Source organism: Peromyscus leucopus, chromosome 1, assembly GCF_004664715.2.
Source record: "Peromyscus leucopus breed LL Stock chromosome 1, UCI_PerLeu_2.1, whole genome shotgun sequence".
NCBI lineage: Eukaryota > Metazoa > Chordata > Mammalia > Rodentia > Cricetidae > Peromyscus > Peromyscus leucopus.
Window position 1 is genome coordinate 161,526,123 of NC_051063.1, and position 117,389 is coordinate 161,643,511.

A 117,389-nucleotide genomic window follows, 5' to 3' on the forward strand; every position below is an offset into this window, starting at 1 on the left:
CGGATCTTTTTGAGTTCGAGGCCAGCCTGGGCTACCAAGTGAGTTCCAGGAAAGGCGCAAAGCTACACAGAGAAACCCTGTCTCGAAAAAACCAAAAAAAAAAAACAAAAAAAAAAAACAAAAAAAAAAAAACTACATCCATTCATTTCCCCAATGCTGAGGATGAACCCAAGGCCTCCTCTGTGCTAAACTGAACCTCAGCTCCCACACATCCATTCTTGCCTTCCCTTCCCAGTCCTTCATACTACAGCCAGAGCAATCCTGAGAGCTCCCCAAGTGTGGTCAAAAGGTTCCCTGTTTAAAACTGGGGTTTTGCAACATTATCAAAAAAACCCTAACTTCTCTGGTTTGTTGAAGATGAAACATTTGAAAACATCTTTCTTTTTTGAGACAGTGTCTTACTATGTAGCCCTGGCTGGCCCTGAATTTGCTATGTAGACCAGGCTGGGCTCAAATTCATAGAGATCTGCCTGCTCCTGTCTCCCGAATGCTGGGATTAAAAGAATACATCACCACTCCCAGCCTAAAACACTTGTTTCTTAATCTCTCAACATTCTTTGCAAAGCCTGGGGCTTTTAAATGTGCCTGAGCTACATCCTGGGTCCCTTTCGCCTGTATGCTGTCATGTCCTGCTCCTCCTCCACCTCCAGGTGTTTGTTTTTAAATTCTTTTTTTTTTTCCTTTTTAGGATCTCAGCTCCTGATCTTTCCCTAGGGTTAATTCCCTCGTCACCCACTAGGTCAGGGTACTCTCTCCGTCCCTCTTCCACTTTCCCCTCCTCCCATCTGCCACAAATGGCACTACATCATCCTCACACGGATCTGTGACACTAGTATTCTCTTGCCACCATTCGCGAAGCCAACTCCTGAGGGTACGATTCCCGCTTCTACACAGCCCGTCAGGTACTGTGTCTAGCGATCAACGTTTCAGTCATTAATTTCAATGACAAATCCGTGAGGACGCAACCGAGCCCTCCTGCAGGGCGCCGGCTGGGTCTGGAAGCCCCGGGGGAGACGCTGAGCTGGGCCGCTGCCCAGCGAGCACGAGGGGAGGGTGGGCTCTGGCCGGGGAACCGCAGCGGCCGCCTGGGGCGGGGGCGGGGCCGGCCGCGGACGTCACTTCCGGTGTACACAGCCGGTCCGGGCGGTACGCTGGGAGCCGGGGCGCGTCGCAGGTGAGGTGCGGGCACCGGTGGGCGCGGGTCGGCGGGGGTTGGCTGTGGGTGGCGGGCGGCGGGTCGCAACGGCGGCTGGCATCGAGGCGAGCTCGCGGAGCTCCGCTTCCCTCGGGCGCCGTCCCTCGCCCGCCTGCTGTGGAGGACGCGGGGCTCGGCGGGCGCTGGCCGGGCGGACGGAAGCCCGGAGGGGCCTCTCCGCGCGCGCCCGGGACTGAGACCCCTGGGGGCGCGTCGGCGCTGAAGGACGCCGCTGCCTGGGGCCGCCTCGGGGAATCCGCTCCCGGAAGCTCGCTGCGCCTTGCGCGGAGGGCTGGCGGCCTGAGGGCGACCTAGGTCCACGGGCACGGGCGTGCGCCGCTGTCCTCAGGCCGCCCCGCGGCTGCCCGGCCGTCCTCGCGCCCCTTCCTGGCTCCCGGCTGAGCCCGTGGGTGCGGCGGGGGTCAGGGGAGGGCCAAGGCTGGGCTAGGACTAGGAAGGACCCACGCCCGTGGGGCGAACGCTGGGGTCAGGGGTGTGTCTTCCTGCCCCGCGTGGAGCAGGGGAAAAAGAGCATGCCTGCTTGGCATGATAAGAATTTTGTTTATACTTTAACCAAATTTGCCTGGGAAACGCTCAGCCTGGGGAGCCCCCAATTTGAAAATAGCTCGTCCGTGTCCTTCCTCACCCACTGCCATTATGAAAGCGATTCATTCTTCTGTCCTTGTAAAAACATTCTCGACGGTACGCAGTGTCGGGAGAAAATGACCACGGCCTCACAACCTGTGACTCGTTGACAACCACTGCTAACGTTTGGGTGACATCAGTAAATGCATACATACGTGTCACTTTTAGAGGCTTTGTTGTAGACCATCGGGTACCAAGATTTATCCAAGCCCTGATGAATATTTGATTGTTTTCCTCATTGTCACAAGATTTATCTGATTATTGTCTTCTTGGGATAAATTTACAAATGGGGGTTAAAGGTAACATTCTGTTTTTCTTCTTGTTGATATGTTTGGAAATCTCAAACCCAGTGTTGTCCATCTATGTTTGCTTCTCATAACTGCTTAAAAATTTTTAACCTTCCTTTGTTGTTTATTTTCTCATTTATTTATTTGAGACAGGATCTCACTGTGTAGACCAGGCTGGTCTTAAACTCACAGAGATCTCTCTATTTCTGCTTCCTTAGTGCTGGAATTAAAGCCATAGGCCAAGAGGCCCTGCCTTTTTGTTTTTATTTTTAAGATGTGTTTCCAAACTGGCAGGGTAGTAACCATTAGTAAACTATAACTTCCTCAACAAATCTTATTTTAGGCTTAAAGTTCTAAGAATGTGTTTGCAAAGGGCTACTTACAAATTTGATTTGGTGTGTGTTTGGATGTTTTTATGTGCCTTAAAAATAATACTTTTTTTTTTTTTGCAATCTTTAAAAAAATCGTTTCCTTTGCAAGTTGAGGGAATACTTTACATTTGACATAAATATGATATGTATGCATGTGAAATATATATTAAAAGGTTTCACTGCTGTTTTCACTTGCTTTCTTGCTAACATATGAACAGACTCCATATGAAGAGTACAAGTTTGTTGTGGCGACTTTTCAGCCTGGCATTTGAGATTCTAATCTTCCTCTATTTTTGCACACGAATACGTAGGTTAGCATTGGAGACCAAGATAGAAAAGTTCTCAGATTCCCTTGGCAAGCCTAGATTTTTTTCAATCTAAAATTATCTCTGGATTTTTGGAAGACAGCATGCTTTAAGCATCCTTTAAAAAAACAAAAACAAGATCCTAAGTACTTGTTCTGTCTCGAACTTGAAGCCTACTACACCAGGAGCTGCGTCTCGCCTGCAGATCTACTCTCTGGGGAAGTCACTATTGAGCTAGCAGGCTAGAACCCGTGGGCTGTGTGTCCACTCTGTCCCTTCTCCTGTGAGACTTTGTCCTCAGTGGAAAATAATGACCTTCCTAGATGGACAAAGAATGTTGGTTAGAACAAGGAATTGCTTTGTTTGGAGTGAGAAGAGCACTTTGCTGGGTTCTTTCAGTATTAATTCAAAAAGTGTCAAGAGTTAAGCTCTAAATGTTTTCTCTGATACTGTCCATGTGAGGGTTCCCTAGTTGGTTGACCTTGTTGGTCATTGCTTATTCTTTTCTTTTTCCTTTTCATTTTGTTTAGTTGTATTTCCTCTCTGCCATGCTTTAGGATTCAACTTAGGACTTTCAGATTTTATTTATTTTTGTTTTATGTGTATGGGTGTTTTGCCTAAATGTATGGCTGTACCATGGGTGTACAGTGTCCACTGAAACCAGAAGAGGACTTCCAGTCCTCTGGGTCTGATATCACCGATAATTGTGAGCTGCCATGTGGGTGATGAGAATTAAACCCAGGCCCTTTGCAAGAGCAGCCAGTGTTCTCAACCTCTGAGCCATTTCTTCATCCCCTGATCTCAGAAGTTTGAGCATGCTAGGTGTGCACTGTATCACTGAGCTGTCTCCACAGATCGTGTGACTGTAAATACTTGGTGTGGGCAGCCCTTCTTGTTGTTAGGAACCAGCCTTGCTCTTGGCTGGCCTCTTTGGAGCAGTGGTGTCCATTTTCTTACCTTGTCTTTATTGCTCCACTTTGCCTTGCCTGTCTGGTGCCATTTTCTGAGGCCTAATCTCATGTTTCCTTCCCTCCCCTTGATACGTGTTCCTCCCCTCACATCTTTACTTCATTGCCCTTGGGTCCTTGGAGTGACATTTTCACCCCCACTTGGGCTTGGCTTTGGGCGCGCGCTCTCTCTCTCTCTCTGTATTTCTGTTTTTGTTTTTTTGAGACGGAGTCTTGTTATGTACCCAAGCTGGCCTCCAACTTGAGATCCTCCTGTATCAACCTCCCAAGTGCTGGGCCTCTAGGCATACGTGGTTTCAGTTCTGGTTTCTGTACATTCATTCTTCATTTCCTTCTAAATGGCCCCTAGACTTGGAATCTCTCATGACTTCCTAGGGTGACCTGTCCTTGATGACATCCCACAATCTCGTTTTCCTTAGTGACTTAGGTTGCTCTTGTGATTTGCATTGTTCCCTACCCCTTTGTTGTTTTTATCTTGTTTTGAGACAGTTTTTTTTTTTTTAATGTAGTCCTAGAACTTACTGTGTAGATCAGGCTGGCCTCAAACTCAGAGCTCTGCCTGCTTTCCCCTCCTGAGTTCTGGGGTTAAAGGCATGTTCCATCACACCTGGCCTCCCCTATACCTTGATTCAGATTTTGCATCTTTTTTCTTAGGGGCTGCTCTAAAGTAACTCAGTGAATTTAGCCAGTTCACAGTCACCTACAGTATGGGCCATTATTTTATTGGGAAATCAGAATATAGAGCTAAAAGACACAGCCTGGAGATGTCAGAACAGCCATTGTTCTGAAGTGTCTAAAGTACCTAGAAGGGAGATACCGAAAAGGTGTGCCAGGTTTCAGGAATCTTGCCCGTTTTTTTCTTATAATTTATTTTTATTTTACGTTCATTGGTGTTCTATCTGCATGTACATCTGTGTGAGGGTGTCAGAAACCGGGAAAATGGAGTTACAGACAAGTGTGAGCTGCCATGCGGTTGCTGGGAATTGAACCTGAGTCCTCCGGAAGAGCAGCCAGTGCTTTTAACCTCTGAGGCATCTCTCCAGCTCCAGGAATCTTGCCTGCTTGTTCTCTGCATTTATCACCAGAGTCTAGACACACTGTTCTGGAAACAATTAAGAATTTGTTGAACAGATGACCATTAGAGAAAAAAAATATACAAATTTGATATCTATAGAAAAGATACAAGCATAGGCCAAGAGACATTTTGTAAGTAGAGTTTGACGAATTTCAGGGAAAACTTTAAATTCAACCCAAACTGACCGAGCTATAACCCCATGAAAGGCATGTTTGGAATGTGTTTGTGGCCAGAAAGCTTAAACTTAATTTTGTATCCCCCAAGAAAGACTGTGTTTCTAGGAGAGGTTTGGGATGGTGTCTGTGGAAGTTAGGTGCCAGCTTAGGTGGTGTGTGGGTCCTCTGGAGTCCTGACCAGGAGTGCTACATAGTCTTTGCAGTAACAGAGAGAGAGGCCACCTCCTTATGCCCTTCATAGTTACTTCTGGTAATTTCTTGCCAAAGAGAGATGGTCAGAGCTCTATCTAGAGTGCTGTAGTAGATCCTGGTCTTGGGATGCTGTGTAATTTGTAGAATGTGGACAGTGTTGCACCTTTCTGAGTCTGGTAAAATCCCAGCGAGGTTAGCTCTTTTGGTATGTATATACACTTAGTAATTGGCCTTCTGGTTAATGCATCACTCATCTTTGAACCTAACTAGCCCCCCCCCCCAACTGTTCCTGGGCTCACTGACAAAGCTGATAACCAGACAGTGGGAAGTGATGACAGACAGGCTCTTCCCAAACTGCTCAGGCAGGAAAGCCAACCTGAATGTGTCAAGGGAAACTTGCCGAAGAAGGCTGAACTTAGCTGAATAGCGTGGGGGAGAGTTAGTGACTCCAGCTCCATTGTAAGAGCAGAGGCTGCTTAGGCAGAGCAGGGTGATGACATGAATGAAGGTGTAGCGGTAAGGAAGCCTGAAGTGCGTGGTTAATAATGATATCTGCGTTACTGTGGTATCACTGTTCTAGTCAGGTTTGACGCTAAGTGTTTTGTGTCTATTCCTTTCTGTAGTCTTCACAGCCCTGTGATACATAGAGAACTGACATGTTCTGTGTCTGTCACCTCCAGTTAGCCGACACACTGCTTCAAGGGCAATTCTAAATGTCTTTGTACGTTTAAGAGCTTCTTAACAGCTTCTGTAGATGCTGTTCCCAGTGGAGTCTATACCCTTTCCCAAGTCCTCTGTTTCGTGAGACCTCTTAGGTTAAGATGAAAAGTAGTATGACTTAGAGTGAGGGTTAGCTCAGTGCTTGCACAGCATCACAGTGAGGGCCCTGGTGGTGATTCTCAGTGGCCTCAGATCAAGTTAATCACTCCAGAAGAGCAAGTTGCAGGACAGTGTACTTATAGGCCTGTTTGAGTTAGAGAAAGAAATAGATTCCTGAGTGCAGGAAAAAAAAAGCCGGGGGCGGGTGATAGAAAAAGAATTGGTTGCCTTTGGGATGAGGCTCCAGGAAAAGAAACTCAGGTTGTTAAGTAGTCCAGTCTTCTGCCTCGGCCTCCTGAGTGCTTGTATTACAAGTGGGTGTCCCCAATGGGCCAGAAACGGCCTCAAATCTGAAATGTATCCACATCTCTTTTTAGGAAGAACTAAGTTTGTCTTACCTAGGTTTAATTTTTGGATGGATGCTCTCCCCCCCCCCAGGTTAATTTAAAACAGGTTCGGTAGCACAACTTAAGAATGAGTAGCAGTTGGGACTGAAGAGATAGCCCAGTGGTTAAGAACATGTATTGTTCTTGCAGAGGACATGAGTTCGATTCCCAGCACCCATATCAGGCAGCTTACAATTGCTTGTAATTCCAGCTCCAGGGGATGGCCCTAACCTCAGGTTCATGCACATATACAGATATATACACATGTACACATAAATAATAATTAAAAAAAAGAATGAGTAGCAGCATAAAACTTGTAATTTTCTTTCTTTCTTTCCTTTTTTTTTTTTTTGGTTTTTCGAAACAGGATTTGTCTGTATAATCCTGGCTGTCCTGGAACTCGCTTTGTAGACCAGGCTTCAAACTCACAGAGATCCACCTGCCTCCCTATTGCTGGAATTAAAGGTGTGTGTCACCACTGCCTGACAGGACTTGTAATTTTCTCAAAGCATTTTTTTAATGTAAGCAGTAAATGTTTAACTACTCCAACATTTTTTTAAAAAAATTAGTTTTTTTTTTTTTTTTTTTTTTTTTTTAAGATTTATTTATTATGTATACAGTATTCTGTCTGCACATATCCCTGCAGGCCAGAAGAGGGCACCAGATCTCATTACAGATGGTTGTGAGCCACCATGTGGTTGCTGGGGATTGAACTCAGGACCTTTGGAAGAGCAAGCAGTGCTCTTAACCTCTGAGCCATCTCTCCAGCCCTATAATTAGTTTTTGAGACAGGGTTTTGCCGAGTAGCCAAAGCTAGCCTCAAACTCAAGATCTTCTTACTTTAGCTTCCCAAGTCCTGGGATTGCTGGTTTATGCCCCCATGCCTTACCTGATTTCATGTTGTCTTCAGCATCATTTTGTATGTCATGCTTTTTTCCTGTTTATTATTTCAATTTAAAAATGAATAAATTTGGCCGGACGGTGGTGGCGCACGCCTTTAATCCCAGCACTCGGGAGGCAGAGGCAGGCGGATCTTTGTGAGTTCAAGGCCAGCCTGGGCTACCAAGTGAGTTCCAGGAAAAGGCGCAAAGCTACACAGAGAAACCCTGTCTCGAAAAACCAAAAAAAAAAAAAAAAAAAAAAAAAAAAAAATGAATAAATTTAAAACAAATGTCTGTGATGTCCAGTCATATCAGAGGGAACAAAGAGCAAGTATTAGTCAGACTGGAGTCTCCCTTCCTCTTACTAGTCCCTAACCCCAGTCACTTGACTTTCTTCATCTTGGTTTACCTAGTTTGAAAATAGGAGAGATAAGAATGTCTAGGGGTATAGTGTGGTTTTTCTTCTTCTCTTTGAGACTTGGTCTCTTTAGTCCAAACTAGCTGGCGTGGAACTGGCCTCAAACTCTTTAACAGTTCTCATGCCTCAACTTCTAGGTGCTGGTATTATAGGCACTGGCTACCACACAAGCTTACAGTGAGGCTTTAATGTGTTACTATAAAGCCCGTAGAACAGATCCTGGCAGGAATGTGGTTTTCGGTATTGTCCACACTGTGCATTACAGTAAAGTGAACATGTAGCTTATACCCATCGTGGTGTTTGCAGTTCCTTTGGTGGGACAGGTATAAATAGCTGTCGAGAGGCAGTGGCAGCAGAGGCAGCCAGAGCTCCCGAAAAGCTTCATGGGAGTTAAAGTAGCCCAGCCAACATGGCTTCATTGAGACAGTGAAAGTTTGTTTCTTGGCAGGGTTTTACTATGTAGCCCACACTGGCCAGGTATTCACTGTGTAGCCCAGGGTGGCCTTGAGCTCATGGTAGTCCTCCTGTCTTAGCATCCCAAATATTGGGACAATAGCATATACTAGCACTACCATTCACAGCTGAGCTGATGGATCTTGAATATGGGTAGTGTTTAGAAATAGTAAAGGCTGGGGAGATGGCTCAGCAGTTAAGAGCACTGGCTGCTCTTCCAGAGGACCGGGATTCAATTCCCAGCATCCACACGGTAGCTCATAACTGTCTGTAACTCCAGTTCCAGAGGACCCATGACAAAACACCAATGCACATTAAAAAAAAAGAAAGAAAGAAAGAAAGGAAATTGTAAAATGAAGGCAAGGGTCTTTTTTTTGCGACAGGATCTGGCTTTGTAGCCTGACTAGCCTGGAACTCTATTTTCCGCTCTGCCTCTTTAGTGCTGGGATTATGAGTGTGTGTGCCCCCCCCCCCCCCCCAGCTCACCACAGGTCTTGTTCCAAGGGTGATGTGTGTCTCAGACAACAAAGGATTGAGAAACAGGAAAGAGATTAGAGGGGTCTGGAATTGGGTTATTTTGGTGATGGCATTCAGTGGTATATGGCAGCTTTTCTTTGGCATCTGTGTGCTAATGTTAACCATTTATAGAATGATAGCATGTTACTCTGCCTTTGTCTTTGAACTCTCATGTCTAGTTTAGGTAATGAACCTCTTAATACAATACATGTGGGCCGCTTCCAAGTTGATCCTTGTAACTCATGCTGTCGTTGGCTTGCTTTTCTTTGTGGAACAGGGTCTCACTTTGCATCCTGGCTAGTCCATTTATTTTCTTGACAAAAGCCTGTGTACTTACTGTGAGTTTTAAGATTCATCCCATGAGCCAGGTAATGGTGGTGCACACCTTTAATCTCAGCGCTCAAGCCAGAGACAGGTGGATCTCTGAGTTTGAGACCAGTTTGGTCTACAGCGCAAGTTCCAGGAAGGCCAGGGCTACACTGAGAAACTCTATGTCAAAAAACCAAAAGAAAAAAGAAAAAAAAAATTCATCCCTTGATATGACATTCCTTTTAAAATTTTTTATCACATTTCAAAATTTGTGTGTATGTGTAGGCATGAATACCATGGCATACATGTGGGATATCAGAGGATAATTTGTGGGAATTGGATTTTAGCTTCTACATTGTGGGTCCTGGGATGGAAATTGGACCATCAGGCTTGGCAGCAAGCAGCTTTACCCACTGACCCATTGAGCCATTTAACTGGCCCTACTTTTTTAAACCTTTCTCTTCTTTTTTGAGGGGGAAGGGGGTGCTGGGTCAGGGTCTCACAGTTTAGACCAAACTGTCCTGGAACTCACAGAGCTCTGCTAGCAATGGGAAGGTTTGAATGTAGAATTAGAGCTAAATACTACCAGAAAAACAATCACATTTTCTTCCTAAAACTGACTTGAGAATTAGATACTGATGAGATTCAATTATGGTTAAGGAACCTGGGAACAGCTCAGTCTTCCCTACCCTGTCACTCTGGTCCCAGCAGAGGAAAGCTGGCTTGGCTCCCAGACTCCGATGCCCCAGGCTTCAGTGACCTAGGCAAGGAGAGGTGAACGTGGGCCCTCTCTGCAGCTCCCAAGGACTTGAGCTCCCTGAGTCTCAGGGGAGGGGAGGATGCTGTGCTTAAGTAACTGGCCTGTGCTTTGTAATTTGAGGTGGTAATGCCCCCTCCTCAGCTGTGTCCACCACTTCCTAGAGCTTGGGGCTGAAGTGGGAGGGGGTGGTGGGCAGAGGGGGTGGTGGGCAGAGCTGTGACCTCCTTTAGCTCTGGGGCTCTCTGGGTGGCAAACTCTTCTAGTTTGTTGCCCGGGCTTTGAGCGTTGGGGTCCACAGCTGCAGGAAGGTAGGTTCTGTTTCTGTAAGTTGTTAACTTCAGTGGGGTTGGGTGGGTTTCACCATAATGAGGAGTTGCCAGAGATACTCTGTGCTAGCCCAAGGCCTCGGGAAGAGTGGCCGTTTCCACTTCCTGAGACTGGAGATGTGCCAAGTCCTGTGCTCCATGGAGTTCAGCTATGCTGTTCTAAAGAAACTGACGCACAAGATTTCAGCTGACTTGCTTAAGGTCATAGAGTTGCTAAGTGCCTTTCATTCGGCTGATATTTTACTGAGCAGAAATTCACATCTAGGTGAATCAGACTTCTCAAGCCGTAGCAATAGCCATTGCATCTTGACAGCATCTGGCTTCCATGAAGATTTCTTTGTATTGGAGCATCTTTTACCTAGCAGCAGCCTGACAAACCCATTGAACTCAGCAGCACTTCTGTGTCTCTGATATCTGGAGCATTAGGACCTCAGTAATTGAGTGTGTGAAGGCTTATGGCCTGGGAAAGTACTAGAGTAGGAAACCAGCATGAGCCTTCCCTGGCTAGGGAGCCCATGGTGAGGAGATGCCATAGAATTTCTACATTTCTGGCCTTGGGATGTAACAGTGCAAGAATATTTGTTTAGCATGAGCAGAACACTGAGTTTGATACACACACACACACACACACACACACACACACACACACGGAGTTCCACATTTCTGATTGTATGACCTGCTGAAATATATATGGGGAAAACAGGCTTTGTCTCTGACTTGCTGGTCTTCTTGACAGATGATGGAGATTACATGGTATATAAACTTAGAGTCAGCGTTTCCAGCTTGGAAGAGAGAGAGACTGTAATTATCATAGTAAAAAATCATTTATGGGTACCTTACATTTTTGTTTGTTTGATTTTGTTTTTAAGACTAGAACCTTACTGTGTAGCCCAGGTTACTCTTAAATTCTCTCTCTTTGTCTGTCTGTCTGTCTGTCTGTCTGTCTGTCTCTCTCTCTCTCTCTCTCTGTCTCTTTTTGAGACAGGGCCTCTCTATGTAGTCCTAGAACTCACTCTGTAAACCAGGCTGGCCTCAAACTCAGAGATCCACCTGCCTCTGCCTCCCAAGTGCTGGGATTACCAACCAGCCTAAATTCTTGATCTTCCTCCCCAAGTAGAGACTTGTGATACTAGGTCTGGCCAGAAATTATCTTAAATTTGGAATGTATCTAAATTTACATAACACTCCTTCATAGTAAGAAAAGTAGTTTCTAAGTTATATTTTGACAAGTAGCAGTGTAGAATTTTAAGTTTTCTTAAATAATGTTCTGTTTTTAAAGATTTATTTTTATTTTTGGTATATAAATGTCTTGAATGCATGCATGTATGTACACCATGTGCATGCCTGGTACCTGTGGAGGTCAGAAGAGGGTGTCAGATTCCCTGGAACTGGAATTATAGACAATTATGAGCTGCCATATGGATGCAGAGAATGGAACCCAGTCCTCTGGAAGGACCAAACCCAGGGCCTTGTGCTTGCTATGCAAGTGCTCTACCACTGAGCTAAATCCCCAACCCCCAGCCAGTGCTCTTAACTGCTGAACCATCTCTCCAGCCTCTTAAATAGTTTTCTAAAGGACACAATAATAAGTTTGTACTAGTTCAACTTGTTTTGCAAATTTTCTAACAATTTTTTTCTTTTTTCAGACAGTGTCTTCCTGTGCTTAGGTTGTCCTAGAACTGCCTGTGCTCTGGCCTCAGTTTTCAGAATGCTGGGTTACATGTGCATGCCACCATCCCTGACTTGAACAATGTTTTGATGTGATAGTTAAGAAATACCTATTTGCTGGGCGCCGGTGGCACACACCTTTAATCCCAGCACTCAGGAAGTGGAGCCAGGCAGATCTCTGTGAGTTCCAGGCCAGTCTGGTCTACAGAGCGAGGTCCCGGACAGGCACCAAAACTACATGGAGAAACTCTGTCTGGAAAACCATTCCCCCCCCAAAAAAAAAAAAAAGAAAAGAAAAAAAGAAATACCTATTTGATTTTCTTCCATCTTGGCAGCAACCCCTGAAATTTGTGGGATCTCTGAACTAGTAAATATGTTTTTGTATACTAATGAGGTCACTGGTGGCTGGCAACCCCTGAAGAGCTTTAGGCTGGTGCTGATCACCTGAACAAACTTAGGTGACATTTGAGAATTGGGACTTACAGGTCCACCCAGGCCTCTAGAACAGAGAAGGATTGAGTGGCTGGGGTTTCATGTCCTGCCTAAGTAATGAGGCCTCCATATATGTCAAAGGACACGGCTCATAGAGCTTCTGGAGGTTTCTAGAGGGTGGCATGCCTGGAGAGGGCTTTGATGCTGTGTACCCCTTCCCAAGTACTCTGTTCTGTACATCTCTTCATCTTTGTCCTTTGCGGTATCCTTTACAATAAACTAGTAAATTATTTTGGTAAGTCCTGTGAGATACGTTAGGAGATGAACTGAACTCAAGGAAAAGGTTGGAGGAATCTCCACAAACCTGGGTGTAGTGGTACAAGCCTGTAATGACAACACTCGGAAGGTAAAGGAGTACCGTGAGTTTAAGACCAGCAGTATAAAGGAACCTGGGCAGTCGCTTGGGACAGAGATATCAGACAGATAATTACCCATCGGATGGATAATTAAATATTTATCCGGATAGATAATTAGAGCCACCTCTTCAGCCCTAGTTAAGACCATCTTAGTTTATAAATGAAAACTTGATTTTTTTCTGAGCAAACATTTCAGAATTGTAAGAGACAGCTTTCCCAGATGTGGTAGTGCACACCTGTGATCCTGCACTCAGGAGGCTAAGACAGGATAATCATGCCCTTAAGGTCAGCCTTGGCTACCCAGTGAGACTGCCCCTCCACAACCCAGCATAATATCAGTCTTTGCTGATATTATAGTTTGATGTCTGTAGATAAAACTGCCCCCAAGATTCTGCTCTTGATCCTGAGGCTGGCCTTGAACTCATGATCCTAGTGCCTGTTGCTTCCCAAGTGATGAGATGTCAGGCTTGTGCTGTCATGTCCAATTCTCCTTTTGAAGATCTGTTTGACAGATTTGTGTTATGATGTTTGGTTTGTATTGTTTCTGTGGTAAAGTTACTTTGTAAGTTACAGCACTTTGCTCAATAGCATCAAGTTCTGAGAGTTTATAGTTTTGTGAAAAGAGTAAATACTCATTTAAAACACAGAGTAATGTAAGTCCTCCAGTCACTAGAAAAATCAGAGTGATGACTAGGCCTGTCTGCAGCAGGACCAAGAAATACTTAAATCTTTTTTTGTTAGTTACAAAGCTTATCCCGTCTATACTTCCTGCCTGGTTACTGGCCAATCAGCATTTTATTTATCAACCAATTAGAGCAACACATTCACAGCATGCAGAGCACCATCACCCGTCAGTAGGCGTCCTTTGTGTTATAGTATGTGCTGATTGCCATCTGACACATTTACTTTTCTACTATTGGTGTAGTAACTCTTTAAAAAAAAACAGCTGGGTGGTGGTGGCGCTCACCACCTTTAATTCTGGCACTGGGGAGGTACAGGCAGGAGGATCTCTCTCTGTGAATTGGAGGTTAACCTGGTCTACAGAGTGAGTTTCAGGAAAGGCTCCAAAGATACATAGAGAAACCCTGTCTCAAAAATAAATAAATAAATAAATAAATACCCTCCCCCAAAGAAACCACCCCAGCACTCAACAAAAACAAACAAAAAACTAGGCTTTGATTTTTCTCCCACCTTAAAAAACACAAAACTAAAACACAATGAACCCTCTATAATTTTTTAAAGATTTTTTTTATTCATATGTATGCATGGATGTATGTGTGTCTATTTGTTTATGTGTACCATGTGTATGCAGGTGCCCTCGGAAGCCAGAGTCCCTCAAACTGGAGTTATAGGCAGTTAGTTGTGAACTCTCTGATTTGGGTGCTGGGGACCAAACTTGGCTCCTGTGAGACCACTCATCCATTTCTCTAGCCCCACTAACCCTCAATTTAAACAAAATCAAAATGACTATTTAACACATTTGGCTTTTTTTTTTTTCAAACCTCTCATTTTAGAGTAAATTGCAACTATGTTGACTTTGTGGTTAGAACAGTTTTTCTTCTTAAATGATCATTTGTTTGTAGATCACCAGATATAAAATGCCTTAGAACCACTAATGATAACCTGCTTTGGTTGTGTGGAGAAATGCTATGTTTTGTGGTAAAGTCTTCTCGAGCAACTATCAGCTGAGGGGCTCTTCCATCCCATGTCTCTTCCTACTGTAGACTGAGAGCTGCTGGAAAGCAGAAGCCGTGTGTCTCTTTTGTCCATGTCTGGTGGCTGGGCAGATTCTATAGGTGGGTGGAGAAGCTTATCCATCTGCCTGTTGGACATGGTGGAGATGGAACCTGAGGCCTTATGCGTGCTAGGCAAGTACTCTACCACCAAGCTCTGGTCCCAACTTCTGCCACTGTTACTGTTAGTGCTGCTGCTGCTCCTGCTCCTACCTTTTAAATGACAAACTACTACTTTTTAAAGATTTATTTTATTTTTGTGTGTGTGTGTGTGTGTGTGTGTGTGTGTGTGTGTGTGTGTATGCCACCTGTGTGGGGGTACTCTCTGAGGCCAGAGAACGTGTGGAATTCCCTGGAATTGCAGGAGGTTGTGAAGCTGCCTGACATGGTCGCTAGGAACAGAACCCTGGTCATCTATAAGAGCATCAAGTGCTTTTAACTGCTGAGCCGTCTCTCCAGCCCTTCCCTCATGGCTAAGTAGAAAAAAAAGAACTTAGTCTTTACCTCTCTAGATTTTTTTCATGGACTGAATGTATACTGATAGGACTTACATTTCAGCAGTCTGTGTGAGTCTTTGAATTACATGCTTTACATTCGTTTCCATGTAATAGCTGGCATCCAGCATTGTCCAGTTTTTCTGTTAAGACAGTCTCTGTTGCACAGAAAATAGTATGGGCTTGCCGGACACAGAAGAGTCATTTCCTTTCCTCTGGCCTTGGCTCTCACTGCCTGCCTTTCAGTGATTGTGTTCAGGAAGCTGGGTCATGATTACTTTTGTTGCTGCTTTGTGAACTTCCTTCCCCACTTCCTATTTTTACTGGGCTTGCACAGGAAATGAGGCGGCTCCTGACTTACTGCTGCTGAACACTGATTTGAGGTGGCATAGGATGAGGCCTTAGGGTCTGAGGCGTGCAGTCCTTTCCACCTTTGGGCCTCCTTCCTCTGGGAGTCACAGGGACATTGTGATAGGGTAGAGATGATGTCATGTCCTCCTTTGGCCTGGGAGTTGGGGAGGATTGCTGCTCAGTCTTCTGAGGCTTTGGACCTTGATTCAGCCTGAACAGCTTAGGTGGGTGTCCTGGCTTGGAGCACCAAGGGTCAGTCAGTTGAAGGGATGGGTCTGCTGGAGGTAAGAATGGGAATGGGGTTGGGGAGGTGGCGCAGTGGGTAAAGTATCCGCAACATACACATGAAGTCCTGAGTTAGGATCCCCTGCAGCTGTGTGAAAAAGCATCTGGGGGCACCAGCCAGCCTGTCTAGCTGAGTTAGAGAGAGACTGTCATAGAGAGAAGGTGGAGAGCAGTTCAAGAAGACACCCCTGTTGACCTCTGGCCCCCACAGCATGTGCATTCACAAACACAGATCTGGGAGTGTGGATTCTGAGTGCTTGAAGTGGCCTTGCTGGCAGGTAGGAAATAGACTGAGGAATCCTGGCCAGTATTAAGATCTATACCCCAGAGCCTTGGGCTCTGGGACCCCCTTCTTGGAACTCACAGAATTGTTTTTAAACTACAAAATTAGCATTTACTCGTCATCTCTTTTCCATTGATACCTCTCGGTGTCTTAGGTGCTTGTGGCTTAATTCATAGGAGAAATTTGTAGCATCTCTCGAGAAAAAGTAACTTTACTGGTCTTATTTTGAGACAAGACTGTGCTTTGTAGTTCAGACTATCCTTGAATTCTCATGATCCCCTTGCCTCAGCCTTCTGAATGTTGAGATTACAGATGTTGTATACTACCACATGGGGCCAAGAATTAATTCTATAATACATTAGGTAACTTGGAAGTCTCAGAGCATTTGTTGATCAGGGTTTCTCATGCACTGTTGGCATGTTGTGGTGGAAGATCCCTGCTGTGAGGGCTGCTGTGTATTTTAGAGGATGTGTAACAGAATATCAGGCTTCTACCCACTACATGCTTCTAGCATTTCCCCAGTTGTGACAACTGATGGATGTTAGAGTCCAGGAAAGCAAAACTACTTTCCCTACTGCCTGGTAGCAGACCCCCAATTCGGCCACGGTGAGAACCACTGTGTTAAAGGATTGAACGCTGAGTTACAAACTGTAAGGTGGAGTCAAGTAGAATGCTTAGCTCTGTGACCTCATACTCTTTGGTTTGTTTTTTGAAACAGCCTCACAGTGTAGCTCTGGGTGGCCTTGAACTCTATATGTAGACCAGGCTGGCTTTAAACTCAAAAAGATCCACCTGCCTCTGCCTCCAGACTGGTGGCATTAAAGGCATGCACCGTCACACTTGGAATTCGTATACATTAAGTCCTGCTTGGGTTTTGTATTTCTCTCTCAGCCAGCATTCAGGTACCCTTTTCTGTGTGCTTTCATGTGCAATGGAGCCTGACCACTAGCGTTCTGCTTCTGATGCTCACAGGAGCCTTTCTGTCAGTGGATGAGCCTTAAGTTGGATCATAGCTCAGAAATAGCATGCACGAGGCTAGCCCTCCCTCTTTCTCTCTGACCTTCCCTCTTCTTTTTCTCCTTCCTTTCCAGTCTCCTTGGTCTTGCCATATAGCTCAGGTTGCCCTCAGACTCACCATCATTCTTCTGCTATCTCCCAAGTGACTCTTGAATATCTTCTGTATGCATGTGTTTCTATGAGTGTGTATTGGCCACGGGCATGTGCAGGTGCCCATGTACATTGTGTGTATGTCTGGGGACCAGAGGTCAACCTTGAGTATTGCTTTTCAAGAGTTCTTTACTCTGGGCCTGTTTTAGTTTTTGAGACAGTCTCTCCCTGGGACCTGGTATTTTTTTTCCCCTCGAGACAGGGTTTCTCTGTATAGTTTTGGTGCCTGTCCTGGATCTCACTCTGTAGCCCAGGCTGTCCTCGAACTCACAGAGATCTGCCTGGCTCTGTCTCTCAAGTGCTGGGATTAAAGGCGTGCGCCACCACCGCCCGACGGGACCTAGTATTTTATGATTGGTGTAGGCTGGCTGGCCAGTGGCCAGGAACTCTCCTGCCTCTGCTTCCCCAGCACTAGGATTGAACGTGTGCACTCCACACTCCCCTTTTTACATGGGCATTGGGAAATCAAACTCCCGTCTTTGCTTTCATGGCAAGTACTTTACCTACTGAGCTGTTGCCTCAGCCCTTGATTCTTGAATGTCTTGAATGAACCCTGAGATCCTGTCCCTTGGAGACAGAAGGACATACTGGGGAGATTTGGTAAACTGTGTTTTAGGACAGTAATGCTAATGTAGAGTCTGAATCAGGCAGAACACAACATGGCCCTTAACTCAGTCTTTATTAAAACTGCTCCAAGACATCCCAAGAGGTGTAAGCATAAGCCCAGAGTGCCTTCCAGGTGCTGGGAGGGAACATGTAGACTGGTTGTTGTAAGCAGATTGCGGTCCTGACGAAAAACTTGCCCAACTGGTTGTGACAGGGAAGATAGGTCATGAAAGAAGTAGATGGTATTGGGTGAGGGATGAGGGTGTGGTATGCCTGGGAAGGACAGTATGCTGGCGACTGAGCCATAGCACTTGAGGATGGCTGCAAGGGCAACAGAGAACAGTCAGAGTGTAGGAGGAGAACCAGGAGGACATGCCACCAGAGAGCTTCTCCTTTGGATGTGGTCACAGGTAAGAGGAGCCAAGAGAGCTGGGACCTCAGAAGGCACAGATTGAGGACTGAATCTTCTAAGGCATTTTTCTTGCCTGGATGGATATTTTAAATTTATGACTATTGAGAGTAAAATTCTTCAAAGCATTTTTCTGGAGCTCATTTCTAAATATGGTTTGTGTCAGTCTGAACTAAAAACATGGAAATGGTTGGGCTTTGAACTTCATAGACAATGACTTAACTAATATGCCTAAAGAATTTCCTGCACTGTCTCCATATTATCCAGGGGAGATGTTTGGGTTTGCTCTTGGGAGTTGGACAGGAGAGAACATTGTGGTGTCCTTACAAGTTATTTTCTCTCTTTCAGAAAAGGAACTGTCTATGGCAGTGGTTCTCAGCCTGTGACTTGTGACCCCTTTATTTATCGAAAACCAGATACCCTGCATATCAAATATGTACATTACTATTCATAACAGTAGCAAAATTACAGTTATGAAGTAGCAGCAAAATAATTTTATGGTTGGGGATCACCACTGCATGAGGAATTGTATTAAAGGGACGCAGGATTTAGTATTTATAATACATTTATTGAAAAACAATTCACATACCATATATTACACTCGTCATTTATAATTCAGTGGTTTCGGGGTTATTTACAAGGTCATGCAGCTATTAATTATAATAATTTTAGAGTATTTTTGAAGCCAGGCATGGTAGAATAAACCTGTATTCCCAACACCAGGGAGGCCGAGAGGAGGATTAGTTTTTCATCATTCCCCAGAACATCACTTCTTTTCTGCCTCCTCTGATCCTCTCATCCTTCCCCTCATCCTTACACACCCATCAATCTATTGTTTCAGTGAATTACCTAAGGTGGACATTTTGTGATCACAAACTATGTGTGCATACATTCCATTGTGTGTAACGGAGGTCAGAGGTCTATGTTGGGTGTGTCCCTTACAACAGCTCACTCTGTATTTCTTTTGTTTTGTTTTTTGTTTTTGCAGAGTGTTTCTCTGTGTAGCCCTATCTGTCCTGGAACTCAACTCTGTAGACCAGAATGGCCTTGAACTTAGACCCACCTGCCTCTGCCTCCCGAGTGAGTGCTGGGATTAAAGATGTGTGCCACTATTGCCTGGCTATCTGTATATCCTTTAAAAAAGATTTTAAAAGATTTATGGGAGTTTCACCTGTAGTATGTATGTGCACCATGTGCATGCCTGGTACCCAAAGAGGTCAGAAGAGGGCATCATATTCCTAGTCTGGACTTGCAGATGGTTATGAGCCCCTGTGTAAGTGCTGGAAATCAAATTGGGGTCCCTTACAAGCACAGTGAATGCTCTTCATTAAAATTACTGAGGTATCTCTTCAGCCCCCGTTCAAGCTTTTATATTAAAGGCTGAATAATTTTCTACTGTTTGGTTGTGCCACATTTGCTTATCTATTTGTCAGCTGATAAGATGGTTGACTCTGCAATTTCGGGTTGTTAGAAATAATACTTGGAACATTTATGTGCTGTTTTTGGTATAAATGTAATTTCATTTTTCTTGGTATGTACACAGGAGTAGAGTGCCTTGGCCGTGTGGCAGTTCTGTGTTTAACTATTTAAGGAAGTGTCAGATGGTTTTCCAGAGTGCCTATACTATTTTCCTTTCTGGTGAGCGATATATGAAGATTGTAGTCTCTTGACTTCCTTTCCAACATTGCTACTGTCTGTCATTTTCATTATTGCCAAGCTGGTGGTTATGAAGTGGTATCTTGTGGTTTTGATTTGTGTTTTCCTTACAGTGAATGATTCTAAGCATCCTTTTATATGCTTTATGCATGACTCTGGAGAGTTCATCTATGTGTGAGCATCAGTTTGGGAACTGTAAAGAAACCGGGGTGTCTATTTGACTACAGAAACAAGGAGGGAAGTTTAGGTGTACATACATACTCACGAATGTGTGTGTGTGTGTAAACAGAAAAATGCCATAAGCAGATTTGTGTATGGTAGAGAACAGGCCTCCCAGAGAAACAGCTGGACTTCTTTAGCCACATTTAGCCTGGCCTTGGGTCTGGGGGAGGGGGGTCCCTAATGATCCTGAAATCTGGCCGTGCCTTTGGAAATGGAAACTTTAATATCTGCCTGCCTTCTCCATATTACTGGGGTGGTGGTGGTGACAGACCCCAGGGCTTTTCGTAAAGCACGCAAGTGTTTCCACTGAGTTGCATCTCCAGACTGTATCACCCATCTTTTTTCCCCTCTTTGATTTTTAGAGACAGGGTTTCTCTGCCTCCCGATTGCTAGGATTAAAGCCTGTGCCACCACTGCCTACCTGACTGCGTCGCTCATCTTAAAGTCACAGATACGCATCCAGTGCCAGGTTTCCGAGACCTGTCACTTTTCAGGTAGAGAGAGGTAACTTGACATAGGAGCCAGTTTCTTGGATTTGCAAAACTGTAACGCTGGGAAACAATCAGTGACTCACTGATGTCAGGTTTCCAGATAGTCTGCCAGCAAACTTGTTGACTGTGGGGACCTGGCAGTCACAAAGCAATGCTGTTCTTCTGTGCCAGCTACTGAGGTATGAAAGCAAATGAAACGGCAAGATAATTGCAGGGTGTCAGTATGAAAAGACCTCGTTGTGGGGTAGGTGACCCTGATGTCTACAGGTTGACCGATGAAGGAGTGGCACTCACTACAGACAGGGTGGGGAGGAGCCCTGAGAGTAGGGGTCAGAAGGGCACAGCTTCCCAGAGGAGTCACCAGTTGTGCAAAGCACTTGGTGCTCTGAAGGACTGGGCATGTGGCTAGAGAGTGCTGAGTGGAGGCACAGGTTCTTGAGGCTGGAAAGTAGCCGACTGTGTATGGGTCATGTGTGGAGTTTGATTTTGCTAGACGTGTCAGTGGACAGGAGTGCATGGAAATCCTATGAAAATTACATACAAAAAAGAGATTAAAAAAAAAGTTGGTAGAAGCTGGTTGTGGTGGCACACGTCTTTAATCTCAGCACTCGGTTGACAGAAGCAGATGGATCTTTGTGAGTTTGAGGCCAGCCTGGTCTACAAAGCAAGTTCCAGGACAGGCAGGGCTACACAGAGAAACCTTGTCTTGGAAAACAAACACACAAACAAAAGTTGGTAGGAAAGAATAAAAATGAAACTGAGGACCAAGCTGGTAAAAATTGCTCTGAGACAGCTGTTAGAATAGCTTACGCAGGCTGTAAGGCTGTAAGGTGTAAGTGGTTGTTAATGAACAATAAGCTTGAAAAGACCACGGAAAAGACTAGTTTGCTGGTTATCTTTCATGCTTTCTTGCTAGATAGATAGGCTTGATTAGATTTTGATTGAATATTTCAGACAGAAACACTAAATGGGAGATACTGGTATTTTGTTTTATGACAGGCATTTCCTACTTGAAATTTGTTTAGATATTTCTTATTTTATGTATATGAATGTTTTGCCTGGATATATGTCTTTGTACCATGAGCATGCCTGGTGCCTGCAGAGGCCAGAAGAGGGTATCCAGTCTCCTGAAACTGGAGTACAGATGGTTGTGAGCTGCCATGTGGGTGCTGGGAACCAAACCCAGGTCCTCTGTAAGAACAGCCAGTAATCTCAATGGATGAGCTATCTCTCCAGCCCCTCCCAGTTTTTATGAGGCTAGAATTAATCAGTGGGTTTGGGTATAATCAGGCTTGAGTCCTTCATATAAATTTCCTCCTCAAATTATCATCTTGTGGTTTAGACACTGACTGATAAGCATTGGCTAAGTCCACTATTTCATCGCAGTTGCAAAACGTTGGTTTTCTTAGTGTTTTATACATACTGGCTAGATTTGTTATTTTTTCTAAATAATTTATATATTTTTAATGTGCATTGGTGTTTTGCCTGCATGTCTATCTGTGTGAGGGTGCCAGACCTCCTAGATCTGGAGTTACAGACAGTTGTGAGCTGCCATGTGAGTGCTGAGAATTGAACCTGGGTCTTCTGGAAGAGCAGCTAGTGCTCTTAACTACTGAGCCATCTCTCCAGCCCTAGATTTATGTATTTATTTGTTTGTTTGTTTGTTTTTTTAGTGTTCCATTTGGGTAAAATTTATTGCAGTATTTAAGACCCCTCCATCCCATGTTAAACTCCAAGCCTTCTCCAAACACTTCAGTACTCCTCTAGTGTTTGAATATGGAGCCCTAGATTTATTTATTAATCATCATTTTTTTTTTAAGATTTATTTTAGAGGAGAGGAGAGGAGGGGAGGGGAGGGGAGGGAAGGCGGTGGCGGTGGCGGTGGCGCAGGCGCACGCCTTTAATCACAGCATTCGAGAGTTCAAGGCCAGCCTGGGCTACAGAGTGAGTTCCAGGAAAGGCACAAAGCTACTCAGAGTAACTCTGTCTCTCAAAACCAAACAAACAAACAAATAAAAATACTGAATTTTTGTTGTTGAGTTCTGGGAATCTCTTTGTTTAAAATTTAAACTGTATGTGCTTGTGTGTACACTCACATGCCTCGAATGCAGGTGCATGCATGTGGAGGTCAGAGAACAACTTTGGGGAGAAGGTTTTTCTCTTTGCATCTTTTGTTTGTTTGTTTGTTTGTTTGAGACAGGGTCTCCCTATGTAGCTTTGGCTGTTCTGTAATTCACTGTGTAGACCAGGCTGGTCTTGAACTCAAAGAGATCCTTCTGCCTTTGTCTCTCTGAGCACTGAGATTAAAGGCATGTGCCTGGCCTTCTTTTTTTTTTTTTTTTTTTTTTTTTTTTAATGTATATGTGTGTGCCTGTGTGGATGTGGGTGGTTGTGCATGCCTTTGGATGGAGCTCACCAGTTTGTCTAGAATAGCTGGATCAGCAAGCCCTGAGGATTCTTCTGTTACAAGCGTGAGCTTCTATGCATGGGGCTTTCACATAGGCTCTGGGGAAGGAACTCAGGCCTTCATAGTTACAAAGCAAACACGTTAACAACTGAGACATCCTCAGCCCTAGAATCAGCCATTCTTTTTGTTTTGTTTTGTTTTTTGAGACAGGGTTTCTTTGTGTAGCTGTGAATGAATGTCCTAGAACTCATTCTGTAGACTAGGCTGGCCTCAAAACTCACAGAGATCCACCTGCCTTTGCCTCCAGAGTGCTGGGATTAAAGGTGTGCGCCACCACTACCAGGCAAAACTGATATTTTCAATTCAAATGGATGAAAGGATTTTTATTTGATTTTATATTTGTCAACAGTAACACTAGAAAGGTACAGCCAAACATGAGATAACTAAAGCTGGCTGTGGTAGTTCACACATACAATCCTAGCACTTGGGAGGATGAGGACCATGAGTTTGAGACCAGCCTGGGCTACATAGTGAGTTCTAGGCCAGTCTTATAGAGTGAGAACCTGTCTCACAAACAAACCAGCACCACCAACAGAAAAGAGCGGGACATGGTGGTTCACTCCTACAATCCCAGCATTTAGGAGGCCAGGGCAGGAGGACCACTGTAAATCTGAAGTCAGCCAGGGCTACATAGTGAGACCCTATCTCAAGGGGGAAAAAGGGCAACAAGCAACAAAGGAGATAGTTATGATTAATTATATACCACTAAATGTTTGAAAATGGCGGGGCTGGCAGATAGCTTAGTGGATAAAGGGCTTGCTGTGTAAATGTGAGGACTTGGGTTTGGATCTCTAGCACCCACATAAAAGCCAGGCAAGGTGGTGTGTACCTGCAGTCTAATTGCTGGAGCAGAGACAGGAGAGCTCAAGGGTTTGCTGGCCAGTTGTGCTCTAGACTCAGAGAGGAGTCATATCTTTCTATAAAGATAAAGCTAAAACACATTTCAGATCGAAAGAAATATTGCTTGCATCCTCGCTTTTGTTTTTCTGTGTACCTTATATATAAGCATTTTCATTGGTTTTGGTGTTTTTTTTTTTTTTTTTTTTTCCCTTGGTTTTTGTTTGACTACGTGCCCAGGCTCAACACTTTGTAAAAATGTGTGTATATTATGTACAGAGAGATGGCTCAGTGGGCAAGATTATTTCCTGTGTAAGTGTAGAGACCTAAGCGTAAAAGGCAGGGTGTGCATGCGCCTGTAACCCCAGACAGTGAGGGTAGATGCAGGAAGATTCCAGGCTTGTTGGCTGCCAGCCTAGCTGCAGGCTCAGTGAGACTGTGTTTCAAAGGAGTAAGGAAGGTCGTACATACAACACCGACACACCGCACTCACACCCATGTGCCTATGTCTTTGTTCCTTTCTATACCTTACTCCTCTTTCAGTTTTCCCTGTCTTTCACCGTGGTAGTAAATAGTTCTTATTTCCTGGTTCTCAACTTTCGAATAAGATACCATTCAGAAACTTTCAGGCGTTTTCCCTCTTCTCTCTTTTTTCGTTTATTTATTTGTTTGTTTGTTATTATATTATTTGAATCAGTGTTTTGCTTTGTAGCTCACACTAGCCTCAAACTCACTATGTAGCGCAGGCCTTGCTTTGTACTCAGGATCCTTCTGCCTCGGTCACCTAAGTTCTAGATTTCAGGTGTGCTTTGCCAAGCACAGGTGTTTTTGTAGGGTCTAAAATACATATTTCTTGGCTGGGGAGTGTAGTTCAGTTGGGGGAATGCTTGTCAAGCATGCTCACCTCTCTGGGTTCACGCCTCAAGGCTATGTAAAAGCAGGCCAGGTGGAACCCCGACCCCAGCGAGGTCCACGTCACCCATGGAGGTGGAGTGTCTGGAGGCCGAGCTGGTGGAGACTGTCAGTAGAGACCTTTTCGGCACTGGGAAGCTCTTGCAGCCCGGGGACCTCACCCTTGGCTCAGAAAGCTGTTGGCCCCTGGTTTTTCGTGGATACCGATGTGGTCAGGTTCAAGGCCCAGCTGCATGAATGCAGCAGCAGGGTGCAGGTAACAGACGATGCCCTGGTGTGCAGCACCTTCCTGTTCCATGACCCCCCGCCCTGTGGACGGCCTGTCCATCCTGAGGACTAACGGTTGTACACTGTGGCCTCTGACTCCAGCACTTGAGAGGTGACTAGAGAAGGATCTGAGTGGAAAACACTCCTCAGCTGTACAGTGAGGTCGTTTGTTTTTTGTGGCTTTTGTTTTGGTTTTAGTTTTTTCAAGACGGGGGTTTCTCTGTGTAACCCAGACTGTCCTGGAACTCACTCTGTAGACCAGGCTGTCCTTGAACTCACAGAGATCTGCCTTGCCTCTGCCTAAGTGCTGGGATTAAAGGCTTGCACCATCACCCCTGGCATTATATAGTGAGTTTGAAGCCAGCCCTGTCTGTCTGTCTGTCTGTCTGTCTCTCTCTGTCTGTCTCACACAGCCACACCCACACACAGAGAAAATATAGTAAATGTAATTTTTAAAAAACGAACTTGTTTGTTGATCTGAGGTGTAGCTCAGTGGTAGCACATTCATCTAGTCCTAGCATAAGCTTAGCCCTTGGTGCCATCCCTAAACCAACCAACCAACCAACCAACCAACCAACCAACCAACCAACCAACCACCCAAACACCCTTGCGTCTTGAAGGTAATTGGCAGGAGGTTCCTCTTCCCAGCAGTCCTCTTCTTTGTGGGAGCTGGCTGACTCGGTGATCAAGCTGATGAGATTGTTCCCACTCCCCATCTCTGCAGCTGTCCATCGAAAGCTGGGCACTTAGCCAGCTCCTCCAGGAAGCCTTGCTCACCTTATTGTACCCCCTTGGCTCTGTGGGATCTAGGAAGTGGCCAGCTCTGCTGTGCTAGATCTTAGAACACAGCACATTTCCTGAGCTCTCTGTCTTCTCAGAAGTGACTTACATTTAGACCATGGCTCAGACCTTCCTGTGAGGCTGTTATTCTCTTGTGAAGAGCTTTACCTTTATGCCACAGGGATTGGGGAGAATGCTGAAGTGAGTTCATGTGTTTCTTAGCCTGTGGTCCTTCAGTGAATCTCCTTTGTGTTAGTCTATTGCTGACAGCTCTGTTTTCTCAATTGCCTGAATGACTGAAAAGTATTCTCTAGCTGAGGCTGAAGATGTAGTGTGTAGAGCAGTGATTTTTAGAGCACTTGCCCGCCACGGTGAGCTCCTGGAGTTGATTGATCCCTAGCAACACACACACACACACACACACACACACACACACACACACACACACACACACTCATTTCTCTTTGTTTACTCTGTTTAAGTAGAAATTAGTGTTCATAAAGCATGTGATACCTCCCATCCTAGGGTAGGTAAGGTAGGTTTCTGTTTGGTTTAGGCATTGGGTAACTCAATAAAACCTTTCTTGTTTGTCAGTAGTGTGTTTCCAGACAAGCAGAGATAATGAGGCCTGCTTACCTTCTCTTGTCTTGTGTGACATCATCAAAAGTTTATAATAAATGCTTAGTATGTGCCAGACATTATTCTGTTTTTGATATGTATAGCCCCTTTAACTCAGTAACAGTAGATACCGTTTATATCTCTGTTTATAGATGATGACACTGAGCAGAGAGGCTAAAGAACTTACTCAGGGTCACATTGCTGGTCAGTGCAGAACCAGGACCTGACCCAAACAGTCAGACCTACAAGGCCACTCTTGCTGACCTCAGTACCACTGACCTTGGTGGTGCCTCCCACCACTTTCCTGAACAAATAGCACTTCAAATTTTCCTGCTGGGGGCCCAAAGATGCTCTCATGCTGGCTCTCCATCTAGTTTTGAGAATGTTTTCTGTTGTTTGAAATAGAACTTGTTGGTTAGTTTGAAGAAATGGATGTTGTAAATGATGTAATTGGGTCTGAGTTGGTTTAAATCTATTGAGAACCTTTGAAGGTTACTGTTGTGTTGAAAAAGTGTCATTTAGCCTACTAAAATGTCATTTTCTGCTGTGTTTGAGAATTGTAAGTAGCATTAGAATTGATGAGTATATTACCAGATGGCCACACTAACTTGTGTAGCCTTTCACAGTACATATTTATGTCCATACTGCATGTGGCTTCTTAAATTGTGAATGTTGTCTTGGTGATGATTCTTTTAAGAGAGTATGAAAGAAAAATGTCCTTCACTGGATTGAGCATAGTTTTTTTTCTTTTCTTTTCTTTTTTTTTTTCCTTTTGGTTTTTTCGAGATAGGGTTTCCTCTGTGTAGCCCTGGCTGTCCTAGAACTCATAGAGATCCACTTGCCTCTGCCTCCTGAGTGCTGGGATTAAAGGCATGCACTACCACCGCCAGGCTGAGCATAGTTTAAGTTTTAGGAAGATATATGTGGAGGAAATGCATTTGCCAAACACTGAGACAGATTCAGGGAGAATTTTCTTTTAAAAAAGATTATGAAAGTGTAAGGGCTGGAGAGGTGGCTTGGCGGTTAAGAGAACTGGCTGCTCTTCCAGAGGACCTGGCTTCAATTCCTAGCACCCACATAGGTGCCATCCATAACTCTAGTCTCAAGAGATCCAAGGCCCTCCTATGATCTCCATATGCATCAGGCACACCGTACATATATATACATGACGTAAAACACTCATACATACAAAATAAAAATTAAAAAATCTCTAAAACATTAAAAAAGTTATCAAAGTAATATACCCAGATGCTGGTGTTCATGTATGTGTATGTACATTCATTTGAAAAAAAAGTATCTTTTACTTTATTATTTTATGTGTATAGGTACATGCTTGCACATCTATGCACCACTGTGCTGGTCATGAAACCTAACTGCATTTAGCATATTAGTCACAATTCTTACCATCCACAATCTCAGAAGTTCATTATGGTTTTTTAACCTTGTGCTAATTTAGAAGCATATTGTTTATGAAGTTTAGAGGAATTGTAATGTGATTTTTTCAGTCTCCCTGACTTCATCTTCTTTCTTTCCCCTTGCAGGAAATGACTTAGAGGCCTTATGAATACATCTGTGCTTTCTTGCTTCAGACATTACAACTGCAGGCCAACCCAGTCTGGAAGCACTTCTTATTAATGTTACAAGGAAACCACTACCTCAGCAAACAAAAGAAAGAAGACACACAGTAACAATGCCATGCTTAAAGAAAACTTGTTTCCAGAAACCGTTACAGGAGATTTGGAAGTTTTTAGCACTGAAAAGCAGCTTTCCAGGTAAATGGATTTGACAGGCAGGTTCTGTCGATTCTGCAGAGGTGTGCTCTTCCTTAAGGACTTCTTGTGAAGTAACCCCTCCGCCTAAATGCTGTTGACCAGCGTAAGGTTCTTTTTGGTATATAGAAGATACATTATATTACATTTTAAAAGTTAAGTTATTTTTCTGCTGTTGTAAATGTAAGTATCAAAATATTCTTGCAAAGCAATTATAAGTAAACATTTTCCTCAGCAATTATTTCTTTATTGGGAGTAGGATGCTGAACAGTTATACAGCATTTCAGACACGCTTATTTTTTGTCAGAATTCCTACCTACACTGAAAATACTAATTATATAAGCCTGTTATTTTTCTCACCTTTATGTTGGATCATATGGTCACCTGCCTCATGGAAATGCCTTTTTTAAAACGTAGATTTGCAGAACTCCACTATTTTTATACCTAGCTGCAGTTTTGGAAAAAAAGGACTCAGAACCCTGACCGGCCAGTGGTCCCTGGAACAGTTCCCCACCCGCATGTATTGCTGCAGTGCCCAGGACAGTAAGATGGACTACAAGCGGCGCTTCCTGCTTGGCGGGTCCAAGCAGAAGGTGCAGCAGCACCAGCAGTACCCGATGCCTGAGCTGGGCCGAGCACTGAACGCTCCCCTGGCCTCCACGGCCCCCTCTGCCCCACTGGGCAGTCTGACAGCTGCAGGCAGCTGCCACCATGCCATGCCCCACTCCACTCCCATTGCTGACATCCAGCAGGGCATCTCCAAGTACCTGGATGCCCTCAATGTCTTTTGCCGTGCTAGCACGTTCCTCACAGATCTCTTCAGCACCGTGTTCAGGAACTCACACTACTCGAAGGCCGCCATGCAGCTCAAAGATGTGCAGGAGCATGTGATGGAGGCTGCCAGCCGATTGACCTCAGCCATAAAGCCCGAGATCGCCAAGATGCTCATGGAACTCAGTGCTGGGGCTGCAAACTTCACAGATCAGAAGGAATTCAGTCTCCAGGACATTGAGGTAGAGTACCATTCCCATAGGAAAATGTATTGCAGAGGTCAGTGAGCACCCTCAGTTTCCCCAAACTGCAGCAGTGATGGCCTTTGTCCTCTTTTTGTTGGTATGATCTTCTTGTGAAAAGTTTGGTGCCTGCCAAGTTGTGATGCTTTCAAGTAGGTTAAAAGGTCACTGAGCAGGGTTAGAAAGACGGGCTCAGTGCTGAAGTCAGGGTTCAGGGGTGTGAGGTGTCAGGTCCAGTCCCGGCACACACAGAAGGAAAAGTTAAATTGATTTGTCTTATTTGATATTTCTGTCCTTAATTTTTTTCAAATTGGAAACTAATATCTAAATAATATACTATTAAAAGCACTTAGTGAGAGGCTGGAGTCACATTTCACTAGTAATGTACTTACCAAGTGTGTCTAAGGCCCTAGGCTCAATCTCTAATACTGCACAAACAAACAAGTGCTTAGAATTCTAAGTATGGTCATGGGCTATATTTTTTATTTTATGTTTGTTTGTTTATTTGTTTTTGAAGACAGGGTTTCTCTGTGTAGCTCTGGCTGGGCTGGAACTCCCTCTGTAGCCCAGGCTGGCCTGGAACTCACAGAAGTCCGCCTGCCTCTGCCTCCTGAGTGCTGGGATTAAAGGTGTGCACCACTGCCTGGCTTGAGTTTTCAATCTATGGAATCCCTGGTTTTCATGAAAGTTCCATGTGTTTATAGAATAAATTAAGTTTCTGGCTCTAAATTCAAAGCTGTTTTCATTTAAATGCATTTGAATCTTTGTTTTTGTGTGTGGGGGTTGTATTGAAAGGAAACACTCTTCTTCAGGACTCACTGGAATCAAGTTTTATTCAGAATAAAGCTAGCTTTTTTTTTTGACTCTGTTGAGGAAATACTTTTTGCACTGTTCTTTTTTATGTAGTGGTGGGGATGGAACCCAGAACTGTATGCATTCTCAGCAAATCTGTGCCACTGAACTGCAATAAGGGGCTTTTAAACTTTGATTCTGATTTAACATTTTTTCTTTTTTCTTTCTATTTATTTATTTATTTATTTATTTATTTATTTATTTATTTATTTATTTATTATGTATACAGTGTTCTGTCTGCACACACCCCTGCAGGCCAGAAGAGGGCACCAGATCTCACTACAGATGGTTGTGAGCTACCATGTGGTTGCTGGGAATTGAACTCAGGACCTTTGGAGTTCAATTAACCTCTGAGCCATCTCTCCAGCCCCCTTGATTCTGATTTAAAACATAAATTTTAGTACATTTATGTTTATTTTTTGTGTGTGGATATTTTGCCTGCACATATGTCTGCACCACTTGTGTGACTGGTGCCTGCAAAGGCCAGAAGAGGGCATCAGACTCCTTAGGGACTGGAGTTGTAGATGACCATAGCTGTTATGTGAGTGCTGGGAATCAAACCTGGGTCCTCTTGTTTGTCTTCTAGGTAGGGTCTCACTGTGTCGCCATGGCTGACCTGGAATGTGATATGTAAACTAGGCTTGACTTGAACTCACTGAGTGCCTCTGCCTCCTGAGTCCTGGAATAAAAGGCTTGTGCCATACCCAGCTCCAAGTCTTTAAAAATGTGAAAACCTAGGGTCTGGAGAATGTATACTACTCTTCCTGAGGACCCAAGTTCAAGTTTGGTTCTCTGAACCCTCTGAAGAGCAGTTCACAACCACCTGTAATTTCCAGCTCCAGGAAATCCAAGGTCTTGATCTGTCCTCTGCAGGCACACATAGACACATGTGCACATACCCACACACATAATTTAAAATCTTTATAAACCCAAATTCATTTTATCCCAGGACTGTGTGTTCAGTGCACTGGATTTGGTCCAGGAGCCATAGTTTGCTGCCTTTGTTATCACAAATATATAATACTGGGTCATTCTTACTGTTATTTAAATATGGGACATTTCATGAATCTGTGTATCACTCTTGTGAAGCCATTTTACTCATTTCTGTAATATCCCAAGTTTGGGGTGTGTGTGTGTATTTTCAGTGTAGGTCTTAAACCCAGGTTCTTGCACACATCAGGCCTATACTTTACCATAGATCTACATATGCCCTAGGTTCATTCTACCTTGACTCTCTATTCAGGTCTATTTGTAATTATGATTATTCTTATGATTACATTTTTATAAAATGGCTCATCATAGTTTAAAGTATTTTTTTAAATTATACTCATAGGCTGAGAATATAGCTCAATGGTAGAGTTCTTGCCTTGCATATGTATTGGCCCTGGATAAATAAATAAAACACATTAAAAATATGTGTAATTCTCCAAATAATTGAAACAATGAAATGTAAAACTTAGCTAGGTGTGGTAGCACATGCTTATAGTCCCAATGATCCAGAGGCAGAGGTGGAAGGATTGAGACTTTAAGACAGTTCTGGGCTATACAGCTATATTACCTGTTGTAAAAAAATAGCAAAGGCTGAAGATGCCATTGGGTGGTAGACTACTTGCCCAGTGTCCATGAGGCTTTATCCTTAGCTCTATGATAGAAATGTAGAGCTTTGTGCTTTTCTTTCCCATCCTATTTTTTCCGTCCCCCAGAATGTCTTTGTACCTGGTATGTGCCATTCCAGACTGTCTTTGCACAAGTACATAGTGGTGCACCCACACATTTACCACTTTGTTTTTATTGTTGTTATTTGTTCTCCCTCCGGCTGGCCTGAACTTACTATGAGACCAGTCTGGACTGGAACTCAAACCATGTTTTCAGCTACAGTGTGCTTGGTTATTTCTTGACAGAGATGTGACATTTTGTAAGCACATAGTTGTGTCTCCCATCCTCGCCAGGAAATACAGAGCAGTGTTAAGCGCACATTGTTAGGGCTGCCATCCTAAGATGATGGAACAGTTGGAGGTTTATGTAGGAGTCCATGTTAGAGTGAGTGGTTTATGTGAGCCTTACCTCTTTATGTTGGTAACCTGTATTACTTCGTTCTTCAGGTCACACCTCTGAGGTCTGAGAAGACAGAGCTAGACCCACATGGCTTGGTCAGGACAATTAGAGAACTATGAGACATAGGAGCTTAGCGACTCACTGAGGCATGTGTTGTTACCTACATTGGGGTTTTGTTTGTTTTTTTGTGTGTGGGTTTTCTTTTGTTTTTGAGATAGGGTCTCAATATATAGCCCTGGTTGACCTACAACTCACTATGTAGAACAGTCTTCATCCAACTTTGAGGAGTCCTCCTGTCTTTACCTCCTGAGTGCTGGGATTATGTGCTACCAGGTCTGTCTTGTTCTCTGTTTGCTAATCCAGGCTGTTCTTAAACTCACAGTGCTCTTGCCTCAGCCTCCCAGCTGTTGAGATTGCTACCATATACTACCATACTGGGCTGGGAAATGCTTCTGATTGTTTCAGTTTAGAATTTTGGCTTGGCTTTCCTCATTGAAATTCTGATTAAGATAGTTGGACTGTTACCATGGCTTTTGTACATAATAGACTAAACAGGCTTTCTGTTTCCATTGCTAGTCTGGAAACTGCTTGCTGTTGATGAGTTTTGGAATCTGTGGGTCTGTTCTATGTGGAAAAACTGACTTACCGATTAGTTTTCAAATGTGTCTGTCAAGCAGACCCATAGATGTAACATATCTGAAAGCTTTTTATTGCATTTACTCACTTATTCATGTATTGTGGCGGTGTGTGTGTGTGTGTGTGTGTGTGTGTGTGTGTGTGTGTGTGTGTGACTCTTCTTGCCTGTGAAGGTCAGAGGAGTGTACTCTCCGTCTACCATGTCACTTGGAAATAGAACTTAGTTATTTAGGTTTGGCAGGAAATACCATCACCCATTGAGCATCTTACCAGCCCAGCGTTATACTTTTCCCTTAGAGCAGTATTGGCTGTTCTAGAATTCTTTTTTCTTAAGGTTTTTATTTTTAATAATTTACTTATTTTCATTTTATGTACATTGGTATTTTGCCTACATGCATGTCTGTGTGAGGGTGTCAGATCCCCTGGAACTGGAGGAACAGACAGATGTAAGCTGCCATTTGGGTGCTGGGAATTGAACCTGGGTCCTGTGGAGGAAGAGCAGCCAGTGCTCTTAATTGCTGAGCCATCTCTCCAGCCCATTTTTCATATGTAGTATATTATACTACCAGGGTAGTTAGGCCAGTAGGGGTTCTCCTCTACTGTTAACCAAACTCAGATGAAAAAGCTAAGCATTTGGATTTTTCCTGTTGGTGTTTTGTTGCTCCCTACCTCCCCCCTCCCCCATTTTATAATCAAAGCCCTAAGAGGCTCTTTAACGTTCATTCTGGGAAAAGGAGTCTGAAGCCTGGCATTGCATAACATGACTTGCTGTAGTTTGGATGGACTTCGTTCCCAGCAAAATTTATTTCTCATGTATAATAGTGGGGAAGAATATGGCCTTTAGAGTTGTTATGCTGGTAAGGGTGATCAGCGCTCTCCTTGAGTGAGTTGTAGTTCTAGAAGGATTGGGTTAGTTATCTCCAGAGTCCTTTTGCTTTCTACCAGGAGATGCAGGAGTGCATTGCCCTTGATGGGACCATGCTGTTGGCTTCCTGGCCTCCAGAAATGCCAGCTAACTTCACCTTTGCATTCAGACATTCTGTCCCAGCAGCAGGAAACAGACTACGATACCTCCAACAGGAGCCAGGATTGCGTATAAAGGAAGCCCTTTAGGAGTATTCAGATGCTTCCACAAAGTGTGATGTGTCACCCTCACCCCCATGTGTGTTCTTAATAGACAAATAGTGGTGCCTGGCTCCAGGAGCTCCAGGGGCTGAGTGCTGTCCTATTTATGCCTTCCAGTGACTTAGCCCTTACCCTAAATGTTACTGTTGGAGCATGATTTGTGACTGTCGTGTTTCCTAGCTGAGTAGTGCCCGTGACACTGGCATGCCTGCCCAGGAAGTGAGCTATGAGCATAAGTCAGAAGATCTGCATAGCTCTGATTTTCAGTGCTCATACAGCTTGAGCCTCAGTTTGCCTGTCACTATAATGGAATTGCCACCTACCTTCCAGATCTTCAGTGTTCTGCTGAAGACCAGAAGCAGTGAATAGTCTCATCAGCATCACTACTTCTGACATGGCTTGGCAGGTGCTGGCAGGCCTTCTCTGAAGAGTGGAGCACCATTCTGTGTGAAAGCGGGGGAAGAGAGAAGTGCGGCAAGATGTCCTCTAATTGTCCACTTGGCAGTGGGGCCGGTTGCTGCGGCAGAACGCCTGGCTCCCAAGGCAGCGGCTTCCTTTTCCTTTGGTGTCTTGTGCTGCTTTTCCTCGTGTGGTCCTGCTGCTGGAACTGCTGGGACGGTGACATTGTGTTTTGAGGCAGGGTGTCTTCATGGCACAGGTGATCTTTTGTCTCAGACCCCCTAGGGCTGGGAATACAGGTGAGAGCCACCAAGTCAGGCTTCTGGCCGGCCCTTTTTTGTATAAAAGCTCAAGAAACCCTCTTTCATCGATAATCACTATTCCATTTGCCTTGCACTTAGAATGGGGCTTAGAAAAAGAAGTGGAGGGGCAGCATGTTCTCTGAACATGCCTGTAAGTAGCCAAGAAGCATTGGATAAGCCCCTGATAGATTTGATAGGACTCTTCCTCATAGAGTCTCAAAGCTGTCCGTAAAATCAAAATGTGAATTTAGGAAAAATACATTTTCCCATATTGAACTTGTTAGTTGTCCAAAGCTTTGGTAGCCCACCTGGACTTTTTTTTTTTTTTTTAAGAGTGGACTCCACTGGACCTCTTGGGTCCTAGGGAAGTCCACTTGAGTGCCTTCTGTAATTGTGTTAATTTCAGTGTTCTTTTTTTTTTTTTTTTTTTTTTGGTTTTTCGAGACAGGGTTTCTCTGTGTAGCTTTGCGCCTTTCCTGGGACTCACTTGGTAGCCCAGGCTGGCCTCGAACTCACAGAGATCCGCCTGGCTCTGCCTCCCGAGTGCTGGGATTAAAGGTGTGCGCCACCAACGCCCGGCAATTTAAGTGTTCTTTAAAAATGCCATACTAGCTGAGTTGAGTTGACTGACTTCTCTTTGATTTTGAATCGGTTTTGAACCTCATACTAAGAAAATACAGATGGTCCTGTGTCTTAGGTTTGTATTTATTAGAAAGTCCCATAATATAATGTTAGTAAATCACACTTACTTGTGATTTACGCATCAATTCTGCATGTATTAATTGCAGACTTTATTGATGTCAGATGCTGTTGCAGTCATGAGATGTAGCAGTGAAAAGGCTGGAGTCTCCCTTTGTGTAGCTGGAGCATGGTTGTGCTCTTAGAAGGGTTTGGAAGGAGATTCACTGAGAAGTTCCCTGTGAGTAACGAGTAGAAGGTGGTGGAGAAGCAAACCCAAGAGAACGAGGCGAGGGAGGAGGCGGTGCCAAGCCTCCGAGGCAGGAGTCAGCCAGAGCGCTGCAAGAACAGGGGGGCCCTCCTGTGGGGACACAGTGAACAGACGTGAGAGCATTAGGGTAAGGTGGTTTTTAGTGTATGGTATTTATTTGTGTATGTGTACACATGTGTGGGTCACTGGACACACGTGGAGTTCAGAAGACAACTTGGGGAGTGGTTTCTCTCCTCCCACAGGAATCCCAGGGATTCATTTCATGTTGTCTGGCTCGGAAGCAAGCATCTTTACTTTCTGAGCCGTCTCAGTCCTAAGGACAGTTAGAAAGGTAGAAAGTGCTTCTCTGGTTTTTTTTTTTTTTTTTTTTTCCTCTTAGAGAGGTCAGAAATGGGACAGGGTGAGGCGAGTGTCCAAAGGGAAAGGAAGGGAGGGCACCAGGGCGGGCTCTTCAGTCCTCGTGGAGTGAAGGGATGCTGCTTACCCACTGGTGTTCATCACAGTGACAGCTGAGGGTTCTGGTTTCACTCTGGGTCCTCAGCTAAGTAGATAGCCCGGAATCCCAGGATAGCTGCGGGACTCTCAGGATTCCCCCACTTTGAGGGGACTGTGTATTTTTTTTACTGGCTTCTCAAGTCTGACAGGCAGACATGAAATCACATCTTTACCTCATCGAACTCTGGCTTCTAGTTTGACATACTGACAGGCCTCCTTGGAGTTCTGTAATTGCCCATGTATGTGTTTGAAGTAACTTCTGTACTGACTCACTCTTAAGGGCCTTAGTTCAGGTATGTTACCATTTGATTTGGATAGGTGTAAGCCAAAAATACTACATAGTAGTAGTAATGGAAAATATTAGAAGTTGTTTAAAAATGTGATTTTCATTAACCTTAGTGGAATTAAGTGTGCACAGGCTGTTGCTTTTTCCCCCCTAACGGTAAAAATTCATTGTTTATGTTTTTGTTTGGACTAGTAGATCTTTTTACTTTTTATTTTTTGGAGGAAAGGTTTCTTTATGTAACCTTGACTGGCCTGGAACTCACTGTGTAGTTGAAACTAGCCTCAACTTCACAGATCTGCATGCCTCTGTCCCCTGAGTGCTGAGATTAAAGGTATGTACTACCATGACTGCTTTTGACTAGTAAATCTTCTATAACAAATTATACTATTTTCTAACTATATATGCCAAAGCCAAATGAAAATCCAAATTGTTACTGTTAATCAGAAAATTAAGTTCATGTCATAAAAGGCTTATATGGAGTTGGGTGTGATGGCATATACTTTTATTCCCAGCACTCAGGAGTCAGGAGCAGGTGGATATATGTGAGTTCCAGACTAGCCTGGTCTACATAGTGACATACAGGCCAGCCAGGGTTATAGAATAAGACCAAAAAATAAAAGTGTGTAGCTATGGTGGTTTGAAAGAAAATGCCCCCTATAGGGAGTGACACTATTAGGTATAGCCTTTTTGGGGCAGGTGTGTCACTGTGGGAGTGGGCTTTGAGGTCGCCTGTACTCAAGCCATGCCCAGTGTGACAATTGCTTCTGCTTCCTGTGGATCAAGATGTAGAACTCTCAGCTTCTTCTCCAGTACTGTGTCTGCCTGCATGCTGCCATGCTTCTCACCATGACGATAATGAACTAAACCTCTGAAACTGTAAGTCAGCCCCAGTTAAATGTTTTCCTTTACGAGAGTTGCCATGGTCATGGTGTCTCTTCACAGCAGTAGAAACCCTAACTAAGACAGTAACTCATTCCCACCCCTTTCCCTGAGATAGGGTCTCTCTGTGTAGCTCTGACTGTCCTCGAACTCACGGTGTAGACCAGGCTGACCTCAAATTCACATAGATCTACTTGCCTCTAACTCCCACCCAGCATTTTACTTTGTTTTGTTTTGTTTGTTTGTTTTGAGACAGGGTTTCTTTGTGTAGCCCTGGCTGTCCTGGATCTTGCTCTGTAGACCAGGCTGACTTCAAACTCACAGAGATCCACCTGCCTCTGCCTCCTGAGTGCTGAGATTAAAGGCAAGCACCACCACCACCCAGCTCCAAATCAATTTTTAAAAGTAACTTTAAGATTTTTGGAGATTAAAATTATATTGCATCCATCTTCCCTTTTCTCCCATACACACACACACACCCTTTGCTGTCTTTCACATTTGTGGCCTCTGTTTCTTAAATTGTTATGTGTATAACATAACAATTTATGTGCATTTATTTTCTTCCTAAATATGTATACTTACAACTTGCTCAGTCTGTATGTTACTTGTATGTATGTTTTCAGGGCCGATCATTTGATAGTGGATAATGGATTAGCGTGCTCTTCTTGAGGCCTGGGGGCAGGTATCACCTTAGCATATCTGTTGTGCTGTTCTTGTTCAGGTCTTTTTAAGGCAGCCATGTTGGTGAGGCTTTATGGTGCAGCCCTGACATTTGCAGTGGCCCAGTCTCAGCCATCTTCCTGTTCTTCTGGCTTTCTACCTGTCATCTGCAGTGGTCCCTGAGCCTTGGGTGCAGGAGCTGTGTTGTAGCTGTGTCAGTTGGTCTGGACAACACAGATGTGCATTTTGTTTGCTTCTGGTTTTCTGTAATCCTCTCCTCCTGTTGCCAATAGAAGTTTCCTTGGTGAGGCATGAGGACTACACTTACGTGTGGGTATGAGGATGAGTATTTAGAACATAGTGATTATACTGCATTAGTAAAATGGTGGTTGTGGTTCTCCTCCAAGATCTATGACTTCTCTAGCCCTGAGTAGTTGGCTAAGTTTCCAGTACCAAGAATGATTTTCCTTTTGCTGAATAGGCCTTAAGTTTAATTAGAGAACTGTGGTTGCTCTCAAGATATGTTTGCCACTATTGCACTGTTAGGATTCTTGTGCATCTGGTCATTGTGGTCCATAGCATCATAGGTAGGTAAGACTGTTGGTAACTTCCCTCCTTTGGTATGCTTGGGTGCTGTGAAAGCTAGTCCTCAGGGAGGAGGCTTTCAGGTCAGAGCTGGGTCAGGCCAGGTCTCTTGGCTCTGGGTTCAAAGTGTATGGTGTCTTCAGCAACAGAGACTTACCTTCTACCTGTGGGACAACTGAGGGAAATAGCAAGCCTCTGATGTTCTGAGTGTCTTAGGCTTTCCTGACCAGCTCAAAAGAGGGCTTCTCCTGCCTGGTGTTGGGGGCTTTGTTAGATAGTCTGGGACCCTTGTGGGGAGCGTTGCCAGCCCAGATTGGAACATTTCACCAACTTATATGTGGTGTGGATATGTGTAGGTAGATAGCTAATATATGGTTCCTTAGGACTTTTTCAGATGTTCTGTTGTGCTGTACCCTCCGTCCCTCCTCCCTCGCTAACCAAAGCCCCCGCCATTTCCCCCCTGTTCCCCTCAGATCCCTTGAACCTGCCATCCCCTCTCGATGGCTCCTTCCCTCACTTCCACAGCCGTCCCTTTTTATGTTCCTAGTTTCCTCAGTTAATCCAGATCAGCTCTGCAGATTGCTAATGAAAAGGTGAAAAGAGGCCAGCCAGTCCTGCTGGCAGTGCACGCCTTTAATCTCAGCACTCAGGAGGATCTCTGTGAGTTCGAGTCCAGACTAACCTTCATAGCAAGTCCCAGCCCAAACCAAGGCCTGTCTCAAAACAAAACAAAACAAAACAAAACACCAGTAACAATAATAAGTAAAAAGAGAAAAGTAAGGAATTAAGCAGATTTTTGCTTTTCTGGCGTGTTAGTTAACTAATAACTGAGTAGCTTGGTTGGGTTAAAGAAACTTCTCTATGAAAGAATTCCACACCCTTCTGTGATCACACAGTTAGAAAAGTCATTTTGTTGACCATGAGGAATTCAGTTACTCAAACAGTGGCCAGTAATAGAGAGTAAAGCCGTTTGGTGAAAGGTTGCTGGGGAGTTGCATAAAGGAGGGATTAGGCCTTCTGTGTCCAAATCCCAGTGATCAGTCTCAGTGGTCTGTGTCACCAGATGTCAAGGCAGGTGATGTTTCCCAGTGCAATATAGTAAAAACTGCACAGGACAGCTCCACGTCTTTTTTTTTTTTTTTTTTTTGGTGCTGGAATCCAACCCAGGGCCAGGGCCAGATGAGTTTGATTGACAAGTACACCCGGTCTGTATTTTCCTGCTGAGTTACCTTTAGTTCCCTCATCATACAGTCTTTTACTTCTTCCTCTTGTTATAAAACATACAAGCAAAGGCCAGGAAAACCTCTAGAATAATCTCATCAAGCTTCTAGAATGAACTTTGAGTCCAGGGGCAATCGGGGTGTATATAGTACATTGAGTCACACAATCCCAAGACAGTAATCTGACAGAAGGTGGAATATTCCGTAGTCAGTTGACGTGGTCTGTCCAGATCAGTTACATGGAAATAGGTAAAAGGGTACCATTCTAGATTAAAAGAGAATTAAGAGAGATACAACAACAAAATAACCTTTGGGGATCAAGACTCAGACACTGATTAAATTCATTTGAGTTGGCCGGGTGGTAGTGACAAACGCTTTTAATCCAGTGCTGGCAGACAGAGGCAGGTCAATCTCTTTGAGGCCAGCCTGGTCTACAGAGCAAGTCTAGGACAGCCAGGGCCACCCAGGGAAACTCATACCATGAAAAACAGTTAATTTGAGTTGAGTTTGAACATCTGTTGGCTCTTGGTTGATTGGATTTTACTTTAAAACAAAAGGGGTGGTGGGCAAGGGGAAATAGATGGCAGTAATGTGTCACAGTGCAGGATGGAAGCCTCTGGGTGGTGCATAGCCCGGTTCTCTGCTTTGCCTCCAAGTGTGACAGAAGGGAGACATTCACACAGGCCCCTTGACAGGCGTGCAGAGGACAGTGAATGGTTAGTGCCTGTGGATGGCTTTCTAACAGCCCAGGCCATGAGCAAGTAGTTTAGGAAACCCAGGCGAGTCAAGCATGGTCCTGCACACCTGCGTTCCCAGCACTCGGGAGACTGAGGGAAGGAGGAGGATGGTGAGCTGCAGGCCAGCCTAGACTACACAGGGAGGCCCTGTTGAAGGAAAGGGGGAAGGAGGGATGAAGAGAAAAGGAAGGAAGAAGAAAAACCCAAGGGAAAATTAGATTTCATGGGAAAATAATAAGGAATCGGAAATAAAGAGTTTGGAGAATATAATTTTAGGTAGGGCTAGCTTTCCTGAATTAATGCTTATGGCTGCTGGTCCGTGTAGATTTCATAGGATTGAATAATGTCATGTTCTTTCAACCTCTCTTATCTTTAAAATCAGACTGTCTGTGAAATAGTTGCCTAACATTCTTCTGGGCAGGGATGGGGGTTTAGCCCAGTGGTGGAATGCTTGTTTAGCATGCACAAGGTCCTGAGTTCTATATCCTGCACCCCAAAATCCGTCAGTCTTAGAATCAGCACACACAGGGGTTAAGTGTCCCTCTCCAGTGCCTCAGGCCATTGTATACATGCAGAGCACATCCCTTCATGAGACCAGGTTTCCTGCCACCCAGGCTAATGGGAGAATGTTCAGAACCAGCAAAGTGCAAGTAGCTGGATGTAGACTATGAACACTTGTAGACTGTAGAAGTCCTGAGCAGGTCCCAGCCATCTGGTCTGCTTTGCTTTTTGCTCTCTGTAACAGTCACCCTCTTGATAAACAACAGAGGAAGTAGCTGCCAGCCTCCAGAGATGGGTAAGGACAGAAAGTGCTCCAGGCCTGGTAGCCCAGACAGATGAAAAGGTTGTAGCACTAGGTATGAAAAGTGTTGTAATGCAAATGAAAAATGTCCTCAAACTTGACTGTTTGCAGTTCAACTTTCAGACATCCTCCACACCACTCTCCACCCCACCCCACCCCACTCTCATACAGAACCTCTCCTTCCCACCTAACCTGAAGAGGAGTGAGGGGAGGGCAGGGCAGAGAGCAAGAAGGAGAGGCTGTTCATTGTTTCCTGGTGCCCAGTCTCCCTTCTTCCTTAATAGGAAGCTCTTTGTTTTTCAGGCGTGTTGTGCCTAGGGTAAGGGTTTCCCTTTCTAGTCTCTCTGACAGCTGACAGTGATACTTGCTAAGGTCTGGCCCAGGAAGATGTGTGAGGAAGTGCTAGATGAGAAAGTGTGCTCCTTCATCTCCATGTGGTACATGTTCTGGATGCAGGCAGAACAGCTGAAGGTCAAGCCCCGTATGGTTTAGAGGCCATCACAGTAATCCAAGCAAGAGATTGTAGTAGCTTGGAATGGAACACTTACACACTTGGGTTTTTTGTTTGTTTGTTTTTGAGGGTAGGGAATAATTGGTTTTTTGTTTTTCTTTTGTTTCTTTCTTTTTTCTTTTTGAGACAGGGTCTTCTGTAAGCTCAGGCTGACCTTGAACTCACTAAATACCTGAGGATGACTTTGAATCCTTCCTGCTTCCACCTTCCAAGGTAGGAATTACAGGATCATACCACTGTGCCTGGCTTAGAACTAGTTTCTTTCTTTCTTTCTTTCTTTTTTTTTTTTAATTTTTCGAGACAGGGTTTCTCTGTGTAGCTTTGCGCCTTTCCTGGAACTCGCTTTGTAGCCCAGGCTGGCCTTGAACTCAGAGATCCGCATGGCTCTGCCTCCCAAGTGCTGGGATTAAAGGCGTGCGCCACCACTGCCCGGCTAGTTTCTTTATTTTATTTTATTAAGTTTTATAGACCTAGTTTCTTAATGAGGTAAAATATATGTAATGTAGAGTTTGCTGTTTTAACCATTTACAAGTGTTCAATTCAAAACATTCATATGATATACAGCCACCACCATCCATCTGGAACTTACCTTACTAAACTCTGAAAACTGGTGAGTGGGTGGTCTGTATGTAATGACTTGTTTTGTGTGGGCATGCACATGACACTGTGCACATGTGAAGGGCGGGTCAACTTTCTGCTACTGCTCCATATACTCTAGGCTCGCTGACTTTGAACGTCTGTCTCCCCTCTCATCTCACCATAGGAGTGTGGGATTACAGATGGGTATTACCACATCTGGATTTTTGCATGGGTTTTGGGGATCAGGTTTTCATACTTGGGCTGCTAGGACTTTTTTCCAAATGAGCCATCTGCCAGCCCTGACGAGGGTTTTAGCAGTCTTGTGTGTTTGGGTTTTGTTGTGTTTTTGTTGTGTTTGTTTTGAGATAGCTGTAGATCACTAGCCTTGTACTCATGGACTTAACAAAGATTAGCCTGCTTCTGCCTCCCAATTGCTGGAATTATATGTAATGCTGTGTGCGTGCGTGCGTGCGTGCGTGCGTGCGTGTAAATCAAAGATGCCTCCAGGATTTCTTTCTGTATCTGGGTCACTTCCTGGTACTGCTGTTTACCAAGATAAGAGCAGTAAGGAAGGAGACTCCTAGAATAATAGGTCTGGGATAACTATTAGACACCCAAGGTGTGATTTCCAGTAGGTAGGTGGACACACATTGAGAGAACAGAGCTGAGGTCCACAGTACAAAATGTGGGAACTGTTGGTTAGTAGATGGTATTTAAAGATAGAATACTGGATGCGGTCATCAAGTGCATGCTGCTGGAGAACCAGTAGCCTACCAGCATGGAGAGGTCGAAGATGACTGGGAAGCAGCCAGCAGGGATTGAGGCCAGTGTAGTAGTGTCTTGGATGTTGGATGCCAAGCAAAGCAAATGGGTCAACGCAGACGGGGAGGCTCACCCTCTTAGCATTGCTGAGCAGACAGGCCAGACTTCCTCTCTGACCCATTCGTTCCAAGACCTGCCACAGAAATCGCCAGTTAGAACACCATGGAGGTAAATGGCTGGGAGTGTCCCTGCCAGATGGGCATGGAGCTCATAGTCTCAGTGAGGCAGTGGTTCAAGTCACACTGTTTTGTGTTGTTGAAATAGCCTCGTGTTGCCCAGGCTGACTTTAAACTCCTGCTTTTGAGTGGTTCTTCTGTCTCAGCCTCCTGAAAACTGAGGCTGCAGGTGTGTTACTGTGCTCAGTTTTGAAATATTCCTAAGGGCAGTGACAACTTTTAACAAAAAATACACTCAGATCAACAGAAAGAATTTCCAGAATTCTAATGGGATTCTAGGTCATATGATATGTGGTGACTTGGATATATTTTTATTTCTACCCCATATAAACATACAATATGAATTTGCTTATGGAGAAAACTTGTATCTGGAGTGGGAAAAGTGCTTAAAGTAGATAAGTAGATGTTGTCTTTGATCTCCCATAATTAATGTGGATTTAGTTACTTACCTTTAGTAGCCTTTCCCTGGTTAATCTTTTTCTTTTCTTTTCTTTTTTTGTTAAGGCAGGGTCTCTTAAAGCCAAGGATGACTTTGAACTCTTGATTATCTTGCCTCACCTCCCAAATGCCAGGATTACAATCATGCACCACTACAGTGGCTGGCTCTTCCTTGGATGAGTTTTTATAATTACCATTAGTTGTGTTAAGATTTATAGCAATGTAGCTGAAACATTGCTTCTTGTGAGGCTGGAAAGATGGCTCTGAGGTAAAGAGCAAGTGCTATTCTTGCAGAGATCTGAGTTGGCTTTCTGCATCTATGTTGGGTGGCTCACAACCACCTGTATGTAACTGTAGCTCGAGGACCTAATACCATCTTTTGGACTCTGTGCTCACCTATACTCACATGGACACACAACAAATACACATAGTTTAAAAATAACTTAAAAATCTTGAAAAAAATGGCTGGGTGTGCTGCAACAAACCTTTAATCCCAGCATTTGGGAAGCAGAGGCAGACTGGTCTTTGTATGTATGAGTATGAGGCCAGCCTGGTCTACATAAGAATTTGTAGACCAGCCAGGGTTAGATAGTGAGACCCTGTCTCAAAAATAAGAACAAGAAAGACTTCTTACATATTCAGCACATATTACATGATAATAAACTCAGGACTCTGTGCATGCTAAGGCAGCTGCTCTATTATTGACCCCTAACCCTAGTTCAGCAATATATTTTTGGTATAATTTATTTAAAAAATGAACCACAAAACCAACATACACCATCTAGATTTTACTAAGATACCCAGTGCACAAGTCTGGGATATAAGAAATGCTATAGTAGTTGCTGACTTTGTTCATTATTTTCTTTCTTTCTTTCTATCTATCTATCTATCTAGGTTTTTTGAGATAAGATTTCTCTATGTAGCTTTCGAGCCTATCCTGGAACTCACTCTGGCCTCAAACTCACAGAGATCCTCCTGCCTCTGCCTCCAGAGCCACCACTGCCCGCTGTTGGCTATATTTATTTGGGAATAGTTGGTACTATTTATTTTTAGCAGACTCCCCCCGCCTCCCCAATCCCAATCCAGTTAAAAGTGAATATGTATCACTGTTAGAAGTTTTGCCCATTTGACAGGAGCTCAGAAACCACCTCCTCTATTTTTACTAGCAATAGAGCAGCTTGTCCAGGTCAGAATGTAATTTTGTCTGAGTTGGTAGCATTTGGTATTGGTGTTGCTGTGGAGCATATGCTGACTTTAATTGCATTCCCTGGTTCCTTCTCCTTACATACAGTGTGGCTTCTCTCTGATGGAAAACGCTGACTGCAGAAAGGTTTACAGATTTTTTGTTAATCAGAAGGAATCCTGCCCAGGGGATGGAAATCTGAGTCTTACTCGAGCAGCAAGCATTCCACCATAGTACAGCACCAGCAGTCCTTGTCAGTAGTTTGCATGCCATTTTCAGTAAGCTTGTTGTTTTCCATTTTTAACCTATAGTACAGTTTTCATGAGGACTTTCCACAGTCCACAGGAGTCTGTTGCATTCTCTGTTTCTCTCAAGATGCATTTAGATATGTCAGTATCACATTCTGGTTTGTGGGTTAGGTCATTAGGTAATGATTCTGGAATTATCATAAAAAAACAAAAGGATGTATTCAAAACAAGGCCGAAGACACTGGAAACCAAATGGAATCTGTAAGGTATGTATGAGTACTGGAGAAAAGAGAAATGATGGAATGGCTTTGGAATTTCTTTCTTTCTTTCTTTTTTTTTTTTTTTTTTTTGGTTTTTCCATACAGGGTTTCTCTGTGTAGCTTTGCACTTTTTCCTGGAACTCACTCTAGACCAGGCTGGCCTCGAACTCACAGAGATCCACCTGGCTCTGCCTCCCAGGTGCTGGGATTAAAGGTATGCGCCACCACTGCGGGGGAACAAGTTTATCTTTTGAAGACTGTTTTTTCATCTGTAAAATGGGCAAATTGCTCACAATCCACAGGTTTTTTTTTTTTTTTTTTTTTTTTTTTTTTTACCATCTGTGGTACTCCTGGTATGGTGACGGTGGTAGCTGTTGGTGGGGCTTCAGTGCTATTTAAATGTCAGTGCCTGTCCTTGACTGTTTCACTCACCCTTTCTCCAGCGTACTCAGTCTGTTCTGCAACCCCGGGTGCCCTGAGTCTAAGAAACTTTCTCTTTGTGAACTAAGGGAGCTAGCTGTCTGTAACCTTGGGACACACACTCTTCCAAACCTGTGTGATGACAGTCTCCCCAGGCACCGGCAAATCGCTGAGTCAAGGAGGGTGAGGTCTATTATGGGGGCTGGAGACTGGGCCAAGAAGTGAGATAAAGAGAAAGGGTGGGCAGAGACAGGAGTCCCGGCCTCTCTGAAGGTGATGTTTATGTGTCTTACTTAAGGTGCCATTTTAGAATAAGTGGTCACTAAAACCAGTTTCCAATGCTCAGGGTTGGGTTGGCCTTTAATTAATAATTTACAACATGTTTTGTCACAATCATAATTTAGGTTGCTGCTTTCCACATCATGGGAAGGAGGAAGGCATTTGTTACAGAGAAGCTGTAGATTGAATGACTCATCTGAGGTCAAGCACATAATAAGCAGAGAGAGCAGACTGACTGACAGACTGGTATCTCCTCCCCCGCTGCATCCTGCAGCAGGGGGACCCACCCCAGTCCCAAACTTCTGTGATTCAGACACCAGGCTTCACCACCAATTCTCAGAATATTCCTTTCAGAGTCGGAGACATAGCTTTCTTCCTTGGCTCTAACCTCAGAGAGCCTTTTCCTCACCACCTGCCAGGCAGTTTCGATCTCCAGCTGCACCTGACCTGTGTGTCTATTTATAGCTTTGTTGTCTCTCCTAGCCCTGTTAGTATGTATGTAACCCACACGGCACAGGGGCTTTCTCACTCTCCTTCCTGTGTACCATCACGGGTTTTGAGCTCCGTACATACTAGGCATTTGCATGTTGTATATTTATTATTAGAATGAGCAAGTCCTTTTCATTGGTCAGAAGCTGTGAGAATGTGACCTCAGCATGGTGGCATCTTCACTTCTCCTCCTTTCCCTCCTCCCATAGCCTGTCAAGAGGCCAAGGGAAGAGGAGAGAGAGAATGTCCTGGAGGACTGTGGGGAGCTCCCTGGAGCCCTCAGCCAGTAGTTAAGACTGAGTTTCTGTTGTGTGCCTAGTCTCTGCCTAGCTGGATATTGAGAGTGTTGAAGGCAGTGGGGCACACTGGCTAAAAGCTTAGACACCGAACACTGAATGAAGAGACTTCTCTGCCTCATCTGTTTTGTGTCGTAACCTCGATATCTAGTTTCCTAGCTTTCCTAGCCTCAGTCTCCTCTCTGTAAAATGGAGATGACTTCATGGGGTGTATTGGGAATGCACTACAACCCATATGAAATCTGTAGTGTAGACCAAGCGCATGCTGAGTGCTCAGTTTAAGCTCACTGGTAGTGTGTAATTCATGTCAGGTGTCTAGCTGGATCTTAGGTCTGCTACCTCCGTGTCCCTCATGCTCCCCTTCAGAGACAGAGCCTTGATGGGGAGGAGCTCTGAGGAAAGGGCCAGTGGAAAGCCAGGAGGTCTGGGTGGAGTTCAGCAATGATTTAGCTGTTCACTACAGAGGGCAGACACTTTGGTGTGAGCTTTTTGTTTGATTGCTTTGGTTTTGGATGAAGTTTTTCTTTGGCTTGTTTGCTCTGGTGATTTCCACTGGGAAAATCATTCAGAGGGAGTAGGTGTTACATTGGGAGCTGGCCCATTCCAGTTTCTTCAGCAAAATAGCTCTGATGTGTGAGGCTAGATTGGGTTTGTGGTAAAGAGCAGCATCTCACTGGGGATGTGGCTGAGTCTTTCAGGCTGATCCAAGGAATTAGAACAAGGGGACTCTCTGATGTTAGATCTTTGTAGAAAGCAATATAGACAGTTGGAATTTTTTAGTATTTTGAGATGGGGTCTCACCAAATTGCCCAGTCTGGCCTTGAACTTGCAGTTCTCCAACCTCAGTATCTTTGCAGCTAGCAGTTTCTCCCTCTGCTTTAAAGAGAGAAACGTGGGAAATCATAACAAATATATCACAGCTGTGGTCAAGTAAAAAAAACTAGACTACGAGGTGTACAACTCCTGAAATCCAAGAGACCCAGGAGACTGAGGCAGGAGGATTGTAAGTTCAAAGCCAGCCTGGGCCATTTAGTGAGACCTTGTCTTAAAGTACAAAGATAAAAAGGGCTGAGGATGTAAGCTATGGCTTGTTCTGCTCCAGGCCCTGGAATCAATTCTCTTAAGTGCCACCAAAAACATAAAAGGATCCGGGTAGTGGTGGCGTACACCTTTAATCCCAGCACTCAGAGGCAGGCGGATCTCTGTGAGTTCGAGTTCCAGGATAGATTCCAAAGCTACACAGAGAAACCCTGTCTCAAAAAACAAACAACCAACCAAACAAAAAACCATAAAAGGAAGTCAAGTCTCCAGCAGTGAGAAAGAGAATGGTTGCCCTGGTCTCCAGGTAAATGCTCTTTCATGGCTTAAAATGTTCATAGGGCTAACAATTTGGAACATTTGTCTATTAACATAGGATTTTGGCTTCTATTATTGAAGCTCTAGAGAAGCGATTATTAATAGTGTTCTGTTATTAAGTAAAACTCAGTAGTCAGATATTCGAGTAAAAACCTGATAGATGAAACGAGCAATGGAGGACTAATCAGCTGACCCTACCTCTCCACACTTCCAAATCAAAAAGACCCTTGTGTAGCTAGAGTTTTCCTGCCTTGCCCACAGTCAGGACAAATCTTTGTCACCCGCCAGTCCCACAGCCGCTCAGACCCAACCAAGTAAACACAGAGACTTATATTGCATACAAACTGTATGGCCGTGGCAGGCTTCTTGCTAACTGTTCTTATAGCTTAAATTAATACATTTCCATAAGACTATACCTTGCCACGTGGCTGGTGGCTTACCGGCATCTTCACATGCTGCTGGTCATGGCGGTGGCTGCAGTGTCTCTCTGCCTCAGCCTTCTGCTTCCCACAATTCTCCTCTCTCCTTGTCCCACCTACTTCCTGCCTGGCCACTGGCCAACCAGTGTTTTATTTATTGACCAATCAGAGCAATTTGACATATAGACCGTCCCACAGCACCCTTGAATATTTCTAAGCCCCTCTATTCCTGTCTGTCTGTCTGTCTGTCTGTCTCTCTCTCTCTCCTAATCTGGGTCTGCCAAAAACTCTATGGTTAATTCTGGCCTTCTGATTCAAGGTTTAACTTTATTGTCAGTCTCAGGAATGTCACTGTGATGAAAATATCCCACAACATATTATTATTGTTTTGAAGTAGGGGCTTACTCCATAGCCAAGGCTAGCTTCTAATTCTTTTTGTAGACCATGCTGTAGACCATGAACTCATGATGCACCTAAATAGCCTCCCAAGTGCTAGAATTACATGTATGCATCATCATCATCAGGCAAATTTATTGTTTGAAAGAAATGAATTTCCATCTGGACATGGTGGTACACACCTTTAATCCCAGCACTTGGGAAACAGAGGCAGGCGGGTCTCTTTGAGTTTGAGGCCAGCCTGGTATACATAGTGTATTCCAGGACAGCCAGAGCTATGTAGTGAGACCCTATGTGAATTATTAACCATCCAACCAGCCACTGATGTGTGTAGGGTTAGTGGTTTCCTGCCCTGCTGATGGAATTGTCTCCTCTGTTTTGCTGACTCCTAGAAGACTTTTCTGTCGGCTTTGTTTTGTAAGGCTATGGACCGACAGACACTCTTTTCAAAACGATATTAGCACAGCACGAAAACAACCAGTCTCTTTGGGTCCATTTCCAGTGCAGTGTTTGCTTCTAGGTGAAACCAACCTTGCAGATTTTCAGTCACATGCCATGATTATTCCTTTGCATTCTGAACCCTCTGTGGCCATAATTGAGATTATGGATGGCTCTGGCCCAGCAGGAACTCAGAAGACAGAGTCTAGACAGAAGTGAGGATAGGTGGCAGGAAGTTGGAAGACCCATTTGTGCCTGGGCCTACTGCTTGCTTTGAAATGTTTTGACTTTAAACTTCTAGTACCAAGGCCCAAGAGGCAGGGAGACTTTTTAGCATTGCATGCTCTTATGAGTCCAAATCTGTTGACAGTTGAGAATTTATTGCACTAATCCATGAACAACCCACAACCTAAAATCTCCCGGCTCTTTTTGTTTTCACAGGTGTTGGGGCGATGCTTTTTGACAGTGGTGCAAGTCCATTTCCAGTTTTTGACTCATGCCTTGCAGAAAGTCCAGCCCGTGGCTCACTCTTGCTTTGCCGAGGTAGTTGTGCCAGAAAAAAAGAACAGCAGCAGTCTGTCTGGCGTGGGCCACACACCCGAACTGGAGGAAGCTGTGCGATCCTGGCGGGGGGCTGCTGAGGTAACTGACCTGGGAGATCTGGCTGGGTTCCAGTGGAAGAGGCTACAGGGCTTCTTGTCTGTTGGCTCCCAGGGGAGCAGAGCCACTTGCTTTAGACATTGAATTAGAAACATCCCTCGCTTGCTTATTCCTGTGATAGCAGATGTCTTTAAGAGTGTCTATTTTGAGCTGGTGGTGGTGTACACCTATAATCCCAGCACTCAGGAGGCTGAAGCAGGTGGATCTCTGTGAGACCACCAGCCTGGTTCTATAGAGTGAGCTCCAGGACAGCTAGAGCTGTTACACAGAGAAACTCATCTAAAAAAAACCCCAAAAATGAATGTCTGCTTTGTGTCAGGACTCTGCTGGGCACTAAAACAATACCTACAGAGAAAGACTTACAAAAACAGGGTACAGAGGGTGTAGAGTTGTCCAGACCAAGAGGAAAAGCCCTGCTTCTGAGTGGGAGTGGTACAGGAAACTCCGGAGATGTGAGCCAGGGGAGAAGGCTGGCACCTCAGTCAGAAACGACACAGTGGACCTAGCTGGGTAGGCAGGCAGGTAGGCAGAGGAACAGGATTGTCTGGCAAGGTGACCCTCACAAACACTGGGGTGCAGGAATGTGCCACCACAGCTGGCTAGTGTGGTGCTAGGGTTGGAACCTAGGGCTTCCCGCATGCTAGGTAAGTACTCCACAAATGGAACTACTTCCTCAGCACTGTTGGGGTGTTTGTTGTTTGTTTGTTTGAGAGAAGGTTTCTCTGTGTTGCCCTGGATGTCCTGGAACTTGCTCTGTAGATCATGTAGTTGCTCTTCTTCATCAGCCGGATCCCAGGCTTCATACAGACCCGGTCTGGGCTGCAGACTCCTTGAAATCAGGCCCACAGCTCACAGTGGTGTTGACACAGCAGGAGTCGGCCTCAGCCCTTGACCTCACACTCTTTCAATCTGGGCTGTTAGTAGGTAGCCCCCACACTTAGAACTATCTTGCATCCCATCCAGGCTTTAGGCCATTTGGTGGTTTTTTAGAGTAATTCTGTAACTGTTTCTGAAGTTCTTATTAAGCTGATAATGCCTTATCTCTAAACATCTTTAACTTATAAAAGGCCACAGCCCTGTATAAGCGGGAGAGACAGGAAGATGGCAATTGTGGTCCCAAGACAGGAGTTCTCTTGCAGGCTCCTAGCAGCCCACAAAGGCCGCACTGAGCAGAGGGAGGCACGCACTGCAGTGCCGACTGTAGGAGCAGCACACCAGGAGCGGGCCCACGGTTGTGATCTGACCACACAAGCTGGACTGTGACGGTCAGCACCACGGCAGAAGTCCAAGGCCATCGTAGGAGCGGGGAACAAAGCCTCGAAGCTGGGTGCTCCTTTGCTGCTACATTTCAGCAGTTCTCTTTCATGTTGACACCCCTTTTTCTAGTGAGAGAAAGGAAAAGCAAACCCTCAAAGTCACTGTTCTATTTTGTAGAATACAAGATCACTTATGGTTAAGGAATAGTGTGTTGATTTCTTAAATGATGTCTAATTTGTATCACCCCACAGTTAAGTTGCGGTGTACTACATTTTGTTATAGGATTTTTTTTTTCTTTCTAGTTTTTCAAGACAGGGCTCCTCTGTGTAGCCCTGGCTGTCCTGGAACTCGCTCTGTAGACTAGACTGGCCTTGAACTCACAGAGATCCACCTGCCTCTGCCTCCCGAGTGCTGGGATTAAAGGCATGCACGACCGCTGCCCCAGCTTGTTACAGGATCTTACAGGACCTGTAGCCAGGCGTGGTGGCAAACACCTGTATCACAGCACTTGGGAGCTGAAGCAGGATTAGGAACTTGAGGTCATCCTTGCTTACATAGTGAATTCAAGGCCATCTTGGGGTATGTGAGGGTACCCTGTCTCAAGACCAAACCGAACTGAACTGATCTTCTGTCTTCCATTGAGTCACACCGGGCTGGTTCGTAGCACTGTGCTGTCTCTGATGTTGTAATGCTTGGTGTGCCATCATCTGCTCTCTTCCTGCTTTTGGTTGATTTCCTCCGTCATGTCACAGGCTTTCCCAGGGGGACCCTCAGTGCCAGCTCTCTCTCCACTGCTGGTCGGTCTCTCTCTCTCTCTCTCTCTCTCTCTCTCTCTCTCTCTCTCTCTACTGCTGATCTCTCTCTCTCTCTCCACTGCTGGTCTCTCTCTCTCTCTCTCTCTCTCTCTCTCTCTCTCTCTCTCTCTCTCTCTCTCCACTGCTGATCTCTCTTTCTCTCTCCACTGCTGGTCTCTCTCTCTCTCTCCACTGCTGGTCTCTCTCTCTCTCTCTACTGCTGATCTCTCTCTCTCTCTCCACTGCTGGTCTCTCTCTCTCTCTCTCTCTCTCTCTCTCTCTCTCTCTCTCTCTCTCTCTTGCTGGTCTCTCTCTCTCCACTGCTGATCTCTCTCTCTCTCTCCACTGCTGGTGTGGGTTCAGATCTTTGTCTGTCATCTGGCTTCACAGCCTTCTGTCCTTAGAGTGTCTAGGCTCCAGCCTCCTGAATATTCCTTTTACATCCTAAAACCTCAGCACCACCTCACTGATCTCCCTGCCTGCTTCCTGCTGGTGCCCCTTAGCCACACTGCCCAGTGAAAATGGAACCCCCGATGCAGTCTTTCTTCTTGCATGGCCAGAACAGTACCGCTCCTCCAGCTCACCTCCATCTATTTCCTTCCCTTTCACGACAACAGAGGAGGTGCCCTGTTCTCAGGTTCAGGGCTTGCTTTGGCAGCACCTTATTCTTATCCTCAAGGACCTGGCTTTTGCCGTGGGACCCAAAGTTTTCTCTCAACACTAATGTGCTTCCAACACAAAAGCCTACCTGTTCCTCTACCCCTTTGACAGCCCAACTTTTTGGAGGAGGTGTCTTTTCCTCACCTTTCTCGTTCACTCTGAAAACCATATATTCTCTGGTTTCTTCTCAACCACATAATCATGAAGGACTGTAAGCACATAAAACATGATACGTGTTATTAGCAAGATGGCACAGCAAGTAGAAGCGGTTGCCACAGAAACCTGAGAGCCTAAGTTCTGTCCCTTGGAATGCAGTGTCAAAGGAGAGAACCGATGCCCAAAAAGTTGCCCTCCAGTCTCTGCATACACAGCGTGGCACACGTGTGCCCAGTCCTAGACACACACTAAATAAATATATGGAAGCATTTGGAATTCATGTTCAGGAAAAGGTTACCTGCTTTGTTTGCTCTGAGCTGTCCTTCCTTCATCTGCTTTGCTAGCCTCTCTGCAGTACAGCTTCTGAGGGTGAGTTTCTAAGGTTCGGTGTTAGGTTTCTTTTTCCCTGGGGGGTCTCTACCCAGTGTTGGGACTTAGATCACTCCTGTGCAGAGGAATGCTTCAAATGTACTTGGTCAACCCACTTTCCATGGCCTCCAGGGCCCTGAATTAAACAGCTGCCTATCTTAAGTTGGACAGGTGGCTCGGCTCTGGCTTCTCACCATGTTTCTCTCTATACCATCCTCACGCTGGTCAGTGGTGCCGTCTGACACTAGACTGCATCTGAGACCTGAGACTGACCTTTCAGTGTTCCCATCATGTCTGCACCCAGGCAGATCCTTAGGAGAGCCCTGCAGGCTCACCTCCAGATACTCTTAGGGCTGTCCCCTCTTCTGCGCCCCCCCATACCTAGTTTTGGGAGGGTGGGTCATACTTTCCTGAACTGTTTTCTCCCATTTCTGCCTCGCCTTTCTGATTTTTAAGTCGGACATCTGTGCTTCTCGTGTTGTTAGGGTCTGATATGGACATCTCACTCTGGCACACTGAGTCCTACCGTATCGTTCTGCTCTATAGAGTTCCTTGGAGTGTTTTGGATCCCTGGTGGATATTAGGAATTGTTAGTACCTTGACATACCCTCGCCCTACCCTGAGCACATGCAGTTCCAACTCCCTACCTAAACTGCTGTTTTCTGAGACAGGCTATTGTTTTGTAGCCCAGTTTGGTCTGGAACTTGTAATCCTTTGCTTCCGCCTTAGAGTCCTGGGGTTCCAGGATTCCTGAAGATGGCTTCTCCACACCACGTTCAGTGCCTGCTGTGCCCCCTCCTCCAGTTCTCATTGTTTACCTTTTTGGCTGGTGAGGCCATTATCTCCAGGAAGGCAGGGACCAGGCTTTATGTTCTAGGGTCAGGGCTAGTGTCTGTCAGCAGCTAGCACAACCCCCGGAGGCTAAACATTTCACTGGAAGATTCTTAGAAAGAGTCAAATGGTTTAAATCTGAAGACTGTTAGGTTTCAGGGCTGGGTTAGTCTACAGGCTCGTGTGTACACATGACTTATGAAACTGAAAGCCTTGAACTTGACAGCGTTGAAGCTGCTAGTTTCCTTCCCTGTAGTTCTGTGAGGTTTGTAAATGTTAATATTCTATCCTGACCTAGAAGAACAGGGACTCACTCCTAGTAATGTTATTTGGCCAGGCATGGTGGTACAGGCTTATAATCCTATCACTCAGAAGGCTGAGGCATGCCAGTTGTAAGCTTGAAGCCACCCTGCGTTACATGGCAAGACTGTCTCCAAAAAGACCAGTAAGCCTGCAAAATTTCAGACTACCGACTTTGTAGTGTGAACAGTCCAGAACTCCAGGTGTATATCCAGCTCACATACTTCATTTATGGTGTAGGATTTGTTGCTGGTGGTACTGTTTGAATTTTGCTAGCAACTGTAGTGCCCTTCTTTACCTATTGGTTACTGTTTATGTCATAGGCAACATCTAGATTAAGAGAGAGAGGCTGTGACGGACGCCTGGCAGGAATCGAAGTCCAACAACTCTTTTGTTCTCAAAGTGCAGCAATTCCTGAGCACCAGCTCAAAGAGCTGAACATGAAAATTGACAGTGCTTTGCAGGTAAGTGTTTCAGTACTGGCAGATGCATAGAGAAATGACTGCTTAAAAAGGCAACAAAATAATAATAACTAGAAAAATTTAAACATAATATTTTTATTCTTTGAGAATTTCATGTATGCATGTAGTGTATTTTGGTCATATTCACCCACCTATCCTTCCCTAACCCCTTCCACAACTGTAGAAATTTTAAGTTCTTATTTTGGTTGGACTTGATTGTATTCTAATCTGCTGCATTAACCCTGATTCTTGCAGGCATATAAAATAGCATTAGAAAGCTTAGGCCACTGTGAATATGCAATGAAAGCTGGCTTCCACCTGAACCCGAAGGCCATTGAAGCAAGTTTGCAGGTACACTTTTCTCTCTGGTGGCTCTGGGAGTTGTCTATCAGTCCTGTGGGAACCAAATGCTTTGCCGTGTGAGCTGTGAGTCACCTCCGCTCTCCTCTCCAAACCCTTTCCAGGGCTGCTGCAGTGAGGTGGAAGCTCAGCAGACGGGGCGAAGGCAGACACCCCCACAGCCCATGCAGTGTGAGCTTCCCATCGTCCCTGTGCAGATAGGACCGCACTTCCTGAAGGGGGTCTCCTTTAATGAGTCGGCTGCTGACAATCTGAAGCTTAAAACGGTAGCTTTCCCTGGACTCCCTGGGTTCCAGCACCTGAGCGTGAACTTGGAAAGAGAACTGTTTTGGGAAACTTGTGGGCTTTTGAAGAATGTAGATTACACAGTGGAGATCAAGGACGGAGGCTCTAACTTTTCTGAGTACAGTGACGGCCAAATGCAGCCTGTGATGTCCTGCTTTGTGTGTGTGGTGCTAGGGGTTGAACCCAGGGCCTCACACGTGCATAACAAACACTAAGTCACACCCAGCCCTGGGTACCCTAATAAGACATTTGCTAAGAAAGTTGTATTAGCAATTTAAATGAATAATTAAAATAACAAACATTTGTTCAAATGTTTAACAGAGATTGAGAGTACACCATGAACTCCTGTTGATTAATGTTTTCGGGTGTGATTTTGAGAATTAAGTAACAGAAATCTTAGTACAATTATAATAATCATTTGTGAAGCATCATTGGTGCAGGAATTACAGCAAAGTGCTTCTCATGCATTGTTTTATTGAATTCGTGTCTCACTGAGTTGAGGCATGGCTCTTCCACCTGTTCCCATGGGACAGAGGAACTGAGACCAAAGTAACATGCCTAGCAATTAGGAGAGCTGGAACTTGGGCTCATTCGGTCTGTTCTAGAGCCTCTCTGCACTGACTTTGTTATTGTTTAAAAAAAAGTTGAGGTTGGGCCAGGCTTGGTGGCACATACCTGTAACTCTACCATTCAGGGAGGCAGAGAAAGGTAGCTTTCTGAGTTTGAGGCCAGCCTGGTCTACATAGAGTTCTAGGCCCATCAGGGACACACAGTGAGACCCTGCCTGCAAAATCTGTGTTTTGTTTTTTCTACCTGGCATGGTCTGGGTGTTGTCAGAATGCTTCTCTGGAGGATGGTTGTGTAAATGCACTCCTACAGGTTTTGGAGTCTTGCCAATGTCTTGAGATGTGCACTCTCCCCTCTCTGTCGATCTGTAGCATACCATGTTACAGCTCATCAAGGAAGCGGGCTGCTACAATGGAGTCACACCTAGGGATGACCTTCCTGTGACAGAAGTACTGAACCAGGTGTGCCCGTCCACGTGGCGGGGCGCCTGTAAGACTGCTGTGCAGCTGCTGTTTGGCCAGGCGGGACTGGTGAGTGTGTGAAGGGACAAGAGAAGCTTGTGGGGTGGCATATGTGCAGATACACCACATTCAGGAGGCTGAGGCAAAGGGGGAGCGTGAGGCCAGCCTGAGGGACATAGGAAGACCCTGCTCTCCCCATAAAACCAAAAGTTTTGTTGTTTGTGTGGTTTTTTTTTTTTAGACAAGACAGGGTTTCTCTGTGTAGCCCTGGCTGTCCTGGATCTCATTCTGTAGACCAGGCTGGCCTTGAACTCAGAGATCCACCTGTCTCTGCCTGCCACTCTGGGATTAAAGGCGTGCGCCACCACCACTAGCTGTTTATTTTTAACACATTGATAACCTGTATTTGCTGGGACTCTAGTTGCAGAATGGTGCTGTTGCAGGCTTTCCTCGTCTTAAGGAAACAAGTGAATTAGTTCTGCTTGGGCGGGCCTTGACCGCTCTGCAGCCACTCTGGAGCCAGGCGGGTGGCCTCTGCACTCAGCCTGTTCTCTCTGTCTTCATGTGGCCCACTCTCATCTGTCATGGCAGCCCTACATTCACCTCCAAGAGTCTACTTGTGACTGGTGCTGGTATCAGCGGGACCCCCAACCTAATCATTTCCTACCCTCCCTCTCTGCCCATTGCCTTTTGAACAAAAAAATTACAGTGTCCACTTCAAGACAGTGGTTTAATCTTTTTACCTGTCAGAGAAGAAGGAAAAGGAAACAAAAAGCAAAAGAAACAATGGGTGGGGTCCAGAGCTCAGCATCTGTAATCACTTAGTTTTTTGTCTGGCACATCCACCCATGTAGCTTGCACGCGCTTGATTCCACCTTGTAGTCATGGCTCCTTTTGAAAGATTGAGGATTTGCATCCAAGGTTAGAAGCAGCTAATCTGAGAGTTCAAAAATTAAAGAACTTGCTGAGCACAGCATACACACAGCACTCTGGAGGTGTTTGAGGTCAGCCTGGTCTACAGAGAGAGTTCCAGGCTAGCTAGGGCTACATAATGACACCCTGTCTCAAACAAACAAATGTAGTCTAATTTCTGCTCGTCATGAAAGGAGAGCTTGGAATGCTGCTTGTCCCTGTTGGGTGCAGGTCGGTCTTAGGCGGCCTGGGTGAGGGCAGTGTTGCCTTGTGATGGAAGAGGACCTGCTCACAGAGCTGGGCTCCATTCACTTGAAGATCTGTGGAGGAAGAGAAGCAAGAAACAGGAGTCACCCTACTAACCTGGAAAAGAGAGGCTGAGCCATATTCTCCAAGACCCTCTAGCCGAAGCTGGGGCTCTGGCAACACAGTAAACCTTAGGAGAAGGCTGTTTTGAGAAAACACTGTAAGCTAAAGGGGAAGTCTAGCCCTACTCAGAACCCACTGATGGCAGGGCTCCTTTGTGTAGCTGACAAAGAACCTTTAGGACCATCGTCATAGGAGTGGGGGGAGAGAGGAAACACCTGTCGGGGCCCACAAAGGCTGTTCCTTGGACAGGAAATGTTTCCCAAGGTCCAGCTGTGAGAGCCCGTTGATAGCGGTGGAAATCAGCACCACTAGACACTGTGTTTGGAATCCTAAGGAGTACCTATGAGTAGCTTGACCTTCTAAAATGGAGCTGTGGTTTTCTGCTAGTGAGCTGCAGCCTCAGCCTTGCAAGTACCTTAGATTATAGGCCTGTATCACCAGGCCCAGCTTGGGTCAACTTCTCAAATTTTTCTTTCAATTATATAAAAATTTAAAACTACTAAAATAAAGGATGCGCAGTCCATCCTCCCTCTCCTTCTCTTTTTTTCTCTTCCTTTTCCAGTCCTTTCCTTCATTTCTTTCTTCCAGTTAAACATTTATTTTAGGACTTTATTTTTAAGTTGTGTGTGTGTGTGTGTGTGTGTGTGTGTGTGTGTGTGTGTGTGTGTGTGTGTGTGTGTGAGTGAATGAATGTGGAGGCCAAAAGAGGCCATTGGACCTGCTGGAGCTGGAGTTGAGGTGGCAGTGAGCGGCTTGATGTGGGTGCTGGGTCTCAGAACTTCTGGAAGAGCATGGAGTACTCCCAACTTCTAAGCCTGCTCTTCAGCCCTATTGATCTCTTCTTTTTGAGACAAGGTCTCATACTGCACAGGCTGACCTCAAAGGGTTGGGATGACAGGCATATACAATCCACTCATCTGGAGGGATTTGTAATTCTAACAGCTACCGTTGAGTGGACCCCAGAGTCAGAATTTGGTTTCTGTGTGTTCAGACACCATTACTTGCTGTTGTCTCTGGGACCTGACTGGTCTCAGTACAGATGTGCGGTGGACAGTTCTGCTGGTCACTGAGCATCTAAACCGGGTACGCACTGGGATGTCTGATACCTGAAGCTCTCTGAACCTGGTGGTTACCTTTGTTTCTCTCCCAGGTGGTTGTCGACACAGCACAGATTGAAAATAAAGAAGCCTACGCACCCCAGATCAGTCTAGAAGGTTCCAGAATTGTGGTTCAAGTTCCATCCACATGGTAATTTGAATATTTTTATTTTATTTATTTATTTTGGTTTCTCGAGATAGGATTTCTCTGTATAACAACCCTGGATGTCCTGGAATGCTCTTCGTAGACCAGGCTGAGTACTGGGACTAAAGGCGTGTGTCACTGCTGCCTGGCCCAATTTGACTTTTATTAACAGAAGACTAAAGTCTGAAGGCTGGGTATCTTTTGCTGCTTTGGAACCTGACCATAATGAGCAGTGTTACCTTGTTACTGAAGCCACAGTGTCTTCTCTTCCCATTGAGTCACCATTCTTTTTCCAAAGCCGAGTAGAAACTGTAGAGTTCCTTCTTCACTCTGTTCCAGTCACAGCCCTGCTGACCTTGAACTCATACCATTATATGCCAAGTGTTACTGTAAGTCTGGGGACAGATAAGGCCCTTTTTAGTACACTTCAAAAGATAAAGGGTAATTCATAGTCTGTTTTTTGAGGAAAATAGGCTTCTATAAACAAATAAGGAAGCAGGCCAGCAATGTGATCCCATACGCCGGAAAAGGAGGCATGATGCACAAGGAGATAAAGAAAACGCACAGCCTCACTCAGTGATCACAGCAAGTGAGGGAGAAGATCATAGATGCATTCTGCCCAAAAATAGTAGCTTGACTTAGAATAACAATAAGAAATACTGAGGAAGTACTGGTTTAAGCTAGACTGCAGAAACAGGCCAAGTGGTTGTTGGATCGAGAAGAAATCACACAGGCCTTTTTTTGGAGAAAAGTTTATGGAGTATCTGAAGCTGAGGGCATGCCCTGGGTAGGTCCACATTGCATCTCTAGGGGTTTGTCCTTGATATGTGACAAGAATGGCCACTGTTGTGCTGGGATGTAGCTCAGTTGTAGAGTACTGGCCCAGAATGCATGACTCCCTGGGTTTGGTCCCCAGCATCCCATAAAACTGAGCTTGGTAGTGCACACCTGTAATCCCAGCACCCGGGAGGTGGAAGCAGGGGGATCAGAAGTTCAAGGGCATCCTCAGCTACAAGGTTGTCCTCCACTACAAAAGAAGTTTAGACCAGCCCAGAATACGTGAGACACCATCTCAGATTAAATAAACAAACAAATAACTAAATAAAGGGAGAAAGAATGATTAGCTGGTTAGAGAGATGGCTCACCCAGGAAAGGCCCTTGCCACCAAACCCAAGTTCAAGCCCCAGAACCTACACAGGTGGAAGGAGAGAATGGCCTCCTCCTGCAAGTTGTCCACCGACCTCCACATAAATATAAAAACAATAATTTGGGGGACTGAAGAGTGGATAAGAGCACTTTCTGCTCTTCCAGAGGACCCGGGTTCACTTCTCAGCACCCACCTGGTGGCTCACAACTGTCTGTAATTCCAGCTCAGAAATTTAAAAGCATTAGTATGACGGTTGAAGTGGTATAGTATGTAGTGGTATTTGCTCCGCCCATGACCTTGGGCTATAGGCCCGAAGAAGGTGGTGCTTCTTACCATTGTCCATGACCTCTTAAGAGGAAAGGGAGGGGGGCCCTTCTCCCTGCTGCCTGCTTCCTGGTCGGATCCAACTACCAGATGGATTCTCTCCCAGTCAGAACAGAGGACGACTTCAGCTGTTTACTCTGTTCTGTATTTGTGAGTGTAGTTCTTCAATTTTTAATATCTTAATAAATCCCTATTACCCTTAAATGGACTCGTGGATTGATCTTAACAATAGTGTCCTGAAATCAGTGGTCATCGAGGTAGGAAGGTTGATAAAAGAGATCTTTTTAAAAACACTCATTTACTTTTATTTTATATGTATAAGTACCTCCATGTATGTATGTGTACCACATGCATACCTTGTGCCTTCAGAGGTCAGAAGAGAATGTTGCATCCCCTGGGACTGGGATTATAGAGCTGTTGTATGGGTGCTGGGAACTGAACCTGGGTCTTCAACAAGAACAACAAGTGCTCTTAACCAGCCCTGTATATATATCATTCTTATGAAACAGTAATTTAAAAGGTTCAGTTTTCTGTAAGATTTTGCAATTTCTGAATTCCTAATTAAAATTTCCAATTCAAATTCTCATTTTAAAAGTTTTTTGAGGGTTGGGGATTTAGCTCAGTGGTAGAGCACTTGCAAGGCCCTGGGTTCGGTCCTCAGCTCCGGAAAAAAGAAAAAAAAAAGTTTTTGGTTTTTTTTTTTTTAGACAGGTTCTTCTGTAACACAGGGCGGCCTGAAACTCACTGTGTATCTGAGAACGACTTTGAACTCCTGAGCCTCTTGCCTCCACCTCCTGAAGTAGGATTACCCATGTATGGCACCATGCATAGCTCATTGAAAAATACTAAATTTTATAAGGATTCTCATTTTGAGAAAAACAGATAAAACTTTTATATAGTTGGGTGAATGTAAACAGGTATTGCTAAGTAGTGTTTTCTACCAAAACCCTGCCTGTGTGGTTCACTTCCTGTGGTTCATTCACTGGACCTCCTGGAGTGGCCTTGTAGGCAGCGGCGGCGGCTCCTTGCAAGGGCTCCCTCTGCTGTCTAGTTCTGGTAATGATGAAAATATAAGGTGTGTTTGGTTGGGGTTTGGTTTTTTTCTTTTGGAAGCTAAGATCAAGAGTCTCTTCTATGAGATGAATATGAAGTATTTCAGACCCCAACTGTGGTGTGGTGTGGTTTTGTTTTTAGAGTGTTTGCATGTGGATAGGATGAGGGGTGTGGGAATGAGACTGAGGTCTAAGCACAGAGTTCTCTGTTCCCTCCAGGCCAGCACTGGCTTCATGCGGTGTTTGTGGTTCTCCTGAATTTTCACTATGGCCTTGCACTTGAGATCAGTTGTGGAATTTTCCACTTCTATTGTCTTTGCTAGCATTTTTTATTTGGATTTTGAGCATTTCAAGTTAGAGATGTTTGGCCTGTTCAAGTCTATGCTTATTGGAAAGACTGAAGCAAGACCACGCTACTTCATTCTTGGGAAAATGATGGTCAGCAAACTAATCAAGAATTTATTCCGCCAGCCGTAATGGTACAGACCCGTCTTCCTGTCACTGAGGAGGCTGACAGAAGGACCGCCACACTGAAGCCATTACGGGCTATGTAAACAACACACCTCCTCTGTGTCTGTCTGCCCCACACAGATGTGTCTATATTATATAATATATAATATATACATCATATTCCCCACACATACCGGTACAGGACAGACAGCAGGACAATGACTATTAGGATGATGAGGGTGGGGAGTTAAGGAGGCAAACAGAGTGAGGAAAATGCAGTGGTAGGAGCGGAGTGGATGAAGTGTCGTGATGAAACATGGCCAGCAAATTAGATCAGTGGGTAGAGCGCCTAATGAGCAAGGGTGACGGCCTGACTCTGATCCCTGAGCCCATGTAAACGTGACCAAGAACCAACTCCAAAGTTGTTAACCTCCACGGGAACACATGAACACATACACACTGGTGAAAAATAGAAAACTTTTTTTTTTTAAAATGAAACATGGCTGGCAAAATGGCTCAGCTATTAAAACCACTTACTGCAGAAAACCTGAGTTCAGTTCCCAGCATCCACATTGAGTAGTTCAGAGCCATTTATAATTCTAGTTCCAGAGGATTTAATGCCTTTGACCTCCTTAGAAACTGGCAGTCACCTGCACAGACTCACACACATATTCATAATTAAAAATAATAATGCCAGGTGTAGTGGTTCACACCTTTAATCTTAGTACTCAGGAAGTAGGCACAGGAGGACACTGTGAATTTGAGGTCAGCCTGGTCTACATAGCAAGTTCAGGTCAGCCAGGATTATGTAATGAGATCTTACCACAAGTAATAATAATAAATAAATAAAATAAACCTTACAAGAAATACATTATTTTGTATGAAAGTTGATTTTTAAAAGTTAATCCGAGTACTTAGGAATCAGAGGCAGGAGGATCAGGAATTCAAGGCAGTTGTATAGCAAGTTTAAGGCCTGCCTGGGCTACATGAGCTTCTAACAGAAGAAACAAAATGAGGCCTGTGAGATGGCTCAATATGCTCTTGCCAGCAAGCCTGATAACCTGAGTGTATGGGATCCACATGGTGGAAGGGGAAAACCAGCTCCTACAAATTGTCCTCACATGCCTCTTTGTACTCGTGTATTCATACACATACACATATACATACACATAATAAATAAATAAAACGTAATAATAAAATTGTATAACCTTAATCCTGACAGCCTCATTCAGTCCCTAGGACTCAATGGAAGAAGGGAAGAGCCAGCTCCTGAAAGTTGCCCTCTGACCTCTGTGTTCCGGCACAAACACCTACATACACAAAATAAATAATGTAAATTTAAAATTTATTCTAAAGCCAGTCATGATGAAGCACACCTTTAACCTCAGCACTCAGGAGGCAGAAGCTGGCAAATCTCTTGAGTTTTAGGCCAGCCTGGTCTAGAGTTAGTTCCAGGACAGTCAGGGCACACAGAGAAACCCTATCTTGGGGGAAACCCTAGGCAGTCTTAAAGGTGTTTTATTGGTCAGCTTTCAAGGCTGTATAACTTATAACAAGACTGTATAATGTATAACTAAAACTTATTAACTTTGTTATAATATATATTTGTTATATATAATAAATATACAATATATATTTGTTATATATATGTAATAATAACAAAGTTAAAAATTAACTTTGTTAATTTCTCAGAAAAATAAATTACTAAGAATTATAGTGTTCTTTTTTTTTTTTTTTTTTTTTTTTTTGTCTGAGCAACAAATGATCTCTTAGTTGGTAAAACCACAGTGCCAAGCCCAGACTCAATCAGAAGTGGGCCGAGGGACCTGGAGCAGGTGGTGTGTCCTGGTAGTCAGTTGTTGCAGACCGGAGAATTGGGTGTCCAGATCTTGGTCTGTTTGGGTAAACAAGCTCTCCTAGGAGTCCAGTGCCAGGCTTCCTTTGTTGGCCAGTTCTATCCTCATACTTAAGTGTCTTCCCTAGCCAAGTCACGTTGGGAGTACTGCTGTCTCTTGTCAGGGGCTGCAAAATGCCCAGGAACCGGCAGGAGGCCTGTTTCTCGAACAGTATGCTCTCCGATTCAGAAGAGGCTTGTTGTAGAAAGACTGTAGTGGACAGTGGCTGTTCTGAGAACTGTCCAGGCAAAGGCAACAGCCGAGCAAAGGCCCTCAGGTGTGGCAAACCTAGTCAGAACAGGGGGAGACCTCAGGGGCAAGGTGACAGCCGCCCTTGAGGCCGTAGTGAGAGGGAGAGTAATTTGGAGCTAGATAAAGAGCCTTAGCTTGGGCTGTGTCTGAGTTTACTAAGAAGCTATCTTAAGCCAGGTGTTGTAGCCCACACTTCTTATCCTAGCACTTGGAAGGCTGAGGTAGAAAGAGTATAAATTTGAAGATAGCCTGTGTTACATAGCAAGACTCTTTTTAAAAATAATAATTCATTTATTTTATGTGCATTGAATGTATGTCTGTCTTAAGGTGTTGGATCCCCTGGAACTGGAGTTACAGTTGTGAGCTGCCATGTGGGTGCTGGGAATCCAACCCGGGTCCTCTGAAAGGACAGCAAGAGCTCTTAACTGTTGAGCCATCTCTCCAGCACCCACATAGCAAGACTCTTATTTTAAAAGTTTAAAATGGAGGTTGGGGTAGGGGGAGGCTGGAGTGGTAGCTCAGCAGTTAAAAGCACCGCCTATTCTTACAGAGGATTCTGTTCCCAGCACCCACATAGTGGTTCATAACCATCTATAACTCTAGTTCCAGGAGTTCCAATATCCTCCCTGAACTCCATGGACACCAGGCATGCACATGGTACATAGAAATGTAGGCAACACTCATACACATAAAATAATTTAAAAAAAAAACATAAAAACTAACCACATTAGCCTTTTCCTGGTAGACAGACTAGACAGAGAAATCCATGGAGGCCTATAGACAGAGTCCCATATTCACACAACACTTAGCAAACACTGGACTTCCCACACCAATCAGTTCTCGTGATTTTCTGTAGACAGTGGTACCCTATACTTGAATTTGATGCAAACCACCCAAAGTTAACACAAAGCCCAGTAGTAGGTTAATGGCTCAGTCCCACAAGTCTGCTTCCCACTTCATACCCAAGCCCAGGATGTTATTGTCCTTTCTAACCAATCTCCTGTAATTGGGAGTTCCCATAAGCTCTTCCTCAAGTTTGATAATTTCTTGTAGTGACTACTAGAACTCAGGAACATACAAGTATGGGCTAATTATAAAGGATACTTCAGCAGAGACAGGTGAACAGCCAAATGGAGGGGGACATGGGAAAGCTATTGGGAAGGGCATGAAACCCCATCCTCTCCAAGCATATCCCCTACTAGCACCTTGAGTGGAAGTTCTCCCATCTTAGTGATTTTTATCATGTAGGTGTGGTTGATTATAACTTTCTCTGGGGCTCCTCCCTCTGCCTCCAGAGGTTAGCAAAATGGTGTTGAAGGTCTTCCCAAGCTTCTAGTAATGGTCTGGTCTTTCTAAGTGATCATCCCCCAATCTGCTGCTACCCAGGAGTCCATCAACAGGTAATCTCAGTAGAATGAAAGGCAGTTTGGAGCTAGGGTTATAGCTCAGTCACAGATGTGTGTCCAGCATCTGTGCTCTCCTTTATTCCATTGCCAAAACACTCATATCACCTTGGAAATTCCAAGTGATTTAAAAGCTCTGCGTCACCAGCAGTGGTGGTGCAGGCCTTTAATCCCAGCACTCGTGAGGCAGAGACAGGCAGATCTCTGTGAGTTCGAGGCCAACCTGGTCTACAAAGTGAGTTCCAGGACAGGCTCCAAAGCTACAGAGAAACCCTATCTTGAAAAAAACCCAAAAACAACAACAAAAAGATACCTAGTTTCAGGCTAATGTTCACATTCTGAGAGTTAAGTGAATCAAATTCAGCTAAGATTTTCTTTAGTTAAACGTGTACTAGATGCTTTGAAGAACATTTCGATTTACAATGTTTTCCTCCTGCAATGGAAAGTTTAGCTCACTTTAATATATGCTCTTCTACAGCCACGCTGCTCTGCTTGTGTTGTACTTTGTCTGAGTGTGCTCTCTACTCGAGCATGCTCCCATTGAGAGACCCGTGGTGTCAGTGTTTTCTCTCCTTTTGCACAGGAGTTCTAGTGTCAGACTTACTGTTTCTCTACTCCCTAGGTTGGATGGGGTTTTTTTGGGGGGATGGGGGAAGTTTCTCTCTGTTGCCTTGGCTCTCCTAGAAGATCCTATGTATACCAGGCTGGCCTTAAACTCACAGCCATCCGTCTTCTGAGATTAAAAGGCATGCACTACCACACCTGTTTTTTTTTTTTTTTTTTTTAATGCTAAAATTATGTAAGTTGTAGTCTTTTCTATAATGCTTTCTCTGAACACCTTTACAGAGAAGACTAATGTGACCTGGTTTGTACCTAGGTGCCTGAAGGAAGACCCTGCAACAATGTCCCTGCTGCAGAGAAGCCTGGATCCTGAGAAGACCCTGGGTCTGGTGGATGTGCTGTACACAGCCGTGTTGGACCTAAACCGCTGGAGAGTGGGAAGGTTGGTGTCCCTCTACTCACTTGAAGTAGCTGTACATGTGTTTTGCATTTTAGATCCACAGCCAGGAGCAATCCATGTGTGCTCGTGCCACAGAGTATGTGGTAAGTGAATAAGAAAGAAAGCTGAGCCGGGCAGTGGTGCCACTCACCTTTAATCCCGAGGATTAAAGACCGAGGTGAGGCAGGGAGATCTCTGTGAGTTCGAGGCCAGTCTGGTCTCTGAAGTGAGTTCCAGGACAGTCAAGCTACACATAGAGAAACCCTGTCTTGAAACACAAAACAACAACAAAAAAGGAAAGCCAGGCAGTAGTGGCACATGTTTTAAACCCAGCACTCAGGAAGCAGAGGCAAGGGGATCTCTGTGAGTTCGAGGCCAGCCTGGTGTACAAAGCAAGTTTCAGGACAGCCAGAGCTGTTACACAAACAAACGCTATTCCCACCCACTCATCCCACCCTCCAAAAAAAACAAGAAAGGGCACTTTCTGGTAACTTTATTTCAAGATGGGTCAAACATGTAGAAAAGATGCAAGAAAAGAGCAAAGCTTTATTCTTTCTCCATTACCCATATTTCTTAATCTGTTAACATTTCATTCTTTTAATCAGAAAGGAAGGTCATGGAGAGAACTTTTGACCCAGTTACCATCCTCATAAACAAAAGCAGAGAAACATTTAGAAAATGTACTTGTATCCTTCATGAAGCTTATTTGAACTTGGAAGGAGTCAGAAAGTTAGAAGATCCACTCTGAGTTGTCCATGTTTGTGCTGGTGGATACCTTAAACGTACAGCCGTGCCTGAAGGGGGGAGCAGCTGAGCACAGCAGACATGGCGGCGCTGGCAGGCCTTGCCCTCCCGCTTCCCTCTCCCTTGTAACTTTAGATTATGTCCCTAAAGCTAGCCACCATGGTCTAGTCCCTTTGGACACTTTCGTATGCCAGACTTATTCCTAAGACTGATCACCAAGGTCCAGCTACCAAAGTTTTGAAGTCCAGCAATAAAAAGTCCCCTTTTGGCCAGACGGTGGGAGCACCCACCTTTAATCCCAGCACTCGGGAGGCAGAGGCAGGGGATCTCCCAGTTCAAGCCCAGCCTGGTTTACAAAAGAGTTCCAGGACAGCCAAGGAGAAACCCTGTCTTGAAAAACCACAAACCAAAAACAAAACCAAAAAAAGTGTCCGTCCCGTTGGGCTACCCTAATTTACATGCCCAATCTAAACAAACAACGCATCCTAACACTGTTCCCTCTAACAACTGTCCTTTGCCTGTGGGTCTGTCTCCTCTATCCAGAGGCAGTCCTTTGTCCCTCAGGGGCAAATACCCTTCCTCCTCTCCTCTGCCTCTTTTCTTCCCTCTCCCTGTCTGTCTCTCCGAGGAGATGAATCTCTGTGCTGAGAACTTGGTCTTGGTGTGCCCTGTGCCGACCCCCGTTCTTTCCATTCTCTCATCTCTTTTCCCTTCCTCTCTTGACACTCCATTTGGACCTCAGGCTGGCCTCAGATTTACTATGTAGTCCAAATTGGCCTTGAATTGTTGAAATCATCTTCCTGTGACTCCTAGGGATACAAGCCACCACACCCAGCTTTCTCCTCTTAACACATGATGAGTTCAGTGAAATGTCAAGGGTCATAGCAGCCATCAGCCTTTCCCCCTGCCTCATGTCCTATTTATCTACAGTATTCTCCTGCAGTAGAGAGAGTACTCAGGTCAGGCATCGTCACACACGCCTTTAATCCCAGTACTTGCACTCAGGGGGCAGAGGCAGGAGGATCTCTGAGTTTGAGGCCAGCCTAGCCTGGTCTACAGAATGAGTTCCAGGACAGGCAGGGCTACACAGAGAAATCCTGTCTTGAAAAACCAAAAGGAAAAAGAAAAAAAGAATACTCAAAAATTCTTGGAAGTAACAGCATCAATACATAGTGACCCTAACACCTTTCCCCCCACCCCCACCCCCACCTCCTACTGTTTGCATTTGTCCATTGTTTTTCTGCTGAATCTGCCAGTTGTGCCTCCACACTAGCCAGGCCCTGCTCTTGTATGCTACACATAGGTTTCACTCCAGCCACAGCCACATATTATATATGGCCTTCTGTTAAACACTGGTGGTCACTTTCTTATGTGTAAAGCAATGAACCCAATAACCACCCGCCCTAGTTCACCTGCTATTGTTGTGGTAAGACCAGGGCCAGAAGCAACCAGGGGAGGAAAGGGTTGATTTGGTTCACAGATTACACAGTCCTTCATCTAGAGAAGCCAAGGCAGGAACCTGGAGGCAGGAGGTAAGCAGAGACCGAGAAGAAATGCTGCTTACTGGCTTGCTTTATATGGCTTGCAAAGTCTGTTTTCTTATACAATCCAGGACCACGTGCCTGGGGTGGCACTGCCCATAGTGGGCTGGGCCCTCCCTCATCAATCATTGATCAAGAAAATTCTTTGGTGGGGCTGAAGAGCTGGCTCAACGGTTAATAGCACTGACTGCTCTTTCAGAGGTCCTGAGTTCAATTCCCAGCACCATATAGTGCCTCACAACCATCTGTAATGAGATCTGGTGCCCTCTTGTGGCATGCAGGCATACATGCAGACAGAACACCGTATACATAATAAATAAATAAATCTTTTTAAAAGAAAGAAAGAGCCGGGCGGTGGTGGCGCACACCTTTAATCCCAGCACTCGGGAGGCAGAGCCAGGCAGATCTCTGTGAGTTTGAGGCCAGCCTGGGCTACCAAGTGAGTTCCAGGAAAGGCACAAAGCTACACAGAGAAACCCTGTCTCAAAAAACCAAAAAAAAAAAAAAAGAGAGAGAGAGAGAGAGAGAGAGAGAAAGAAAATGCCCATGCCAGGCAATGGTGTCCCATGCCTTTAATTCCAGCACTCAGGAGGCAGAGGCAGGCAGATCTCTGTGAGTTCGAGGTAACCCTGGTCTACAGAGTGAGTTCCAGGACAGCCAAGGTTACACAGAGAAACCCTGTCTCAAAAAACAAAACAAGGAAAGAAAAGAAAATGCCCAGTCTTACCTATAGCATTGCCTGTCAGTGGAGGTTCCAATTCCCAGATAACTAGCTTATGTCAGGTTGATTTAAAAAAAAAAAAAAAAAAATCAACCAGGACACCACCAGAAAGGTCCTTTTCTCAAAGTCAGGTAAGTTCTTGTCCCTTCTTTCCTCCTTCTCCCTGTAGCTTACTTGCTCACTTTGTAGTGCTGAGGCTTAAAACATCATCATGCTAGTTAGTAATCCACACCAAAAAAGGCTTTCGTTCTCCAACTTGGGATGTCCTCTTTTCCTCTTTTCTTTTCCTCCTATTCAAATAGGGAACAAGCTCTGCCCTGTATACAGATCCAGCTACAAAGGGACATCTGTGATTTTGGGAACCAGGCTGACCTGCCCTCTGGAAATGGAAGCAAATCCTCAGGCCTGCAGAAGACCTTCTCCAAATTAACATCTCGGTTCACCAAGAAGGTGTCATGCACCAGCTCCAGCAGCACACACTATTCCAAAACCGTCTTCACAGCTGGGTGTTCAGAGGAGAAGGCCAAGATGCCAGGCAATATTGATACACGGTTACAGAGCATTTTGAACATTGGTAACTTCCCTAGGACTACAGACCCTTCCCAGTCGGCTCAGAATTCCAGTAATCCAATGGTCAATGGTTTTCTCCTGGAGAGTCATGAGAACTTCCTGCATGGGGATGATAGCAAGGACGAGAAGGGCATGAACTTACCCACTGATCAGGAAATGCAGGAAGTGATAGATTTTCTCTCAGGCTTTACCATGGGCCAGTCCCATCAGGGGTCCCCACTAGTGACAAGGCGTAATTCTACTGCCACTGCCATGGTGACTGAACAGAAGGCAGGCGCCTTTCCAGCACAGCAGCCATCACTGCCAGTGGCCCCTCCACTACGGCCACCCCAGGCTGGAGCACACACGCCTCTGGCACCCCAGCAAGGTCTGGCACCTCAGCAGCAGTCTCCAAAGCAACAACAGCCCCAGGTCCAGTACTACCAGCACCTGCTCCAACCCATTGGATCACAGCAGACTCCACCCCAGCCTCGGGCACCTGGGAAATGGGTACATGGCTCATCTCAGCAGCCAGCACCGCCCATGGCAGCGGGTCTGTCTCCTCTTGGTCAGTGGCCTGGCATATCTGATCTCAGCTCTGACTTGTACAGCTTGGGCCTAGTGAGCAGCTATATGGACAATATGATGTCAGAAGTTTTGGGACAGAAGCCACAGGGACCTAGGAATAACACCTGGCCAAACCGTGACCAAAGTGATGGAGTCTTTGGAATGCTGGGAGAGATTTTGCCTTTTGATCCTGCAGGTAGGTGAGGCCTTCCCACTGCTCACCCCATTTAAAAATACAACACAGTCACTGATGAATTCTGAGAGGCTTATCTGCTACAAGCCTTAGGAAGGTACAGTACATGTGTGTACTAGTGTGTTCTACTAGTAAGCACCGCCCCTGCCCCTTAGCTGTCTTTAGGACCTTCTGTCTGTCTGCTGTCAAGTGCAGGGAGATGTAGCAAGAGTGAGAAGCAGACTAGGGAGGTGGCTGAGAAGGTAAGACCCTATGTAGCCTTGGCTGCTGTGGAACTCACTCTGTAGACCAGGCTGGCCTCGAATTCACAGAGATCACTTTGAAATCACTTGCCTCTGCCTCCCGAGTGCTGGGATTAAAGGTTCACCACCACTGCATGGCAAGAGCCCCAATTTTGTAATCCTATTTTTTTATCTTATTTTTTACTTTTTCTGGTACTGGGTGGGGATTGAACCCAGGTCCTCTCACATGGTAAGCAAGAACTCCACCACTGAGCCATGTACCCAGCCTGTCTTTCATTTTTTAAATTTTGAAACAGAGTCTCACTAATTTGCCAGGTTGACCTCAGATTTACTCTGTAGCCATGATAGGTTTTCAATTTGGGACCTTGGGGCTGGAAAGATGGCTTAGTGGTTAAGAGCACCAGCTACTCTTGCAGAGGACCCGGGTTCACTTCCTCTTCTGGTCTGAGTGGGTGTTGTGTGCATGTGCACAGACACACATGCAGGTGAAGCAAATACACAACACTTTAAAAAGAGAAATTAAGGCAGGTGTGATGGCGCACACCTTTAATCCAAGCATTGGGGAGGCAGAGACAGGTCTCTGAGTTGAGGCCATCCTGGGCTATAGTGAGAACCTATCAAAAAAAGAAATAAAGAAAAGAAAAAAATGAAATTTGATGGAAGATACTAGCATTTCTTTTCTTCTTCTTCTTCTTCTTCTTCTTCTTCTTCTTCTTCTTCTTCTTCTCCTTCTTCTTCTTCTTCTCCTCCTCCTTCTTTTTTCTCTCTCTCTCCTTCTTTTTTCTTTCTTTCTTTCTTTGACAGAATTTCTCTGTGTAGTAGACCAGGCTAGCCTTAAACTCACAGAGATCTGCCTGCCTCCGCCTCCCAAATGCTAGGATTAAAGGCATTTGCCAACACTAACATTTCTTTTGTTTTTGTTTTTTCTGAGACAGGGTTTCTCTGTGTAGCTTTGGTGGCTGTCCTGGAACTTGCTTTATAGACTAGGCTGGCCTCAAACTCACAGAGATCCACCTGCCTCTGTCTCCTGAGTGCTGGGATTAAAGGCGTGCGCCACCATGCCTGGCACACTAACATTTCTTAAACACCTCGATATAAAAGTATCAATAGAATTTTTTTCCTTTTCAAATTTTATTAATTTTCTTTTTCGGGACCTGTGTGTTTCTCTGTGTGGCCCTGGCTGTCCCAGAACTCAGTCGTAGACCAGGCTAGCCTTGAACTCAGAGAACCACTTGCTTCTGCCTTCTAAGTGCTAGGGTTAAAAGTATGCCCCACATCCACTTGGCTCATTATGCATTTTCAAAGGTGTGTCCTTGAGCATTTTGCTCACAGCTACCTCTTTTGTCCCCTCCTTCACACTGGTCCTTTGCTTCTCCCAAACAGGCATCTTTTTTTTTTTTTTTTTTTAATTTATTTAACTTTATTTTATGAGCATTGGTGTAAAGGTGTCAGATCCTGGAGTTAAAATGACAGTTGTGAGCCACCATGTGGGTGCTGGGAATTGAACCCAGGTCCTCTGGAAGAGCAGCCAGTGCTCTTAACCGCTGAGCCATCTACCCAGCCCTCAAACAGGCATCTTAACAGTCTCTGTCAACCTGAAGGTTCACAGTATGCAGGTGGGTTCACATTTCATTTAGTATTCCTATCTTTCGGGTTGTTGTTTTGTTTTTTTTTTCCTTCTGTTCTGGAGAGGCAGCCCAGGTCCTCGTGCATGTTAGGCAGACCTCTCTACCCCTGGACCATATCCCTGGCCCCACCTGTTACCTTCTTCTTGGCACGTCTCCAAATGCCTCTGTTCTGGTTTGGGTTTGGGTTGGTTTGCTGCCCTGCACATCACTGTTCAGCCCTGTGCAGTGTTCGGCTGTATCTTAATGCATTCTGAAATTGGTCTTTGTCACACTGAACAGACAAGTCTGCTGCCCAGTACTCAAGAAAATAATCTACTATGTGGCTTTGTTAAATTCCATGATGTAATTGGTCAAAAATCATGTGATTCTCTTAAGTTGTTAAATACTGCAAATTCACAGTAGTGAGACATTGGAAATTTTAAGTCACTTCATAGAGATGGCTCAGCTGTTATGAGCATCTTTTGCTCTTCCAGAAGACCTGAGTTTAGTTTCCAGAATTCATGTCTGGCAGTTCTACACCTCTGTAACTCTAGCTCCTGAGGATACATTGCCATTGGCTAGCTTCCAGACACCCACAAGGACACACACACACACACACACACACACACACACACACACACACTAAAACATTTTCCAGTTTTTATATGTATGAATGGTCTGCCTATATATATGGGTGTGTACCGTGTGCATGCCTGGTGCCTGAGAAAGTCAGAAGAGGGCTTCGGGTTCCCTGGAACTGGAGTTATAGATGGCTGTGGGCCACCTACATGTGGGTGCCTGGAAGCGAATCCAGGTCCTCTACAAAAGCAACAAATGTTCTTAACCATGAGCTATGGCTCCAGTCTCATACTCACACAAATTTTTGAAAAGTAAATTTTAGATTTATTTTTTGTTTTGTTTTAAGAAGGGTCTCAATATGTAGCCTTGGCTGGTTTGAAACTCACTTTGTAGACCAGGCTGGCCTTCTGGTTGCTGGGATTAAAGGCGTGCGCCACCATGTCTGGTGTAGATTTTTTATGTATATGAATGTGCACATGAGCATCTGGGAATTATGGATGGTTGTGAGCCATCATGTGGGTATTGGGAATTGAACCAAGGCCTTCTGCAAGAGCAACAAGTACTCCTCCTTGCTCAGCCATCTTTACAGCCCCTGAAATTTTTTAATCAATTTCTATTTGTGTTAAAAAAAAATTTAGCTTTGGAGCTGGGCTGAGTGGCGCACACCTTTAATCCCAATACCCAAGAGGCAGAGGCAGGTGGATCTCTCTGTGAGTTCAAGGCCAGCCTGGTCCAGAGAGCAAGTGCCAGGACAGCCAGAACTGTTACACAGCGAAACCGTGCCTTGAAAAACCAAAAAAAACAAAAACCAGTTAGCTTTGGGAGACTGAGTCAGGGGTTCACTGGGAGTGCCAGCCTGGTCTGTGCTATGTAGTCCTTTGTGGGCACAGAGCAATATCTTTTCTCAAGAAGCAAAACCAAAAGTAGCTGTGGATAGTTCAGAGCTTCGTCCTTTGTCCTCTCTTCACATCCAGCCTCGCATAGCCCTTGCTGACAGCCCACACATGCCAACCCCAGCCTCAGACCTGTGTGCTCTAAGCTCCATCTTGTGCAGGGAGTAGCCATAGCCTGCAGCCAACTTTACTGTATGTTCAGCTCGTCCTCGGAGGGGAAGAAAGGAAGAGGCCAGTTTGGCCTTAAACCCCGACTTTTTCTGTCTCTACACAGTGGGCTCAGACCCCGAGTTTGCACGCTACGTGGCCGGAGTGAGCCAGGCAATGCAGCAGAAGCGGCAAGCCCAGCATGGCCGCCGGCCGGGCAATCCCCGGGGCAACTGGCCGCCCATGGACGATGCCCATCGGACCTGGCCTTTGCCAGAGTTCTTCACAGAAGGGTGAGTTCTGCCTACAGGAAGGAAGCCAACTTTGGATCTGGATGCCCCAGACAGCCTCAGTTAAAGGGGAGGCCCAATGGCTTTTTGTTCATGTTCACCAGGTAGTGAAAGTGTGAAATGGCTAAATCTTCATGGGGTCAGGTCCTAATATAGGATGCTAGGGGTATGATGTATCCACATAGATACACCTCTGCTATGAATGAGTACCTGAAGATAGCCTTTTGTAAATGCAGTACACATATATGAGGTTTTAAAATACTTTTAAATTAAATTATTTTATCTCTTAAAATGTAAAGACTGTGGGGGGGGGCTAAAAGAAAAAATTAAAAATATATAAATACTAACTAGTAAAGCAAGAGAAAACAAACAAGCCTTTTCCTTGTAGAGTAGGGATCTTATTTAACAGTGTTTCATGTGGTCTTTCTGGTGAAAGGAGCCTGGGTATGAAACCCAAAAACTTGTAGAATGCTGTTGTTACAGCCCACAGAAGGCAAAGTAGGCCTGGGGTAGGTGGCTCTGCGGTAGAGTGCTTACCTAGCATGTGCAAGGCCCTGCGCTCAGTCCCCAGCCCAGCAAAAACCAAGGTGCATGTATGCTCCAGTTCTAGTGCATTGGAAAGTATTGGGGGTGGGACACGGTGCTACACACCTGTAATCCTAGCGTGTGGGAGGTGGATACAGCTGTCGTGAATTCAAGGTAGCATGAGCTACATAGCAAGTTGTAGGCCAGCCTGAGTTACATAGAGAAGCCTTACTTCAGAGGGAAAAAAATAACCCAGTTGGAGAGATGGCTCAGTGACTCAGAACCTACATGGTGCCTCACGACCATTTGTAACTTCAGTTCAGGGGAGTCGACCCTCCTCTTCTGGCCTCTGAGGGCACTGCACATAGGTGGTGCACATACACTTCCTTTAAGAGAATGTGAATGTGTGTTTCATAGTGCTTCTTGGTTAATAAGTCTGGGTGGTGAGAGAGCATCCTCACTTTACTCTTCTCTAAAACCAACTGCAGACCACCCACAGGCTTCTGAGGAATAAAAGTAAAGACGCTTTTGAAGAGAAGGAAGAAATGTCAAGTTTTGCAGGGAGTGACAGCAGAGTCTAGTTGGTCTAGGAGTTGTGGTCAGGCTGTGGGAGGTCCATGACCAGTTTCTCTCCACTCTCAGGGACAGCCTGCACAGCGCCTGGTCAGGTGCTCAGGGGGACTCCGCCAGCTCCAGTGATGAGACCTCTTCAGCCAATGGGGATAGCCTCTTCTCCATGTTTTCCGGGCCTGACCTTGTGGCTGCTGTCAAACAGAGAAGGTAAGGAGATTGCTGAGCCAAGGACTGGAGAGTGGGACAGCCAGAACGTTGTTCCTGCCAGCTTGCCCTGTGACGGGGGGACAGAGGCCTTGGAGGCACCTCCATGATGTATCTTCCACGAGGAAGGTGCTGGCCTGGGGTTGCAAGATCTGTGAGGGCTGGTGGGACACTGGCAGTGTTCTGTGAGAGAAGGAGGTCACCCCTGTGGGGTCTGTACCTGTCTAGAGGAACTCTGGCACAGATAGGCTGTATCTTGCACCTTTAACTCAGCAATGTCAAACTAGCATGCTTTTATTTTTCTAGAATATTTTAATCTTTGACAGTTTTATGCATGTAAACAATGTATATTGGTCATACTCATCACAAAGTATTTTTTTTTTAAGTCCCAAACATACCCAGTGCATGTTAAAGATTTTCAGTAACTATTGAGTAAATTCATGAGAAGCCAAAGCGGGATACCTCAGAGAGCTGTGAAAACAGCCAGTGCTGTCTCCATGCTGGCTGCTACTCCTGCCCACTTCCTGTAAGGGCTTTATAGGCATGCTGGCTCCTCCCATGTCACACTGACCTTGGTGGACCCAAGGCCTCCTCACCTAGACTGGGGACCTAGAGACCAAGAGCAAGCACTTAGTCTGTCTGTGTCCCAACAATGAAGCCAAGTGGTCATTGCTCTGAACTCTTGATTCTTTCAGGAAACACAGCAGCGGAGAGCAGGAGACCAGCACACTGCCCTCACCACCTCTTCTTACCACAGTGGAGGATGTGAACCAGGTACCGTAAGCTGGCTCATGCTAAAGACCTTGAGCCTCAAAGTCTTAAGGGGTCTTCTCTTGGTGGTAAATTATTTTCTCATAAATGGCTAGATATGATCACCTCAGCTGGTACAGTCTTTTGTAGAGGAAGCTCTGCTGTTTGTCTCATGTGAGAGCCACATGCCACACTCCCTGTTCAGATCAGTTAAATATAAGTAAGGGCTGTGGTGCATGAGTGGTGGGAGGCCTATAAATACATACCCCAGCACTGTGGAAGTTGTACACATATCTAAGTGTTTCTGTGCAGATAACGAATGCACTCCACAGTTGGGCTACGAGACTGTTGTGTGGGTTGTACAGGCATTGAGTGCTGATGTCACTGTAAGAACTTCCCTTGCACCAGGCTGTGGGGGGCTGGTGCTCTCACCCTGTCCACTAGATAGAAAGAAGGGTAGGGTGGGACACAATGACAACTCACCACAAATGGCACTAAGAACTCTCTTCTGTTCCCCAGGATAACAAAACCAAAACATGGCCACCCAAAGCACCGTGGCAGCACCCTTCCCCGCTGCCCAGCACGCTGCCCAGCCCTGCTGCACCTCTCTATGGAGTCTCCAGTCCCGGCAGCCAGTGGAACGATACCATGCAGATGCTGCAGTCCCCTGTGTGGGCTGCAACCAGTGACTGCAATACCACCTCCTTCACCTATGTGCAGACGCCACCCCAGCCCCCACCTCCACCAGCACACAAGGCGGCACCCAAGGGCTTCAAGGCCTTCCCTGGGAAGGCTGAGCGCAGGCCAGCCTATCTGCCCCAATACTGACCACAGCTAGCTTGTTGCCCATCAAAGCTGTTGGGGCAACTGTCCCCAGGGCTGAGTAGCTGATACCAGCCCCCAGAGGACCAGTGTACCCCTGTCCCAGGGACGGAAATGTTCCTTGGGTCAGAGGTGATTGGCAGCTCCAAGTCTTTAAAGCCTGATTTCTCAAACTTTGAAGGTAGCAGACCCCTGGGAGACAGCTGAAGATGGAGATTTCTGGCACTCGGGGATGCTGGCAATCTGCATGCTTAATAAGCACCTCAGGTAATCCTGGTGCAGGTGGCCAGAGGCCACGCTTGGAAAACACAATGCGAAGGTTGTCAGTCCTGCATGTGGGAAAGGCATGAGGCCTGCAGGCTGAGAACAAAGCTGACCATTCTTTGAAACTCTCTTCTTGAACACTGAGTGGGACCCACACCCATCACTGATTTTATAGATACTTCTCACGTAGGTTTTCAGTTACAAATGTCTCCTGCCTAAACACAGTGGCTATCTTAAGACCCAGGTACACTGGCTGGAGGCTAGCTCAGTGCTGGTTTCATTTAAGCTTATACAAGACACTGGTGATGAGAAGCAGCCACCTGGCCTCCCCTGGGTTGGTAGCTCCTCTGCTCAGACGCGCCCAGGGGTGTAGGCTCACGTAATTACAAGAGCAGGACTGGGAGCTGCTCTCGGGCATGCTCCTGGCCACGCCGTGGAGCCAGTCGGCCCGCGCCGAGAGCAGTGTAAAGCTGCATCTGCTGCCCTCAGCTCCTTCACCATGACCAAGGCAGCACCCACACTCCCTGAAGGAAGGAGCTGTGGCGAGGGTTGCACCCCCACACTCAGAGCCACAGTGACATCTGCGAGCTGGCTCAAAAGGCAAAGGATTATGATGCAGACAGGAATTCAGAGTCTCCGTTTAGTCAGCAACAACAAAAAACCACCTCACTTTTAGTTAACATGTGCCATTAAACAGATTTGGGGATATTTTCCAGCCAGAATGGATCCAGAAGAATTGAATGGTGCTTCAATTGAGAAATAAATAATAATAAATATATCTATATAGAGTAGACATTTCCCACTATATATTAATTGAGGTTGCAGAAAGTTCTTTATATAAAACTTATTTAAAATTTTCATATTTCATCTTTGAAAATGTCTAATTGAGAAAAATCCATGATATTTTCTGGTATGAAAGTTTGACAGTATTAATTTTTTTTATATTTTCTTAAATCATTAAACCATTTTAATATATGTTAACTACTAATAAATGGTTTATTCTTTCTAACTCCATGTAAGCTTTTCCAACAAAGATTGTAATAACACATTTATGTTCTCATTTTTCTACAGATAAATTTATATTTAAAAATACCAAAAAGAATCTATGTACACACACACCATACACACGCACACACAGTTCACACACGAGAATACTGTTGAGGACCTGTCGGGTGTCTGAGCCCAGCCACCTGTGTTTCAGTACTGTGTCTCCAAGCTGCTGGAGGCCCTGGCTGTTGTCATTTGTGCTGTGTGGGGGTGCCACTTCTGCCTGTACTGACGATCTTCACCTCACCATGTTTACAGAGAACTACTTTGTACATAGTTTCCCAGGCACGTACTGGACGCCAGCCCCGTGTGGCTGCTGTCTGTCAGCTGTCACAGTGTGCACACTGATCTGTTCAGAGTTCCTTGTGGCTGTTTTACGTGTAAAGACTTTGTACTTCCTTCAGTAATGTGTCCACAGTGCCCTGTGTTTCGAGTTCTAGTCCCCTGCAGTACTCATTTTCATAGTGCCTCCCTGAAGACCTCACCCTGGGCCCAGGTCGCTCCTTGGTGCCCCAGCACAGGTGACACTCACTGTCATCTCTGGTCTGTTTTTCTCTGTTAAGGAAGACATTCTGTCTCCATGGCTGTGAGACCGTGTGAAGCAGTTTGTGTCGTCTCCACATAGGTGCTGTTGCCAGCACCGCCTTGCCCTGAACACTGGTAATCCCAGGTGCTGCGCTTGGCAGAGGCGTCTCGCCAAAGCGCATGTATGTGCGAGTGCGTGCGTGTGTCCTCAGCACGGCCAACGCATGGCTGCCTTGCTCGGCATCAGCAGGACATCATGTGAATAGTTGTGACCTTCCAAACTGGAACTCGACATTTTGTATCTTTTAAAGCTCCTATAAGTAAAATAACTATTGGCTTTATTAAAATATACATTTAATAATACTCTGTATCTTATTTAAAATGAACTGCAGCGGACACGTGTCAGAAGCAATAGCTCACTTGGCAGAGCTGTGCAGGAACCGGTTCCAGGTCAGCTTGTCCTCTGAGTCTCAGACCTGTCAAGGGACGGGATCGGACAGGCAGGGAGCAGGTCAGCCAGTTGCAGCCCCTAAGGTCATTGGCCTCTCTAAGGTCAACTGGCTGAAGCCTCTGCCGGGACAGGTGACGACTAGAAGAATGTGGACTCTTTCTGGAGTTGGTCATAGCACCCTCCTCAAGCAGGATGCTGTGACCTATCCCAACAACCTGTCTAAGGAGCAAACCCAGGAATGATGGGTTTTCTGCCCTGTGCCTCTCAGTAAACTCATCTGTAATCCTTGCCTTTTAGAGGTAGATACAAGAGGCTCAGTGCAAGGCCGGCCTGGGATACATAAGACCCTGTCTGAGACAAAAACAACATAGAGGTAATTGGGTTGTACTCCAGTGGTGGAACACAGCTTAGCGAGCCCAAGGCCCTGAGTTGAGTCCCCAGTGCCAGTAAGTAAACAGCCAGCAGGAAAGACAGACGACTTACTGTACTCCTGTTTGGCTTCTGTGCCCAGTACTGTTAGCTACTTCCGTTTATATCAGTGGCTAAGAAAGAAAGGAGCATGGTAGCCCTACCATGACCTGGATGGGCTGGGACGGAAGCAGAGATGTTATTCCCTGACCTCCTGGAGGACTTGGGTGGCCTCAGCCAGTATGAGGAATGGAGGAGCACACCAGCAGTTGAGATCCTTAGGCTTGGGAGCTTCCTTTCCCTCGGTGGGAATTCCTGCATCTTATCAGCCATGGGTTTAGCCTGCTCTGCTGTGTGGGTCACTCCTGCCATCTACCTGATCTGGAACAAAGGAGAAGTAACCTGGTGGTTCAGCTCCATGACTGTCAAGAGGCCATAGAGATGGGCAGCATGATCGGAGCCCAGGGAACAAGCCTGTCTGACTTGGGCCCTGGATTTGACCTTACAGCTGGACTTAAAATTCAATCACAGCTCCAGGGGGAGTGTGTGTGCTCTTGTGCTGGTTACTAGGTTGGGAATGTAGGCCTAGGTGACGGGAAAGACTGTCTCAGCTGTGTCAAGCTCATTTCCCAAGGGGTCAGGCCCTTGCTAGAAGGCCACATTGCATGCAGATTTGTGCAGTTCTTATTTTTGTCCTACAGGGGAGACAACGCAAATTTTCTCATCCTTGGTAAGAGTACCAACAACCAATCTAGAAACTTCATGAAGTAAATCATCACATCCTCTTAAGAGTATCCTCAGGTGCCCTTTATGTCACAGCCATTAGCCCTCTTCCCAGACAGCATCAGGCTTCCCGGGGCACCCATCCCTCCTCACTTGCCCATGCTATCTTACCCTGTGGCTCTAATGAAGTGGTTCTCAGACTGTGGGTCGTGACCTCCTTGTGGAGCCAATGACCTTTTCACAAGGGTCACCTAAGACCATGGGAAAACAATATTTACAATTCATAGCAGTAACAGAACTACAATTATGAAGTAGCAAAGAAAATAGGGCTGGAGAGATGGCTCAGAGGTTAAGAGCACTAACTGCTCTTCCAGAGGTCCTGAGTTCAATTCCCAACACCCACATGGCAGCTAACAACTGTCTGTAACTCCAAGATCTGACACCCTCACACAGACATACATACAGGCAAAACACTAGTGTATATAAAAGAATAATAAATAAATTTTTAAAAAAAGAAAAAAATAATTGTAGGGTGTGGGGGGTCACGATAACACGAAGATCTGTGTTGGGGGTTGCAGCATCAGGAAGGTGGAGAACCACTGGTCTGAGGGCTGCTTAAGTCTCAGTCTTTGCTTACCTTTACAGCGTGCAGCAAGCAGTGCTGCCCAGGAATTTGGGGTTTCCATTTACCCTCTGAGAGACCCCACCCCAGTTCCCCATTCCCAGACAGGGTGAAGTCAGAAGTTTTAAAAGTCCAAAATCAGACTGTCTGGTGGTAGCTAACCACGAGACGCCCCCCTCCCCTGAGATAATATGACCAAATTTTGGAGATGGGCTGTAAAACTCCTGACAGAGCAAAAAATAAGATGAAAGTCCAAACTCAGGAAAACTGGACCAATCAAGGGTGGACCCGTACTAACCCCCTCCTCTCTGAAGAATTTTGTGGGTTTTGCCTTCAAAAGCTGATCTCCCCAAAAAAGAGGAACTCTCCTCCCTGCCTCGCTGCGCCGGGCACTGCGGACGAGGGTTCCTTGCTAGCTCGTATTGCGAAGTAAACCTTGCTATTGCATTCTGGATATATCTGGTCTTCTGGTGGTCTCTTTGGGGGTCCTTATCTGGGCATAACACTCTCCAGTAGAAGGCCCCAGGAGAGCTAAGACTGATCCTATTAGGACCACAATTCCAGGCCCTTGTCAGGCAATGTGTGGCAGACGAAAGGTTGCTGGAGCCAGGATTTGCTAATTCTAATGTAGAGTGGAAAATCACACCTGACATAAGGCTCTCAAGAATTGTTCACCGGAATTCTATCAGAACTGGAAGAGGAATTATCATTGGGAGCGTCCCGTCAGAATTATGTACCCTGTTTTATGTTTGTTTTTAATGAGTGGGGCTCACACTGTAGCCCAGGCTAGACTAGATACCCACTATGTAGCCCAGGCTGGCATCGAACACGTCTGCCTCAGCCTCACTGAGACCACAGGCGTTAGCCCGCCACGCCCTCTTGCCTCACGCATTATTCCTGGAGAGCGCGTGTGCACATCCTCCTCACCCGGGGCATGCGCACGCAGTGTATTTCAACCATCCCAGACGTGCAAATGCAGCCGTTTTCTAAGTCTCTCACCACGCAGCTGCGACCCTGGGCCCGCACATGCGCACATGCGCTCGCCCTGCCCCCTCCCTGGACGTGCAAGCCTACACGCAGCTAGCCTAGGTACTGCGTGTGCTCGCGACCTCCAAGCGCACGGCCTCGCGCCCGCCCGCCCCGCGGAATGTGCGTGCGCGTGCCCGGAGCTCCGCCCAGCCCAGGGAGGCGCGCTCCCCAGCCTTCGCGGCCCGGTGACTCAGCATCTCTGGCGGCTCGGCAGCTCGGAACCGCTCGCTGACCCGTAGTGGTGCGCTCCTGGCTTCCCGGCTTCCCGGCTTCCCGGCCTCCCGCCTCCCGCCGGCGTCTTCCACTCAGCCCCTACTCCACTGTTAACCCTCGTCGGGCAGACTCTGATCAAGCATGATCTGGCCAGATGCCCTTGCCTTAGTTTCCCCATCTTTAGGACGCGGCTCTTTGCTTCCCACCAAAGGCTGGGAAGTGCCAGCTTCACAGAGTTCAAGGGCTTTTCCCAGGGCTGCGTTGTTGAGAATTTCGACCCTCCCTGGACTTACTAAACCTGTCTCTACTGTCAAATCCTCTTATGATCCGGTCATCGTGCTGAAGGCACTTGAGACTGGTTTGAGCAGGCTCTCATGCATTTTCTGGGCCAGGTTTTCTACAGATTGTGCTTAATCCCTGTTGTGTGGGCATGATCCCAAGAACTTTCTCTGGCCCAGAGTCCTGTCGCTCCTGACTGACGTCTTTACTCTGGTTTGCAGTGCTTGGCATAAAATACCCTGGCAGTTACGATGGGAATAGAAAACTGGATTTACCTTACACACACACACACACACACACACACACACACACACACACCGTTTAATTTTTGAGACAGGTCCTTATGTAGCCCTGGCTGTCCTGAATTTGCAGTATAACCAGACTGTCCTTAAACTCTTAGAGTGCTGGGATTTTGGGCTGCACCACCATGTGGGGTTCCTATCAGATCTTTTTTAAAAGGTTTAAGTGTGGTGAGGAGCAAGTAGGTGAAACACCCCTAAAATCTTTGGAGAGATTTGTGCTTGTTACCCACATGTAATAATTCACACCTACAACTCCAGCGTTCTGAAAGCTCAGGCTGCATCTTTTTCCTTTTTCTTTATTTTTTTTTTTGGGGGGGGGGGCGTGGGGTTTAGAGACAGGGTGTAACTCTGGCTGTCCTGAACTCACTTGGTAGACCAGGCTACAAACTCACTACATCGTAAAAAAAAAAAAAAGTTGTAAATGACAACTCAAAACAACATAAAGACCAAAGAGAGCCTATCTCTAGGGGTCATTCTCTTTTTTCTCTTAAAACTGATAATCAGAGCAGGAGATGGCTCAGCAGGGAAGCCAGTTGGTCCTGAGCACATCGCCTCCCATTATTCCTTGGAACAGGAAGAGAAAGGAAGGAAAGCCTCAGCAGCTGTCATCAAAAATGCCTCCTACAGGGTTGGAGAGACAGCTCAGAGGTTAAGAGCACTGGCTGCTCTTCCAGAGGTCCTGAGTTCAATTCCCAGCAACCACATGGTGGCTCACAAGCATCTGTAATGAGATCTGGTGCCCTCTCTGGCCTGCAGTCATACATGCTGTATACATAATAAATAAATAAATCTAAAAAATAAAAAAAAGTGCCTCCTACAAAAGGGGAGCCTTTGGACACCGCTGGGCCAGAGTCGGAGGACCCCGGGACCCTGGGACAGCCACAGCCGAGACTGGCGTTCTTGTTAGCTGAGGTTCAGGGTGGGAGTGATTGCTGTTGCAGTGTGTGCACATGGAGGCTAGAGGACAACGTTGAGTACTGTTGCTTAGGTCTGCTGCCCACCGTTTTATTTCTAATTACACTTGTTTATTTGAAGGGGTGTGCCACAGTGTGCCTGTGGCCAAAGGACAGGGAGTTAGTTCTTTTCTATTATGTGAGTTCCAGGGATCAAACTCAGGTTATTAGCCTTGGCCTTGGCTGACGAGCTATCTTGCCAGCTTACCGCCCCCCCCCCCTTTTTTTTCTTCAGGTTAGGCTCATGCTATGTGGCTCTGGCAGTCCTGGAACTCAGTATGTAGTAGTAGTTATGGCTGGCCTCAAACTCAGATCTGCCTGCCTCTGTCTCCTGAGTGCTGAATTAAAGGTGTGCCACCACTGCCCAGCTTAGTAATATATTTTATTCATTTTCTTTTTTTAAAAAAAAAAAAGATGTATTTCTTTATTATGTAGTGTTCTGCCTGCATATATGCCTGCATTCCAGAAGAGGGCGCCAGATTTCATTACAGATGGTTGTGAGCCACCATGTGGTTGTTGGGAATTGAACTCATGACCTTTGGAAGAGGTCTGAGCCATCTCTCCAGCCCCCATTTTATTAATTTTCAGCTTCTTTTTTGAGGCAGGGTCTATCGGTGAGACCTGGGGATTACCACTGAGGCTGGCTGGTCATTGGACCTTAGGATCCTCCTGTCCCTGCATCCCTGGCACTGAGACCACAAGAGGCCACCATGTGCAGCTTTTTACACAGGCTCTGGTGAGTAAATATGTCCTCATCTCTGAGGCAAGTGCTTTACCAAACTCTCTCCTGAGTTCCTGTTTTTTGTCTTTTAGACATGCTGACTTCAAACATGTTGCTGATACTGGCTTTGAACTCTTGATCTTTCTGCCTCTCCTCCCCCAGTGTTGGGATTGTACTGCCACCCCAGTGCTAAGATGTCCAGCACTGTCTTGGAAATGATCCCCCTGACACTTGCACCTTCCCCCTTCTCCCTCATTAGGAGTCTCCCTTGTTCTTAGTCAGAATTGGAGGTGAGAACTCCATTTTCTCCAGGAAGTTGGATCCCAAACTGGGTATCTTGACCTTTCTCGCCAGGAAATTGTGGATTCTTCATTCATTCAGTCATCCATGTCCATCTCCTCCTCCCTTGACCAAAGCTGCCTGCTTCCGGACCTGGTTTATTTTACTGACCTGTATCACTCTGATGAAGTCCCAGCTCTGTTTAGTCTGTCAGTGGCTTCTCATCTCTAAACGAAAGTCGATCCTCAATGCTTTGCAAGCCCCTGAGTGAACGCTCTTTTCTCTGATGTCACCCTCTAAGGTTTTCCCCTCTCCGGCCACATGCGCCTTCCATTTGTGGGACACCCGTGGCTCTCTCAGATTTTGCGATTTCTATTCCCTTTGACAGAACTTTCCTTCCAGGTAGCCAACTGGCTCATTTCTTCTCCTTCATGCTTTTACTCAAATATAATAAAGAGCAAGTTTTTTTCTTAATCATCTATTTAAAATTACAGTGCTTATTTCCAATAGGCCTTTAAATATATGTGTATAATTTTATTATTAACTATGTGTGCGGGGTGGGTATGTGCAGGAGAATGCAAATGCCTTTGGAATTCAAAGGCACCTGCAGCAGGAGTTACCGGCAGTTGTTAGCCACCCTATGTGCACGCTGGGAACTCAGTTCAGGTCCTCTGCAAGAGATGTACTAATGTGCTCTTAACCACTGAACCATCTCTGCTGCTCAATCCAGTTTGCCTCTTTTCAGGAGCACTCACTGCCAGCTATGAAATTCCATAAATTCTATTTGCTTATTTGGTTTGTGTACCCATAATCCTTGCAGTAATACCTCTAACCAAGAGTTAGAGGTAGAATCCTCTAGAGTTTTATTCCATAGTGTTTTGCTGAATTAAATAAATGAAGGAAGGAAGCAAGCGGACCGGGCATGGGAAGCTCCGCCTCTGCCCTTCAAGTCACTTCCGGGCAGAAGTCATCCAAGGGACATAGCAAATGGCCACACTAGTATTACAGAGAGGGCCAGCAGAGGCCCCCAGATCTGCAGCCACTGGCAAGGTCGCGTAGCGGGCGCGGACAGGGGCGGGGCCGGGCCGAGGCGGCCGGAGGCGGGGCCGGGAGGGGCGGGGCCAGACGCCTGCGCCATAAAGACCGCTGCGCGCACGGACGCGGAGCTTGCTGCGCGCTGCTGCTGCTGCTTCTTCCTCTTCCGCGCACGTCCAGCTCCGTGTAACTCTCCGGTCCCGCCATGGCCGCGCTCACCCGGAACCCGGTGTTCCAGAAGCTGCAGGAATGGCACCGTGCGAACCGCGCCGATCTCAATCTGCGGAACCTTTTTGAGAAGGATCCGGAGCGCTTCAACCACTTCAGGTGGGCGCGCAGGGTCGGGGCCAAGGAGCCCCGGGAACCTCCAGCCGCCCCCCGGGGGCCCAGGCCGGGGCCGCATTTTGTCCTTGACTCCTCCTTGGAGTGGGACTTGGGACCCGCGTGCTCACTAGAGGGCCAGGGCTGCTTAGTCATGAGGAGGAGTGCCCCTCACCCCCACGAGGACCCCTCTGCCCCTTCGCCCCCGCCTTCCAGTCTCAGCCATTCAAGAAGTGATTTCTAACCACCCAGGAGGAGGAGGAGGAGGAGGAGCCCTTGCTGACGCGACAGACAGGAGAGAGCTGTCCCCTCCCACCTGTTTCTCGTGGGCTTGGGTGGGGAAGGGTGGGTCGGCTGAGATTTACTGGGAGCCACGGGGTAAAAATAGAGCCGTGGAGGCACGATGCAGAGGCCAGAGAGACCGGTGGAAGGCTGCTAAATGGAAGGGAGGGTGGAGGAAATCGTGCATGTGATGCATCCGGGCATTCCTTGTCACTGATGCTGGAAGGCTAGGGACATGAGAGGACCACCTGTGGCTCCTCACTGGAAGTCCCTATACTAATGCATTGGTCTTCCCTAGTAAGTTTGAGACAAGGACATGGGAGGTGGGGGTGGTTCCGCAGGGCAGCTGCACCCTTCTCCGGCTAAACCGTGCTCCTGGCTCAGGATCTGTCTGCATCCTTTTTGTGCCACGGCTTTTTCCACTATACTGCTCGCAGGTCAGGCTATGTGGCCGTGCAACAGGCACTGCCACTGGGGTTGTGGCACAGAGAGGGAGGGCTTGGGTGTGGCCAGCAGCTTCTGCATCTTCCTGCAGCTTGAACCTCAACACCAACCATGGCAATATTCTGGTGGATTACTCCAAGAACCTCGTGAACAAGGAGGTGATGGAGATGCTGGTGGACCTGGTAATGTTCTGATTGGGGAACTGTGCTCTGTGGCTTGGATGTGGGGACGTGGGGGGGAGGTGTCTTGGGTTCCAGGTTCAGGTTTGGAGTGGTATCCCAGGGATCTCCAGGGCCTGCTATTTGAGCAGACTCTTGGAAGGCGATGGGAAAGGAAAACCGGCCGAGCATCTGTCAGCCTCACTGGGGGTTTGGACTTGGGGTGGCCGGTGGGGATGGGACACTAGGCCTTAGTGTCTTCTCCTCCTAGGCTAAGTCCAGGGGCGTGGAGGCTGCACGGGACAAAATGTTCAGTGGCGAGAAGATCAACTACACGGAGGTGAGCAGTAGTAGTGGTCACCAGGTTCAGCATCACCACCCCGGGCCTCTTCCTTCTTCCCTCCTGCTCACCAGACTGTTATCACCACCCCGTGTCTTCTCCCTCACTCTTGAGCAATGCTTTTACCTCCTGAAGGTGCTAAAGGCTTTTCTTCTGTGGGGGTGGCTGCAGAGCTTTGGGGTGTGTCTTCTCCGAGACTGGCAGCTTGGACTTGGCAAGCAAATTGGAGCAGTTCCTAGTGTCTGCCCAGGGAGGGCCAGCTCAAGCCTGAAGGGAGAGCTCTTTGTCTTGGAGAATTTCAACTTTGGTACTCCGATGGGTCCTTGCTGCAAGTTGTTCTAGTGACAAGAAGAATCATGTCACCAAAGCCCTTAGTCTCTTCGGCAGTAGGGGTGAAGAAGTGGGGGTGAACACGTGCTGGGAAACACGTGTCCCGGCGTGTGGAAGCCTGCAGGCCTAATAAACGCTCCGCACTTCTCTGTGTCTCCCCCCCCCCCCCTTACATTATGAGTGTGTAGGTATGTGCACATGAGTACCGGTGCCTACAGGTGTCAGATTCTCCTGGAAAAGGAGTTAAAAGTGTTGTGAGCCGCCACTGTGTGCTGCGAACTCTGGCCCCGTGGGAGAGGAGCGTGTGCTCCTGACTGCTGAGCCACCTCTCTAGCCCTGGGTCTTTTGTCTTGTGAGGAGTCCGAGGCTTGGCGCTCACAGGTGCAGTTGGAAGCAGCTGGGCTTGTGTGGGGAAGCCGCGGTCGAGGGCTTCCTGCAGGGGTGCACTTGCTTAAGGGACATGGGGAGTCATGGGGTTAGGTAGGGTGGGTGGGCTGCCGTCGGGCTCTCCCTCTCGCCAGGAGCCTCTCCCTGGATTGCGATCGCTTTCCTAGCCATCTGCTCCTTCCAGGGTCGCCCTTGTCCTTAGCTGGATGGGCCATTTCGCTCTTGTGACCAGCTGAGCTGCTTTGGCTCTTGTCGCCGACTCCAGTGACGTTTTAGTTTGTGGCGGTTGTGGCCGTAAGGCTGTTTGGCTGCCTGTGTTACTTCACATCCTGAGGCCTCTGGATAGTTTTAGAAGGTGCAACAAACAAGAAGTCCTCTCCTCGGGAGGGCTGAGGAGGCTGTTAGGGCTTTCTAGTCACTGGTCCACCGAAGGGCTTTATTGCTTCATCCCTCACCTCTGTTGTGGCCACTAGGCCTTTGGTCACTCTGTTCTCTCGAGTCAGCCTTTTCGTGCCCTGGGGTCCTTCAGGCATGAAAAGCCTTTTAGGCATGTTCAGGTCCTGCTATATCTGCTTCTGACTGTCCACAGCTTAGAAGGTAGGCATAGGATTCCCTGTCCTCAGACTCACTCCCAAAGCATGAAGTAGGTTCTCTGTACAAGACTGTGGTGGGAATGGGTGCCTGGGGACCTGCTTGTCTGGTGCAGAGGCCTGAGCCACACTGTTCCTCTCCTAGATGGGACCATTCTAACGCTAGAGTGTGTGGTAGTTCCTCATTCTCCGACCTTCATCTCTAGGATCGGGCTGTGCTGCATGTGGCCCTCCGGAACCGGTCCAACACACCCATTGTGGTGGATGGCAAAGACGTGATGCCAGAGGTCAACAGGGTTCTGGAGAAGATGAAGTCTTTCTGCCAGGTAAGCTGATGCTAGCCTAGAAGAGCCTTTGGCCGCGTGCGTGTGTGCGTGCGTGTTTTCAGGAATCTGGCCCACTGCTCTCCCTAGAGGCAGGACTTAGGCCCTGCTGCAGCCTCAGGTAGGGGTGACCTGTGTGATTGCTGACCCTGGCATCTCTGCTGAGACCTGAATTTCTCTCAGCTCTTTTCAGAGTGAGCACACCCTCTCCATCTTTCAAGGTCTGGGATTGCCGATGTGCGCCACTACAGCCTGTTATGTGGTGTTAGGGCAGCAGGGATGTGGAGGGTCAACTTCAGGCTTTACGTAATGGCCAACTGAACTGCAGCCCACATCCCCTCCCTACAGCTGATTTCTGCTAGAAAAACGTGAAACATACCTCTGGGTCAGTTTCATGCATATGACTGCACCACACACAGACCTTTTGTTCGATTTTTTTCCTTTCCCTTCCCTTCCCTCACTCCTTCTCTCTTTTTCTTTTCTTTCTTTTCAAAGCAGGATCTAACTAACAGTTCCTGGCTGGCCTGGAACTGGCCTGTGTAGACCGTACTGATCTAGGACTCACAGAGATCTTTGTGCCTCTGCCTTCCTAGTTCTAAAGGCTAGAACTAAAGCCTAAAACTAAAGACGTCACAAGGGCAGTGTTGATGCACGCCTTTAATCTCAGCACTCAGGAGGCAGAGACAGTTGGAGCTCTGTGAGTTCAAGGCCAGCCTGGTCCACAGAACGGGTTTCATGACAGTCAGGGCTGCACAGAGAAACCCTGTCTCAAATCAAAAAAGGGGGATGGAGAGATGGCTCCGAGGTTAAGAACCCTGGCTCTTCTTCCAAGAGGTCCTGAGTTCAATTCCCAGCAACCACATGGTGGCTCACAACCATCTGTAATGAGATCTAGCTCCCTCTTCTGGCATCCAGGGATAAATGCAAACAGAACACTGCGTACATAATAAATAAATCTTAAAAAAAAAAAAAAAGAAAAAGAATGTCACAGCATGCTCAGCTGAACTCCTCTGCTATCAAGTGTATGTGGGGATTGGAGAGGCAGTGTGGGTTGCCACAGAGACCAGCTGAATTTACTTCACAATCCATCGTGGCCTCAGCGTGTCTCCCCAGGGTATCTCTGCACAGGATGGTAGATGTTACCAAGTCAGGGGTACAAGGGTAATCCTGTGGGTGTGTGTGGGTGTGTGCGGGTGTGTATCTGTATGGGTTGGGCATGCTCAGAGCGTGATTATCTGGTCAGCTGTGATCGGTCTGGGTTTGTGACCGAAAGCAGCAGCTCCCAACAGCTCCCGCGGGTGGCTGCTGGTCAAAGGCTGCTTGCCTTGGCCAAGAGCCATTTTCAGACTTGAAAATGACCCTGGCATTCATCTTAAAGGCCAGGCAGCCACCTGGATGCAGGGCTTCCTGGGATGAGGAAGGCTAGGAGTCCTTGATGGGAATCTGGATTTCAGAATGTCCCTGAGGTTTTGTGTGTGAAAGGACATCCTTCACCCTCTGCTGTGTGGCAGAGTGGGATCCCAGTGTTCTGATCACGCTGTGTGTGCTCAGGCATGCTGGGTGGACAGTGTGGTGTTAGTTATCCCCGGTGCTGGTACAGACTCACACTCCCTTACAGCTGGCTGTTGGACTGGCTGACTCAGGCTGACTAGGTATTTTTAGTTCAAGATATGCAGCTTGGTTCTGGTGGATCAGGCTTGTAATCCCAGCATTTAGAAGGCTGAAGTTGGAGGATTACCAGGCCCTGGCCAGCCTGGGCTACATGAGGAGACCCTTTCTCAAAACAAAAAGCCCAGGGAACAAACTCACACTGCTAACCAATGGCAGTCCCAGTGAGGAATTCCACTTCCTGTGGCTGGTCCTCTCAAAAGGAAATAGTAGGGTCAGGCACAGTGGTTCATGCCGATGATCGCAGCAGTGAGGAAGCTAAGGCCGGAGAACCACAAGGTCAGTGCCAGCCTGGGCTGGCTAGTGAGCCCCTCAAATGATCAACACAACGAAAGCTGGTGTACCGATGTCTGTCTGTCAGTCTGTCTTTGTGATGCTGGGAGTTGAATTCAGAGTCGGGCATGTGACAGGCAAGCACTGGAGAAGAGAGATGCTAACTGTTTGAAGCAATGCATAGACTAGTCAGTCTTAACTGATTGTTACGTAGATCCATGTATCAATATCACAGTGTACCTCATAATAGGTGTCATCTACCAATTGAAAATTTACAATAAAGCCAGACGGTGGTGGCGAATGCCTTTAATCCCACTACTCAGGAGGCAGAAGCAGGTGGATCTCTGTGAGTTCGAGGCCAGCCTGGGCTACAGAGTGAGTTCCAGGATAGCCAGGGGTGTTACACAGAGAAACCCTGTCTCGAAATACCAAAAAAAAAAAAAAAGCAAGAAAGAAAAAAAAAATTACAATAAACAAAAATTGAAAAGAAAAGCTGCCATCATTTATCCGATGGTTGGTAGCTGTGGCTGCCCTGCCCTGCTGTATGGTTGATTATAAACTAGGAAGTTACCGAATGGTGTCTTAGGTGTGGTGGCACACCCCTGTCTTCCCAGCACCATGGGAACTGATGCAGGAGGATGATGAATCTGAGGCCAGCCTGGGGTACAGTGGTGACACTATTTCTAAGCACAAAATAACAATCCGACAACAAAAAGAATATATTAAAAGTCTGTCTTTCTCTCATAATTTGTGTTGGGGGTGGAGTACTTTGTTTTAGTACCTTAGTCTGTGAGATTGAAAGTAAGAAGCTGAGTAGCTAAAGGTCTCTTAAGTATCTTTTAGCTGCCTCACTTAGCTCCATTCAGGTAGATACAGTTTCAGACATTAGTTCTTAGTAAGTCTGAAGAGACTGTTTCAAGGAGCTTTTTGTGGGGGGTTGGGGTGTCATTCTGTTAGACAAGAGCTGTGTGCACAGATTTCTTCAAGGTGAGTTCTATATGATATGTATAATATATATAATAATTGTTGTTCTTACATGTATGTATTTGTACTCGGGCATACACGGGCCACAGTGCATGTGGAGGTCAGAGTACAGCTCGTGGGAATCAGGTCTCTCACGCATCACGTGGTTCCTAGGGAAGGAACTCGGGGTCAGGCTTGGTGGCAAGTTCTCCCAGCCACAGAGCTATTTCACTGGGCCAAGACGAATTCCTTCATACCTTTGCTTCTGAGCCCACCGAGATGGTATCACGATGCCTCTCGGGAACCTTGTCTTTGACCAAGTGTTTGTGTGTATCTGCTTTAGTCTCTCAAGTTTAACAAAGGGTCTTTGCTTGTAGAAAGGGTCTCATATAGCCCATCCCTGATGTGTGGCTGAGGATGACATTTAACTTCTGATCTCCCTGCCTTTGGAGTTCTGGAATTACAGGTGTGAGCTACCTGGTTTATTCAGGTCCTAGTGCGTGCTAGACAAGCCCTCTCCCAACTGAGCTATATCCCCAGCCCAACAAAGGGCTCTTTTGTTTAATTTTTTTTAAGAATTTTTTTTTTTTTTAAAGATTTATTTATTATGTATACAGTCTTCTGTCTGCAGGCCAGAAGAGGGCACCAGATCTCCTTATAGATGGTTGTGAGCCACCATGTGGATGCTGGGAACTGAACTCAGGACCTCTGGAAGAGCAGCCAGTGCTCTTAACTTCTGAGCCATCTTTCCAGCCCCTTGTTTGTTTAATTTTTGAGACAGGATTTCCTTACATAGCCCTAGATATCCTGGAACTCAGAGAGCTGCCTGCCTCTGCCTTCCAGGTACTGGGATCAAAGGTGTGCACCACCTAGCCTGGAAATAAAGGGGTTTTAAAAATAGATTTATTTTATTTTTATTGTATGTATATTTGTGTGTCTCTGCATGTGAGTGCAGGTGTGGGTGACCACAGAGTCCTGAACAAGGGTGTCATACTCTAGAGCTACGGGCCATTGTGGCTTACACGTGGGTGCTGGGAACTGAACTTGGGTTCTCTGCAAGAGCAGTGCATGCTTTTTCTTTTTTTCTTTCCTTTTCTTGTTTTTCAAGAAAGGTTTTCTCCACGTAGCCCAGGCTGGCCTCGAACTCATAGAGTTCCGCATGTCTGCCTTGCAAGTGCTGGGATCAAAGGCATGCACCACCAAGCCTGGCCTACAAAAATTCTTTTCCCTACAATTCCCAGCAATGTTTTCCTGCCCTTTCTTTAAACCCACACCAGCAGCTGCCTCTGGGTTGTCTAATCCGTTTTAGGATCACTTACTCTTTTTTTTTTTTTTTTTTTTTGGTTTTTCGAGACAGGGTTTCTCTGTGTAGCTTTGCGCCTTTCCTGGGACTCACTTGGTAGTCCAGGCTGGCCTCGAACTCACAGAGATCCACCTGGCTCTGCCTCCCGAGTGCTGGGATTAAAGGCGTGCGCCACCACCGCCCGGCCGGATCACTTACTCTTAAAGCTTTCTGTCAAAGCATTGGGTTTGTTTGTTTAGGGACAGAGTCATCTTGGACTCATGATAGTCTAGCCTCCCAAGTGCTGGGAGAACGGGCATAAGCTATCACCACATCCAGTTTGTTTAGGTTTCAAATATTTTATTGTATTTTATGTGTTATGGGTATTTTGCCTGTGTGTACTTCAGTGTAGTGTGCGTCTGTATGCATACAGTGCCCAGAGGCTAGAAGAGGGTGTTGGATCCCCAGGGACTAGAATTACAGACAGTTGTGAATTACCTTGTGGGTGCTGGGAATTGAACCCGGGTCCTCTGGAAGAGCAGCCAGTGCTCTCAACTGCTGAGCCACCTCTGCAGCCCCTTGTTCAAGTTTTTAGTAGAATCACATCCTGTGACTTGTGTCAGCTCAGTGGTAGATCATTGCTCAGGAATCACACCGGAACCTGGCTCACGGAGTAGACATGGTTATCTCACATGGTGTCTCTGGATGAAAACCGGGGGTGGGGGGTGGGGGTGGGGAGGGTGGGGGGGTTGGCGGCAGGGGCAGTCTTAGCTGCATGGTTTTGGTTTGGGGGCCCTGTTGAAGTTGTAGTCAGAGGGTAGGCCCATGCTGCAGTTCTCTGAAGGTGTCAGTTCTGGAAGATTCTCTCTGTGAATGGCAAGTTGGTACTGCCTGTGGAAGGAATTCTCAATTCCTTTTCCTCTGGGCTTAGTCGCAGGACTGAGTGTCCAGAAGACACGGTAGGTGGACTCTTTAAAGAAAGAAATCAGAGAAAACACTGAAGAGATGCTTCCATTGTTAAGAGCACTGGCTGCCCTTGCAGAGGATCTGTATTGATTCCCAGCACCCACATGGCAGTTCACAATCCTCTGTAATTCCAGTCCTGGGGGATCTGATGCCCTCTTCTGGCCTCCACAGGTACAGTATGCATGTGATACGTCGGTCTGGGGAAGGTCAGAGAGCAAAAGCTTTAGGTTGTTCGGACCAAGCTTCCCGTTCACACAGTATCATTTTTACAATGTCCTGGTGAGGTCACAGGCCAGCACTGTTAAGCAGAGGTGGGAATTTGACCGGGATGTGCACCGGAGGCAAGAGTCACTTGGAAGCAGCCAGATATGGTAGCATAGGTTATGATGCTAGCAGTCAGGAGGCTGAAGCAGAGGGATTCCCAGTACAAGGTCGTCCTGGGCCATATACAGTATATGTACTGTACACTATGTATGCTATACTGTTTACTATATACATAGTAAGATTCCATCTGACAACCGTGTGGGTGGGAATTTGGCTCAGTGGTGGAGCTAGCTCTTGCAGGGCCTAGGAGTTGACCCAGAATTATTTTATCACTGTGTAGAGGCTGGCTGCTTGTCCCTGGTCAAGACCTGTCACAAGAGTTGGTCTCTGGCTAAGAGTCCACCCCTGTTTTAAAATTTTTGACAGCCTCTCTGTAAGTCCCACTTTGTCAATGAGGACATACAGGCCATTTGGTGTGGAATGTGTTCATACGGAGAATGATAGACAATAGAGGTGCTTCTGGCTCTTGAATACGTAAGTTTATTATGTATATAGTAAGCAAAAGTTAAAAATAGCAGGTAACAAATCGTCAAATTGGGTATTACAACATCCCAAGGAACAACTGGAGTCACCTGAGCAAACAAAGTAACATCATCAAAGCAGATGCTTACAACATCCAGCAGAAATAACAGGGAAGCCCTGCAGAAGCAGTGTGTCAGAGTAGCTCAGTGAGAGATGTCAGATCAGAACATCTCTCGCTTTCTGTAGGCATTTTTCTGTGTGTGTGTGTGTGTGAGTGTGTGAGTGCCTGTGTGTATTTAAGTCCACTGTGTGTGTGCCTGGTGCCCATGGAGGTCAGAAGAGGGCATCAGATCCCCTGGAACTGGAGTTTCAGGTGGCTGTGAGTTAACCATGTGGGTGCTGGGAACTGCACGTGGGTCCTCTGCATGAACAGCCCACCCTCCCAAGCACCGAGAGAGCTCTCCAGCCCTGTGCAGACATTTACACCATGAGATAAACAAGTAGTTCCCTTCTCCTTTCTCCCTGTCACAGAGTTAGGAAGCCAGCCCGCCTCAGAACGGGGTTTTGGAGGCCACTTGAATAAACATTTGGAAGTCAGGGACAAGAAAGCACTGTTGGCTCCCTGAATCTGTTTAAACAGCATGCGACTGTGGACCAGGGCAGCGTGTGGCACAGAACGTGCAGGGGTCTGGCACTGTGGCCTCCAGAGGCTCCTGAGAGGGCCTAGTAGTTGTCATTGAGGCAAGAATAACCCAGAAGGGGTGATGTTTTTGAGCTGTGGCCTCTCCATGTACGTTGGGTTAATTGTGTGATCTGGTTCTGTGCCAGCGGGTCCGGAGTGGCGACTGGAAGGGGTACACCGGCAAATCCATCACGGACATCATCAACATCGGCATTGGAGGCTCCGACCTGGTAAGGAGAGCCCAGCTCACCTCGGGAGAGGGTGAAGGAGGGGTCACTCCTCAGAACCGTGTCCTCTCCTCCTGCAGGGACCCCTCATGGTGACCGAAGCTCTCAAGCCGTACTCTGCGGGAGGTCCCCGCGTCTGGTTTGTTTCTAACATCGATGGAACTCACATTGCCAAAACATTGGCCAACCTGACCCCCGAGTCTTCCCTGTTTATAATCGCCTCCAAGGTATGGCGCTGGGGGTGGGGAGGACGGGTGGATTGCCCTGGGCAGTCGAGTCTGAGTGAATGGTGCTTTGTGGATCAAGTTAACACAGCTACCCTCAGATGGCTCCCATGTCTGACAGCGAAGGAGGTGGTTCAGTCTGGACCCTCGTCCTAGGCTGTACCCACTTACTTCATGTGATCTGTGCCCCCCCCACCCCCCGTGTGTGTGTGTGTGTGTGTGTGTGTGTGTGTGTGTGTGTGTGTGTGTGTTCGTTCCTGCTGACTGAACTAAGGGTCTCAATCATGCTAGGCAAGTGCTCTACCACGGAACTACATACCCAGCTAGCCGTGAATTCACACTGTAGCCCAGGCCCACCTTGAACTTTAGATCCTCCTACCTCAGCTGCTCAAGCAGATTACAGACTGGTCCTTGTCCTAACATGTCTCTGATTCTTCTTTCTTTATTCTTTTTGTTTGTTTGTTTTTCAAGACAGGGTTTCTCTGTGTGGCCCTGGCTATCCTGGAACTCGCTTTGTAGACCAGGCTGGCCTTGAACTCATGGAGATCTGCCTGCCTCGGCCTCCTGAGTGCTGGGTGATACTTCTTTCTTAGTAGATCCATTACCTTCTTCTCTGTCTCTCTTCAGCACCCCCTTCTTCCCCCTTCCCCTCCGACCCTTCCCTCTCAGGGTTTTAAGACAGGGTCTTTCATAGTTGAGTGTGGCTCTCTTCCTCTCTCAGCCTCCTGAGCACTGGGAATGCAGGTGTGTACCACCCTGCCTGGCACGTTGTACCTTTCTGATTTCAGAGCCCTGGCCTGAGACCTGAACAGTTTGCTTATTACCGTTGATGCCTTATGTACCCTAATACACACAATATAATAAAAAATCCATCTGAGGGGTCAGCAAGATGGTTCAGCAGATAAAGGGGCTTGCCTGATAGGACCTGAGTTTGGTTTGGGATCCTGTACGGTAGGAGAGAATTACTCCCAAAAGTTGTCCTCACAGTTCCACCACATGTCATGCCTACACACACACACACACACACACACACACACACACTAAATGTAATAAAATTTAAAAAATGGAAAATAGAATTCCACTTGAATTGTGAAATCCAGCCTAGGCTGAACTGGAGAGAGCTCAGAATATGCTCAGCCCCTCTCCTGGGAGACGCCTGACCTGCAGGATTAGGTTCTGGTGAAGTTTGGGTCCTTCCCCCTTGGATGTGAACTGTTAGAATTATCACACTCAGTGTTATGATGACGTGTGTTTGTGGATGCCTGTGGTCATGCTGAGGAGCTAAGGCGTCACCAGGGTGGCCTCTGCGGCCGACCCTGAGCTGGGCTCACTGTCACATTCTGTTGCAGACCTTCACCACCCAGGAGACCATCACCAATGCAGAGACGGCAAAGGAGTGGTTTCTTAACACAGCCAAGGAAGTGAGTGGACAGCGGGGCGGGTCTCCTGCTGTGGGGCGTGTCCTGTGTCCCCTTCCCTCCCTCCCCGGGGACCAGCAGAACCTGCTTCAACTGGCTAAGGGCCCTTTCAGTAATTCATTCATTTTTTTAATAGTGCTGTGACTGAGGATCCTTTAAGTCTCCAGCACCTTGGATCAGCTCTGCTCTCGGGGACCACACCCATTTTACACTGCGGGGTATGGGGGGGTTCTTTTCCTCCTTGGCCATGTGTGCCTTTGAGTGTGGATGGACAGGCTGGCCTGTGGTCCTTGTACAACTTTTTTGTTGTTTCTTGGTCAGTGGCAGAGTCTCAGCTATGTAGTCTAGGCAGCTCTTGAACTCATGACCCTTAGGATTACACTCATGTGCCACCAGCTTCTTGCCCTCTTGACCGTGACCTTTTGTGGGCTCCTCTAACAGCCTCAGGGCCTAAGCCAGAGAACAGTTGATCCTGTGTAGAATCTGGTTTTCTCCAGTGATGGGGCATCCCCACCCTTGGGCGTCCCTCCGGGATGGGTTTGGTATAATGTGCCTCTGTCTCTTGTAGCCATCTGCGGTTGCCAAGCACTTTGTCGCCCTGTCTACAAACACGGTAAGTGCCAGCGTGGCATCCTGCGTGCCCTCGTGGGAAAGCCCAGTCCCCTGATCCAGGGCCGCGTCATGGCTGGGTCGCTGGCATAGACGACTCCCTGAGAACGGCATGGGGTCAGTGAGATCATGATGTCCCCACATCGCCCGGGCCAGAGTGATGCACATGAGCACCCCCTGGCCTCGGCACCCCGTCACGTCTCTCCCCATATGGGATGTGCAGGGTAGATCCTGCTTCTCACCAAAGCTGTAAGGCCTGGGAAATGAATGTGGTTTTGTGTTGGTTTTTTTTTTTTTTTTTTTTAATGTGTATGAGTGTTTTCCATGTATGACTGCGCTACATGCATGCCAGGGGCCCACAGGGATCAGAAAAGGCATTAGGTTTCTGGAACTGAAGTTAGGGGTGATTGTGAACCACCCTACTGGGAATTGAACCTGGGTCCTCTATGAGAATAAGTGCTCTTAACCAGTGAGCCATCTCCCCAGCCCTGGATGTAATTTTTTTTTTTAATTAATTTTTTACTGTTTTGCTGGTGTGTGTGTACATGATATGTATGTGAGGGCACACATGTTACAGTGGAGGTCAGAGGACAACTTCGTGGGGTGTCTTACCTCCTTTATGTGGGTTCTTGGGATTCAACTCAGATCTCCAGGCTTACATGGCAACTGCCTTCACCATGAGCCATCTTCCCCGGGTGGGAACTTTTCTGACAGGGCTTGACTGTATAGCCCTGACTGTCCTGGATGGCCTCAAACTCACAGAGCTCCACCTACTTCTGTTTCCTGGATTAAGGCATTTGCTCCATCACCTAGTGTGGCTTTTTTTTGGGGGGGGGGGCGGGTTTCAAGTCAGGGTTTCTCTGTGTAGCTTTGCGCCTTTCCTGGAACTCACTTGTTAGCCCAGGCTGGCCTCGAACTCACAGAGATCTGTCTGGCTCTGCCTCCCAAGTGCTAGGATTAAAGGCGTGCGCCACTGCCACCCAGCATGACTTATGATTCATTTTATGTGTGTGTGTATGTGTGTGTGTGAGAGAGAGAGAGAGAGAGAGAGAGAGAGAGAGAGAGAGAGAGAGAGAGAGAGAGATGGGGTGTGCACGTGTGTGCATGAGGTAAGGATGCCTTCAAAGGCCAGAAGAGGCCTCTGGGTCCCCTGGAACAGGAGTTACAGTTGGTTATGAGCTGCCCGGTGTCTGTGAGGAGCCAAACTCGGGTCTATGCTAGAGCAGTGTGTGGTCTTGGCTGCTGCCTCGTCTCTCCGGCGCCCCAGATGTGGCCTTTTGTTCCGGTTGAGGATTATGTGAGGTGGTAACTGAGGTGAGCTCAGATCATGTCTGCCTGTCCACAGTTGGCTTGGTCGTGAGCCTGTATGAGGTAGGGGACACTCAGCCTGGCTCAGCAGGTCAGAGGTAAACTTGAACCCTGCCGTGTGGCGGGGCTGTGCATGTCGGTGGTAGAGCCGGGAACCACGAACCGTACCCAGGCCCGTCTGCTGACCTTTTGCCCCCCTCCCCACTTCTACCTCTAATGCTGCCGAGAGGGTCAGGGCCAGCCGGATGTCTGAAGGCTGCTAATCAGCACCTGGCCTGCCTGAGGGCCTAGACACCTGAGAACAAGACTGGTCTCTTTCGGGAGCTCTCAGGTGGCATCATCTTCAAAGGGGGAAGGCTGGGTAGTGGCCCAGGCCTCATTGCCTAGCCTGCAGAGTAGCCTCTGGGTTGGAGTTCCAGATGTTAAGGGCAGAGTGTGGGGGATGGTTGTGTGGTGTCTGGTTCTTAGACACCAGGAGGAGGTGCTGTAGGTGCAGGGTCCCTGGTGGGTTGGAGGTGAGCTGGCATCCTGAGTGTCCCCCTCCGCCCTGAGCCTGCTCCACCCTTCCCCACACGGGGAGGGAGGAGGTGGGAGGAGGTGGGAGTAGGTGGGAGGAGCTGGGAGGAGGTGTGAGGAGGAGGGAGGAGGTAGGGCTGTCTGGCAGTGCCGCTCCTCCCACAGCCCCTGTTGTCTAGCAGATGTTCCCTTTGTACTTTGCAGACCAAAGTGAAGGAGTTTGGGATCGACCCTCAAAACATGTTCGAGTTCTGGGATGTAAGTAAGGCACTTCCTGTGCTGTGTGCTTGGCATGTCCTTAGCCGCGTCCTGGCCGTTGAGCCAGCAGGAGGGGCCTGTGAGGTCAGGTCAGCATTTACTGAGCACTTGCTGCATGTCTGTCGCACTTGGGGAAGGCAGAGAGGCCCTGAGGGAGGCTCTGTCTGTGGGAGAGCGCCCAGCTCACCGGGAGAATCGGCTCCCCTGGGTACCTTCCAGCAGCACCCACTGTGAGGTAACCAGAGCCATCCCTGCCCTCGCCACTAGCTGAGGTGAGTTATTCTCAGGCCTGACCTTTCTCCAGGCTGCAGCCATGGTCGGTAAAGGCCAAAGGGCAGGGCAAGGCAGGTCCTGGAAAGGACCCACAGGAGACTGCAGGGGCAGCTGGGCCCGGGTGGCAGGAGCAGGCGGTGGACCTGGAGTCTGGGCACGCCAGGCCAGGGCAGCTTGCATAGCAAACCCCCGCTTCAAATGGGAGAGCCGCATGCAGGCCTCCTGCTAGGACAGATGGACAGTCCTGCGGACTCACCGGGAGGCAGCCCTGACTAGGGACTGGCCTTGACTGGGGCTGGAGCACAGCCATGCTGGGAGGAGGGGCTGTGAAGGCGTGGAGTGCGGGACTACTGTGGATGAGTGTGATCTGGGGTGCCTTGGCCGGGGCCAGGCAGAGGTGCTCTCCTACACATGTCTTGGGTACATCTGAGAAGGTGTCACCCCTCAGGGCGTCTCCCCACCAGCCTTTGCACTGGAGTGCTTTCCTTTTTTTTTTTTTTTTTTTTGTTTTTCGAGACTGGGTTTCTCTGCGTAGCTTTGCGCCTTTCCTGGAACTCACTCTGTAGACCAGGCTGGCCTCGAACTCACAGAGATCCGCCTGGCTCTGCCTCCCGAGTGCTGGGATTAAAGGCCTGTGCCACCATTGCCTGGCTGAATCAGGAGTTTTTCAATTAGTTATTTTTAACCCAGGCTAGCCCATAGCTCACTATGTAGCTCAGGCTGGCCTTGAATTTTTGATCCTCTAGCTTTGACCTCCCAAGTGCTTAGATTACAGGCATGTGCAACCACAGTTGAGCTAAGGGCTTTTTTTTTACTCATCTCTCGAGGAGAATGACGCTCCATGTCCCAAGCCATCCACTGTGTATGAGTTAATGCCTGTCTAGATGGGACCAGTTAAACACCGTCCTTGGCACACATCCTGTGGTTCAGATGAGGAACCCCGTTGGGAAACTGTGGCCTCTAACGAATGTTGCCTGCCTGATAAAAGAGGAGGGCCTGCCCCTTCCTCCTTAGGCTTCAGCACCTGAGCAGACGGTCTCAGGGAGGAGTGGGTGCCCCCTGTTTGCCATGGAGCCACCCCAGTGGGGCGCTCGTAACTGGAGTGTACAGAAATTGATAGACTGTGATGGAAGGTGGAGTCTTGCAGGCAAGGGCGAAGAGTGGCAGTTAGGCGCAGGGGTCAGGGTCCAGGGCTGGCAGTGACGGCAGTGGAGACCTCGTGGGTCAGGCCAGGCATACACGCCACCCCAACAGCATGAGGAGGAGGGATGTGGGTGGATGCTGCGGAATGGAGATGATGTCTGAGGAGCAGGGATGCGTGAAGACTCCGGATTAGTCTCCCAGGTGAGATAACGAGCCAGCAGGTCAGGGTGCGGCACTGCCGGCAAGGCCAGTCCTCAGGTCGGGTCCAGTACAGGGTACGGGTGAGCGATGAGACTCAGCTGGGGGCTGGTGTGACACTGCCTAGCGTGTCCGGCGTCTGGACCCGGCAGAGGTAAGCGAGTGAGCTGTAGAGTCTCTCCGGGTCCCAGCTTGAGTCCAACATCAGAGAACTAATTTTGACATCTGAGACTTGACATTTGCAAGCCATCTCTCCTCAGGTATGTCTGATGGAGTCCATAAGCTGTGTCTGTTGTCATGGCACAGGTCTCAGGAGCTGGAATCAGGTCTGAAAGGGAGTAAGGACAGGTACAGGTGCTATTAGAGGACATGCCAGGACAAAGAAAGATATAAGTGCAGCTATGATATCAGCTAGGTATGGTGGCACATCTCTGTAATCCCAGGGGGCTGAGATAGGAGGATCACAAGTTCACGGCCAGCCTGAGCTATGTAGTGAGACCTTGTTTTTAAACAACCAAAAAAGAATAGTTCTGATAATTGAGGTCTGAAGTCAAGGTCATGTGACCTTGTCCAGCTGTGTAGGAAGAGGACCCAGATGTGCACATATTAGAGTGTCTGGTAGCTTCTGAAAAGTGAGGATTGGATAGTAGTTAGCTGATTGAAAGATGAGGTGAACCCAGGTTCTCAGCATCTTGGCCAGCCCTTCCGAGGCATCACAGGCTGCTCTGTCATTGGGTGTGTAGGGTGGTGTTGTGAGAAGAGCAGGAATAGACGAATTATAAGAGGTGAGGCCTGGGGCAGGTCAAATACAGGTGGAAGTTTTCCCATCCCAGCAGCCACTTCCCAAATAACCAACTCAATACTAATTATAAATGCTCGGCCCATAGCTCAGACTTATTACTAACTAGCTCTTACGACTTAATCTTTCTGTTAATCTGTGTGCTGCCCCGAGGCTTGTGGCTTTTACCTCTGTCCCATTTTGTGTGTCTGACTTGTTCTGCATCTGGCTGGCAACTCCTCCGACTCTGCCCTTCTTCCTGCCACCGTTTTCCTGGTCTGGCTCTCCTGTCCACTCTCTTCCTGCCCAGCTACTGGCCCGTCAGCTTCTTTATTAAACCAGTCACAATGACATATTCACACAGTATAAAGGAATATTCCACAGCAGAGGACCTGTGTCTTTAGGGTGCAGTTTGAGAGACTCAAGAAAGGTAAAGGTTCTTTGAGAGAATGTGCTACCTAAGGCCCGAGTCTAACACTGGCAGCAGAAGACTCTGAGATTGGCAGGTAGCATTGATTCAGGTGTGGGGTGGAGTCTGTGAGATGGGGGCTCATGGCTGCGGTCTCAGGAGCTGGAATCAGACAAGAATGTGTGACTGGTTTTCCTCTGGAGCCAGGGGAGCCAGGCTAGGCACATGTAGGTAGAACTGGCTTGGGCTAGTCTGGACATTGAAACTAAAGGCGCAGGGTGGGAGATAGAACTCCTTGGCAGGGTCCAGGCCCTTGGTTCAGCCCCCGGCATCACCGGAAATGGGAGGAAGGCAAGGGCAGGTGGAACTGGGTCTTGATTGAAACCAGGCCTGACCATGTGATTCGGTGACATTGGAACAGTTTTGGCAGCGCAAAGGTAGGTGGTCTAGCGTCTCCTAATCCACCCAGAAGGCGTGGAAGCCAGGCCCTTACAGGTGTGTGCGGTAAGACTGGCAGAGGAAGTTGCTAAGGGTCAGGTTTGTATGCCCTGGTCTCCCAGGTAAGGTACAGAAGAGGCTGCTGAGGTCAGGCCCAGGCTGGGATCCCAAGTCTGCCAGCCTTGGCCGAGCGCACTGGGAGTTTATCGAGTGATTTGATCTGCGGAACCAGCAGAGGTGGGGTTGAGGTGAGACACCACAGTTCGTCATTAGATCCTTCCTTGGGTCAGTCCCGTCGAGCAAAGCAGGCAGAGGCAGTCTGCCAGGTGAGGGAGGCCTCAGAAGCAAAGAAGAATTGGATGTTTGAGTGCGGTCTGAAGAAATGAAGTAAGACAAGATGGATGGAGCACATGTCTGTGGGAAACTAAGGGGGTGTGGTGTGCGTGCGTGGGTGTCTCTGGGTTACCGGGAGTATGTGAAACTTCACTCGGTAAGGTTGAGTGTGACCAGGCACAGGGATGTGGAGGTCAGGTTCTTGGGTAAGGCCTGTGGAGTCCTTTCCTGGCACGGGGTTGAATCTTCAGGACTGCCAATCTGGCGAGAGTGACATTAGCATGTGGGTAGACAGGGTTTGCCAGGGACGGTCTGTGAGGGCCTGGGGTCACAAAACCGGCATGCCACTGAGACCTAAGAAGTCATAGTCAGAGCCGGGAAAGAAAGTGCATTAGGTCAGGTAGGTAGAGCTGGCCTGTTAGGAGTGTGAGGGTCAGGGTCGGGTCAGTGGACTTGAGTCATTAGGAATTATATGGGGATTCAGTATCAGGAACACAGACAGATGTGGGGCAAGGAATCAGGATCAGAACTGGCCAGTCAGGCGTGGTCTGAAAAACCCAGAATCTCATATAGGTAAGTGGAGCTAGCCCATCTGGTGTGTGGTCCAATGAGCCGAGATGTTTTGCTGGCCTTCCAGGTGTGGTCTGAAGAGCCATGGTCAACATCCTGATAGATTGCAGTGACTCACCAAGGAGAGTCGGAAGCCAGGGTGCATACTGTACCAATAGACAGAGCTACACCAGGCTGGCCTCGAACTCAGAGATCCGCCTGCCTCTGCCTCCTGAGTGCTGGGATCAAAGGCGTGCGCCACCACGCCTGGCCTGTCAGATACAGTTTTGGAAGTGTGAGAATTAAAGGTGAATGCAGGTAGGTGGCCCTGGCTTATTTATCAGTTGTGATTCTGGAGGGCCAGAGTCAGAGGCAGACAGTTGATCTGCCAGATATAGACCGAGGCCTGAGGAGTTGAACACTGGTAGGTAGAGCTGGCCCTTTCCAAAGCTGGATTCAGTCAGAGGTAGGAGTTATACCTGCGTCTTGGTGGAGAAGCCAGAAGAAGCATGGTCCAGGCTTTTGTAGAGGCCATCCAGGTTTGAGAAGCTGGGGCCAGACTCAGGTAGAGGTGACCGACCAGATATGCTTAGGAGGCAGGGTCAAGTACTTGCAGGTGGAACTGACCAGGTGTACTTTGAAGACCCAAGGGTCCAGCACAGGTAGGTAAACCCAGCTTGGGAGGTGAGATCAGGAGAGCCAAGGTCAAACTAAAAGGAAGGAAATTAGGGCCTGGAGAGATGGCTCAAGAGGTTAAGAGCACTGGCTGCGTTTCTAGAGGTCCTGAGTTCAATTCCCAGCAGCCACATGGTGGCTCACAACCATCTGTAATGAGTTCTGGTAGCCACGGATACACACACACACACACACACACACACACACACACACACACACACATACACACACACACTACATTTTTATAAAAAAGGGAGGAAATTTGTCCCACTAAGTGCAGCCTAAGGAGCTGTCATCGAGCACAGGTGGGCAGGTTGGCCTGGCATGGCCTGAGTCAGAGCTGTTCTGCTGGGTGTTGTTTTGAGGGGCTTAAGAATGTGGGTAGGTAGGGTTGAGTTGTACACAGGATTCAGTTAAAGGTAGGGTATCCCTGAGTCTTTGTGGAGGTGCCCTGGCTAGCTCATGTGGGTTGGAGTGACCTCTCAAATTAGACACACAGCACTGGCTCATAAAATAGACAAGTGCAGTGGGTCTTCTAGGCTATCTGCAAGCCCTAATTTAAATGTAGGTCGATAGGGTCCTCTAAGCAAGGGCTTTGAAACCAGAGATAGATATGCCTGGGGTCTGTCCGGGAGGGAGGGAGGGAGGGAGGGAGGGAGGGAGGGAGGGAGGGAAACACCAAAGAGTGACAGGAATGTGTGGGGGCCAGAGAGAGGAGGTGGGGTGCACTAAGCCAGCTGTGCTACCTGTCCTCAGTCAGGCCACACTTGGGGCTGTTGCCGGGGCCTGGGGATCTGTAGCCAGGCCCAAGTGTGTGGTCTTAGGCCTCACTTTCTCACTGTTGTGTGGTCTGTGTTGCCCTAGAGATACCAACGGTATGATTATGAGGGCTCGGAGGCCTGGGTCAGACCCTGTTTGGCATTGCCAGGCTCCCTGGGAAGTGAAATCTGGCCTGGTTCCTCTCAGCTAAGGTCAGAAGCTAACCTTGTCAGTGTGAGGGCTGATGACTGCCCAGTCAGGTTCAAAACCTTGAGTCCACTAGGCAAGACCTGAGGGTCCATGTCTCTCCCGAGGGGTCCTGTGAGATGGTTGCCAAGCTCTTCCTAAACCTGGATCCTTCCAGATGAATCATTATGTCTTAGCCAGAGGGACCTTGGCTGTATTTCTCGGTCTTTGGACCTGTGTGAACCTCCTGTGTCGGCCTCCTCTACCCCCAGTCCAGGGTGTCGGCATTTCAGGATAACCTCAGGTCCCTTGGGGGTTTCCTCTGTCGTTTGTGCCTCGGTCTCAGACCGCAGTTTTGAGAGCTCCACAAAGGTTTGTTCCTCTCCCCTTCCTCCTCCAACTTGCGGATCGTGCTGTGCTTCCTCCCAGCCTGTCTCCCCAGACTTCCAGAAAACACTTCCATCCAGACACCACAAGACATCTAATATAGGTGTGGTAGCACCTCTCCTTTGCAGCTGGTGAGCTTCTAGTCCTGTGTCAGCCTGAGAGACTTGAGGAAGGAAGTTGCTCCTATCACTTCCTGCGAGTTTTAATTCTCCTGTAAAAGACTACTTCCGCTACAGGACTTGTATGCGCCACTCTGGAATGCCTCTCTGGATGCCAGGTGCTGCTGCCTCAGACCCAGGCTCTGTTTATAACTGGTCTCAGCACCTCTGGGTCTTTACATGTTTGAAGAGGCTCTGTGCTTTTCTGTGTCTGAGGAGGCAGGGTAAGCATAGTTACAAAGCTATGGATCTGTTGATTCCTGAAGAGACAGAATGGGTGCAGGTCTGAGGCTCCGAGTCTGTCATTGTGTGAGGAGACAGGGTTAGTCGCTGTGGGACCAAGGTACAGGTAGGACCAAGGCTCGGGGTGTGTCAGCGACCAAGAAGACATGGTAGGTACAGGCCGAGATTCTGGATCCGTCAACATATGAGGAGACGGCATGCAGAGGTATGAGCCCTGGTCTGTCAGTATCTGAGGAGATGGAAGTACAGGTGTGAGGTTTTGGGTCTGTTGGTGACCAAAGAGACAGGGTAAGTGTGAGAACGAGGCTCTGGGTCTGTCAGTAACAAAGAAGACTGGTACATATAGGTATAAATTAGTGGGTCTGTCCTTGATCACGGAGGCAGGGTAGATAAGGAATGAGGCTCTGGTCTACCAATTTCTGAGGAGACAAGGTAGGCACAGGTATGAGGCTATCGGTCTGTCAGTGCCTGAGAAGGCAGAGTAGGCGCAGGTATGAGGTTCTGGGTCTACCAATTTCTGAGGAGACAGGGTAGGCACAGGTATGAGGCTCTGGGTCTGCCAGTGCCTGAGAAGCCAGGGTAGGTGCAGGTATGAGGTTCTGGGTCTACCAATTTCTGAGGAGACAGGGTAGGCACAGGTATGAGGCTCTGGGTCTGTCAGTGGCTGAGGAGACAGGGTAGGCACAGGTATGAGGCTCCGGTCTACCAATTTCTGAGGAGACAGGGTAGGTGCAGGTATGAGATTCTGGTCTACCAATTTCTGAGGAGACAGGGTAGGTGCAGGTATGAGGTTCTGGTCTACCAATTTCTGAGGAGACAGGGTAGGTGCAGGTATGAGGTTCTGGTCTACCAATTTCTGAGGAGACAGGGTAGGTGCAGGTATGAGGTTCTGGTCTACCAATTTCTGAGGAGACAGGGTAGGTGCAGGTATGAGGTTCTGGTCTACCAATTTCTGAGGAGACAGGGTAGGCACAGGTATGAGGTTCTGGTCTACCAATTTCTGAGGAGACAGGGTAGGCGCAGGTATGAGGTTCTGGTCTACCAATTTCTGAGGAGACAGGGTAGGTGCAGGTATGAGGTTCTGGTCTACCAATTTCTGAGGAGACAGGGTAGGTGCAGGTATGAGGTTCTGGTCTATCAATTTCTGAGGAGACAGGGTAGGTGCAGGTATGAGGTTCTGGTCTACCAATTTCTGAGGAGACAGGGTAGGCGAAGGTATGAGGTTCTGGTCTACCAATTTCTGAGGAGACAGGGTAGGCACAGGTATGAGGCTCTGGGTCTGTCAGTGGCTGAGGAGACAGGGTAGGCACAGGTATGAGGCTCTGGGTCTGTCAGTGGCTGAGGTGATAGGGCCTGCGTCTGAACAGGTAAGTTCAGCACAGGTATGAGCATTTGGACTGCCAGTATCTGAGGAGATGAGGGCATGGCCCAGATATGAGACACTAAGTCTATCAGTGTGTCTGAGGCAGTAAGGTAGGCCCAGGTATGAGGCTCTCAAGTCGTGTCTGAGGGGATTGGGTTGGGGATGGGTATGAGGGTCTGTGTATGTCAACATCTGAGGAAGCAGGTTTAGCACAGATTGGGAGCCCTTTAGTCAGCACTGAGAACGTAGGGACTGGCACAGGTCCTGGTTCTGCCAAGGCTGAGAAGGTAAAGGCTGGCACAGGTGTGAGACTGTCCATCAGTGCTGAGGAGACGGGAGCTGACAGAGGTATGAGGCCAGCCATCTTCAGTTGATTGGCTGTGTCTGCCTTGCTGGCCAGCATGGAGGGTCGCTGCTGGTTCACCGGGCAGAGTTGGGTTGGGTCAGACCCTCCAAGCTGTTCCTGTGGACGAGTGGCCTTCTGGGCACAGGTGTGGCAGGAGGGAGGGGGGTTAGGGTGTGCCTGCCCTCCTTCAATGCCTTTTCCTTCTTTCCTAGTGGGTAGGTGGCCGCTACTCGCTGTGGTCAGCCATTGGACTTTCCATCGCTCTGCATGTGGGTGAGTCGCCTGCAGGAGGCAGTATCGCAGTGTGAAGTTGAGGTTGCATCCCTGAATGCCTTGCTTGTCCCACAGGCTTCCAGCCTCTCTCCTCCTACCTAGAAACATTTATTCTTTTAGTTCTGGGAGAAAGAACCAAGGGTAGGTTTTATGCTCAGGGCCACCTTTGAAGAACAAAACTTCCTGCAAGCCCCTCCTTATCCCAGGTCCTGTCTTAGGGCTCCACATCCAAAAAAACTGTGACCCAACTGCCAGGAAGACACGGTGTGTGTGTGTGTGTGTGTGTGTGTGTGTGTGTGTGTGTGTGTGTGTGTGTGTGTGAGACTTCTTTTGATGCTACTTTCATGGCACAGGTTTTGACCACTTCGAACAGCTGCTCTCCGGGGCTCACTGGATGGTGAGTGCTGAGTGGCCTGGGACATGTATGGGTCCTGTTCCCTCCTTCCTCTCCCTGACAGCTGCTCAGCCCCCCACCCACCTGGTTTCAGGACCAGCACTTCCGCAAGACACCCCTGGATAAGAATGCCCCCGTCCTGCTGGCTCTCCTGGGGATCTGGTATATCAACTGCTTCGAGTGCGAGACCCATGCCTTGCTGCCCTATGACCAGTACATGCACCGTTTTGCTGCCTACTTCCAGCAGGTACCAACTCCCAGGCTGTGCTTGGAAATGTCTAGTGGCAGATTCCAGTGTCTCCCCTTACCCTTGGGTATGGATATCGCATATATTTGCTCCTGGGTTTATGGCACATCTTGGTAACCAAGCCCTATTCTGTCCGTGTTACCAGCTGAATTTCACCACTGTGAGAGGTGCCCTCACCAGACTCATCCTGGATAGGTTGTGGGCATGTGCCTTCCTCTTTGGCTCTCATTTGTTGCTATTCTGGGTGATGGTGTGAGCTGGGACTCCCTGGGACCTATACTGTGGCCCATCTTGGGCACGTTGTTCACTTGGATATGTTAAATGACTAGAGAATTTACAGCTAACCTCTCTGCATTTGTAAGCACATGCAGCAAAAATCAGCACTCTTATGAGCCTCTGACCCTGTGCCCCAGCCTATTGTTTGGTCTGAGCACACCTACCTACTCATAGTCTCCTCTCTCCCCTTTTCTTTTAATGTGCATTTGTATATATAAGTGATATGTATGCAAGGTGCCCATGGAGGCCAGAAGAGGTTTGATGGGATCCCTTGCAGCTAGAGTTACAGGTAGTTGTGAGCTACCTGATGTGGGTGCTGGGAATTGAAATTGAGTCCTCTGGAAGAGCAGGAAGCACTCTAAGGAACTACTAAACCATCTCCCAAGTCCCTTCATCATTATTCTTAAAGTGAACAAGATTTGAACCTTTCAATTTGCATGATTTTGAAAGGTTTTTCTGGATCAAGAGAGCAGTGGGCTGTTTTCCTGGGTTACCTCAGGCCACCTATAGGAAGAACAAAGTTTGTTTTTAAAGAGATCCTCTTCCTGCCTCCAGATCATATTCTCCTGATCATGGTAGTCTAAGCCAGAAAGCTCAGGAGCCTGAGGACCCACATTTATAGGCTCCCCACATGAAGCTGAGGCACCCCAGAAGGATCTGGGCACAGTTCTTAAAAAGGAAATCTTATAGGTAAAGGGTTGAGTTTCTGTCCTCATTCCAGGGCGACATGGAGTCCAATGGGAAGTACATCACCAAGTCTGGTACCCGGGTGGACCATCAGACAGGCCCCATTGTGTGGGGAGAGCCAGGGACCAATGGCCAACATGCATTCTATCAGCTTATTCACCAAGGTAAGGCCCATCTGTCCTGGGGGGTGTGGTGCCTGACAGGATGAGGTTGGGACAGCTGGGACCTCCTTCTTAGGGCAGTGCCTTCTGTAGGCTGTTTGGTACCTCTCTTGGGCCTGGGTTGTATGGATGACCACTGTGCACTCCACAGGCACCAAGATGATACCCTGTGATTTCCTCATCCCTGTCCAGACCCAGCACCCCATACGGAAAGGTCTGCATCACAAGGTAAGAGGGCTGTGTGGACCTTCCTGCAGCTCTGCCCTGCTCAGCAGTTAGCTTCGTTTCTCTTACTGCCACAGCAAATGACTATACATTTACTGCCTTGAGACACAACACGTCTGTTATCTCAGTTCCCAGGATCACAAGCCCGGTGGCCCTCAGAGTTGGGTTCCTACCTCATAAAAGGTGTGTTAGCCTGGCCGGGCGGTGGTGGCACACGCCTTTAACCCTAGCACTCTGGAGGCAGAGGCGGACGAATCTCTGAGTTCAAGGCCAGCCTGGTCTACAGAGCGAGATCCAGGATAGGCATCAAAACTACACAGAGAAACCCTGTCTTGAAAGACAAAAACAAAACAAAACAAAAAAAGGTGTTAGCCTGTATTAGTTCTGTCTCTGCTGCTGTGACAAGAGCTCTTAGCAAGAGCAAGCCTGGAGGGAGAAACACTTATTTCAGCTTACAGGTCACAGTCCATGATTGAAGGAAGCCGGGGCAAGAGCTCGAGGCAGAAACTATCCCAGGCTTTTTCTTTTGGGCCACCAACCAGCTCCCAAATCATGACACAGAGACTTAGTTTTGAAGGCTCTGTCTAGCTTAGGCACATTTCTGTGTAATCTGTTTCTCTTTATCTACCTTTTGCTTTGGGGCTGATTACCTTTCTTACTTGGGTATATCTTACTGTCCCTGCTTCTCTCTGTCTGTCTGTCTGGTGTCTGCCTGGCTTCTTGCCCCAGGCATTCCCTCGTTCTCTCCTCCTTCTCTCTCTAGATTTCTCCTTCTGTTTATTCTCTCTGCCTGCCAGCCCCATCTATCCTTTCTCTTGCATAACTATTGGCCGTTCAGCTCTTTATTAGACCAATCAGGTGCCCTAGGCAGGCAAGGTCAAACAGCAACACATCTTTACATAATTAAATGCAGCACAAACAAGTGTAATACATCCTTACATGTTAAACAAATGCAGCATAAACAAATGTATCACACCTTTACCCAGGTAAAGCAATATTCTGCAGCATAAACAGATGTAACACATCTTTGCCTAGTTAAAATAATATTCTTCAACAAGAAACCATGGATGCATGCTGTTTGCTGACTTGTTCTCGGGTTCATGCTTAGCTAGTTTTCTTATATAATCCATGGCCACCTGCCTAGAGATGGTGCTGCCCACAGTGAGCTGGGCCTTCCTGCATCATTTAACAATGACAATCTCCCATAGGCCAATCTGACCTGGGCAGTCTCTCAATAGAAACTCGGTCCCAGATGACTTTAGGCTATGTCAAGTTGACGGTAAAGCCTAGGATACAGCCAGACTCCCAGGGGAATACTTGTTCATTCAGGCATCTGGCAGAATCTACCTCCCTGTGGGAGGACCAGCAGTCTGGTCCTTACTGGCAGCTGAGTGTCCTTTTGTTTATCATTTTGCAAGAGGGTCACACAGTGCAACCCAAGCTGGCCTTAAATTTGGTAATCCTCTTTCCTCGGTCTCCTGACTCCTGAGTGTAGGGATTAGAGGCGTGTGTCACCACATCCCGGGCTGTACTCTGTGATACAGCACTGTTGACGTAATACAACTAGACAAGGGGGTGTTGGTGCCTCACCCTCCTTTTGTTGTTGTTGTTGTTGTACTATTATTATTATTGTTATTTCTGGTTTTTCTAGACAGGGTTTCTCTGTGTAGCCCTGCCTGTCCTGGATCTTGCTCTGTAGACCAGGCTGGCCTCGAACTCCCAGAGATCCATCTGCCTCTGCCTCCCAAGTGCTGGGATTAAAGGTATGCGCCACCACCGCCTGGCTCTCTGAAAGTCTTAATAGACAGTCATTAGCATGACACTTTGCCAAGTACTGAACATCCTGTTAGGAAGCTTGGCAGGGTGGTACGTACACACCTGGTGATCACAGCTATTCAGGAAGCCCAGACAAGGCAGGAAGATCTGCCAGGTCAGGACCGCTGAGTAACTGTGAAAACCTGTCTCCGTTCTCAAGAGCTGCAGCTCAGCAGAGGGCACCTGGGTTCCGTCCCCAGTGAAGAAACATGAATAGTTGTGCTGTTACCTGTGTTCCTGTGCCGTCCTTCCTCACCCACCTGGGAAGTACCGGGCAGGCTCTGGCGCTGCCTGCTGCTGTAACCGCATGTCTCTCGCCAGATCCTCCTGGCCAACTTCTTGGCCCAGACTGAGGCCCTGATGAAGGGGAAGTTACCTGAAGAGGCTAAGAAGGAGCTCCAGGCTGCAGGAAAGAGCCCGGAGGACCTGGAGAAGCTCCTGCCACACAAGGTCAGCCTTGCTCGTGAATTTCAGCTTTAAGGTGACGTGTAGGAGCTAGAGGGATGACCCTGACGGGGTCATGGAAGACTTGCTTGTCCCACACAGTAGGAGGGTCTGTATTTAAGTGTCCCAGCCTCTGGGGAGCGTGTCTTTCCTCTCCAAAAGCTTCCCCTACCCCCCTACCCCTGGACACAATGTATATTGGCAATATTCTTTCTCTTCCCACAACTCCCAGATTCATCTACCCACTCAACTTCATTCTCTCTCTCTCTCTCTCTGTTTTTTTAAGACAAGTTTCTCTGTTTAGTTCTTGCTGTCCTGGAAATCACTTTGTAGACCAGGCTGGCCTCGAACTCAGAGATCTGCCTGCCTTTGCCTCCCGAGTTCTGGGATTAAACACATGCGCTTAAAAGAAAGAAAAAAGCCGGGTGGTGGTGGTGCATGCTTTTAATCCCAGCACTCAGGAATCGGGAGGCAGAGCCAGGCGGATCTCTGTGAGTTCCAGGCCAGCCTGGGCTACCGAGTGAGTTCCAGGAAAAGCGCAAAGCTACATAGAGAAACCCTGTCTCGGAAAACCAAAAAAAAAAAAAAGAAAGAAAGAAAAGAAAAACCGAAAGAGAGAGAGAGAGAGAGGCCAAAAATACAGCATAAGAAGCAAACGAACAGGAAGCCATGGCGCCTGTTTTGCATTGGCCAGCTGTTCGTTGGCGTACTCCTGCCCTGGAATGTGGTTGATAGACCTGGTGTCGCTCTGTTGAAGAGAATTGCTTTTTCCCTGTCCCAGCAGCTGTTATTTGCAAATACCTTTTTGATTAGAGGTGGGACTCAGTGTCTGCTCCTCTGCCATAGGATTTTATCAGATTCGGACTTGTGCATCCTGTTGTCACAGTCTATGTGAGTTGCTTTTTTTTTTTCTTTTCTTTTCTTTTTTTTTTTTTTTTGAGACAGGGCTTCTCTCTGTAGTTCTAGCTGTCTTGGAACTCAATCTGTATACCAGGGACCAGGTTGTCCTCGAACTCACAGAGATCCGCCTGCCTCTGCCTCCCGAGTCCTGGGATTAAAGGTTTGTGCCACCAACACCCAGCTTAGTCTGTGAGTTTCTAAGTGCATCAGCCCTGTTGTGTCTGGAAGATACTGTTTCCCTGAAGTCATCCACCACCTTGGCTCTTAGAGTCTTCCCAACTCCTCTTCTATGTAGATCCCTGAGCCTTGGGGATGGGTGTGTAGAGACACCCCATTTAGGACTGAGTGCTCTGGAATTCTCTCACTCTGCACCTCATTGAGGACATTTCTTGTTTCCTGTAGGTCTTCGAAGGAAATCGCCCAACCAACTCTATTGTGTTCACCAAGCTCACACCATTCATTCTGGGAGCCTTGATTGGTGAGTGGGGAAGAGGGAGGGACTGCCAGGCTTGGGATCAGTTGGATGGAAGGGAAAGGGAGGAAGGCCGGCCAGCCTGCCTGATGGATACCATCTGCTCCTTCCTCTACAGCCATGTATGAACACAAGATCTTCGTTCAGGGCATCATCTGGGACATCAACAGCTTCGACCAATGGGGGTGAGTTGCTGAGGAAGGTCTGTTGTGCCTTCCTGCTGGCTCTGGAACCTGGCTCACTCTCCTCTTCCACCCCTCCCTGGCAGAGTGGAGCTGGGGAAGCAGCTGGCCAAGAAGATCGAGCCCGAGCTGGAGGGCAGCTCCGCCGTGACCTCCCACGATTCCTCCACTAACGGCCTCATCAGCTTCATCAAGCAGCAGCGGGACGTCAAAATAGAATAAACTCAGCCGCAGCCCTCTCGACTGGTCCTTGTCCCTCTCCATCCTGTGCGCTGCATGGTCCTGTCCCTCCCTGCCCACAGCGCTCCTCCGGCCGTGGGCTCGGACTACAAGGCTTTGGGGAGAATTGCCGTGGGATGCCGTCCACCCACTATGCGCCCTCCCTGTAGAATCGGGCTGAAGTGCTTTGATACATCTGATCGTCCTGACCCATATTCACATCCCAGCTAGAATAAAGATGCCGTAGAGGAGGCATGGGCTCAGCCTCTTAGTTTCCTGAGGTGGGGCTTTATCTGTCAGCGGTGGGTGACCCTGCTGTGCCCTGGTTGGCGCTTGACTCAGTGGTGAGCAGGTCTGCAGTGGAGGGTTGTTCTGTGGGACAGGGATCAGTCAAGGAGGGCAACTTGGTGTCCATCTTCACCTCACCTTCCACTCCTCACCTTGGAGACATGGAAAAACTTTCTGCTCACTGGCTAGGTTTTTGTCTGCTTATTGTTTTGGTGTCAAAACCCAGGAATGAACTTTTTAAATTATATGTATCCATTTATTTAGTGTGTGGGTGTGTACGCATGTGTGTCGGACAGAGGACAGCTTCTGGGAGTTCTCGACTTTCGGTGTGTCAGTTCTGGGGATTGAACTCAGGTTGTGAGGCTAGATGCAAGTACCTTTATTCACGGAACCATTTCACCAGATCCAACTTCTTTTAAAAAATGTATGTTTGTGTCTTTGTGAGTACATGTGGGTGCTGGTGCTGATGGAGGCCAGGAGAGAGGGCATCAGGCAGTTACAGGAATGCAGTTACAGGTGGTTGGTTGTGAGCCACCCAGATGGGGTGCTGAGAACAGAACTCAGGCCTCTGCAAGAACAGCAAGTGCTCTTGACTGCTCAGCCATCTCTTAAAGCCCTCCGAAGACAGTTTTAGCTGGGCATCTTGACTGTCACCTTAGACATCCACGCATGTCCTGGCGGTCCAGAGTCTGCGGTGTGAATTGAGTGACAGATAGCTCTACTTTCCTCCTTGTTCATTGTGGGCCACTGAATAAGAACACTTGGCACACAAGCCTGGTCACCCGAATTCAATCCATGGAACCCATATAAAGGTGGAAGGAATGAACCGAACCCAGAGTTGTCCTCTGACCTCTCCATGTGCTGGCATGCACCTGCCCTCCCCCCCTCCCCCCCACACCCAATGAAATGTAAATGGTACCAGAACTTACTTGAAGCTAGCCTGAGCAGAGAAGCAAATTCCAGGTTTGTCTGGCTACACAGTGGAAACCTGTCTCCAAAAAAAAAAGAAAAAAAAAAAAAGGTGATAGGTAGCAGGGTCTCAGATGTAGCTCAGTGGCAGAGCATGCTCAAGGCTTGGGGGTTCAGTCTCTATCGTGTGCACACACAGGCATGACTTGAATGAGGTAAGCAGATATTGGAGGTTCAGAGGAGGCCAGCCACTGCTGGAGATGTCTTGGTCCTATGGTTTGGATTTAAGGGTTCAGGTATTAAAGGCTTGTCTCCAGCAGGTGGTGCTATTGGAACATGGTAGAAGAGATTTTGCTGCTAACTTCTTTCTCTGCATCCTGGCTGCCACCTTTGTGGAGATGAACAGTCTTCTCTCTGACATTCTTACACTGCCATCCTCTTCTCAAAGCAGTGAAACTCAGATGCGCTATTGGGCTTATCCTTTCGGGTCACAATCCATCATGGAGGGAAATCCTAGTAGGAACCATAGGGGAACTGCTTGCTGGCTTGCTCCATCCCACAATGGGCTGGGCCCTCCTGCATCAATTGGTAACCAAGACAGTCACAGATAGCGCCAAACAAACACCCTGATCGATGCACTTCTTGGACTGTTGCTCTCAGATGGCTCTACACTATGCTAAATTAACAAGGCTGACTGACATACCACGGCCTGAAAACCATAACCCAAAATAAATCTTCGTTAACACTGGGCTGGCCAGAGCCAGAATTTTGTCTGTGTGTCATATGGATTTTAAAATACCCTTGAAACTGGAGAGGCAGCTCAGTGGTTGAGTGCATACTGCTCCTGCAGACATGGGGGGGGGGGTTCAAGTGCTTTCAGTGCACAGATAGACATAGCCACACATTCACACAATTAAAAATGGCATATCTATTCCTAGATTCAGCTCTCTCTCTCTCTCTCTCTCTCTCTCTCTCTCTCTCTCTCTCACACACACACACACACACACACACACACACACACACACACACACACACACACACATACTACC

The 117,389-nt window shown here is 47.1% G+C and overlaps 2 protein-coding genes across 7 annotated transcripts; both read left to right on the plus strand.

Annotated features, from left to right (window-relative positions):
• Positions 1 to 837: 837 nt before the first annotated feature.
• On the plus strand, positions 838 to 79,603 carry Garre1 (granule associated Rac and RHOG effector 1). 5 transcript variants are annotated; one of them, XM_028877793.2, is made up of 15 exons: positions 838 to 902; positions 27,718 to 27,948; positions 28,394 to 28,958; positions 49,692 to 49,892; positions 54,601 to 54,741; positions 54,994 to 55,089; positions 55,203 to 55,364; positions 56,322 to 56,480; positions 58,843 to 58,940; positions 66,335 to 66,460; positions 69,766 to 70,775; positions 74,368 to 74,533; positions 75,698 to 75,835; positions 76,528 to 76,606; positions 77,102 to 79,603. In XM_028877793.2, exons 2-15 carry the CDS (start codon positions 27,872 to 27,874, stop codon positions 77,408 to 77,410), a joined length of 3,327 nt encoding a protein of 1,108 aa, XP_028733626.1. In that variant the 5' UTR covers positions 838 to 902; positions 27,718 to 27,871; the 3' UTR covers positions 77,411 to 79,603. The 5 variants fall into 5 exon arrangements, with proteins under 5 accessions (XP_028733626.1, XP_028733623.1, XP_028733625.1 ...); XM_028877790.2 differs by lacking the exon at positions 838 to 902 and adding an exon at positions 1,101 to 1,174; XM_028877792.2 differs by lacking the exon at positions 838 to 902 and adding an exon at positions 15,009 to 15,400.
• A 6,762-nt stretch (positions 79,604 to 86,365) lies between these two features.
• Positions 86,366 to 115,676, plus strand: Gpi (glucose-6-phosphate isomerase). Of its 2 annotated transcripts, none has more exons than XM_028877794.2 (18): positions 86,366 to 86,582; positions 87,394 to 87,484; positions 87,732 to 87,800; positions 89,314 to 89,433; positions 96,197 to 96,280; positions 96,358 to 96,504; positions 97,851 to 97,922; positions 98,488 to 98,532; positions 100,557 to 100,610; positions 109,061 to 109,121; positions 109,475 to 109,518; positions 109,610 to 109,762; positions 110,760 to 110,889; positions 111,038 to 111,114; positions 113,248 to 113,376; positions 114,673 to 114,748; positions 114,861 to 114,927; positions 115,011 to 115,676. In XM_028877794.2, exons 1-18 carry the CDS (start codon positions 86,461 to 86,463, stop codon positions 115,144 to 115,146), a joined length of 1,677 nt encoding a protein of 558 aa, XP_028733627.1. In that variant the 5' UTR covers positions 86,366 to 86,460; the 3' UTR covers positions 115,147 to 115,676. The 2 variants fall into 2 exon arrangements, with proteins under 2 accessions (XP_028733627.1, XP_028733628.1); XM_028877795.2 differs by lacking the exon at positions 86,366 to 86,582 and adding an exon at positions 87,061 to 87,155.
• The last annotated feature ends 1,713 nt before the right edge of the window (positions 115,677 to 117,389 follow it).

Excerpts from the sequence above, each read along its gene's own strand:
- Garre1 (XM_028877793.2), top strand. The coding sequence starts at position 27,872 with ATGCTTAAAGAAAACTTGTTTCCAGAAACCGTTACAGGAGATTTGGAA. Across the intron at positions 28,959-49,691 it reads TCAGTCTCCAGGACATTGAG|GTGTTGGGGCGATGCTTTTT; the intron begins GTAGAGTACCAT and ends TTGTTTTCACAG. Across the intron at positions 54,742-54,993 it reads AAATTGACAGTGCTTTGCAG|GCATATAAAATAGCATTAGA; the intron begins GTAAGTGTTTCA and ends TGATTCTTGCAG.
- Gpi (XM_028877794.2), top strand. The coding sequence starts at position 86,461 with ATGGCCGCGCTCACCCGGAACCCGGTGTTCCAGAAGCTGCAGGAATGG. Across the intron at positions 86,583-87,393 it reads GAGCGCTTCAACCACTTCAG|CTTGAACCTCAACACCAACC; the intron begins GTGGGCGCGCAG and ends ATCTTCCTGCAG. Across the intron at positions 114,749-114,860 it reads CATTCTGGGAGCCTTGATTG|CCATGTATGAACACAAGATC; the intron begins GTGAGTGGGGAA and ends CTTCCTCTACAG.